The following is a 141,894-nucleotide window of genomic DNA, read 5'->3' as shown; positions in this document are numbered from 1 at the left end:
AGTTACAAAAAATGTGCTTAAGCAATCAGAAAAAACTGTAAATGGGTTGCCAACCGCCAGTAAAACAAGAAAACGAAGAAGAAATTACATAATATTCATGCTGTGAGACAACGCAGCAATAGATAAATATTTGAAAAAAAAAGTAGTCAATCTGACATGGGTCCTGAGCATGAGTAATGGTCAGTAGTGGTCAGAAAACAATAAAGGTATACTGGGGACAAACCGAGCCAACTCCGCTATGCCTGGTGGAGGGAAAAAATTATCAATATGCTTTTTGTGACATTTTTGTTTGGTGGTGTGATTTTTCTAATGTGAAATATATGCCGAATTGCTGAATTAAGTTGTGTATATCCACAAAGAACCAGCTCCAGTAGGCAGGTATCCTGGCTTGACTTTATTTATTTGGCTCCGATTTAATAGTTTGCATTAAGATTTTGTGTTACTGTAATACTTCATCTTTACTTGTGAGCAGTAAACATGCTGAGTTGATTTAAAACACTGAGGAAAAAACATCGTGTGAAACCTGGAGGAATAATAATTAAGTAAACTGTCTTGAGAATTTATACTTCACACAATAAATAATTAGGCTCTTGCTGGAGCCAACAGTTGGAGACACAAAGAGCACACTGTTTATTGCAGCTCAGGTTTTTTTTTTTTTATTGAATGCAAAATGCAACATAAAATAGACAAGTCCATGAAAAGCAGATAAAGCAAAATATATAACATTTTCAAGGTATGCTTACATCTCATCTGTGCATAAAATCTTCGTAATAGCACTAGTAAATCCCATCATCAAATCTGATAAAATATTAATTTTGGTACGATAAACTGCATACTGTAACAGAGTTGGACATATCTGCTGAAATCACATATCACACTCATACAGCTGATTGCTAAAATTCAAATAATATGTTAATCTCGCACAATAATATAAAATGTAGTTGTACAATGTGCCCTAACCTAGCCATACAGAAAAAAAGCAGTATGTCCTCCACAATAATGCTCAATATTTACGACCTGATTAACGTAAAGCAAAGTGCAGAGTAATGATAACAGATCCAAAGACAGACAGACAGTGTGAAGTTCAGTGTGTCAGACAGTGAAGAGCAGACTTTTTAGTTAAGTGCCATGTCTCTCAATGACCAACGCTGAACACCCTGATAGACCTTCAAAATGTACAGCAGCAGCTTGGCCTACACTTTCTGCACTGATGAAGCTAAACCCATAGACACCAGGGATAATGCATGTAGAAAGGGCTGTCTGTGCACTCCAGTGGGTTTGTTTGTTGTACATGAGCTAATGGGAACAAGTGATTCTCTCTGGATATGGATGTACTCATTCAGGCAAGAATGATGGAGGTCAAGGTGGGTCTCTGGGGCCATTGTAGCTCTACTGGAACTAAAGAGAAACAAAAATGTAAATCACTTCAGAATATTGTAAACACATTAAATATTGCACACTTTTAATTTTTCACAATTCCACCTCTCACATTATTTGGGAGACATTTTCACCCTCAAGGTCAAAACTAAGCACTTAGGTTAGAAATGGGAACAAATTTCTAACTTCATGTCTGCTACAGTAAACAGCTGTTTTGTCTTGGGTCTGTAGGATATTAGATTTTATATTATTTCAATATTTTGAGCTATTTAGAAAACATTTAGTATTGTTAATTGGATGGAAAATAATGATCTGACAGCAGCACAGTAAGATAAAGGGAGATATATACCTCATTGCCTTGCACGTCGTCTGTGACCCCATTGAGTCGCAGGTCGTCTGTGACCTCATTGGCCTCCAGGTCTTCAACGACCCCATCGTCCTGGAGGTCTTCGATGACCTCATTGCCCTGCAGGTCCTGACTTTGCACCCCGTTCAGAACCTATATAAAAAGAAATTTCCAAATTTTAATAAAAAAATGCACAAATTAGTAAATAATAAATGGTTTTTAAGTTTTTGTGTACCAGCTTTAGCAAGATGTGAAGCAAATAGATACTTTCATTACACTTTCTACTCAATTTGAGCACTAAAAATGCTTTCTCAAGCATCATTCATTCAATCATACAAGGGCTTTTTTCTTTACCTAAGGACCTTTAACCTCACTGACACAGTATGGACACTGCATGGACGGATCGGGGTGTGAGTGTGTGGAGATAAAGCCAAAAGTGTGCTTAGGTGCACACTCAGTGTGAATGTGGACTTCAGTATCTTGCCTAAGCACACTTTGACATGCAGTTCAGTGGAAGAAGGGATTAAATGACCTTCCCATCTGAGCCACAAGATATGTAAATAGGTGTTGTGCTTTTATATTGTGACTAGCAATTAGTTAGTGATGAATACTCACGTCTGCTTCATTGAGTGGAAAACAGTTGCCTGAAAGATCAAACACCACATTTGTTATTTAAAATTTGACAGAAGATGTAAAATAGTTGCATTAAACTACCGTGGGTGAAAAATCAGTGTGATTTTGGTGCTGAGTGTTTGTTCTAGTGCTGTCTCACCTAAGCCGCAGCGTCTCTCCCGCCAAGCGTCCAGATTCAGACGAGGCGCCGCTGTGCATGCCGTGAGCCGGTTGCGTGCTGATGTGACACTGAAGACATCACGGGTGACAGATTGAATCCCAGTGTTTTGACAGATAATAGAGGACAGTGTCACACGAGACAGAGCTGCTCTCTGTTGTGGGGTGAAGACACCTGGGTTCTCGTACCACAGCCTGAGAATTTTTCACCAAGTGGAGGAAGGAAGAGATTAGTGTCAACAGAATCTATATCTTAAATGATATACTGATGTCAATAAAAATAATATAAATAAACATGCATTAGCAAAGTTTCAGATTTTCTGTTTTCAGACATGATGTATAAATTATAAACGCCATAACTCTAAACTCCACATCCAACACTGTTTTGCAAGCATCCATACCCATACAGACCTGTCACCCTGGCGAATCCTTTGGAACTGGGTTGCGATGAGGCAAGCAAACAGAGGCCCGACACGGCCACCCTCGGCAAATGGCTCTGCAACGCCTCCGAGCCAAACATCAATGTTGTCGGGGGTTCCATAGAGCTCCAGCAGCTTGCGGGCCAGGTTGTTGTTGTTCAGCACCCTACCCAGCTCTTCTTGATTCTTGGGCTGAGACAGACCACAGAACCTCCGCCAGGCGTTGTAGCCTTAAGGAGAAAAATACATAAAGTTAGCACAGATGAGAACAATTCTGAGATGATGAAATGCTAGAAAGAAAAACCTAAAAGTGAATAAGGGATGTACCAGGGATGCCGTGGTCACGTGCCCGCTGCATGTTGAGAGAACCGAGGTCCAAGGATATATGCTGTACAAACTGGAACAGCTTGTCTCTCAGAGCGGTCACCATCATGTGATCCTGGGTGTTTAGTTTAGCGGGACTGCCAAACAAACCACGCAGCAGAGGGTCAATTCCACCTGGAAATAAAAGAGAAAAAGATTAGGCTGACAGTTTAAGACAGAGGATAAAAAGAAAATTCAACACAAGTTTTCTTCATGCAACTCACCCTCGAAAGCGATTCTCCAGGGTGTGAAGAAGGCTTTAAACAAGGGTACACTAGGGAACTGAGGGTGATCCCGGAAGTTTGTATCCAGGCGGAACATAATTGGCTGAACAGCTAAGTGGGCGAAGCGGTAAGCTGCGGTTGCAAAGACGTTGGAGATGCTGGGGTCAACGGCGGGATTATAGCCGGGGTAGCGGCCAAGCTGTCTGCGCATTGCATTGGTGCCAACGATGTGCGGCAGATAGTCTCTGAACACAAACAACTGAGAGAGACGGAGAGCTTTAATTTGAGTAAATATGAGCAAATGTTGGCGAATATAAAAGCTGATTCTGAAGTTTAGCTACCTGTGTGTAAGCACCCATGATCTTGCGGGCCTCTTGGTAGAGCGTCTCGCTGTCCCAGTGGGGGTTTATCCTCTTCAGTGCACGAGCAAGGCGGTTATGCTCACGCAAAAACAATGTGTGAAGGGAGGTCAGACCGATGTTTTCATCCACACGGGCATCACCTTATGAACAGAAAGAAAACAAACATCAATACTGTTCATCTCCTGCTTAGACTGTACATTTAGAGCAGTTTAATGGATTAGTAATAACTGAGCAGCCACTTCTGGCATTAAAAAATAAAACCAAAGTGCCACTAAGTGCAGTTCCTTTAATGATTGCTTGAGAAATTACTAACCTGCAATGAAACAAGGAATCTCCCTGGCGTTTGTATCGTTGGTGACTCTTTTGCGAGTAGCGCACATTTGCACCTGGAGACTGTGGAAGGGCAGCAGCTCACGCCCGTTGTCTCTGAACTCTGTGTTTACTCGCAACAGGCCGCCATCGTCAGTGAGATTGCGAAGAGTTAGAGCGAGCTTATCTTCAGAGCCATACACCTGGCTGAGATCGAGGAAGGCTGTCAGCGCGTTGACCTGCTCTCTCCTGTTCGTCTCACCACCAAAATTTAAGGCACTGTATCCTGTGCCGCAAGCCGGGGCGGATCTGAACGCAGGGATGCACTGAGAGAAGGATAAGCGAGAGTCGCCGGGAGGAAGCTGTTCATAGACAAGAAAACATGGGTGAAAAAAACTGCTGGTCATGGATACCGAAAACAACATGCCACTGTTTGGTTTCGTGCGTCAGACACTAACCGGGATGGGAATGCATGGCTCGGTGTGCTCACAGCTCTCGTCACAGTTCACCCCGTTGCTAAAGGAACGGATGCTGGGTGAGAAGGGTGTGAAGGTGAGATCATGGTCGTTCCACTGGCCAAACAAGGTCACCATGTGAGAGTACACGGTATCATTGCTTATGCCTGCGTCTCCTGTGCTTAGGATGTTGTTGGACACCTGTCGCACCTGAGAGTAAAGAAAGTAAGAATGCACAATTCTGGTATAAAAACTAGTAAATACATCCATTAAATTTAAAATTAAAGTCTGATATGTGTGCGTCCTACCAGTGGGAGCAAGAAGTTGTTGAATTTCCGGGTCCTGTTCCATCCTTTGGGTTCGGAGATGCCGTCGTCATACTCAGCAGGCAGCCAACGGGTGAAGGGGGTGTTGGAAGCACCGAGACGTGGGTTCTTTCTAAAAGTAAACAAGAAACACCCATGTTTGGAAACACCACTTGAGAAACTCCAAGGGAAGTGTACACATCTTTTGCTATAGAAGGTCTCAAATTTTTAGGTGTATTGCGTAAGGATTTCCTTTGAATTTAGACTCTAGTTGGTCTCAAAATCAACTAATTCCACACAAAATCTTTTCATTTTTTCTAGGAATTATGACATAAATTACCCACCCACCCCCTATCCCCAGCAACACATTATTATCCATGAAATCAAAAAATTAAAATAGGCTACATGATGAATAATGCAGTATTTTTCTTGTTGAAAATGAGAATGGTTTTATATTTTATGTTTGAAATGCACAATGGTGTGCGTTGTTGCATATGCATAAAAGAAGTGCTACAGAGGTTAAAGTAGAAAGTTTCTCTTACAGGTTGTTGCACACGCTGGTGATTGTGCGGTAATTGATGAGGTTCGGTGTGGTGACGCACTGCGGAGCTTTGACTCGAGCGGCACATCCAGTTATTTCAGCAAGTTTTTGCAGATCTTCGGGTTTGAGCAAATCTGGAAAATGTGACAGAAACAGTTAAGTGAGTGCAACTTTGTCACCTTCACAAGTCTAATAGTTAATTATATTAAGAGAGAATTGAGTCTTGCATCATGAAACACTAAAGATTCTCAACTCCAGCCAGTAAAAGTTGCCGCAAAGATTGTGTGTGTTGCCTTTGTGTGGGCGCTGCATGTCTAACCTGTTGCATTGAGTGAGCGCTTGTGCACATGATGCACTTTCTCCTGCACAAGACGGATGGTTTGCGCCATGTAGTCCGCAGATCTCACCGCAGAGCGTGTGTCACCTCGGGGTTGCTTCAGGAGACGAAGAGCATCGTGAGGACTCACCACATCCCTGCGGACTCGTCTCAGACTCCTGGAGGGAAAAAAGTCACACAGTTGGAGAAAAAGGTGCATTTCTTCTTCTTCTTTTTTTTCCCGAACTGATAAATTATGGCATTACTACTGGCTTAAAAACCAGTTGAAAAGCATTTTACTGCGTAGGTATGTGGGTTACTTTAAAAGAAAGCCTATGAGATTAACTCACTCTTCTCTGGAGTACTTGTATGCATCATCCACAATTTTCCTTGCTTCTTCAAAAGATCGCTGAAGAAAAGGACTGCCAAGATATTCTTCTGCAGACAAAGAAAATTAACAATCTTATGACATGACTGGGGGAAAAAAATATCAGGTGAGGATGAATATTAGTGACAAAACAGCAGCGTGAAGACTTACTTGCTGGTTTAAGCTCAGCGGGCACCAGGCAGATGCCCAGCATAAGCAGGACAGAAAAATGCATTTCTGAAACAAACATTTAATCAGAATCCAGTTAAAAACACAACAACAAACAAACAAAGTAACAAAAAACTTTTTTTTTATTATTATTTTTTAAATTTGGTGTCACATAAAAATATCTAAGAAAGAAAAAACATTTTGTTACCTGTGAAGGTTTCAGATGCTCTCTCAGGGCTTCAGATGCTCTTTGAAAGCTGGTGGTAGTGATGCTGTCTCACATTTTCACCCTTTTTATACTCTGTGGGAGGCCAGAGGCCTCGCCCCCATAGATAGAGCAGGTACAGATACCGTCAGTAAAGAGCTCTTCCTTGTTCCTTCTATATGTGTTGAAGGAAATGCTTTGTTTTTATCTCATCAGTTACTGCTTCTGGTCAACTGATAGGACTGACAATAATTTTTGGGAAACAATATAAATATTTTGGCATGCGTACCACTTCGGGTGGTTGTCATCATGGCAACAGCAGAGAAAAAAAATATTAATATTTGTAATTTCATTTAGGGATTTAAATAAAATTATTTATCTTCTTTTTCAGTTTTATTTAAATGCTTTCTGTCATCAAACATAATGATGTTTTTTATTCACATTAATCTCCTGAGCTGACTTTGCAGTCTTGTCTGAGCACGTTGCATTTGGCTTTTCTGCACTTTATATTTCATTCTGCTCAACACAGACCTGCTGCATCCCAAACAATGGAAATAATTTAAATAAATTAAAGGAGATAGGAGAGGGAATGCTATGCAAAAAATGGCCTGTATGTAGATATGAACCTTGCACGTTTTGGTTTTCATTTATCACTTTCAGCTTTGGCCATCAAGCACACTAACTTTCTTTTTTCTTCTTATTTCTTTTCATAAATAAAAGTTAGACTGTGCTGGGTTGGCAGTGTTGCCTCATTCAGGCAGTTCTTATAAAAGGCTTTAAAGCATTTACGGGGTCTGTCTTTTTGTTTCATTTATTGATGTAGTTAGCGACGCGCAGCATTACAATACAAACTTCCTGTGAAACTTGGGGCAGATTTTTTTTTTATTGATAAAAAATGAAAATCTTCATTGAAAACTAAGCATAAAAATCAGTAATTGTGTTTTTTACCATTCTTTCCTTCTGGGCAGTTCGCATTAATGCTTTATTAACTGAAGGCGTTAGCCACAGACGAACAAGTAAATAAGTAATAGGTTGTATTTGTTAGACATGCTTGAGCAATGAGGAAATGCAGTGAACCATAATTTTACCTTGTACCATTTTATCTGTGGGTGGAGATTCCTGTAGCTTTTGTATATACACTGGCTTTGTGTTATTTGTCAAGGCAACCTGTGACCCAGGGGATAATAACACAAGGAACAAGTCTGAGAGAAGACCATCAACCTGGATAACAATAACTATGTGCACGTAGTCACAAGAAAACCATACTTGTTCTCGTTAAGCTCAAAGATTAGCTGAAAACACAAGTCGTGACAGTCGATGATGAAAAACACCTTTCATTTATTAATAGACTTCGTATTTCTGCTGATAGACTGCAGGATTACATTAGAAGCTGGCCTAGCTGGAACTAATCGCACATGTTTTTATACTTCATTTCTTCACAACATAGGCCGTCCTAAAAATGTCTGATTGAACAAGGAAATAAATCATTTGGTTTTTATTTTAGGTCAGCTACAAATATTCACTTGTTGAGACTGGATTCATTATGCGTGTGAAGAAAACCATCTTTTTTCCTTTCATTGTGTTTCAGGTCATCCTTTGCATGTTTACTGTGTTTATCCTGGAAGTGATTTGTGAACTGCAAGCAGACTGATCATCCATGCAACAAAATAATTTGACCTTTGTTTTTGAAATATTTTTTAAAAATTGAGGTGCAAAAATTAAACATCAGGTAAATTTTCAAGCTGCAAAACAACTTCACTTCTGCACCATTTTTGCCATCGTTGTCTTCAAGAAGGACATTTCACAGGGTGGGTATCTTTGCCACGCTGGGGTTTTATTTTTTTATTTCATTTTTTATCTAAAAAAGACGGCGGGACTTCACTTGAAAAGTTGGGAAATTGGGCTTGCAGTCATGTCAAAGAAGAAGTACATCCTCTTTTGAGTCTAAGGTTTTACATTTCAGGGCATAATATTAATAAAACAAAAACAAAAAAAACATCCTTACGAGATACTAAGTAAGGTACACACAACTTCAGATGAACAGCAACATATGCCTTGTTATATTGTGCCATTATTTTATTTATTTAACAGACATAAGTCAAAATGCAGAAGCAGAGGGTGGAAAAACTAATGACAACCTTACTGTTTCCATAGTAACTAAGAAGGTAAGTATTAGTCAGGTGATGCTAATTAAATGCAGTCATTTACCTAATCATCAACAACGATGAGCGTGTCTATAAAGTTTTAGCAGTTTGTTGATCTGGAGCATTCAGGTGTGTGTTAATGAAATACCAAGGAGGAAAGATATCAGCAATGATCAAGGACTACGCTTCAGACTCTCAGTTAACTTTTAAAGTTCATGGCAGGACAATTAGACTGAACATGTGTGATTTCTTTGGAAGGCTTTCAGGGAGAAAGCCTCTTCTCTCTACAAAGAACATGTCAGCACAGCTTAGGTTTGCAAAGTTGCATCTGAACCAACAACAAGACTTGTGAAACAATGTCGTTTAGACGGGTGAGACCAACGAGGAGACGTTTGGCCATAGTGCATGGTGCAATGTGAAGCACGGCGGTGGAGTGACCTGGACATCTTGCAGTTACTGAGTCAAGCATGAACTCTTTCTTTTCTCCCCCCCCCTTTCCCCCCTCTCCCCCCTCTTTTTCTTTTCCTGGATCACCTGTTGAGAAAAAAAGAAAACAAGCAGAAGAAGACTAGAGCAATAGAATAAACAACATCATGATGATCTATGGGAATATAACAGTAAATACTAAATGTTAAACATTATTGTGCACAGTGTGCTTTAAGGTAGGAGCCAATAAGGGTGTAGTTTGTGTGTGTGAGCACCCGTGTGTACACCTGTGAGCATGAACGCGCTTGTTTTTCTACATGTAATGATCTGTTAGCGGGTGTGGGGAGCCACAGCCCCGTCCACCGGGGCATGAACTCTTGACTCTCTGTACTCTAGAGTCAAATGTGAGGCCATCTGTCTGACAGCTAAAGCAGCTAAAACACTCCTCAGAGATTTGGGTCCATACTGATGTGACAGATTTGTCGGCCGCACGTCCATGATGAGAATCTCCTGTTGCTTCAACTTGAAGCAGCCACATTCCAACTCACTTAAATCACCATTCTTACCCATTTCAATGGTCAGCAGGTGATCTTGACCATTTTTGCATACCTAAATGAGTTGCATCGATGAGCAGTTGATCAGGTGTACCTCACAAAGAGCCTGGTGATTCTATATTTTTGTTACGAGACAGTTTAATGCTTGCTTTAATGGATGTGTCTAAGACCTTAAACATTAAGAAATATGATTCATGTTTTCGTTCAGACTGTCTGCCGGTGATAAAAAAAAGTTTATTTTTCCTTCTTTCTGTGAGGAAACCTCTGTTTTTCGCAACATTAGCTGAAGGATTTCACTTGCAGCCGTGTCCAAATCAGACTTTGAAGGAAGTAAAAAAGCAGAAATAAAAAGCAACGACTGAGATGTTGTTAACTAACTTCAAGGTTTAGCAAGAAATCCGATTTCACCACAGGGTTGGGTAGTAAGTTTCGAGGTGTTTTGTATTAGACCTGATTCTGCTTTTAGATTTTAGCAACAAGGCTGCACAATCAGTGCAACATTAAAGGTGCAGCACTTTCATTTTTAATGATCCCTTTTATCTAAAATTATTTTGTGAGATTGAACAATGCCTCTTAGTTCAGTTAGTAATTCCGCTGGTGCTTTATACTCACCTTCATTATAAACATGATAAGGAAACTGGGAACTAGAGACAATAAATCGTCACGCTTGCTTTGGTAGTTCAGCATGCATGAAATCTTATCTTAACTCACCACCTTTATCAGATCGTCCTAATGGTTAAACCACATTAACCCTTTTTACGTTTGTCTTTCTGAATCTGGTTCACCCCCCCCTTGTTTTTCTTTCCACCAAAGCAGTTTAGGGTCATCAGGGCTATAATAAAACATCTTTGTAACCATTTTTTAAAGCAAGGTTAAAGGAAGGCTGTGTCATAAAATACATTTTACCCATTTTTGACTTTTCTTCTTGGAATTGAAAACTTAGCTGCTTGACCTGATTTCAGCCTGAACAAAATCCTAATATTCAGGGAACATTTCAGGAACTCCGTTATTGAAGTTTCGACGCGTCTTGTGAAACTAAAAGACAAATGGCATGTCTGTTGTCTCACGTGTGTTTCCTGTTTTTAAACAAAGACAAATGTTATAGTGTAACGAGTCTGCATTCAAAGAGTGTGTGTTCATTATTATTTACCATTTCAAATGCTTGATTTAAAAATAAAAAATCTATAAATTACAGCAGAAAAGGATTTCTGTCAGCCCCGGCATCACTTCACCTCTTTGAACTGCAGTTCTGTGTTGCTCCAGTTAATAACTGACCCAAACACAAATGCAGGTACTTTACAGTCAGTATTTACATTTGTAGCACAGCGGTTTAATATGCGATTCAAATGGTTGTGACTGTACTTGTTTATATTGTGTTTATATCAGTGAGTAATTCTGAAACTTTCTATCTCATATAGATAAGAGTTCTGAAGTAGGTCATAATAAACACACTGGCCACTTCATTACACACGCCTGCTGACGTTCATACAGAGCGTCACGACGAGGAAAGAAGTTAATTTAATTGACTTTGAGTGTGCCGTTACTGTTGACAGGCTCCCTTCATCTCAAGAGTCGATTTCTGCTGAAACATTTGAATTGCAGGGTCAGAATTGGATTCAATTTCAATTTCAATTTTATTTCTATAGCACATTTAAAAGTCACAGGTACAACAAAGTGCTTCACAAACGAGCCATACTTGCAGGTTTACAGCAAAAGAAAACAATTAACAACAAAGAAATACAGTTATAGGATGGTAATATTGCAACAAGCACGAACCGGGAAGAAATTAAGCTAAGTAGTTATATATAAGTTATATAAACAAGATGAAAGCACAGGCTGCTGGCAGTGGTGTAATCATGTAGGGGGTATTTTAATAGCACACTCTGAACCCTTCAGTACCAATTTAGCAATGCCAGAGCCTATATATTGTTGCTAGCCGTGTCCATCCCCATATGACCACAGTGTAGCTTTTGATGGCTTCATTCAGCAGAAAAAAAAACAAACCTCAAATCATCTCAAATTGATTTTCTGAGCATGACAATGAGTTCACTTTACTCAAACTGACTCCACCGTCATTAGATCTCAATCCAGTAAAGCACCTTTGATGTAGTAGAACAGGTGATTTAATTCACAACCATCAAATCTACAGTAACTGTGTGATGCTATCATGTCCATATGGACCAAAATGTCTGAGCACCTTTTTGAATCTGTGTCATGAAGTATTTAGGCATCTCTGAAGACAAAAGGATTCTAGCAAGTGTGCACAGAAACACACAGAGTAATAGAGACAGACACAAAGGTAATATGTGTATTAAATCTATGTTTGTTTGTCAACTTCAATCCATATTCCTCAGAGAAGCAGCTTCCACGTATCCCACCCCTGAAATTAAACTATATTTGCTACTGGCTTTATCTTCTGAGATTCAAATTTCAAATATCCATTCAAATTTCACGAGACTGTATTACAAGACTGTACTGTTTTCCAGCTTTTGTTTGGTGATTGGTTTGGTGATTGGTGTCCTCGCTTGCAAAGCTGCAAATACAAATATTTATTGTTTCTGGTTATACATGAACGACAAACGGAAAAAAACCCCGTACTGTGATCTACAATGAAGAGATGAGCTTGATCGCGTCACAAATTGTGAGGTTGAAGGAAGAATGCCAAACTGATTTCACAAGCTGTGAAAGAAAAAGTACCTTGGAGAACAATGGGTTTAAATTAAACAATGAGTGATGCAATATTCAGTGGAATTCCAGCCTTTTTATTTACTGTATCTATTGTGACACTAGGAACACGATACTATAGCTTTCTGTTAATGTCTGTCATCTCCTCTGATTCAGATTACATGATACACATGATCACCAGGAAGTTTTATTTTTTATAGGGTTGAATAATGAAGCGGAAGAACAAAAAGAAAATATTAATCATTTTTCATTTCAGTACACGCCTCTGCAACACAAATCCAACACTCTTTGTTAGTTTGCGTGAGATACTATTCAACCTTTAACAACCATCATAAAAGTACGTTATTACTCACAGGGCAGTGCATTTCTTATTGTGCAAAGAGAAGTTATTAAGTGATAATGTGATAAACTAAATGACTGTGGGGTTTTGCAGAATAGCAACGATGAGGAAGGATCTTCCTGCAGTGTTGATGAGCCAGGTAATGAGGTGACGTTGGTATGGAACAGTGTTAAACCATGTGGTTGATACAATTCACAATGAGGATAGTGATGCCAAACTGCATTTCTTAGCAGCTTTTCAAGGCAGTTCTTGGAAAAATATTTAACAAGCAAATAAGCTGTCAAAAAAGAAATAGCTGCTCTGTTTCTTAATCTCTGGCTGGCAGTGGCCAGTTTAAAACATCTCATACCAGCTTTGCTCTGTATTTTTAGATATTGTGCAACATTTACTGGGTTTTCCTGCATGCACGCAAAAATAAAATGAAAAATAAATTGGCAACCCCTCCAAGAAAGCTTTGGGCTCACTGTTTATTTAATCAAAATAATATATATATATATATATATATATATATATATATATATATATATATATATATATATATATATATATATATATATATATATATATATATATATATATAAATATATATAAATTGGCAACCCCTCCAAGAAAGCTTTGGGCTCACTGTTTATTTAATCAAAATAATATATATATATATATATATATATATATATATATATATATATATATTTGTTCTTAACTTCTTTTAAGTAGCACAATACAGAATCACTATGCAGACCAGTTATGCTTACATAAAGAGTCAGCCCACAAAGGCCCATTTTGATCCAGGAACAAACTCTCCTTTCCCCGCTGTATGTCGACTTGTATCCTCAAACATAAAGCCTGAGGGGGGGCATAAATGTTGGACCTTTAACTGTATTTTCATAAATTTTACAGCCTGTCCTACTGATAAAGACCTTCCCCACAGCCATTCATACCACTAAACTGAAGTAATAGGTGAACAATTAAATAAACGAAAAGCTCCTGTTTTTTCACTGTGCACTCTGGAAAGATCTTTTCCAGCAGTTTGCTGACAGCAAAAATAAATCAAATAAAATAAAATAGGACATTTTCTATGACTTAACAAAACACTTCTGTAATTTTACACATTTATTTCTTACAATTTAAGCTCAAGCCCTGACAGACATCTTTCATTTACTTCAGCAGTATTTCTTTATCATGTAAAAAAACAAAACTGAGAGGTACTGTTGAAATGGCACTTCCTTCTCTTATACTGAGATCTCTCGGGAATTTAAAGTTAAACTACTTTGCACTGACAGAAAGACCGCTTAAGATCAAAGTATGTTGTATGTGGCTCATGAACATACATGATTTACATGAACGTGATGTACGCTTGACACTGAATACTAATATTCTAATTACTTTCCTTGGAGGCCAGCAGTTAAAACAATAAAATAATTACTTACTGTTGGGGGCGATCGTGGCTCAAGAGTTGGGAGGTCGCCTTGCAATCGGATAGTTGCCGGCTCGAGCCCCGGCTCCGACAGTCTCGATTGTTGTGTCCTTGGGCAAGACACTTCACCCGTTGCCTACTGGTGGTGGTCAGAGGGCCCGGTGGCGCCAGTGTTCGGCAGCCTCGCCTCTGCCAGTGCGCCCCAGGGTGGCTGTGGTTACAACGTAGCTTGTTATCACCAGTGTGTGAATGTGTGTGTGAATGGGTGGGTGACTGGATGTGTAAAGTGCTTTGGGGTCCTTAGGGACTAGTAAAGCGCTATATAAATACAGGCCATTTACCAGTACTTGAAAAGTAAGCTGGAACATGAAAGGGAACAAAGGCAACAGAGCTGACCACAAAAGAGGAACATGTGAGGGAAAACAACACATTAAATGAAGCTCAGACAATGGTGGCAGCAGACCATTTTTTTTGTAACAGTTTCACTTTGTTACAAAGAAGTGCTTTACCCACACTGAATTAAAGTCATCTGTGCAGCACTGAGGCTAAAGGATAAACAAAAACAGAAACATGAAGAAAAGGAGCCTACATTTCCAGTTCTTCCACAGATTTGGACACCTGACAGCTACATGTGTCTGCAAAGGTCAACGTAGCACCAACCAAGAGCCATGTTCAAGGCCTGGAGTTTCATCAGTAATAAGTTAGTAATAAACGAAACTCCAGAATCATTGTGTGGTTCTGACTTTGACTTTTGAATCATAGTTTGGTTCTAGGGAAGTGGATAAAAAATGTTTTTTGCCACAGGTATGATAATAATGATCGGGCCATGAATGGGACAAAACCCCTCGGAGTAAAGAAACGACACTTCCCTCCTGATTATGAATTCAAAACACAGCAGTGGACTTTTATCGGTTTTATCAGATGTGATCACATCAGCCAATTCCTGGCGTCGCTCTCGCTGTATCCTTTAGATTAAAAAAAAAAATCCTATTTAAAAGTCCTATTAAAGTTTTTCCACCTTTAGTACTAAAGAGTTTTCAGACGGAAAAGTAGAAGAGAAAAGAATCATACCCAGGCTGCTGCACCAAGCATTGTGGCACATGATCACCTGCTTACAGTTTTTGCCCGTTGCTTGAACACTATAAACCCATGCTTATACTAAAGTAACACAACTTGAAGCTTTTGTTACCATACCTCAAACACATGTACCCATACCTTGAACAAAAGCGCTGCTTTGCACCCTAGTTGCAATTATGCAACACACTTACTTCTTTATGCAACACACATGGTCCTGCACACTACACTCTATTTCATACATAAGACACCTCGTTCACAAAATGACATTTCAGGGTGCCATTTGGAAAACACATGTATCCAAAATACAAAACACATCGGGTAATTGCAACCACTCAAATACACACCTGAAGGCACTTACTTGCAAAACTGAACACCAATTAGCCAACTACAAAAAGCCCTCAATTTAGCCAATTCAAGAACTTTGCAAGCATGGATGGAGGGAGAGCAAGAGGAAGAGGAGGAGGAGGAGGAGGTCGAAGAGGCCATGGACGGACCCATATTTCTGATGAAATAAGAGCAACTTTGGTGGACCATGTCATCAACCATGGCCTGCCTATGAGGGAAGCTGGGCAGAGAGTCCACCCACATCTAAGCTGCTTCACAGTGGCATCTGTAATAAGAACATTCCGACTAGAAAACAGGTCTGTCTTCACCTCTCTACCTTCTACTCTACTCAGATGGTTTTTATAGCACTGTTCTACAGTATATACCATTACCATATCAAGTGTACAGGGTATTGCAGAGTGCTAATGCTCCTTTTGCAGCCAAAGTGGTAGTTTCTGTGAAACATACCATGATTACTTATATTGAAGTACAGTGTTGTACAGTGGATGATACAGTGTATACAGTAAAGTACTGTAAGAAAAACAAGCAAAGCGATGACAATATGAGGTTGTATTTCTCTAGAATGACTCGAAGACCTTCTGGGGGAGGACGCCAACGCCTGTTCACACAACAGCAGGACCTTGCCGTTGTGGACCTAGTGGGGGCAGACAATGCCATCCGTCTCCACCAGCTACGAAAGCAAATACTTGCAGACAGGCAAGTGTTCAACAACATAAACCATGTGAGCATCACCACCATCAGACGCATCTTGGGAAAACACAGCATCACCATGAAGCAGCTCTACAGAGTCCCATTTGAGAGGAACAGTGACAGGGTCAAAGGACTTCGAGCTGAATATGTACGGGTAAGTGTAACTGTCCTTTACATGTACAATAGAGTATTGGTGAAATCCAGTAGCAGCTGAATATGTACCATATCAGTACCACATGGATCTATTCTGAGAGCTACACAGGTACCTGTGTGATGGGGTGAGGGTTCTGTATGTGTAGCACTGTAGTACAGTAATATGTTCTCTTGGCCATGGATGGAGCTGCACAGCCTCATGAATTCATTTTCATTGATGAAGCTGGATTCGACCTGTGCAAAACAAGACGATGGGGTCGTAATGTAATTGGCCAAAGGGCAATTGTGCACGTCTCAGGGAAGCGTGGGGGAAATATCCCATTGTGTGCCGCCATAAGCCTTCGAGGGCTTCTGCATCATCATGCAAAACTAGGTCCATACAATAGCCAACATATACTCACATTTCTAGATGCTCTCCATAATATAGTTGTACAGAACAGACCAGATCAGCCCAGGTTTGTGGTGATATGGGATAATGTCAGTTTCCATCGGGCTGCTCTGGTCCAGGCCTGGTTCTCCAACCCCAACCAACTTGAAGTGGTATACTTGCCCCCTTACTCACCATTTTTAAACCCTATAGAGGAATTTTTTTCGGCCTGGAGATGGCGTGTATATGACCGCCAACCACATGCCCCCATGCCTCTTCTGCAGGCAATGGAACAGGCCTGCGGCGACATTCAGGTGACAGCAATCCATGGATGGTTTCGACATGCAAGAGGAGTTTAGGTTTAGAGAGTAGAGTTTCAATTTGGCACAGATGTGAATGGTATATTTCCCAGTGTTGTGTCATGTTTACTTGTGTTTAGAGTTTTGGCACAATGAGCGAAGTTTTGCAAAATGTGTTCAAGCAACGGGCAAAAACTGTAATCAGGTGCACTAAACTGGCACTAAAACTGACTTAAGGTTTCAGTGGACGGGTTAAAAACACAATGGTTGTTACTGTTATTACTGGCAGTGCGTCAGTAATGTTCTCACCTAAGTTATCTGTTCCAGTGATAGTGAAGACTATAATAATTAATCCTTTCACCCACCAGAGGTCACTACTGGTTTCTTAGTGTTTTTTGTTTCAGGAAAACATATAAACGTTAATATTAGACAAACATAACCTGAGTAAATGTAAAATTTAGTTCAGTTCAGTTTCATTATTTCATTTATTAAGGGGAAAAGGCTGTCCAAAGCTACTTACATAATTGCTCCCTAATCCTAATAACTGGTTGTCCCACCCATGGCAGCAAGAACTGTAATCATGCATTTGTGATGACTGCCGATGAGTCTTTCACATCACTGTGGAGGAAATTTGTCCCACTCTTCTTTGCAGAACTGTTTTAATTTAGTCACATTGGAGGGTTTTCAAGCATGGACAGCCAGAAGGATCTTATGTCCAGACTTTCACTAGGCCACTCCAAAACGTTCATTTTGTTGTTTTTGAGCAATTCAGATGTAGATTTTCAGGTGTGTTTGGATCATTGTCCTGCTGCATAGAGAGCAGAATTCACAGTTCCAACAAATTACGCCAATTCATCTGGGTCCTGAAGCAGCAAAGCAGCCCTAGGCCATAACACCATGTTTGACTGTTGGTGTGATGTTCTTTTTATTAAATGCTGTATTAGTTTTATGCAGACGTAACTGGACTCCAACCTCCAAGAAAGTTCAACTTTTGTCTCCTGAGTCCACAAAAGTCTTGGGGATCATCAAGATGTTTGTTGACAAATGTGAGACTTTTTGGTCAGGAGTGGTTATTTCCCTTTCCATGCATGCTGCTGTTTCACTTTCTACAAAGAAGTGCTTTACCCACACTGAATTAAGGTCATCTGTGCAGCACTGAGGCTAAAGGATAAACACAAACAGAAACATGAAGAAAAGGAGCCTACATTTCCAGTTGTTCTACAGATTTAGACACCTGACAGCTACATGTGTCTGCAAAGGTCAATGTAGCACCAACAAAAAACTGTGCTCAAGCCCTGGAGTTTTTTCAGTAATAATTTGGGATTAAATGATACTCCAGGATCACCGTTTGGTTCTGACTTTTACTTTTGCACTACGGTTTGGGCTCAGAGACAGAATTACACCCAGGCTGCTGCACGAAGCCTTGTGGCACGTGATCACATGCTCAACCAGGTTGTAAAGCTGAAGCTTTGGCCATCACACACCTTTGCCATTGTAACACACATTCCAGAGAATTGATTTATTGGCAGGAACACTTACTGGCAGTGTGTCCATAATGATCTCACCTAAGATAGTTATCTGTTCCAGTGATAGTGAAGACTGTAATATTTAAACCTTCCAGTCATTCACTGAGTCTGGATGGTCCCTGTTTCATTCCCCCCCCCCCCCCCCCCCCACCACCACCACCACCACCAGAGGTCACCACTGTCCATCCCTGACGTGAACAGCTCACCTGTTGTCAGCTCTGGTTTTCCTGGATTTGCTCACGAGACTTGGATGGGAAGTTCGTCCCCAGGCTTAAGTGTTTCAGTAAAAGCCATTCTTACCAAGGTCAGCACCTGGAGACAGAACTGATAACAGATCTGTGTCAAGTCTATGGGTGTCCCAACACACCCTACCGGTAAATGAGTGATTGAACCAAATGGTGGCTGAGAACAGAAACAGAATTATCTCCTATTACACCTGAGTGGGTTAGGGAATAATCAATAACTAAGCTATATCTATACCAATACGAGAGATAAAGAAGAACAACAGGAAGCTAGGATTTCCCTGTTCTTCCAGGTGAATATGCCCCAGCTGTATATCTGAGAGCAAAGTTTGGTGACAGACATAAGGGACGTGAAGTAGAAAGTCCCCCCTATGATGAGAACTCTGAGTTAAAGCTAAGAGTCACAGCATAGAAAAGGCAGCAAACAAGCATAAATAAAAAAAAGCAGAACTTTACTGTAAAAAGTTGCAGTTACAGGTGCACAGTGTAAATCAAGCATGAGTCACAAATGGAGTCCTTTCACTTCTTTGTAGCTCGCTGCTTCATTTATAACTGAAACTCTACCAACTATATAACAAATTCTTGATCATTATGTATAATATTCTAAAAAATATTCACCGAAAACAAAAGCGTGAATTACAAAGATTTATTTGCATTTTTTTTGTTAATGAGGACAAATTTCCTGGATGTTACCTCAAACATAAAAAGCAGGCAGATTTTCTGCAAGAATACAGAAAAACACTCCAGTAATGATAAGCAGCTGTGCACCAAGACTGTAATGGGGTTGAAAGGGAATGACATTCATGTAAAACTGTCTCACTGTTGGCATCTAGACCGGGGTGGGGAACTCCAGGCCTCGAGGGCCGGTGTCCCTGCAGGTTTTAGATGTGTCCTTGAACCAACACAGCTGATTTAAATGGCTAAATTAGCTCCTGCAGTTCTCCAGAGGCCTGGTAACGAACTAATCATGTGATTCAGGTGTGTTGACCCAAGGTGAGATCTAAAACCTGCAGGACACCGGGCCTCAGGGCCTGGGATTGCACACCCCTGATCTAGACTGAAACTGTAAGGCATATTGAAATAACTGAAGTGACGTGTTCTCCTCTGACAGGTGCTGCTACTGTATTTTTGTGGTTTCTCACAGGAAAACTCAGGTTATATCGAAAAAGGGGAAGACTGTCGGGGGACAGCTTTCAGCTCTGGAAAACATTTACAGCATGCACTGACTTAGGAAAGTCAACACCATCTGCAAGGACCAAGCACACCCATGCACAGCCAATTTGAACTTCTCTCATCCAGCAAACTAGAGCAACCTTTCACACATAGACCTTGAAGCTCTGAATTACGAGCCAAGAGCCATAAACAGGTTTAACTAGTCCATCAAATGTCCGCATAACGACTGTTTGGACACAGTTTTAACTACCACACTGCAAACCTGCACTGCAACCATATTATTGCATTACCTGAGTCATTTTGAAACCATTTGCAATTTGCACTGTATTCATATTTTTTATTGTTTTATTAAATTACTATTTTTTTACTAGGAAAATGATTTTATTATATGGAAAACTTGCACAGTGTAAAGTCATTGACTGCGCTGTGAAAATACGGTTTTGGACATTTGTGAACAACAAGAATGAGAGAAACATAAACATTAAAATTACTCACGGTGACTTAATGACCTCAGATTTTTCCCTCAAAGGTTAATCAGGTAGAGACTATATAAAAACAGCATGAGCTGCACCAAGTTTAGTGGTTTACACATTTGCCTGGTGATCCCAGATTGCAACAGAAAGGACATCTAGTGTAAAAAATCTGGTAATCAAACATGCAGAGCTACCTGCTGGGCTGTTTGATTTGGAGGGGGGGGGATTGGCCCTTTTAAGACTACATGTTTCCCAGCATATATTCACAAATGCCCATTGATTGTTAAAGGAAAAAGAAAACAAACAATCAAAATTCTCAAGAACATATCAGGAATGCATCCAAATCCAGATATCTTTCTGTTTCAAGTGTTCTTAATTCGTGCCTGTTGTGGAGGGAATTTCAGGCCCTGGAAGAGGTTTGCAGTTTCAGACCACCGCTGTTCAAAACGGTGATGCTTCTCATTATCTGTGTCCACAGCTGTGAACGGGGCAGTTTTCAGAACTTCACTTGGTTTGGTGTGAGATTTAGTAAAACAAAAAACAAAAAAATTGGAATGGTATCAAAAGAGTGAGAGACATTTTTCTGAACAAAGCAGAACTAGATAATAGTTAAATAGTAATAAAATAATTGTAATCTAGATAAATATGACCCAAAGGTTTATAGAATTTGGTTAAATCAGCCAAATCCATTAAAAATGTATATAAAGTCCTTATTAAGTTGTTATAATTGAAGAGCAGTTTTCTAAATTCTAATTTTCTACATTGTCTTGTATAGAAATAAACGACTTCAACAATTTGCATTATAATTTAACTATATGAAAAAAAAAAGATTTCTGTAAAGTCCAGAGAGCTGCGTCTTTCCAACAAAATCACTCCACGAACTCCCTGTATTTTGATATTTGGTACAATTTCCAGTTGAATAGCTTTTGAATTATTTCTTGTCTAAACATGTGGGAGCAGGTACATCTGAGGTGTCACTGAGCAGTCCTTTGTTGTAATGCAAACATAAAAGTTGAAGAAGCAAGAAAGGGAACTAGTGCCATGATTTCCTGTAACTGAAGCCTCATGCTGCTTTTGACTTTATTTGAACCTGAACATGTGATTGTGCAGGTGTTACAAAATGTAGCGCAAACAATATGGCCTCGGTTATCTTCTACAGCAGTCAGTGAAATAATAATGCACATCTTCACGAAAAAAAACCCCACACTACTCTGCACAAATTAGTGACCAGGAACTGGTTGTCCCACCCATGACAGCAAGAACTGTAATCATGCATTTGTGATGACTGCCGTTGAGTCTTTCACATCACTGTGGAGGAATTTTCTTCCACTCCTCTGCAGAACTGTTTTATTACAGCCACATTTTTATGGTTAAAGGTTAAACGGCCTGTTTAAGGTCATGCCGAAAGCATCTCATGTCCAGACTTTTCCTAGGCCACTCCAAAACTTTAATTTTGTTGCTTTTGAGCAATTCAGACGTGGATTTTCAGGTTTATTTGGATTATTGTCCTGCTGGATAGAGAGCAGAATTCACAGTTCCAACAAATTATGGCAATTCATCCAGGTCCTGAAGCTGCAAAGCAGCCCCAAACCATCACACTACCACCACCGTGTTTGACTGTCAGCGTGATGTTCTTTTTATGAAATGCTCTTTTTTGGTCAGTCTCTGTTTTTTATTGTTGACCTTAACAGAGGAAAAGGAGGCCGGCAGATCTGTATATGTTGTTCTGGGTTCTTTTGTGAGTTGTGAATGTGCTCTTGGATTAATTTTGCAGTGGGAGATTCACAAATTCTGGGAAGGGTCAGCACTCTTCCAAGGTTTACCTGTTTGTAGATAAAGGCTGTCACCATGGTTCATTGGAGTCCCAAAGCATTAGAAATGGCTTTGTAAACTTTTACAGAAAGTGTCTTTAAATTGTGATGTGATATCTCGTTTTTTGAGATCTTTAATTTCACTTTGTCCGACAGGTTCTAGTTAAGTGTTTTCTTGATTCAACAGGTCTGGGTGTGGTTAGTGAAACTAACCTCAGGTTTCTACAAATGCGATTAGTCACAGCAACTTTCTTTCTTTTTTTTTTTTCTTTTTTTACAAACAGTAGGCCCAGTAGGCGGGTGTGTTTAGTTTTTTCTCTTAATAAATGAAACCATCATTTAGAAAATGTGTTCTATATTTACCCCGGTTTTTAGTGTCTAACAATACTTTTTGTTTGATTTTAAGCATCTACTCTGTCTGACAGTATTGAGCTAGTCATTCTCATTTTTTCCACAGGAAGTAGTAGTACGAATGGCATGTCACAGAAGTTTTAAATGTAAAAATAAACTTAACAACGACCTACAGTCATAGATCTGTGGTTATCAAAGCTTGTTGTTAGCATTAGGTCAAGGCTGTAAGGCAAATTCCTACATGTTTTATATTATTTGCTGATATTGCACAGACTCTGGGAAGCTAAAAGGAACGAGTTGAAGCAGGAGAAACATTTCCCCCATTTATGTTTGTCAAATGCAAACTGAGATTACAATCTGAAACAGTTACGTTGTGAATGGTACAGTTTTAAAGAAAGAGCGATAAAGTATGCAGAGTTGGATATGACAGTGTAGTGCATTAGGAAATACAGCACATACTTACAAAAAAAGCCCACACATGTCTTGAAAGATAAAATAATAACTTGTTTTTGCACCTTTGTGTGAGGAAGTGAATATGAAACTCGACTAACATTACCATATTGAGAATGGGAGGGGAATAAAAAAACTTCTGCTAACTGAATGAGATCTTATCAAATTGGTTCAAGCGTGCTCCCCCCCCCCAAAAAAAAAAAAAAAAAAAACCTAACGGGTTGAGACCACAGCTGTGGATCAGATATAAGCAGCTCTTGCAGTTCACCCACAGATGTGAGGAAGGAAACCTTCCAGAGACTAACAGAAGATGGCCCTGCTTACATTTGCCCTGCTTCTCTCCATCGCTCTCCAAGGCTGTGGTAAGACAATAAAATAAAGTATAGTGATGAGATTAATTAAAGTGAAGGTTATTAATGAAAATTTCTTCCTGTAGCCTTAACTTACAGCAGCAGTGGTTTGGAAAGCGTTCCTGAAGAGTTAAAAGTAAGTGATTTCTCATAGTTAAGCCATGTTTTACATTTAAATCAGGGGTGTCAAACATAAGTGACGGGGGCCAGAATCAGCTCTGCAAGGACTCCAATTCAGTCCACTGGACGGCTTTGGAAAATCTTTTCATGAGTCTTACCCAGTGTTGGTCAAGTTACTTGAAAAAAGTAATCAGTAACTAATTACTGATTAGTTCCCCAAAAAAGTAATCCCGTTACTTTACTGATTACTTATTTTCAAAAGTAATTAATTACTTAGTTACTTTTTAAAAAACACGATTTACAACCTGAAGAGGTGATAAAGCGATAGATCTTTCAGCCCAATTCTACTTTTTCTACATAATCCATCATACAAAATGTAATCAAATGGAAAAGTATCTTTTTAAAACTTGTTTTATCAGTTTTAATCTTTTAACTTTATGCATCAAACAAAAATAAAATTATATGCACCATTCTCTGACTTGAAGAAATTAATTTAACATTTAAACCTATTTTCTGCACATTCCAGCACATAAAATAAAATATTTTTTGTGTTTGCACTCAGTCTTTCAAATAGATGCAAGTAAAACACAGCAGAAAATAAATAAAGTCAAAGACTAGTGGTCCCTTTGCTCTATTTTCACCTGTAAAGCAGGAATGGGGTAGGCGGAGGTTTACTTACTTTGAAAAGTAATCAGATTACAGTAGCGCGTTACTGCCCATCTCTGGTCTTACCGCATTGCCTACTAATAAAGGCCTCCTGCATGGCCACTCAAAGTAGACCAAAATAAATAAGTAAAAGACATGAAAGTAAAAGTATGTTGTGTGTTTTTTTCACTACTGACTATAGAAATTTCTAATTTGTTCAATGCGTGAGGTCTTTTATTTACTTCAGCAGCATTTCTTTGTCATGTAGAAAACCTGAGATGAACTGTAGAAATTACATTTCTTTTTCTTATGTTAAAATATCTCAGGCAGTCAATGTGTAGTCTTTAAACTCACAGGAGGGGAAACTTCACTTGTCCGGCCCACTTATGATCAAAGAGGGCTGTATGTGGCCCTCGATGTGAAACGAGTTGGACATCTGTAATTTAAAATTTAGTAGTAGTTAGTAAAAAGGAAAAAACTCACATAATTTCCCTGAGTACCATGAACATGTTTGCAGACTTTTTCCCTAAAACTCTTTTTTTTTGTGGGGAATTGTAATGACACTATAGGAGTGTGTGATACTTTAGCACTGCTCACAGTGAGGGCAAAAGCAAATGTAAGGGCGCAGTGTTGAGAAGTGAGATTTTCATTTCTTCAAAATGAAGAAGTCTGCTGTTACACGTCGAGTTATAAAAGGTTGTAAAAGTTTTACCACCTACTTTTGAATCCAGATTGAATAAACTTTAAACCAAACTAAACTGTGCCCACAGCACAGAGATCCCAACAAACCTAGATTTAGGGTATTAATTTATGTTCATCATGTGATTTTGTTTTTCAGACCGGAGATGTTTGCCAAGACTGCACCAAAATATTTGAACTCCTTGTTGACATGCTTTCCAATGCAGACCTGCAGGTGAGTACACCTGGTGCCCGAGGAGCAAACACATTCCTAAATGTTCAAATTTGCTCGCTGATAATGTTATCCACATCTTCCATTCCCATATTAAATATATTATATAAGATTAAAATATGAGACCTGTGGCATGAATAAAGAAAAACTAAATATTTTACATTCCAGGAATTTTTAGTGTAATCTTATCATCTAGAGCACATTTTTCACCTTCGGAGATGTAAATAATCTGTAACCAGTTGTGCATGTCTTAAAAACACACACACCAAACTAAAGGTCACTTCATAGTTTTGGTGGTGAGCCACTTCCTATTTTTTCCAAGAAAAGTTGAAATGAAATTTACCATTCAAATTTTGTTCACACACACACACACACACACACACACACACACACACACACACACACGCACACACACACACACACACACTTGACTTCCAAGATCCTCTTTTGATCTAGCCTGATCTGGTTTACAGGCTCCAAAGACAGAAATAAGTTGGGGGGTTTTTTTTATCACGTATGTTGATAAACATTGATATAAAAGAGGATGTACACATGGAAAGATGCAGAGAAAGATGTTTGGGATTTATTACATAGTATGTGTCTGGAGCTTATGTAGCACAGCAGCATGCTGGTGTGAAGTCAAGCAATGCCTTTATTTAATGAACACAGCAGTATTGTGAACACCCCTTGTTTTCCTTTTTCACACTGACATGGAGTGATGTATATATAAAAAAAGAAACAACACATTAGTGTCTGAATATTTGAGTTTCACCAAACACCGCATTGCTCAGTGTCCACGCTTCACCTTTAAATCGGTTCTGCCGCTACGAAGTAACACCTAAAAAATACCAGCGTTTAATCACATGTCACTGTATCAGTGCACACTGTTAATCTCAAAAAACAAAAATGAACCAAATATCTGTTTAAAAAAAACAAACAAAACTGTTACACAATACTGTGCAAAAGTCTTGAACCACCCCTCGTTTTGTTGTGTTTTGCTGGGGAAAAGGTGCAGTGGTTCATTGCAATGTGTAAGCATACATGGAAATACAGCGTAAGAGACAAAAACAGAGTCTGATTCTAATGAGGTTGAAAGTCAGTATTTGGTATGACCTCCTTTATTCTTCAACACACCCTGAACTGTTTTCGTGTTATCTCTTAATATTCTTATTAGTCTTCAGAAATAGTTCTCCAGGCTTCTTGAAGGACATTCAAAGCTCTTCTTTGGATGTCGGCTGCCTTTTGTTCTGCTCTCTGTCAAGATGATCCCACACTGCTTCAATAATGCTGAGCTCTGAGAGGCCCATCCATTACCATTAGAGGCAGGCACACTACTGGATAAAATGCATCCCCACACAACAGGAGATGCCAGATGGCTGTAAACACTCACTGTTGGATCGCTTTACTGAGCTCCTCTGAAAATGACTTAAACCCAAAATTTTTCAAATGATGATTCATCACTCCATAAGTCCTGTTGCCACTGATTTTCAGTGTAATTTGGTCAACCTTCTCTTGTTATTTCCCTTCCTTAAGAGTGGCTTCCTGACAACCACCCTGTCCACTCAGACTCAATCTCTTGTTAGGCAATGATGAACACTTATCCTCTATTTGTCCAGTTTCCTGAAACTTTTTACGGACACGCTGCACCTGTCTGCCAACCTTTGATTAGGTTGGTGCAAAAATACTACTAATACTAGGGTTTTGATGCTTGAATGCATCATAGGTCAGTATTAAGTGTCTTAACAAGAAAAGGGTTCCTCAAGACTTTTAAATAGTATTATATAGAGGAAAATATGAAAACATAAATAAAAAGTAACATATGCCTTGTTCTCAACCACTACCACATGACACCATAGTAAACAAGTCTGGGAAAAAAAAACCCTGCTACTGTTAGGCACAAATAGAAAACTGAATAGTATTCATTCAGTTCACTTGTTAACTCTGTGACTGTTAAGATTTTGTACTGAAGCTTTATATCCACAACACTGATTCTGGTTTAGGGCCTCACATAGTATTAATAGGTGGTTAATGAACATGTTGTGATTGGATGAAAGCTAAAGGGGCAGAAGACAGGGGGGCGATCGTGATTGATTGAATCTTTATTTTGAACATGTTGAAAAAGTACAACAAAATAGAATTAAAAGAGACAAATGAACAAAGCAAAACAAAAGGAAAACGAGCAACCAGCGGGGCGATCGTGGCTCAAGAGTTGGGAGTTCGCCTTGTAATTGGAAGGTTGCCAGTTCGAGCCCCGGCTCAGACAGTCTCGGTCGTTGTGTCCTTGGGCAAGACACTTCACCTACCGCCCACTGGTGTTGGCCAGAAGGGCCGATGGCGCGATATGGCAGCCTCGCTTCTGTCAGTCTGCCCCAGGGCAGCTGTGGCTACAACTGTAGCTTGCCTTGCCTTCCACTAGTGTGTGAATGGGTGGATGACTGGGTGTGTCAAGCGCTTTGGGGTCCCTAGGGGGGACTAGTAAAAGCACTATACAAATACAGGCCATTTAAATGCATTTTAATAAATCAACAAGTTTATTTATGTAATGTGAAAAAAAAAAAAAAATGCCACACCTGCTCTGCTTACTTAGCTGAAGACAAATGGGGCTACCAGTCTTTAAGTCAATATTCTGACTCACCGCTTTATTCTGCACAGAAAAAGATCATGAATGGCATTGAAAGCGTGTGTGCACTCATGCACGGTCCAGCTGCCAATCTCTGCAAACAAGAGGTGGAGAAGATGTTCCCACTGGCCATCAATTTTGTTACTTCCATCTTGGTAAGTCTGAGAAGTCCAAAACCAGATGCATCCTTGAGTATGGCATTTCTGACACTGAGAAGTCAGTAAACATGTTTTCCTCTCTTCCACAGAAACCAGCGGAGGTGTGCAAAATCCTCGGGCTCTGCAGCTCTTGTGATAAAGAGCAGATGCTCAGCTATTTTGCCCAGGAGGCCCTTCAGGCTGCTGTGACAAGTGATAATGTGAGTATCTGAAGTTTAGAAAGACACATTGCGGGGAGAAAAAAAAAACAAAAAAAAAAACATTGTGCTGAACTCTTGCCATTTATGTGCCTCAATCAGGTGAAGCCTTCAACCGAATGCTCCTTCTGCACCTTCCTCATCAAGACTTTGGAGGGTTTGCTTCCCAAAGAAAGAACAGAGGTGAAACACGGTTATACCGCACATAAAAACAGTACTTCCTTGTGCTGCACACAGACACTTAAAAGCAATCAGACCACACAGCTGAGAGTAATCACTGCCCGTGTTTTTTTTTTGTTTTTTTGTTTTTTTAAACTCTGCTCCTCTTCTACAGGAAGCAGTGGTCAAGCTGCTGGAAGAGATCTGCCATATTCTGCCGGCCTCCTACCGCAACCAGTGTGAGACTGTGATCGACAAGGTCAGCAGGACAGTGCTGGATGCAATACTGGCTTATGCGACCCCGCAGGCCATCTGTCACCTCATGCACTTCTGTAAAGGGGAAGAATCTCTGCTTGTGGGTCAGTTTGTTCTCCCTTGCTTCTATTGCAGTGATTGTGATCGTTTACTTAATATGTCATATGTTGGACACAAAATCTCCAGAGACCAGGATGTCCAATAATTTGTCTTGTACATGCTTTATATTTAAAAAAAAGAGTTTAAGTGCAGACCTAATATGGCATAATTATACATTAGTTACAACTGCATCATTCATGCATTACAGTACTTTTTAGGCCCAGGAACTGAGATTTAAATTTGATGCATCCGTCTAATCTGAAAGCACAAATCAAAGTATACAAAACGTCCCTTTAAAGAATTCTCAGTTAGCAAGTGAACTTTCTTCTATCTCCTGCTTTAAACCTGCAGATCCATGCACTCTGACAACATACAGATGCAGAGACGTCAAGACTGCTCTCAAGTGCGGAGTAAGTAAACCTCTATTACAATGAATTCACCCGTTCAGCTTTCAGACACTGCAGTATTACATGCGACGCATGTCTCACTTTGTGCAGACTCTGTTCTACTGCCACAAATTTGCCTGGAAGCCTCTGAACTACAACACAATCTGAAGGATTAAGGTGGGTGTACATTGATTACAGTTTGTGTGAAATCAAAGTAAAAAACATGCAGTCTCAATAACACAACTTCTTTTCAAAGCAGATCCAATAAGAGTCAGCGTGGTGGACGCAGCAGATATTTCATCGAGCACCAAATCTTCATCAGCAGCATTTTAACAGTATTTCACATCCCAATTTGATTTCTTACTGCATACTGTAATTTTTGCATTATATATTCAGCCTGCACAGAGTTATGAAATGCAGAAAACATTGTGTTTAAGTGTCATCTTTACTCCACTACTGCTACTTCTTGTAGCAGAGTAAATATTACTGGCTCAGAGTTAGATTTCACTTATTGCCTTTGTGCTTTTTTTTTTTTTTTTTAATATACCAACCATTTCTCAAGTTTCCTGTCTCTTCTTTAATAAAGTGTTTTTGTAGTGTTTCCCAGCTGACTTGACAACATATCCTTTGCTGTTAAATAGACTTATGTTTGAGATTTAGAAGTCAAATGAGGTAAAAGTGTTTGAGTCGACTGCTGAATGTAGGGTGGGCAGATATTTTAGTCATCTTCCTACTTTCAAGTCAGCAGTTTGGAAGAAGTAATAAAGCACAAATAGAGACCGGAAGTGTTCGTCTTTACCACCTCGCAGACAGAATCACTTCTGCTTTATTTAAAAACATGAAAGTGTCATCTACAGCAGCACAGTTTAAAGATGTTGAAGTTAGCCCTTCACATAAAACAAGCACAGCCTGTAAGCACAAAGCAAGGGTGCATTTTATTTCAACAGTTTAAGAGAAAGTCAACAACAAATCACACTCGGAAACGCCAAAGACGGAAACTAGCCTTGGGGTTGTCAGGGTCAAAATGGTAAGTTGTGTACTTTGAGGTAGGGGAAGAGGAAATTTGCAAGAGGAGAAAAGGCACTTTTTTTTTTTTTTACCCCCCATGTTTAGCAACTGCTGGCAGACTTAAATGATTTTAAAAAACAAAAACTGAACAAGGGAGGGAGTGCTCCTCAAACACATCGTCCACAGGAGACATGTAAACAGGCTGGTTTCTCTGTACAACACCAACTACTATTTTCTCCATCTGTGGATGAGCGAGAGGAGACAAAGTTTAAAAAGTAGGTTCCTTAATTTAAATAACCAGTGTGACATTAGCCCGTCAGCCACAGCATCCTGTTATTGTGATTGCATCCTGATGCGTTTGCTGCATGCCTGAAGGAGCACGATGAAAAAATAAAATCTTACCAAACACTGCAACATTAATATATCACTTTAAGCATGCGCCAAGTCTGAATGAACGCAGTCACATAAATGCGACACCTGCATCTCTGTGGGTTGCTCAACTCACAAGACAGCAACCTAGAAATAAATACACTGGACATGGCAAGTTATCCCACCAACTCTTCCACTCGGCGGCAAGATTAAAACAGTCGTCTACAACTGATCTCTCCCTCCCTCTGTCAGAGGTTGTGTGTGAGGGTGCAGATGTCAATAAGCGCAAGTAGTCTTTTGCACAAATGCCAGATATAAAGCCTGCAGGATGACCGTAACTATTGTGGGAGTGTCTGAACAAAGGTGAGGGGAACATTAACCCTCTTTCAGACATGTTTGCCAGATTTGTAGGAGCAATTTAAATCTGTAGTACATGCAACGAGCCACAAGGTGGTGCTACAGGAGTCAGACTAAAAACCTACTTCACTATAATTTTGGGGAACACAGCACCATCTAGCTGCATGATGCAGGCATATTTTAAACCTGCCAATAACCAACACAGGAACATCCAAATGCTGCAAGCCTGAGTTGAATCAGCATTTAGGTGAGAAGTGCAACAGGAAAAGCATTTAAAGGCAAAAACTCCATAAAAGCCTCAGGTTTGAATCTAGCCAGGGTCTGACAATCACACATACATGAACAATCTAGAGTTTTAGCAAAAAAGTGTATCAGTCTCTTTAAAAGAACAGCAGTTATCTCAGAACAGTTTCTCATGGAAACATTTGATTTGTCACAATCATAGCCCACAATGTATGGCATTAAATATGAATACATCGCTTTAAAAACAAATATTTTAAAAGAAAAGCTTCTTTTACAACTTCTGCATTCGATTAACAGCATCTGTACATGCAATATGCGTTTTAGGTAACCTTAAAACTACTAACTGAAGCTGTGCGGTGCTCACATCTTTGTGATGTAGCTTTACTCTTCATGTTCCACTTTCCCATTGAGTTCAGGCGGGACAAACCAGGATAGGCAACAAGATTGGGAAAAGTTTTCAGAATTTAAAAAATAAAATCGACTTGACAAACATTCAGTTGTCCCTCCTTGCTAGTCAAACTTAGGTCCCACATTCAAACACCATCATAAAATATTTAAGTACGGTGTTTCCATGAGATAAAGGCAGCCCCTGCTTAGAGGTGACGGAGCCCAGGTTTCTCTGTAATACACCCAGACTCTGTCTCGGTAATGCCAAGTACTGTGCCTTCATCTTGGTCAGCAGAACGTTGACACATTTAACATCATTTGTAACATTCACATGGTTTTAAAGCCTACAAAATAAATCGAGGTACAGCCCAACATAACCACGAGATCATAGCAGCTTCTGACTTCTCTGTAAAACGTCAGAAAACACTGGCCTGAAGGGACAGCACAAACAAAAATAGAAATAAATAGAAAACTGTAGCGTTTGACCCATCTTTGCCATCAAGAGGTTTATAAAAAAAAAAATATACATTTTTTTTTTTTTTTTTTAAAAAAAAGGAGTGCAAGTGGAATAGAAGACGTTTCTGTACTGTGTAGTTACCGTCAAGTTAGACAAAACATTTCCACTGATCACTTCTAAAACTACACTGCAGTGAGATTCTGAATTTGAAGGTTGTGGAATACTAGAAGTGTTTTCATTACTGTATGCAAGTATGGTTTTAATATGGAGGTGTCAATAATACCAGATTTGCTGACATACAAATCAGTGCACTCTTTCCATAGGTGTGCCAGGAAACATGATCGCCATTAATTATGCAAAAGAAAAAGAAATGCACCAGAAATTATTTGAATCTGGCCGCAGCGCTTAAACTCTGGTCTTGGCAACTGAACTGAAATAGCCATTTTTTTTCTCTGCAGGGATGTGTACCAACATGTGGATAAAGGGCATTTTGTATGTAGCAAAGGCTGTCAAAGTGTGGCTGTTTGTGAGAGGACGAATTTTAAAAAGGGAGAAGACTGGAAGAAGGATGACAGACACAAGGCCCATTAAACAGGAGGGGGGTGTTCAGTACATCAGCTTCTTTGGCACCTCCCATGAAAAGACGTCACGACCAAAGTGACCGTAAGCTGCTGTGTGCTGGTAGATGGGCTTCTTCAGGTCAAGATCCCTGAAACAAGAATTAAATAGAGTGACTCGCCAGCTAAACATTTCTGCTCTTGGTAGTCGGCATCACAAATGCAGTTTGGTTAAAGGAACGGTTTTAACAACATACAATAGCTGAAACTTGTTGTTTAGAGATGTTAAAAACACAAGATTGTAGAGGAATGTTATATCATATAACTCAAATACACATGCCAATGTTTTACCTCATTAACAGACTAGGTTCCATTTTGAGAGTTTTCTGACATTTAGGCCCCAGACCCCAAGAGAGAGGGAATAACGTCTGATTGGGTGAATGCCAGTTTCACTGCTGAAATATAGAGAAGTAAAACCACCTACTTTGTGCCCAATTTCACCTACCAACTACTTGCCAGCTGGTCAAGGAATCCACATTTTTCTCCGTAGTAACCGTAGGCTGCCAGATGCTCAGACCAGTTTCTAGGCCTGTACAGCTAAGGGCTTAGACTACATGACTAGCTTTTTTATGCCTCTTGTTTAAAACCAAATGACAACGATCCTAATAAAACAGAACTAAAGTGCAGGTTTGGTAGCAAAGACCTGATACTGTCACAGAATACCTGACAATAACTCCTGGACGGAGGTCAAAGTTCTTGTTCACAATGTCCAGCAGCTCCCTTTCACTCTTCTGGGAGGTCCCGTAGTGGAAGATTGAGACAGAGAGGGGATGGGAAACACCAATGGCATAGGATACCTAAAACAATTGTTAATCATAAACACATCATTCAAAAATAATGACAGGAGAGACATTTTAACACCAAAGCACTCCACATGTGCTTTAGTACACTGATTATAGTCAAAAAGCTTCTCCAATTCAATTGTGAGTGTGATGATACAGAGCTGATCATTTCTGCAGTTAAGCCCAGGAATAGTGAGCTTACGGACAAGCTGCAGAGACCAGTTAGAACTGCTCACCACTTGATTTGCTTTCCCAATAGAGCAGCATTGAGAACTTTTTAACTGTAGAGTACATTTTACAACACATACTGTACACACTGATCAACAACTCAAGTCTAGGCAGTCACAGAAAATATTTTCTATGCTCTTAGAAAGCACAGGAATCCAATACCAGCAAATGAAAATCCAGAGCAAGATGCAATGATGCATGTACAATGGTAACAGGTTTTTGCAGACAAATTAAATATGAAAACATTAAAAGGTGATTAAACCAACAAGCAGAATTCAATAGATGACAAGCTGGTGCATGACTGTCTACGGGGAGCTGTAAACACTGCTTTTTGTGAGATGTAAAACCATGAATTTGAGTACCTTCAGTTCTAGAGGCAGCTGAGTTTTAAATCCCATTATATGCAGGTTTTAGATTGAGTAAAACTGATATACTGTGTACTCACCTGGACCAAGACACGCTTGCAGAGCCCAGCTTTTACTAGAGATTTGGCCACCCAACGGGCAGCGTAGGCTGCAGAGCGGTCTACCTTTGTGTAGTCCTTCCCAGAAAAAGCTCCACCGCCATGGGCTCCCCAACCCCCGTAAGTATCGACAATAATCTTACGCCCGGTCAGTCCAGCATCACCCTGCCAGAAGTAAAGGTGGAGGTATTAGTCCATTAAATCTCACTAGAAAGTTTAATGACCTTAGTGTGACAGCATGGCTGCCTTCAAAAGGTTTACAGCTTTTGTTTCACCTGTGGTCCTCCAATGACAAAGCGCCCACTGGGCTGCAGGTGGTAGATTGTCTCATCGTCAAGAAACCCGCTGGGAACCACGGCTTTCACCACCCGCTCCTTCAGAGAGCAACGCATCTCATCCAAACCTACGGCCTCATCGTGTTGCACAGAGATCACAATTGTGTGGACGCGCAGAGGTACCATGGCTCCTCTATCCTGCCTGTACAGAACAGTCACCTGAGGGAGAAAACAAAGACAGGTGATGGCTCCAGCTAGTATGATCACAGGCTTGAACAAACGTAAGCAAAACAGTTTGCAGGAACATCTGCAATAATAATGACATGCATCTGTATTTACCACAGATATTTTCACTGCCTGTGGCTAAAGCATTGATAGTTAATGTGAGGATGTCTTTTAGCTAACAGTATCTTTCCAAAAACAGCATAAAAACCCACAACACAAATCTTCATTTCTTGCAGAGCTCCCAAAATGTAGGACAGACAGTATTGTCCAATTTTATCTGAACTATAAATATAAATTGTATAAAGATGATGTAGCTTCTGTGTTTGAAAAGTGAAACCTGTGCACAAAAGCTTTAAATCTGCAATGTTTTTAAGGTCCACCAGGTGGAGATACCTGCAGCTGGCCTATGGGAGGACTGCTTTCTTTTTTCACATTGCTTTTCTGGTCTTTCTCCTTTAGATAACAGTAGTGGGGAAATGAGGGATTAGGGGGAAAGACATGCAGCAGTGAACCTTTGATTGGAGTTGAACTTGGGCTGTTGCGTTTAGCTTTTCAACACAGTCACCTGCTTACTATGCAAGATAAACTGGTGCACAGGAAAGACTAAGAGTCAACATGTTCAAGTGAGAATGTACTCTTTACAAGTCAGTTTTGTAAACTGTCTTAACACATCCCATCAGAAAGGAGGATAATCCATGGCATGACTTGTCTACCAAGTTGTTAGCCAATGAGTGTGCAGTTTCACAGTCAAACCCTCTCCTCACATCAGGTTTTACAAAAAAAAAAAAAAAAAAAAAAAAAAAAAAATTATTTTGAGGGTTCAAAGCTGGACTTCCAGAACTAATGAGTGGCATCATGGTAGCTACATCCACCCATCCAACTTTTACACCGTCTGTGTGAGTGAAACTTTATAAACTGCATCAAAAATGTACAAGAGTCAACAGCAAATGCACCAAAACAGGAACAGAGGGCACCAAGCACTTTAAACACAGAATATAAAATATTACCATTCATTATTTATACACAGTATTAAGATTTCCCTTTTACAGCATGTCAAAGCAGGAACTCAACATTCAAACCACACTTAAATCTGCAAATACTGTCTAAATTATTCAGTACAGTCAGAAATAGGGTTACAGCCAATTACCAACTAACCATAAGTGTACAAACTGAAGAGGAGGAAAAACAAAAGCCGAACAAAGGAAGGAAATAAACAAACTTAGCTTCCACCTACACTTATAACTTAAAGAACTGGCTCCAAACTGTAAATATACTTTGACCACATACCTGAGTCTTGGAATCGGGGCGGAGCCAGGGCAGCTCTCCATTTCTGCGCAATTCAGCCATCTTGGCATTGAGCTTGTGAGCCAGGACAATGGTAAGCGGCATGCACTCCTCTGTCTCATCAGTGGCATACCCAAACATCAGACCCTGCCACAGTTGCAGTCATGTGTCAAATCATTAAATGATTTACCAAATCATTAAAGTACATTACTGCTACATTTCTGGCTTCAGTTACTTGGCTCTAGACAAAATGTAAGAATCAGCTGACCTGATCACCGGCTCCGACATCCTCCTCTTTGCGATCCAGGTGAACGCCCTGGGCAATGTCAGGGGACTGCTGCTCCAAAGCCACCAGCACATTGCAAGTCTTGTAATCAAAGCCTATAAATCCCCCAAAATAAGCCTCAGTAAAATGTTTCAGCTTATCATTATACGTCAAAATAAAGTAGTATTAGGACAAATTTTGCATCTACTGAATTTGTCACTATGTGCAAACAAGATCTGTAGACCAACTATAGTTGATAATAATTTTAAAAAAAAGTTCAAGAATCTTTCAGCCTACGTCCATGATATCAGTGGCATTAAGCCAGAGTGGTGGCACAAGTCTTTTTATGAAAGGGTAATAATCAGACTTCAAGATTTACTGTAATTTTCTCCAAGAGAGAAGAGAGTTACCATTACTTTTCTTTCTTTGGCCTTTTGGATACAACTGCACACATTTGAACCGGAGCTAAACTCACAGCTAGCTGATCTTACCTTTCGAAGAGTCGTTATAGCCAATATGTTTAATTGTGTCCCTGACAACCTTCTGGTAGTCCACATTAGCCCTGGAGGTGATTTCCCCAGCCAACAGGATCATCCCAGTCTTGGCAACAGTTTCTGAGGACAAAAAACAAAACAATATGCAGTGAAAGCAATGAAAATGGCCTGAAGAAAATGCAGTTCATTAACAACTGTTGCCATGTCTGCACCTAAACCCCACCCTAGGGCAGAACTCTGAATGCACATGATAGATCATTTGAATACAAGCCCCTAAAAACAACATTTTAAGAAAGTACATTTTCAGACTGGTATTGTTTCAGAGATTTGTAACATGCCCAATTTTGCATAGATATGGTTCAACAGTGGATCATGTGCCATAGTTAAAAAAAAGAAAAAAGAAAAAAAAAGAAGAAAAAAAAAAGCCTTTATGGTTGCCCTGCCTCTTTGACTTACCACATGCTACTTTGGCATCAGGATCTTGTCTGAGGTGTGCATCCAACACGGCATCGCTGATTTGGTCACAGATTTTATCTGTGGAGCAAAATAAGCACAACAGTTTAATGCGATTCCTTAGTTTGGTTGGTAAAATGACGATAACAGCTGATATTTTACTTCATAATTAAATGAATGAAACATTAAATTATGCATATTATAAAAAGCCAAGTCTCAAATTAATAATTACGATCATTAAGAGAAGGTTTTACACTTCTTGCCACTTAAGACTGGATAATGACTAGTTTTCAATCAATTGTAACAAAAGCAAAAATCATTTCAATACAGAACAGATGCAAAGATATTTGTGCTTGCCCTTTCATGATGTAGTTTCCACATTTGATTGCTTGAATGCAAAGAAATTGAAACCCATAGCCTAAACTCCATATCCACATATTTGGAGGCCTTTAACTATAGTATAAGACCAACCATAGTGTGTTGGTCTTCAACTTCAACATTTCCAAAAAGCAAATTTTAGAACCGGTGTGACAGGATTTACAAACAGACTATTCAGCTTTCAGGTTGTTGAAGCAGTTTTTCTTCCCTTCTAACTGCAAAGGCTGTAAACGGGACTACTTTGCCCTCAGAGTTGAGCACTAGCCCCTGCAGTGCCTATATTTAGGAGTACTGGTAAGCCTATTATCTGTTGCAACAGAGCTGTCCCAGTATGAGACTGAGAACTGCAGCACACTGTGTCCCAAGCTGCTCAATAATTCTTCAATTAAAGCATGCAAGACCTCAGTTTTGGCTTCTTGTAAGTCTTTTCACTGAAAAGATTTAACTAGTCTTGTCACAGCGTTTTTAATGATGGCTTAAGTGCTCTAGTAAGCCCTTACAGTGAATTAGCCAACACAAAAGCAGTCCTGCCACAGGCCCGAGCCTCATTAAGCTTATTAAGTTAGGTTTTTGTTTGAGCTGTTTAGGAGAGGTGTCAGTGTGCGACTTGAAAAGTGGCGATAAAGCAGGACAAATCAACTCTTAAACATCTCCGACAAATTAAGCATTATTATCTGTCTGAACTTATGATATGATGCAGTGCTAAAAGGTAGCCAAGGGTCCTAAATAACCACAAATTTGCGTGTATTGCCAACACCCCCAACGGGATAAAACATCTGACTGCTGACGGAGAGATGGGGTGGATGTGATTGACAAGCACCAACAGTCCGGGATAACGTGGTGTTAGCATACCAGCTAGCCGCCATGCAGCTAGCATGCAACAGTGACTTTGAGCTTTCAAATAAACTATTCCCTTAACTTCTAAGGAGTATAAATGATTACAGGTAGAGTCTGTAAGGTATGTGGGAAACTTTACATTTTGTATAAACTGTTTAACAGTCCACAAAACAGAAGCCGAGCAGGCCATTCTTTCATTCATGTTTTTTGAGTTAAAACGTTCTAAATATCAGTTTTATTGAGCTTTAGAGTTTAGCCGAAATTAGACTGCTCCAGCCAGTGTAACTTTTAGCCCTTTCCCTTTTAAAACAACCTTTACATTCACTTAAATCACGTCGTGTCCTCTTCTTTGTGTCCCTTTTACTTAATATTCCCTGACTTTACTGTTCAAAAGTAAATTAAACAAGCCACTGAAATTATTATTTCTAGCTTTTCCATAAACTCCACTCAGACATGCCAAGCTAGCAGCGGTACCCAACCTTGTTTGACAGGCTAACAGGATGCTAAGCTAATTATTATGGTCAAGGAGGAGGAGGGAGGAAACTACCTCACAGACAGGGAATGGCACGTTAAAACTTACCGGGGTGTCCTTCTCCAACTGACTCAGAAGAGAAGAGGAAGCAGTCTTCATTGTAAACCGAGCTGCTGTTGTTAATGAAACCGTTCATCTGGTAGTTCATTTTAGCCACTCTTAGCTTACAAGCTAGCCGACTATATACCCACTACACAGCTTTAATAGAAAACCGGGAGACACGTTTTACACCTTCACTAGGGTCACCTGCTTCTCTCACACATACACACGCACACACAAAGCGACAACCACAGTTAAAGTTCAGGGAAAACAGGACGGACCAGACAGCTGAATTTATGGTCTGCACGAATTTCCTCAGACCCCTCAAATCATTGCTCTGCAGCCAATGTTATTGTTGAGCACAGACCATGTGGTGCTCATGGGCGTGTTCATACCAAGAGCTAAACGCCAAATGGCGCTGAAGACAAATTGCTCAAGTGACTCAAGTGAACCCTGAGATCTGCTGCACGCTGTGTTTCGTTGTGTTTAGTATTTGGAAAGCAGTTTCCAACGTTTGTGACAAGATGTTATGGTCTAGAATGTGGAAATACAAAAATAAGAACCCTAATAAACCATGATTGCACTATTAAAATATGTGCCATGAGAGGGATTAATTTATAGAGCGATTGTAAATACGTAAAGGATAAATTTCCACTGTACTGTGTGCAAAGTGTTTTCATTTTTTTTTTATATTTGTACTGAAAACATTATGAGATGTGCAAAGAGAATAGGAAGATGTCAAACAGTTTTTTGGGAAAATTACAATTTTTGTAATACCCTCTGCACACCAGCACAATGGATTTAAATCAAACAATTAACATGTGATTCAAGTAGAGACTTTCAGATTTAATTAAAGGGGTTTAGCAAATGTATTGCATTAACTGTTTAGAAAGTACAGCCACTTTCAGAGGCTCAAATGCAACTGAGCAATTGACTGACAAGCAGTTTCATGGCCATGTGATGTCTTTCCCCCGATAATTCACAAAAAAATTAAGCAGATAAGTTGATTCTAAGCATCCAACCTTTGGTAGCTTTCCACTGGAACACTCAATAAGAGGTCCAAAGGGAAGAATGTGCAAATGAAGACTGAAAAACCAGAGAAACAGCAACAACTTTAGGAAGAAATTCAGTGAGCAGCTCAGCACCACCAAAAGGCCTAAAACATGACAGGAAACAGCTTAAGTGGATGATGACAGAATTGTTTCCATGGTCAAGAAAAACAGATAACAAAACATCTAACATAGTGAAGAAGGAGGAATGTAAATACAAATGGGTTTTAGAACAAGATGCAAACCACTGGTTACACCCAAAAATAGGAAAGTCAGATTAGACTTTGCCAGAAAACATCCAAAAGAGAGCACAGTTCTGGAAAAAACATTATACAGATGAAACCAAAACAAATTTGCACCATAATGATCGTGGAGAAGGAGAGAAACAGCTAATGATCTGAAGCATATCACATTATCTGTCAAACATGTTGGAGTCAATGTTATTGCATGGGCATGTATGGGTACCAGTGAAACTGGGTCACTAGCATTTATTGATAATGTGACCGCTGATAGAAGTAACAGCATGAACTGTGAAGTGTACAAGGCTATACTCGCTACGCATGTTCAGCCATATGCTGCAAAACTGATGACTCAAAGCGACCCAAGAGTTTCACAAGATAAAGAAATGTCTTCAGTGGTGACGCAGTCGCCTGATTTCTGTAATTCTTAATCATATTATGTAATACTATTGTTAAACCCACAAACTGCACTCCAGTCACATCTTGATCCACTTTTAAATCCACCATGTTGGTGTACATAGGCAAAACTACAAGAGATATGTCATTGACCAAAGATCTACTGTACTTTTGGAAGTCAAAGCTTTGCATTTTTTCAATAAGGTGCCACATTTATTATTTGATGCTGAAGAAATTCAAAAGTAATGTTAATGTAATGAGATCACACTCCATGTTTTTGTAATCCCAACTTTAAAAAACGTTATTTGTGTTCTGGGATAGATAGAAGAACTAGAATTAGTGTCATAATCCATTAGATTAATTAATGAATTATTAAGGGACACCAAATAGCTCCAAAATGGTACAGCCACATGAGGGCATCTCACCTTCATTTAGGCAGAACCACATAAGTATATAATGGAAATATATCTTCTCCAATGGTAAAGTGAATTGGAATTAGAGTCCTGTTTTCTAACAATATGCTAACTGATTCAGGATCTGAGATGCAACTCTTATTTGTCTTATTTATTTATCCATTTATTTCAGTTTCACCGTTGTATGGTTAGTCCATCAAGTGCATTTGATCAGCAACATCTGGTTTATACCTACCCTCTTATTTACTATGAAAGCATTAAGTGTGTACTTGTTTTTTCACATGACCACAGGTAAAGTTTCTTTTTCATGTGACTTGCTCAGATAAGGATTCCTTTTTTCTTATGCTTTTTCATCATCTTTGGTTTTGGATCTTGGATCTTGTTGGTTAGAGTTCTTAACATTGACTCAACATTGACTTCTTGTTGGACATTCAAAAGAAAGACTTTTTACCTTTTTGAAAACACCTTTTTAAGTCCAGCATGCACTCTACACATACATGCAAAAATATAAGTCGAGTCCACGTCTCTTATGTTTTCTGTTCATGACTGATGGATGGCCAACTACCTGAAAAAATAGGTACCCTGCTTGTGTCAAAATTTGATTGATGGCCCCAGCCTTGACCTTTTGACCCTACCGGAAGTACTCCGGAAGTGTCTTATCGATTCCATATGTGTGACTAATCGCATCCGGTGGAGGAAAAAAGGAGGGGTGGTTCCTGGGGGGATCAGAGAGGGAGGGTTCCTGGGGCATGGAGAGTTCAGGGGGGTGACGCAGCAGATTTCTGTTGAGTCAGTGCAGTCCACAGACAAACTCATAGTTTGAATTCTGTTTAAATATTATGACAATGTGATCTTGATATCCTTTTTCTCAGAAAAGAACTATTTCTTTTTTTCAATAGTGGATGTATTTTACTTTCTTATATTACAGGCACAATAAAATAAAAACCTTTAAGATTATCTGACTAGAAACGGATTGCATTTTATTTATATATATATATATATATACATATATATCCAGTGCCTGGGTGGAGGTAAGCGCTTGTAATGACAAAAGAAGGACTTTCTATCTGCTTGTAACCTACAGGCTGCCCACCTCGTATGTGTAAAAAAACCATAAATAACCCTCATGAAAAAAGCGCAGCGCCCGTACTCAGAAATCGGCGCCAAATAATTTTATTAAAACACCCTCGGATGAGGTATTGTGCGGGAAAGACTTTTCTTTGTTTTAGAGTGACTTTTCCGACAGGTTTTCTCATTAGCAGAAACTCTCGACAGACAGAAACTCTAAAAGAAAAAGTTCTTGTTTTACGCACATCAAGGAGGAGTCAACAACCCCTCTAATCGTTATTAGTATTTCTTAATGCCTCCAGCCAAGAAAAGAATTTCATAAAGGCCCCAACTCCTTGTACGTGCAAAATAACCCAGATGACTACGCCAGATGGAAGTATAACCGGAAGCGTGGCAGGGACTTTCCCTTTGACCTTCATCCTGCTCCATGATCAGCCGTTAAATCTTTCCTCAATATTGCTGTAATGTAACAACAAAGTTAGTTTTTTAAGATCAGACAGTTCCCAAAACATTCCTTACACACCCCCGCAGTCACTGAATTAGCATCTGTGGCACAAATAAGCTTCAGGGACTGACTTGTTTTTTAGAACCGACCTTTGACACTTGGATGTTGGCTTAATTTTTACCCAAAGAGAAATTTGACCCTAATAAAAAAAAAACACGATACTGTGGTGAATACTTACCTCAACTTTGATGGGTTTTTTCACAGCTATTTATTTTGAAAAAAAGTAAACATGTCACAAGGACACAATGCACATTGCAGAGTACATGAATGGGAAGTAGGAATTCCTCCTCTCTATACTTACACTCCTCCCAAACAAATGTCAAGTCATCATTTCCATATTGTGTGTCCCACTTTTCGAGTTTCATTGAAGTGTATCCAAGTGCACAAGATGTAAAACAATGTATTCGTTTTTTAAGCCCTTCACCGAGTCCCCGTCAAGATGCCGTTCATTTAAGAGACTAATAATTTTTTGAATTTAAATTGTGCTAACTTCAACGCAGTAACATTAAAAATAAAACATATTTGAACTAATTTTTGCTGGACACAAGAACAACTCGAGCATCTTTCTTTCGGGAGCTGAATTAGGGCTTACAAGTTTGCCGTGCCCCTGGGGACCAGTGCGAGGTTGTGCGGCAGATCCCGGCGTGGAGGGTCCAGACACTCACACAGCGCAGACTTTGCTATCCGCACAGAACGTTTCTGGTGTGGCTTATGCAAAAGAGACAATACAGCTTCCTGTAAGCATGTCTGTTGTAGCCTGCCCTTTATAAATATCTCTTTGATTATTCAAACAGTGTTTAAATTGTGACTCGTTTGTTATCCAAAAACATTTTATCTATGTTAAAATATACAGATATATATATTTCAAGTTTTTTTTAGCTCAAACAGAGTCTTGAGCATATTCATATAGCAAATCCACATAACCAGTGTGCACCCTAATGTACATCTTTGAACTGTATGTTAATCAGTACATGAAGCGTACCTCTGAAAAGAGTCCGTCATTTGGGAATTTACTGATTTGTTTTTTAAACTGCAGTTTTCACAAACTACGGATGATGAAATCCTCTGTATTGTAGAAAATGCCTTTAAACTATCGCTGTTCCTACTTACTGAGTTCCCTAGCTACTTCTTTACTATGTGAATAAACTATTTGAACAAGAAAGGATTTAAAGACACATTCAAGCAAAGGCAAAAAATTTGTAATGAAATTTATGTGACCATTCTTCTGAAATCACAAATTACCGTAGATCATTAATAGGGAACAAAAAAGGAGGATCACATCAGCAATGGGAGACAGAAGTCTTGACACGTGCTTATAACTTAAAACACAAAAAACCCAGTTACAGCTGGTAAGATTTATGGTATAAACCAGACTTTCACAGTCTGCATCTTTACAGGGTTTTTTTCTGCTTTTGTTCACTCCTAGTGTGATTAACATACAACAACCACAAACACAGAGCCCACTAACTATTAGCTGCTTTCCCCCCTAAACAGTCAGTTGACTGAGAGAAATGCAATCCATTATTGTTAACACTGAAGGAGATGTGCTCCATAGTCAGACTTATATTTCCTTAACTTACATCCTCTGTTTAATTCCAACATCCCTTTGATGGAAAATTGGTTAAACCATTGCTCAACTTATGTCTGAATGACAGCAGATAATTCTGATGAAAAGGAAACTGACCCCGTAAGCACTTTGCAGCTGAGTCAAGGGCTCGTGGAAATAAGGTCAGGAGGTGTCCGGTATGAGTGCGCATGCGGCCTGACATTCCATTTGGGGCATCTGACAGACACATTAGTGCAACTCAGGGTGTGAGCAGCAACTCCTGTATGCTAAACATAAGAAAAGTAATGTGTAGTGCTTCTTTTTTTTTTTTTTTTTTTTTTTACAACCGAGATTCCAGGGCTCATGCTTGTATGGTTTTCTTTTATTCAAAAACAGGTTAGTTTAGCGATCGTGTAACTGTGTAATTGACCTTTTTACCAGTTTGAGGAGTTGGTTCCCTGGTCCAGATATTTGGGATGGTCAAATACCGAGTCTCCAAATGCAAACAAAAGGATATTTTCTACTTTATATCTTAAATGTGTATAAATGAGATCGGATGATGTCCAATAAAAGTAATAAACAAGAAATGTAAATCAGTTTTTTTAACTTTGCAGACTCATTTACCCACTCCAGTGAAAGCGGTAAAAAAAAAAACGATCATGACTTTAAAGAGATTATGAACAAAATGCAATACATTTTGTTTTTTGCTACATTAACAACTTTTCCAACTCTGATTCTCTGTAGGACCCACACGGACATCAGTTCAGACTGAAATCCAGTTCAGACGGCACACGCAACATGTTCAAGCTTGCACGGAGGCCTTTCAGTAAATATAAGAAGATGGTTAAGGCGAGAGATTGCTATTCTGTCTTTTACATCGGTACAAAGGGAGGACTAAATGCCAAAAAAGACAAAAGGTTTTTTTTTTAAATGACGCTTTACAACAGTTCAAGTATCTTTGTGTTTACGGGGAGAAGGGAATAACTGCGGCCGAGGCTCTGAAAAGAGACGGTCGATGACCTGGGCTACTTTGAGCTGGTTAACGAACGTAAGACTGAGTGCACAGACATAATCGATTGTCTGGACAATAAGAAATTCTAGATATGTTTTCCACAGGGAGCAGATACGGAAATAAAAGATGTAGCCATCCCAGGGCAGCAGAAACCTCCACACGCATCAAATAATGCAAAGCGCAGCAGTGGAATGACATCAGTCTTAGATGTAGCACAGCAGAAATGGGCAGCAGCATTGACCGTAAGGAGGTTTACGATCTACTTTGCCAGCAGTATCCGCATCTGAAACGATGGATGGAGAGTAGATTCCCTAAAAATTCTTTTCTGGAAGCACTGAAATACAGGAAGGAGACCTTTGGAAAGAGCCGACAGTCTTTTACTGAAATTCGCAGTGGTATGTTACTTGTGTCAAGCCAGCCTCCAATTCGAGACTTGCAGTCAAGCCAGCCTCCAGTTGATTTTACGTTCCCTGTGTATTCAAAGTATTACGGGAATGGATGTGGAAACCAGATTTCAAAATAAAAGCCAACTTCGAGTGAATTAACAGATATGTTAAGAACATAATAACATATAATTTAGGCTTTTTTTTTTTTTAGAAACTCTAATGTTACATCTACATGACACAGCCTTGTACCCTAATTGTGCCCTGTCAAGGCCATCTTATTTTGGATTTCAAAGTAAAAGCCCTGTGAATCTTCATTTTTGAACTACTCTTTCAATGAATTCATAATGCTCTTAAAAGCAAAAGTCGTATTTCCAAATACTATTTGAACTTTGTATCAACACTTTCCAACCGCAGTCTTTTTCACAGTAATACCATATCAAATAAATTCTTTCTGATTTTGCTTTTCATAGTAATGGCCCTTTGAAATTGCCGATATTTGACTTAATCTCCTAACGATTCAAAATGCTCTAAAATGAAAAATTCTTGTTTCCACAGGGTAATTCCACTTTAGATCAACAGTATACAACCCCGCAGTGATACCATATCAATATCAAGTCATTCTGATTTTGCTTTCAAAAATAAAAGCCTTTTCAAATTGTTCATAATTGACCTACCTTTCAGTGATTTCAAAATGCTCTAAAATGGAAAATTCCTGTTTCCACAGGGTAATTCCACTTTAGATCAACAGTATACAACCTCACGATGTTACCATATCAATATCAAGACATTCTGATTTTGCTTTCAAAAATAAAAGCCCTTTCAAATTGTCCACAATTGACCTAACTTTCAGTGATTTCAAAATGCTCTAAAATGGAAAATTCCTGTTTCCACAGGATAATTCCACTCTGTATTTACAGTATACAGCCCCACAGTGATACCATATCAATATCAAGTCATTCTGATTTTGCTTTCAAAAATAAAAGCCCTTTCAAATTGTCCACAATTGACCTAACTTTCAGTGATTTCAAAATGCTCTAAAATAGAATTTTGCTGTTTCCACAGGGTAATTCCACTTTAGATCAACAGTATACAACCCCACGGTGATACCATATCAATATCAAGTCATTCTGATGTTGCCTTCCAAAATAAAAGACTTTTCAAATTGCCGATATACGACCTACTCTTTTAAAGAATTCAGAACGCTCTAAAAATGAAACTTGCTCTTTCCACAGGATGAATCCATGTTAGATCAAAAGTGTACATCCACACCATGGTACTACTTCAATTTCAAGTCATTCTGATTTTGCCTTCCAAAATAATGGCCTGTTGAAAATGCCAATAACTTACCTAACTTTCAGTGATTTCGGAATGCTCTAAAAAGGAAATTTTCTGTTTCCACAGAATAATTTCACTTTAAATCAACAGTATACAACCCCACAGAGATACGATGTTAAGATCAAGTCATTCTGATTTTGCCTTCCAAAATAAAAGTATTTTCAAATTGCCCATAGACGACCTACTCGTTTAACGATTTCAAAATGCTCTTAAATTGAAAGATGCTGTTTCCACAGGATAATTCCACTTTAGATCAACAGTATCCAACCCGACAGTAAAACCATGTAAATTTTATGTTGGTCTGATTTCGCCTTTCAAATTAATGGCCCGTCGAATTTGTCCATATGTGATATACTCTTTCAACTATTTCATAATGTTTTAAAAATGAAAATTGCTGTTTCAACACATATTGTGTTTTCATTTTGAAAAGCAAAATCAGACTCAATTGATTATGACAGAATTGAATCATAAAGATGATGTAAAAGGAAGCTGAAATTGCCACTAGGTTGTAATTGATAGTACGTTTATATTTTAAGTCTGTGGAAAGATGTCATTCTAAATAAAGAAATTACAAAACAGCTTGCAAACCAACCATGACATCTTTCCACAGACTTAAAATATAAACGTACTATCAATTACAACCTAGTGGCAATTTCAGCTTCCTTTTACATCATCTTTATGATTCAATTCTGTCATAATCAATTGAGTCTGATTTTGCTTTTCAAAATGAAAACACAATATGTGTTGAAACAGCAATTTTCATTTTTAAAACATTCTGAAATAATTGAAAGAGTATATCACATATGGACAAATTCGACGGGCCATTAATTTGAAAGGCGAAATCAGACCAACATAAAATTTACATGGTTTTACTGTCGGGTTGGATACTGTTGATCTAAAGTGGAATTATCCTGTGGAAACAGCATCTTTCAATTTAAGAGCATTTTGAAATCGTTAAACGAGTAGGTCGTCTATGGGCAATTTGAAAATACTTTTATTTTGGAAGGCAAAATCAGAGTGACTTGATCTTAACATCGTATCTCTGTGGGGTTGTATACTGTTGACCTAAAGTGAAATTATCCTGTGGAAACAGGAATTTTCCATTTTAGAGCATTTTGAAATCACTGAAAGTTAGGTCAATTATGAACAAATTGAAAAGGCTTTTATTTTTGAAAGCAAAATCAGAATGACTTGATATTGATATGGTATCACTGTGAGGTTGTATACTGTTGATCTAAGGTGGAATTACCCTGTGGAAACAAGAATTTTTCATTTTAGAGCATTTTGAATCGTTAGAAGATTAAGTCAAATATCGGCAATTTCAAAGGGCCATTACTATGAAAAGCAAAATCAGAATGACTTGATATTGATATGGTATCACTGTGAGGTTGTATACTGTTGATCTTAAGTGGAATTACCCTGTGGAAACAGCAAAATTCTATTTAAGAGCATTTTGAAATCACTGAAAGTTAGGTCAATTATGGACAATTTGAAAAGGCTTTTATTTTGGAAGGCATAATCAGAATGACTTGATATTGATATGGTGTCACTGTGGGGTTGTATACTGTTGATCTAAAGTGGAATTACCCTGTGGAAACAGCAAAATTCTATTTAAGAGCATTTTGAAATCACTGAAAGTTAGGTCAATTGTGGACAATTTGAAAAATCTTTTATTTTGGAAGGCATAATCAGAATGACTTGATATTGATATGGTATCACCGTGGGGTTGTATACTGTTGATCTAAAGTGGAATTACCCTGTGGAAACAGCAAAATTCTATTTTAGAGCATTTTGAAATCACTGAAAGTTAGGTCAATTGTGGACAATTTGAAAGGGCTTTTATTTTTGAAAGCAAAATCAGAATGACTTGATATTGATATGGCATCACTGTGAGGTTGTATACTATTGATCTAAAGTGGAATTACCCTGTGGAAACAAGAATTTTCATTTTAGAGCATTTTGAAATCACTGAAAGTTAGGTCAATTATGGACAATTTGAAAAGGCTTTTATTTTGGAAGGCATAATCAGAATGACTTGATATTGATATGGTGTCACTGTGGGGTTGTATACTGTTGATCTAAGGTGGAATTACCCTGTGGAAACAAGAATTTTTCATTTTAGAGCATTTTGAAATCACTGAAAGTTAGGTCAATTATGGACAATTTGAAAAGGCTTTTATTTTTGAAAGCAAAATCAGAATGACTTGATATTGATATGGTATCACTGTGGGGCTGTATACTGTAAATACAGAGTGGAATTATCCTGTGGAAACAGGAATTTTCCATTTTAGAGCATTTTGAAATCACTGAAAGTTAGGTCAATTGTGGACAATTTGAAAGGGCTTTTATTTTTGAAAACAAAATCAGAATGACTTGATATTGATATGGTATCACTGTGGGGTTGTATACTGTTGATCTAAGGTGGAATTACCCTGTGGAAACAAGAATTTTTCATTTTAGAGCATTTTGAATCGTTAGAAGATTAAGTCAAATATCGGCAATTTCAAAGGGCCATTACTATGAAAAGCAAAATCAGAATGACTTGATATTGATATGGTATCACTGTGAGGTTGTATACTGTTGATCTAAAGTGGAATTACCCTGTGGAAACAGCAAAATTCTATTTAAGAGCATTTTGAAATCACTGAAAGTTAGGTCAATTATGGACAATTTGAAAAGGCTTTTATTTTTGAAAGCAAAATCAGAATGACTTGATATTGATATGGTGTCACTGTGAGGTTGTATACTGTTGATCTAAGGTGGAATTACCCTGTGGAAACAAGAATTTTTCATTTTAGAGCATTTTGAAATCACTGAAAGTTAGGTCAATTATGGACAATTTGAAAAGGCTTTTATTTTTGAAAGCATAATCAGAATGACTTGATATTGATATGGTATCACTGTGGGGCTGTATACTGTAAATACAGAGTGGAATTATCCTGTGGAAACAGGAATTTTCCATTTTAGAGCATTTTGAAATCACTGAAAGGTAGGTCAACTATGGACAATTTGAAAAGTCTTTTATTTTGGAAGGCATAATCAGAATGACTTGATATTGATATGGTGTCACTGTGGGGTTGTATACTGTTGATCTAAGGTGGAATTACCCTGTGGAAACAGGAATTTTTCATTTTAGAGCATTTTGAAATCACTGAAAGTTAGGTCAATTATGGACAATTTGAAAGGGCTTTTATTTTTGAAAGCAAAATCAGAATGTCTTGATATTGATATGGTAACATCGTGAGGTTGTATACTGTTGATCTAAAGTGGAATTACCCTGTGGAAACAGGAATTTTCCATTTTAGAGCATTTTGAAATCACTGAAAGGTAGGTCAATTATGGACAATTTGAAAAGGCTTTTATTTTTGAAAGCAAAATCAGAATGACTTGATATTGATATGGTATCACTGCGGGGTTGTATACTGTTGATCTAAAGTGGAATTACCCTGTGGAAACAAGAATTTTTCATTTTAGAGCATTTTGAATCGTTAGGAGATTAAGTCAAATATCGGCAATTTCAAAGGGCCATTACTATGAAAAGCAAAATCAGAAAGAATTTATTTGATATGGTATTACTGTGAAAAAGACTGCGGTTGGAAAGTGTTGATACAAAGTTCAAATAGTATTTGGAAATACGACTTTTGCTTTTAAGAGCATTATGAATTCATTGAAAGAGTAGTTCAAAAATGAAGATTCACAGGGCTTTTACTTTGAAATCCAAAATAAGATGGCCTTGACAGGGCACAATTAGGGTACAAGGCTGTGTCATGTAGATGTAACATTAGAGTTTCTAAAAAAAAAAAAAGCCTAAATTATATGTTATTATGTTCTTAACATATCTGTTAATTCACTCGAAGTTGGCTTTTATTTTGAAATCTGGTTTCCACATCCATTCCCGTAATACTTTGAATACACAGGGAACGTAAAATCAACTGGAGGCTGGCTTGACTGCAAGTCTCGAATTGGAGGTTGGCTTGACACCAGTGTTATGTTGCTGCTCGAACTGAGCGAGTCAGTTTGTCTCATAACTGGTTCCTTCATAAAGCAAGGCACAGGCTTTGTGCTATTTGACAACTTTGTCTTGACCAACGCCCACTTATTCGACTACTGGGTTAAATCAAACACACCTAACTGGTGTGAATTTTTAAACGTTACTTTGGTCTTTAACTTTGAAGACCAAGAATCAGACAGGAACAACCTCAGCGCTAAGGTGTTCATCGGCAACGATAAGTTAGATTATGTCATACTTAAGCTGGAAACAGAGAAAGTGCCGCCAGGGCTCCTTAAGAGATTTGGACATGTGCCTTCAGGCGGCGAGGCCTGTGTCGTCGGACGCCCAGGAGGGGGAGTGAAAAAAAAAGAGTCCTGCGTGCGTCGTCAGAGAGGCGAGAGAACGCTGAGAATAATGAAAATGTAGAAGACTGCGAGGAATTTTGCAGTCTTTGTGAAATCAATCAGCAGATCAAAAATGACCCGTATGGAAATATCTACGTCACCTACAACACTCTCATGTAGCTACCACGGCTCTTCCGGCTCCCCGGTTTTCGATGCCGACGGACAAGTGTTTGGTCTGCACAGTGGCGGGTTTTTCTATGGGTTTCCGAATCTTAGTGAGAATGTGATTGCGTACGCCTTTCCTCTGCTCACTATATTTGAAAACTATGTGGACAATCTGAAGAAAGACGAGTATGTGGAGGTGTTGGAAAGAGTTGAGGAGGAGGCAAAGGGAAATCCTCACCTAGAAAACATTATAGCCTCTGTTGTGGGGTCAAAGAAAGGCAAACCTGACGCATTGTTGCAGGAAGTTGAAAGTAAAACAGATTCTGAGGAGATCAGTGATGGCTGTGTAGAGACAGAATGATCGCAGTAGTTTGTTTGCCTGTTTTGTACAGACAAGTGTCGAACTCTTTTTTACAAATTTACAAATTACGAATTTACAAATTCTTAGTTTTCACTCGTTATCATTATTATTACGACAAAGGGTATGGGGCTCTTGACAACCATTTTCACTGTTGGTCGATAAATGTTACCATTTTTAGAAAAAACAAGGACAATTTGTTTTGCCCCTACATAGAGACTACACCCGAAAGTCTCTACATGCGTTCTTCTTCCCCACTCTCGCCAAGTGCGAGATAGGTGATTATTGGATCATTGGGCTTCTCCATCTGTATTGTAAGATCTTTACCTTACAATATAAAGCATCTGGAAATGACTTCTTGTGAAGTGGTGTTTTATATATAGAACTGAACTGAATCCAATTAATCGCCAAATTTAAACCCCCAAGTTAAGTGGCAACTTGTATTGCATCTCCCTTTCCTGTGATCCATAATAGTTTGTAAATGACGTATCAAACACACCTTTCCTGTGACCCCGTGACTTTAGTAACATGTTTGGCTGTTAACATTTGCCAGGGGATTGAAGACGAATGCTAATTTTGACCTTTGGTCTTTCAAAGTCTCTCTGAATCAAAATATTGAAGTCCAAGTGGAGTCATGAGTTGTTGTTCACTTAAAGCAGGAATGCAAGTAAGATATATCTGAACTGAGGGTTAAGTGAGTTCACACGAATGTACAAATGTATGCTTTTTCTTGACAGCATAATGTCATCCAATAATCTGCATTTGTTAGTTTGCATTTGCTCTTTTATTTGCACAATCGCATAGATGACACAACACAGTTTCCTGGGAGCCAAAGAAACACATTATTAGCCTAAACAGTCACTCAAGGTGCCCTATAGAACAGGGGCTGTAGCCACAAAAAGCGATGTTCAAGTTTTCACAGTCACATGTAGATTTCAGATTTGGAATGATTTGGATGCATTGGATTTGTTTTATGAATACAGACCAAGACCTATAGAGTTAAACATTTAAACCATCATGTGTTCCAAAATGAAAGTTTGACATATTTATGGTTTAGCACAAAGGTCTACACACACACACACACACACACACACACACACACACACACACACACACACACACACACACACACACACACACTCTGCTGTTAACTGTGATACCATCAATACTTGTGATCCAAGGTCCTTACTCTGATGCAGAACTGACATATTGACAGCAATATGGATCCATGTTTACATGGATCCATATTGCTGTCAATAACATCTGTTCATATCGGTCACAGGTTTGCTCCAACTTTAGCCTCATATTCTGTATGCTTGTTTACATAATGATATAGCTTATGAGTCTATAAAAGCACTGGGAAAGCAAAGGAATGTTTGCAAACTACATTAGGAGTCAATAAATGCCCTGTGACACTATGAGCACAGTGACACGGGGGTCAGATCAGACTCTGATTTGATGGATATTGCTTTTTTTCCCGCTCATACACAGTCTCATTTTAACTCTTGATCTTCATTTTCTTTGCAGTGTCTGTTTCCCCTGTCTTTCCTATCCGTTTCACCCCTGTGGGGCTAACCTGAGCTGGTCTGGGTTCACCTAGGATAGCAGCAACCAGGGCCTCTGGTGCAGTCACCACACTACCTGGAGACACAGGGCTGCGAGGACTGAGAGGGCTGATGGTGGGAGATGGCACGGCGTCGGGGGACATCAGCCGCTCCTTTTTAGAGCAGGGAGAGTGGCTTCGTGTCTGGCTCTCTTTGGAGCGAGGCCCGAGGCTGAGGCTCTGCAGAGAAGGGAGGGGATTAGATGAAAGAGCAGGAAGTGCAGGGCTGCGACTGCGCCGGTGACGGTGGTGGTGTTTGCCCGCTTTAGGGCTCGGGCTGCGGGAGTTTGGAGCCAGCAGAACAAGAGTGCTGTCATCTTCAGAGCTGACATCGGAGCTCTCGGAGCGACACACGGTGGGACTGTGAACTGGCATGTTGATCTGTTGAGGACAAGACGTATGTCGGCACAACGGTCAATATGCTTTACAAGTAAGTACAATAAGTGCAAGTGAATTAAAAATAATAATTAACTTAAAGATATCAGGCACTTCGTGTCTTTTGACAATCTGCATTTTCGAGCAGATTTTTAATGTTGTGGCCAGGTAAAGTGGGGGTAATTTCACTGCTTGCACAGTGGTAGCAGTTTAATCTCCATATTTTGACTCAGATAAATGAAAAGTAGCGGACATATTAAGAAGTTTTATGATAAAATATTCATGTTTTTCTCTTTGATAAGCCCAGCTGCCTTATTCATGCGTCCTGTTTTGTCAGTCAAACAGTTGGAAATTTGTCAGATATTACTTCACTCTCACAGAGGACAAACAGATCCTGGAAATATTCACATTTAGTGGATAGAATCGGATTTTTTTGCTATTATATTTGCATTTAAATGGCAAATATAATATACAGTTTACTTATATATACAGTATACACTAGCCATGCCATTTATACCTGTTAAACTGCTTATTGATGCAAATATCCAACTAGTCAATCATATGGTAGCAGCTCAGTGCATTTAGTCGTGTAGATATGGTCAAGACGCCCTGCTGAAGTTCAAACTGAACATCTGAACTAGGAGGAAAGGTGATTAAAGTTGGTTTGAACATGCTCGTTTCAGTATTTCTGAAACTGCTGATCTATTGGGATTATCCCACACAGCCAGTATGGACTGAAAAAGAGAAAATATCCATAGGAGAGCAACAATAATCCAAATATCCTCTGGTTATGACCAATGCATGTAAAAGATGATCACATATCAATAATGTGAGTGAAGTTGCCCCCCCCTTCTTCAAATCCAACAAAAGTGGTATCAAACGTTCGTGCTGGTTCGTGCTGCTATCATTTTAAAGATATTAATAAAAATTTCTAGAGGTCGTCAGAGGTCAACCAGCCCCCCCACATTAATGGAATCAAACAAAACTGGTATCATTCAACTGTGCTATGTTTGTGCTGGTTTGTGCTGCTGAAATTGTCGTTTGTGCTGCTTCCGTTTTAAAGATATTAACGAAAATGTAAAGGTCAAAAGGTCAACACAGAAAATTTCTTGAATATCTTTAAAATGATAGCAGCACAAACGAAAATCTTTGCAGCAGAAACCAAATTTTTGCAGCACAAACCAGCACAAATGTAGCACAAACGTTTGATACCACTTTTGTTGGATTTTTAGAAGGTGGGGGGGGGGCAACTTCACTCACATGTGCACAATATGTCAAACCTTGAAGCAGATGGGCTATGGCAGCAGAACACCACCCTGGGTGCCACTCCTGTCAGCTAAGAACAGGAAACTACGGCTATGTTTCATCAATCTTCAGCAACTGTGTGATTAACTGTGTGATCCTATAATGTCAATATGTACCCAGATTTCAGAGGAATGTTTTGCAGCACCTTGCCCTAACCCTGGTGCTAGGAAGACATACCTAATGAAGTGGCTGATGATTGTACCTGTGTACCTGGATCTGTTCTTGACTAACAGGAATGCATTTGCTTCACGTTGTTCTATAATTCGTGTTACCTGAATTGGTGATGACAATCCAACAATGCTGTTCATGTTATGACTGTAGTAACCCAGGATATATTCACAGTCATCTCTCGGCAAATCCTCCTCTGAGAATGTCACCTGTGGAGAGAAAACCAGACAGAGTATCTCTGAGTTCAGCTCAAAACATATTTGTGAATTTGTGCTAAGGCTCACCTGCGTTGCATGCTCCGCTTTGGCCCACACATACGCCTGATAATCTTTGTGATGTCTGAATCCAACCTGCAGGAAGATAATTGCAGGTGCTGACACTGTGGGAAATATGTGTAATAATTTATAAACTTAAGACTTACCTTGTATATTGCCACCCAGTCCCATGAGCTGCGCTGATAAGTTGATGCAACAGTGAATCTGACTGTAGCATCTGAGGCTTTGCACCATTCCTTGTTTACCTGCAGTTCCACCAGAGGCATATCCACCCTGAATGGGAACTAGGAGATAAGTTATAGATAGTTAGATAAAGCACAACCTAGCAATGTAACAACACAGAGATGTAATTATGGCATGCTTCATCTGAGGTCATATGATAATCATTGTCTCACATGTAGTGAAAACAGGGCAGAAACAGGTTTGTGGTCACTGATGGTGAAACTCATGTGACTGCGATACGCATGCTGTGTCACTTTAGTTGCCCCCCCCAACCACGAGGTCAGGCCACGCTGCAGTGCTGCATTGTGGGTAGGAACTGGTGAACCAGTGCGGCGAAGACGCCATAGGATGCGATCTGTCCAGGCAGGTTTCCTCTTTTTAGCACTGACAGAGAAACAGACACACGGTTATAAGCGGTGGAAACTTTGCTTTTAGACAATAAAATCAACAACCCTGTTTACACTTGGTTTTAAAATGCATTTCAGACATCTGAACACCAACTGGAGAGCTGATAATTCATCATCATTTATACTTGCTACTCCAACCCTAATGCTCACTTCTGTTTACGGCCAAGGTTGATAAGCTGAAGTTGAAAGAGCCCCTCAGTTATCACACACAATAGTTACAAAAATGTTCAGATCTGTTTCAAGAATAAATGCTGTTGTTCCCACAAGGGAAAACGATTGTTGGAAACAGCAAAAGGGTCAAAATTATTATGAAACTTGTGACAATTCTGCCTTATAGATGATTACTTTAAAGATGAGGACCAGGTTTGTGACCACTCACAGTTAATTGCTGTCTTCAAGGTGAGTCAAGATGGCAATACAACGGCATTAGGATGGAGTCAGTCTGTTAGTAGCTTGAGACTGAATGCGGTCAAGTTGGCAAATAGAAGCAGTCTGTTTGTGATGATACAGGAGCTAACTTTGATAAAACTGTGAAAATCACAAATCTGCTGCTTTCTACATGCACAGAAATTCACATTCACTACTTACATTTAGATCCTCATTTGAAACAGAAATTCCATAAATAGTTACATAGTTTCTGCAGGACAGCAACTTTACTGCAAAATGATACATACGCTCAGCTACCTTACTGTTATACAGAAGTCTAACCAGAATACAACCAGTTGAGTCCAGTCCCCCATTGCAAAGAGATCAGACTGATTCAGTTTGATTCTGTTGTGTTGTCAATCTGGTGACAAGTATTTGAAACCCTCCATCAATCTGTATGAGCCGGTCTGACTGGTTGACCGTGACAGTTTGGAGGTAGGTTGCCTCTGATCAGCTGATTTGTGTTATCACCTTGCAATTGAAACTGTTGTCCAGAGGTTAAAAGTGTTGCGTATTCAATCTTTGGACAATCAAATGGCAATCATTTACCAGATGGAACAATAATAATGCAATTACCAGGCAACCACCAATTTTTCCTATAGTCACAAGAAGGTTACAATCCTATTTCTATTCTGGTGTGACTGATTCATAATATGTGTCCGTGCTATTCCACCTGATGAGACTGAGTGGATGTCCTTCAAAGTCAAAGACGACTACACTGATGACACTTTGTGTTATGTCCTTATCAGAGAAACATCCTGACATATTAAAATTTAGGATCATAGTGTGTCTCCACTTGGGATCTGATTGCCCAAGATGCATTTTAAAACCAAGTGTAAACAGGGTCTAGATAGAGATGACTGAACCAACCTGGTATCGTAGGTATGAGTGCCTACATCAAACTTATAAGTAGGTGGGAATTTAAGTTGTCCCTCCATGAAGCCTTCCAGGATGAGCTCTGTGTTTTTAGCCATGTTGAGCTACAGAGTAGGGCAAACATTCCAGAATTATAATATTAGAAATAATTATTATTTAAACACAGGTTTTTGTGCTACAGCTCCCTCTGTTGGTTGTAGTGTCTGATTAAACAGGTGGCATGAAGCCTTCCAGAAAAATCCATCTGTCTCTGTGAATGTGTGAATGCTTTATTAAAATGCTGAAGGTGCCTCACCTGATCCCGCTCCCACAGAAGAGGCAGCTTATTGCTGTCAATGGCACATTTCACCACATGGATATCATAGTCTTCAATACGGAAATTTAAATCCCCAAACCAAAACACGACACTGGGAACAGAATAAAGAGGCCTTTACTTCAGGAAGAGAGCACAGATACAAAGAATAAAACAGTCAATTTACCACTGTAGTGCACTGTGCCTATGTAGATTCAATTAAAAAAAATTAACATAAATACATATCATTATTAGCTAAATTAAGCGTGCATGCTAAGGGTTCAAGAGGTTCGATCAAAGCAGGAAACATTTTTTAACAAATATATGTGTGGGATTTGTTCATTGTTATAACTTAATAATAACATCACTTTGTATGGGTGTGCAAAGCTTTTTTCAGTTAATTAGACCTTTTATTAAAAAAAAGAAAAAGAAAAAAAAGAAAAGTCACCCACTCATGGTCTAGTACACCAGTAGCAGCCCCTCCTTCAAACTGCTGCTGCTGCAGGATGCTTTCAAAGTCTTCCATCCTCTGTTCCAGGTTCCTCATGTGAGCTGGCAGGTGACAGTTGAGGAAGCACACGGGGTGGCCGAACATGGTCATCCTTGCACTGACGCCGCCTTTATTCCCCTTAAAATGACAGGAAAGGGCGAAGCATGCAGCGTCAAAAGGACCTCTTATGCAGACAAGATTTAAAATTAAACAAACATCAGCGTATATCAACCAGATCTGTGCTCGGGAACAAGGTCGTGTTGTTTTTTTTCCCCAACACTCACAACACCAGAAAGCCAGACAGTCTGCTGCTGCTGCACTGACCTCAAAGAGAAGGAGACTGCACCAGCAGCAGCCAGGGGTGATGCTGACATCAACATGCACAGGAAGGTCACACACTGACATATGCACGCAGGCATGCATGCACCTGCTGGCAGGAGGGAGCACACACACACTACATCTTCCCTTGCTACCCCCAGTGACATGAGCCCACTTCAACTTTTGCAACATCATGAATCTCAGCTGGTTTCAAAGCAGCACTCTGTAATGTGTAGCACGTACCCAGTATCCCCCAAGTCCTGTGCGTGTACTCTGTGTCTGCACACCTCTGAGAAATGGAAGGTGGCAGAATTTAGAGAAAACCAGCAGCAGCACTCCCTGCATTCGCTGGGACGCCACCTGAACACATGAGATGGATGAAAAATAATATATCCATAGCAAAAGAAACTACAATTCTAATGGCACTAAAGGTTATGAAGGACAACAGATTTCACTCCTTACTGACCAAAACATATCCAAAAGGGCTGAGTGTGTCCATGCAAAGCTCACTCCACTGGTCTGAGAAAAGAACATCCTTCAGTCTTTTGTTTATCATGGAGTTGACTTCTTGGAGTCTGGATGGTGCCAGAAAGTAGAGAAATGTCAAAATGAAAATAATAATACTAAAAAAAAGGACAGTGATGGGTAACAGGAGGGGAAGAATCAAAATGAACACAGATGACTGAGTGGGCATTCACGGCTGTCTCTTTGGCACCGCTGAGCCGTGCAGAATTACTTGCTTACCCGATGATAAACATGTCAATGTTCCCATCGGAGACATTTGGTCCAAAGAGAGAAGTGATGTCATCTGGCGGCACAGCTGATCCCACGTTCCATGTGATGATGTACACCCTTTGAAAGGACAGAAACAGTGGAAAAATTGCATGAGTTCTATAGTTTAAGGTAAACAAGGACGTAATCCATGCTGTAATCCTCAGAGAAAGAGCTTTCATCAGGGTTTCTGTGTACAGAAAAAAAGATAAGCACAATTAAGCACCTCTGCATCCCTTGATGATGACTAAGTATTCTGCCTGCCTGTGTGTGTGTGTGTGTGTGTGTGTGTGTGTGTGTGTGTGTGTGTGTGTGTGTGTGTGTGTGTGTGTGTGTGTGTGTGTGTGTGTGTGTGTGTGTGCATGTGTGATTGTGGATGAGTTATGGCAAAGATAAAAAGAAAGTATGGAGCTAATCATCCTTTGAATTACCAGTTTGATTATTTTGTGCTGAAATATCCAAAATAATTAATTAAGACTCCATCTAACCATCAGTTTCTTTGGTTTGTGATTTTCCTCGGTTAACAGAAACAGTGAGAACCACTGATTCACTTTGCTTTAACGTGAGATCAAGAAAAAGAAACACATCCTGTTTTTTGAACCGCTGGAACCAGCAAGTATTTGGCATTTTTTCCCCAGAAAAAAAAATATTTGAGGTTAAATGGACTCAGTGAATCAGCTTTACACCTCTGCACATTTTGCTTGTCATTATTTGGATATGCAATTTCTGCACTGACAAAATGGTTTTATTAGCACAGACACACGTTCGGGGTCAAATAATTTATGTAAATAGACATCCTGTTGTTAGTTACAGTGCTTATTTACAGAAATAAAAGCACATCATTAGAGTTAATATTCTGCTCTGCCGATAGCCATTTATTCATAATTTAAAGTGTGCAGATATGATTTGTTGTGAGCTACATTACACCAAAAAAAAAAAAAAAAAAAACCAGGGAAAAAAAAGTGCCTTTGGATGAATTTGAGAGCTGTTAAACTTGGTGTCATCTAAACAGCCTTTGAAATCATTTTTTCATTCAGTCCAAAAGATCCAAATATCTCAACATTATTAGACCTTTTTCTTACAAATGTGCCCCACAAATATTAACAAATATTCATCTGTTGCAGAATTTTGTAATTATAACGTGCCATTGCTTGTTTAAGAAACTTAAAATCACCCAAGCTCAAACTGCATTATGTTTTTAAAAGGCGTTTTAAGACATCTGAAGCACAACCTTTAGTTTTACATGTACAATAGTGCTGTGCGATAATGCAAATTTTGACATCGATCTGATTCCAGAAAAATACAGGTGCAGTATTGCAGATACCAGTCCTGATACTTTTGACTTGTAAGGGTAGCTTAAGTAGGGAGATCAGTGTGTCCTAATTTATAATATAAATTATCATCAACCCATAAATTCTAAACACATTTTAATGAAAACTAAATCATTGTGATTTTTTTTTCACAATAATGAGTTAACAGGGGTCAAGTGTTTCCTGGTCTTCCTGAAGGAACTGATCGTGGACTTCAGGAAGACCAGGAAACACTTGACCCCTGTTTCAATCCAGGGGGTCAGTGTTGACATTGTGGAGGACTATAAATACCTTGGAGTACACATTGACAATAAACTGGACTGGGCTAAAAACACCACAGCACTTTACAGGAAGGGCCAGAGTCGTCTCTATTTTTTGAGGCGACTGAGGTCCTTCAACATCTGCCAGAAAATGCTGAGGATTTTCTATGAGTCTGTGGTGGCCAGTGCGATCCTCTATGCTGTTGCATGCTGGGGGAGCAGGCTGAGGGTCGCAGATGCCAACAGACTTAATAAACTGATCCGTAAGGCCAGCAATGTTGTGGGGATGGAGCTGGACTCCCTCAAGGTGGTGTCGGAGAGGCGGATGCTGTCCAAGATAAAGACAATGTTGGATAACACCTCCCACCCACTCCATGACATGTTGGTCAGTCACAGGAGCACGTTCAGTGAGAGACTGAGATTACCGAAAAGCACCACTGAACGACACAGGAAATCTTTCCTGCCTGTGGCCATCTCCCTGTACAACGCATCCACTTAACACACTGTTTGCTGCTACAACTACACATGTTTCTTTTCCAAATATTTATTTATAAGTGACTTATGTATGTATGTATGTATGTATATATATGTATATATTGTACTATTCTTAGTTAGCGTATTGTCTGTCTTGTCTTAATGTTGGTTTAAAATGGAGCACTGTAACAAAAAATAATTTCCCCCAGGGATCAATAAAGTATTCTGATTCTGATTCTGATTCTGATAACACATCAAAACAGTGTTTTCAGCATTTCATGTATTTTGAAACTGTTTGGATTTTTTTGACCTGGAATGTAATTGTGGCTTTCTCTAAAGCACTCTAGGCCACCTTCTGTCCATTATTATTATTATTATTATTATTATTATTATTATTATTATTATTATTATTATTATTATTATTATTATTATTATTATTATTATTATCAATGGATCCATTTGTTTATAGAACCAATTCTGCTGCTGTAATCTGTAAAGCTTTGAAATCCATTCACCCCCCCAAAAGTGTCAACCACACCTGACGGTATGGATGCTTATCTTGTAAAGCTTGCAGCTGATTTTAATCCTGAGCTTATTAATTACATTTTTCCCATCTGAGTCTGTAGACTAATATTGTTACTAAAATATGGAAAGCAGCCTGTGTTCTCCTCTTATATAAGACTGGGCACCAATTATTGCCAGTGATATATAAACTTTATACCCTGCCAAATTTCAAGAGTCTGAAATAAACACTCACCTGAAACAATATTTGTCTGACTTAAGTCCTAAGTCAAACTAGGTCTGTTCTCAAATTGGGTTTTAGTACCATAATAGCCAGTGTTTTGGTAACAAATGATATTATTAATTCCCTAAGTAGGACAGAGCATTGTGCTGCTATGTTTTTTTCTGATCTTTCAAATGCATTAGGTTCTGCTTACAATGAGTTGCTGTTAGGCAGATTCAGTGATACTGGTTTGAGTTACAGGGCTTCACTTTATATAGAACACAGTGCCAAACCAAGTTTCCTAAAGAACAGAATACCCCAAGGTTTAGTTTTGGGTCCTGTTTTATTTTCTATTTTTAATTGAGAACATTGGGAAGAATATGCCTCAAGCTAAAGAGCTAACGTGAACCTTTATGCAGATGACACCATCATTTCCTCTTTAGTCATTACGGTGATTTAGGCTGTTTGTGAGTTTCAAACAAGTGATGACTTTTAGGAATTGCGGGCATCACTGAAAGGTTATAATTCATTCACATGCCTAAAAAAACTGAGCTCATGTTGGTTTCTAGAAATCGCTTTCAAATCTTAGACAATGTCGGTCTTTGAACCGTAGGAGAGAAGTATTTGGTTGGATGCCAACTTTCCTTTAGTGCTGAATATTAAGCACTTGGCGAAAAAGCTGAAAGTCAGGCTTGGTTTTTATTATTGAAATAGGGCCTGTATTAATTGATCAATTAAGAAAACATTTGCATAGGCTACACTCTTAAATGTACTTGGTTATGGTGACATTATTTACATGCATGCTGCCACCTCTGCACTTCATTTTTTACATGATGTGTAGTATTTACACTTTATTGTCTGGTACACATCACTGTGTACTTTATAATCTGCTTCCCTGGCCTTCGTTAACCCAAAGGAGACAACCATAATTTATGTACAAAGCCATACTGGGTAAATTCCCTTCTTATCTGTGTAAACTCCTAACCCCTTTAAACAGCTGCTATGATTTGCGTTTCTCTTAGTGGCTCCTTTTTAGGGTACTCAGGATTTTTCTGAACTTGGTAGAACAGTATAGGATACAACAGTATCCCGTTTTGCACCTTGGTCTTGGAATAACCTTCAGAGGACAATTAAGCTGAAAGCTTTTATCTCCCTGGGAGACTTCAGAGCACTCATATATGTTCTTCTGTAACCAAAGACTGCAACTGCTATTCATAAACTGAACTTGATATTTTGTATTGCGTTACTTATTGACTTTGACTTGCTTTACTTTGTATAACATGTAAGCACTGATTTTATAATTTCTAATTTTATAATGGTGTGCCTCCTCAGCCAGGTCTCCTTGTTGAAAAAGATGTATTAATCTCAAGGGACCTTCTAATTAAATAAAGGTTAAATAAATAAATAAACACAACAGAAGTGCCTCTGGGAAATCTACCAACACAATGTGGCCATGTCACTCTGTCAGTTCAAAAAGCTTTTAGTGAAATTTGCTGCTGTGATTTATGTGATGTGGTCTGGCACACATCAGCTCTCTTATCAGCCCTGACTGAAGGACAGCATCTGTAGCTGTGCTTCAACACAAAATGGGCAAACAGCCACACACATTGTTTCTCTCACCTGAAGTCATTGTTCTCTCCTCCTGGCTTCTCAGACTGAAGCTGGCTCTGTGCTGAGCTTCCAGGTGAGGGGGTCTTCTGGGGCTGAGGGCTGAGGCTGGGCTTGAAGCTTAGGCTGGAGGGCAGGTGAGGTGATGGCTGGCGAGGAGGGGGGGGGGAGGGGGAGGAGGGGATGGTGGTGGTGGTGGTGGAGGAAGGCAGGGGGGGGGGTTCAGGTAAGGCTGGGGGCAATGGGGAGAATGAGGACTGTGAGGAGGCAATGAAGAATCTGTTGGGGAGTGTAGGAGTATGTTTGTACTCTGAGGTCCTGGGATGCAAATAGGGATCAAATCTATCTCGTTGGATGGCTCCACTGAAATTCTGGTTTGCCTTGGTTTATTTCCAAGAGCAGTTGGCCTTGGTCGGCTTATGCATGCCAGTGTTACTGGAGTGGACGCAGGCTTCGTCTGCCCTGACTGCATCTGCTCAGTCCCCCTTTTTGGCATAATGACCACCTGCATGGGATTCAATCCAGACGTTTTCTTGAGCTTTTCCGACTGGCTGCTTAGAGGTGCTTCCTGTGTTTGGAGTTGTGGAGGTAAATCCAGACCAGCTCCAATTAATGAACAGTTTCCAGGCTGTACTTTATGGCCACATGGGTCCGTGCCAACTTGTTTCTGCGGCAGGCGATCCATCAACCTGTAACATCGTGTTTATGACATTTTTCTTAATGGTGTTTAAAGGAAAAAGAAATCACAGTGATTCTACTTGCAGAATGTAAAAAAGGCACAAAATTGCAACATTGCTTGTCAGCACACAATTGGAAGAGTAAAAGAAGTGCCTGCAGTGAGTGGAAAATGAGAAAGAGTATTACATTATTTTGAGTACCTGTCCACATCATCCTCCCTTGGCATCACTGATGATGTTATCATGACTAGGCAACTGGGCTAAGGAACTAACTTTAGGCCTGCTGCGTCCTGGATTACACCCTAGCTGCTAAGCACAGTTAATTAGCCCCTGACCCTCTTACAAAGCAAAAGAAAAGATTGTTAGTAGTTATTTAGATAAGGAATAGGGCTGTAATGTGCTTTTAGAGCACACTGCTTTTTGTAATCTCTCACTTTAACATTTGAGTTCAGTCAGAAGGGAAGCAAAGGGGATCGGACACAGCTGCAGATAATGAAGCACATCAGGCAATGTCAACAGATGCTGTGGGTCACAAGCGTAGGTGTCAGTTCCGCTTGAATATTCAGGAGGAGACACATTAACCTGGGGTACGTGTTAGTCCCCTAGGAAATTTGAAGCATTGTACACTTCATTTCCTGCATTCTGGTAATTTTAATGCTCCAATTTGTTTCTTTCTGTTTAGAAATGTCAAAACTAACCCCACAAATAACAATTTACAACAGCCTCCTGGAATATAATGCAGTGAGTCTTTCAGGCTTTTTGTCTCAATTTTGTATATATATATATATATATATATATATATATATATATATATATATATATATATATATATGCATAGATAGATATGAGCTCATCTCTGGTGAGTGGACACATATAGGCTGATTTACTCTCCTGCACTCCACTCCTTTGTTTCTGCCTGGATGTTGATGCTTAACAAGTTGACAGTTTGTGCCTTTTCTTTGGAGTAAAGTAAATGCACACCTCTTATTTTTTCACAGATTCACTAATAAATCCACATTCAAAACTTCCTGCACATTTTATACAATCGTTTTTTTCTTGGCTATGTTATTGAGACTTACCGAAAATAACAAATGACACAAACTTAAGGTTATTTAATAAACTAACAACATTTTTAATGTCCTAACATTAAACCTCATCCTCATCATTTCTTTCTGTGCTCCGGCAAATTATCAGAAGTCAAGCTTTGCAGCTTCTGACTGACATCAAAACAGGGTGTGTGTTCGTGGGCTTAGTGGGATTAATTACATTTAGGAGAAAAGATCCAGTGTTGTGAGCTTTGGATATTGCAGGGATAAATAATATTTCCAGAGTAAAAGAATGAAGCATTGCTGAAAAAAAAAAGATTTTAGAAGCATTTTCTCTGATTTTATTTATGGAGTCAAATGTGTTCAACCCTAAAATCTACACCTGTGGTTACATGAAAGAGGATGCCTGACATAAGAAGGACAGGTGCCTCCCTCCATTTTGTTTAAAGTCCTTCCACTCATAAATTATACACCTCTGTTAATAATGAATGACGTTCAAATGAGGACATCTTTGTAACTGAGAAATTCACGTGATCACAGCAATAACCCGTGAAACAGAGCTGTGAGTAATAGCGATCACACAGGTTTGAAGTCAAGAGGAAACTTTTGGAGCTTAAAACCCGGTGCCGGTGGGCCTTTCACATATGCACCCCCCCATGAGGCTGCAAGTCTGAATGACAGCTCCGTTTTAAACAAAGGTAAGAGACTTATAGAAAACAACAACAAAAAACGCAGTTTTACAGGTGCAACCAAGACAAACACAAAGACAGCGGCTGTTTCTCCCCTCACACTGACGCTGTGAGGGGAGAAAATTACCTTTCATGCGTTGTTATATTTCCAAGGTGAACGAAAAGGTGAGTTCACACATTCATCAGTCCTCTTCTTCTTCTTTTCTTTTTCTCGCACACTTATGAACGTGAGCTGGCTGTCACAGAGTAAAATCGATGATGTCCGGAGACAGTCTCGTCCGGTCTGCAGGGCTGATGCGACCCGTCGGTACTGTGGATCGTCTTGTCACGGTGCAGCCTGCGCCGCCGCCGGGCTGTCAGGACAGAAAACGGTCACGGTTGATGCGCCCGGACTCTTGCATGTTGATGCCTGTGCCGTGATACAGCAGTTGATTATACCTCATCCTACTTACTATCGCTGCCTCTGGCTACCTCGCGCAGTTCGCCGGTGCAGCTGTGCACTTTGTAGTCAGCATCCCGCCTGCACCTCCTGCACAGCAGTCTTACACCGACCCAGCGCCTCTCTTTCCCTCTCTGTCTTCCCAGCACACAACCTCTCCTTCTCTCTCTCCATCACACATACACCCTAGATAAAAGCATGAACACCAGGGGGTGGGCAGAGCAGGACAGGCAAAACAAAATTCAGCTGCCAAAGTGCAGCCGGCCAGAAATAACTGAGCATCTGTCCTATCACTGACGCATTAATCTGACATTAGTGCGTCACTGATAGCACGAATTGATCCATATGTCAATATTTAAATTTCACTTTGGGCACTGGCAGCTGGTAATATTATGTAATATTATGTACATCACAACAATCCATTAAACGAACAAAATAATAAGCGTTAATAGCAACTGATGGTGTTTATGCGGAGCTTTTTTGTCGAGCCTATCAAGAAACAGAATTTTGATGTATAATGTTTGTGACTTTGCATTTTTTTTAACGTTTGTATTATATTCCTTAATACACACAAGCTTGCGCAGTAAACAACTGCAAAAAGCAACCGTGTCTCAACAGAAAACATATTACCTCAAAAGTACTGTTATTACTGTTTGGGCCAGTAGTAGGGCCAGTCTATACAGTGACAATGCATTCAAACCAAACTGACTACATACAACATTTTCTCTAAAAGAGCATTTAATAAAGCCTTTAATTTTGATTCTTTGCAAGGTATGAAAATTACTCTACAGATTTTGCTGGACTGCATTTAAATGCACATCAGAAAAACTCTTGTGAACATACAAGAGATTCCAGAAAATAAAGTGTGAGGCATCATAAGAAACATAACAGCAAGAAAAAGGGAACATTTGTGATCAGGAGTTTACATCCACGCAGCATGAGCATGAATGTCATGGTAATTTGGGGCTTTTAATGATTTCTTTGTACTGTTCTTTTTCCTGGATGGAAAAAGACTCTAAAAATCAAGAATTGGGTGCACAAGTTTGACTTAATTTTATATTTTTTCTGATCCACACAGATTTAAATATATACCCCACTAATATTTCGTACAGGGATTCTCAGCAAGCTGCTAAGCTTAAGCTTAACAAGCTTCTGCCACAGTTCTGGCTGGATATTTCATCACTCTTCTTGGCAGAACTGGTAGAGTTCATTTACATTAGTTGGTTTCCTTGACTGGACCCGGCTTTTAAGCATAGTCAACAAATTTTCAATAGGGTTGAGATCAGGGCTGTGGGAAAGCCGCTCCAGAAGCTTAGTATAAGCCTGCGTTGTCCATTCAAAAACCTGTTTTGATGTGTTTGGGATCACTGTGCTGTTGGAACCATCAACTGTTCAATGATCCACCTGCTGATTTGAGGTGAAGGTGAAAAATTTGGAGGTTGTTCTTCTCCTTCAATATTCCATCCACTTTGTGCAACGTACCAGTACGACTGGCAGCAGAACAGCCTCAGAGCATTATGCTAACACCACCATGCTTAAAAGCTGGTAAGTGTGGAAGCTTTACCTTTACTCCAAACACACCCGTTGTCACTGTAGTCAAATAGCTCTATCTCGGTCTTGTCTGATAATACATTTTCTTCTTCATAAGGCATTTGCCTTGTCCATGTGGGGATCTGCAGACTTCAGTCAAGCTTGAAGGTGTTGATTTTGGAGCAGGGGCTTCTGTCTTGGTCAGCATCCTCTATCTCCATGGCGATGTAAAACACCCTTCAGTGTGGATAGTGATGCTGGTTTTCTCAGCAGTTTCCAGTTTATGGCTTGGCAGGCAGGCTGAGCCTCAGAGGTTCCTGGATTGTTCCTGAAAATGCTGACCAACTTCCTCTCATCTTCTTCCAGATCTATGCAAAGTGGTGACATATCAGAATAACTCGTATTTGTATACAGTTGTTTGAACTGATGATCTTGGAACCTGCAGTTGCTTAGAAATGGCTCAGAAAAACCTTCCTAACTTGTGCAAATTGGCAATTCTCCATCTTTAGACTTTCTCAATATTCTGAGTATTGATCCTATCAAATAAATCCTTTATGCTGCCAGACAAACTACCAGTCGTAGTCAATCATGATCACTAATGAGAAATTAACAGGCCTTGGACTTGTCAAGTTTAAAGACATTGTTGATCATTTGTGGCTTAGGGACAATCCAGAATAAATTCAAACTTGTGTACCCAATTCTGTTTTTTGAAGTTTGTAAAGATGTAGGCTGTACAATCATTCCCTTTCATGGCCCTAAAGTATATATATTAAGTTCTGATCACAAATTTTAAAGGTGAGATAGTCAGAGTTGCAGACAGCCCACGTCTTTTAAACTCCACGCCCCATGTCAAGGCAAATTGTAAACTGTTCATTAAAGTATCCAGCACACCACCAGCTGCTGGAGAAAATGGCATCAGGGAAATGCTTTAGTACCATTTTTATCAATATAACAGTAGGGGGTACAACGCATATAATGGAACTAATATTTATTAAATGGATCTGTAGTGCTTACACTCTCTGGCCCTTAACAGCATCATCATAAAAGTTGTTCCCAGAATCTCCCTGTGACTGTGGGATTAATACACATGTGTAATCTCACTGGAATGTACTGATCCAAAGCGCCAGCTGTCCACTGAGAGCACAGACACCCACAAGCCCCTGCTAACACACACAAACCAATATGAATACTACACATTTGGCACATTCAAGTGATACATGAGCCAGATGTGATCGGAGGCGAGATGTAAATATTTAGTTGAAAAAAAGCACACAACATTGTCCCTTTTGACATCAGCTTTCTGTAATGTGTGTAATATTTGTAAAAACTGTAATCACAGCAACTCCCGAAGTTTCTGAGTCTATGGCCGCTTCTTGGTTTTAACCAGGCCTTTTTCCACCAGACAGCGGTAAAACTCCTGGATATATGTGTACACGCATTTCCAGTCGGGCTCGTTCATCCGGACTAAGTCATCGGCATCCAGCAGAGGGGGGCAGCCTGCCAACCTCCTGCAGAAAGTGCAAATGTCAGTGAAAAATGACTTGAGAGAAACAATGTAAGTGTAAAGTTACTTTGTTATTTATAATTCAAAGCTCGAGTTTTTGCAGATAGGACATATAAGGAAGGAGAGCTCACTCCGCAGTGTTGAAAGCCAGCTGGAAGTTTTCCTTGGGCTTGTTGGGGTTGAGGATGGAGTACTCGAAAGCGTCAGGGAAGAAGCGGTGCACCAGGGCGCAAAAGGCAATGCCGTCTTTCCAGCTGGAGGAGAAGTTCTGAATGTCCACCCCCTGTTTCATACCAGAGCGGGATAAGTTTAGAGGGAAAAGTGGCAGCAAGAGGGACATAAGAGTCAGGGCTATGTGTAGCTCCACGGGGCAATAATTCATAGACAGAGTGAGGTAGGGCATATTTACCTCATATGGCTCTGTTTTGGCCCTGCACCAGTCCAGAAGCATCTGTTTGACATTCTTAGCGTTGGGTGCCGCAGCAGGAGGAGCAGCAGCAGCAGAACTGGCCTTGCTGAGGAGAGGAAACAAAGACACAAAAGTATGGGTCACCTCATCTTTTCACATGGCAAATGCTTTGAGCATTTTCCCGCTCATTGAGCTGAAGCATAATGTCTATATCAAAGAAGCAGATGATTGTTCTTTAATCCCCTTTTTGCAAAAATGTTCATCTACACCGCCTCGCATGTGACTCACCTGCCTCCTGTCCTGTTAAAGGGAGTAGCTGCTGATGGAGATGGCTGGCTGCTTGGTTCTAAAATGATGAAGAGAATTAAAGTGTCAAAATTATTAAAACTGAAGTGCAGGATGATGCATTAACAGACATTAGGGGGTTCACAGTTACTGTTTATTGGCGGCTGCTGGTTCATGGATGCCCTTCCTATGCTAACGGTCCCGCCTGTCGTTCCCGCTTTGCTCAGACCTTGCTGTCTTAGGTTTTGCTGCCTTAACTCTCGCTCCTGCTCCCGTTTTTCTGATGATAGGCAATTTAAAGAAAGAAAAAGGAAAGCAAAGGACCAAATGAGTCATGATTATAGCACTTCCCCTCACTATTTGACAGAGCTGTCAAAGTTTTCCTGAGATTTCACCTCTTTTTTTCTTCAGGAGATCCCTTAATGCAGAACGGATCATCCGTCTCTCTTCAAAATCTGAGGTCTTGTCGAGCTAAAAAGATAATTACAGGTACAGAAACAATATAAAGAAAAAATATTATAAACCACCTTGTAATCCGGTCTTTCAGAATATTTTTATATGACTGCAGGCATGTCTTGTAAATCTAGGCAAAACTGAGGTTACTTGGTCCTAAGTAACGTCATTACTTTGGCTTCCAGTAACACTGTGAGGAATCTTGGAGTCGTTTTTCTGACCAGGATATGTATTCAGCGCGCACATTAAACAAATATGTAGGACTGCTTTTTGTCATCTGTGCAATAATCCAGAGCGATGCTGAAAAACTAGCCCACACATTTGTTACCTCTCAGCTGGACTACTGTGATTCATTATTATCAGACTGTTTTGAAAGCTCCTTAAAAAGCCTTCAATTAATCCAAAGTGTTGCAGTTATTCTCTCAGGAGAGAGAGGGAGATCATATTTAATATTTTGCCCATATTAGCTTCTCATCATTGGCCCAGATTTAAACTAGAAATAAAAGAACTACTAAAAGAATTATTGAACTGAATTTAAAACCATTCTCCGCACATATAAGTGTTTTTGTGGTTCCCAAAAAAGATCATTGTTATGTCAACTGGTAACATGTGATTTAATTAAATTAAGTTAACAACTCAGATCAACCCAACAGATTTAAGTTACAGTTTAAGTTTAAGTTATACAATAAGTGAAACTTAGCATTGTCACTTAACAAAAAAAACAAAAAAAACAAAAAAGAAATAAGTTAACGAAACAGGTTTTAATTTCAACTTGAATTGAAAGTTGATAGAAATCCCCCCAAAATTTACTAAACTAAAGCAGAAAACTGAGTGAGAATCATTTAAAACATTGCATTACATCAAATACAGTGTAGAGTTTCTAAAAGTAGAGTGGAAGGCAGAGACTTCAGCTATCAGGCCCCTCGCCTGTGGAACCAGCTCCCAGTTTGGATTCAGGAGACAGACACCTTTTCTAGTTTTAAGATGAGGATCACAACAAGCTTATAATGGCAAGCTGGATCAGGTGATCCTTAATTATGTCATAGTTATGCTGCTATAGCCTCAGGATGTTGACTTCCCATGATGAGCACTGAGCGTTTCTTTTCCGCTCACCCGTTTTCATTCTCCTTGTGTTTATTCGCCGCTGCTTTATGTCATTAAAATTGACCTTCTCGTTCCCATAGTTTGTGTTTTGTCCTGTCTCCCTTTCCTTTCCTTTCCTTTCAACACCCAGCTGGTCATGTCTCTTTGATACTGTAAGACATTTATCTTATAATATAAAGCATCTCGAGGTGACTGTTGTTGTGATTTGGTGCTGTATCAATAAAACTGAATTTAAATGTCAGAAATTACACAGTTTAGAACACACAGGATGGCAAAATGGAAACGAAACAACAATTATCTCACTGCTTTTTCTTTGCATAGATGTGATATGGATAATTTGATTGGCTGAAGCCACCTATAACTCACTCACCATCTTGTTGAGAACATCTTCATCCTCAATAGCAGCCAGTTCTTCGCTGGTTAGCGATGATTTGCCATCAGTTTTTGACTCCATGTCTGACAGGTGAACCTGGCTGTATGATAACAGAGCTGTCCTAACACATACTGACATAATTCTTGACTTTCTGGGTTTTTTAGTTGTTGTTTTTTTAGCAACAACTTCGCCTTAATAATCCAAAGTTAATCACTGACACAGGATTAAAAATACTTGAATTATTTCTGACCAACCAGGCCAGATAGTTCTCACTGTTTACAGTAAAATTAAAGCACAGGTTTTACAGATAGATCTGAAGAATTCGTCTGCATGCAGTCAGTAATTTTAATACAAACTACTCTGTGAGCCTTTGCCGACACAGAAGGACGTCTCAGTTTATCGCAGCAGATGCCTGACTACGGCACAGAGGCGGGAAAAACACGTACAAATATAGTAATGTAGCAAGCATTACTAAAAGAATCTGATAACAGCGTGCAACTATGTGCTGAGACACTGGAAAAATCTAGTACTCATTGACACAACATGGGAAGCACAAAGAAACAAGACTGTGAAAATTAGACTCAGATTAGGGGTTGGCAGCTGCTGAGGTTTGGTGTGACTCACCTGTTTCAGGGTGCGTTTTGTGGTGATCTTTAGGAGTCAGCACGCCTTGCTCCTCTCCCTGCTCCTCCTTTAAAGTTCTCTGGGGAGCTGTGGGAGCTCAGCCCTGCATCACACCTCACACTGCAGCGCTTCGTAAGGATGCATGTTTGGAGAGAGAGTGCAGATTGCTTACACGAACCACCCAAAAAGGGATGAAAGAGGAGGAGGAGAAGAAGAAAGAAACACATCAGGTCCTGGTTCATCCATCTCTGTCACCTTCAGAAGAGTCCCTCCTCCTCTTGTTAGTGGATTCTGGATGATGCCATGTGAAAATTTATGGCGCATAACCTCATATAAACTTTGACCGTGGCTCTACTGGAGTGCTCCAGACAAATCATCGGGGTGGAAAATAAGGAGTTAACAGTGGCAAAAAAAAGTGAGGAGCATTGCCTTATTGAGGCAAAAGTATGACCACTGGACTTTGTTTACAGAAGTCAGAATGTCTTTAAAGGAGGACGGAGTGCAGACACACAGAGACGGATACAAACAAGCGTCTGGGAGAAAACAGCTTAAAAAAATATGCTCAACTTCAGCTGTGACTCTGTTAAGTGTTTGAAAAGTTTTAGAGCCTAAGATATGGTGCCATTAAATCACAAAGCACACAAAGTGCTCCATCCAGTGGTGAGCATGCATAACTGCTTCAAAATGTCCTCGAAGTGAGAAAGCACCAACATGAGGTGGCTCAGGCCTTATTTCCCCAGCAGAGATTTTTCAAGCTGCAGGAAAAGCTGGGAATTGCTAAAGTTATACAAACTGATTCAAAGTTTTCAAATCTTATAATCAGTGGATCTTGAATCAGAAATGAAAATTAGTTCCAACTCTATTCTATCTAAAGAGCTTGGAAAGAAAAGCGTCTGGACTTCTTTGAGTTGCTTGAAGACGTTTCACCTCTCATCCGAGAAGCTTCTTCAGTTCTAAGGGTCAAATGGTGGAGAGTCCCAGATTTAAACCCAGTGGGAGTTTCCCTCCAAAGAGGGACAAAGGACCCCCTGATGATCCTCTACCTAATCACATGAGCCATGAGCCAAGGAGGTACTGGTCCGTGTGTGTGGGCTTCCGGTAAACTGAGGTTGAAGTTTACCGTTTACCATTTGTCTTCTCTTTCTCCAGCTCCTTGGAAGACAGGACCAACCTCACACCCGATCAGATTTGCACACTGTTAGACCTCTGCCTCACCACTACATATTTCAAATACAACGAGGGTTTCTACAGACAAAAACATGGCTGTCACCTATTGTAGCCAACCTTTACATGGAGGAAGTGGAAAGAAAGGCTCTTGGCTCTTTTAAAGGGAGAGTACCCAGCCACTGGTACAGATATGTGGACGACACCTGGGTCAAAATCAAGACACAAGAAGTGGAATCCTTCACTGCTCACATTAACGCTGTGGATAAAAACATCAAGTTCACCAGGGAAGACACAAAGGACAATTGTTTGCCTTTCCTGGACTGCGCTGTGCACATTGAAGAGAACGGCAACCTCAACATCGAAGTTTACCGGAAGCCCACACACACAAGGTCACTCTTTCGAGGATGCCAACGTTCACATTTTGGACAGAGAGGACAGATGGTTTGAAAGAGGAGTGAAAGAAGCCATTTACGTCCACTGTGAGCGACCATCTTTGAACAGAGGCGGTGGTTTACGACACCAACTGTCTGCCATCTATAACCCAGTTTTGCGATCCCTTCCCAGACGCCTTAACGCCCACTCACATCCTGGGCCATCTGACCTCAGGAAATCACATGATAGGGTGGGACCAGGTTTCACAATGAGCTCACCCGAAACCCTGGCTGACTGGGACCCACACCCGCTTACACACCTTGGCTCATGTGATTAGGTAGAGGATCATCAGGGGGTCCTTTGTCCCTCTTTGGGGGGTTACTCCCACTGGGCTTAAATCTGGGACTCTCCACCATTGACCCTTAGAACTGAAGAAGCTTCTCGGATGAGAGGTGAAACGTCTTCAAGCAACTAAAAGAAGTCCAGACGCTTTTCTTTCCAAGCTCCTTAGACTACGATGACCTGGATGACTGAGAACCTTCACAGACTCTATTCTATGAACTGCACATATGTGAAAGTTTCTGAGGACCTTAATGATACTCACCCCCCACTTTGTTAGGTGCACCTCTTTAGCTGCTTATCAATGCAAATATCTAATCAGCCAATCACGTGATAGCAGTCCAGTGTCTTTAGACATGATGAAGACGACCTGCTGAAGTTCAAACCGAGCTTCAGAATCAGGAAGAAAGGCGATAAAAGTTGATATAAGAACATTGTTGGTGGCAGACAGACTAGTCTGAGTATTTCAGAAACTGCTGATCTGCTGGGATTTTCCCATAAATCCATCTCTAGGGTTTACAGAGAACAGTCCAAAAAAAGTAGAAAATATCCAGCGAGTGGCTGTTCTTGGGCAAAAATGCCTTGTGGGTGCCAGAGGAGGAGGGAGAATGGGCAGACTGTTTGAGCTGATAAGAAGGCAACTGTAACAAAAATAACCACTTGTTACAGCCAAGGTATGCAGCAAGGCACCTGTGACTACACATGACATATCAGATCTTTTATCAGATGGGCTACAACAGCAGAAGACCAAACAGGCTGCTACTACTGTGAGCTAAGAACAGGATACTGATGCCACGGCCTCGTCAAACATGGACAACAGCAAATATGGAAAGCGTTGCCTGGTCTGATGAGTCGTGGTTTTGTGTAAACAACACGAAAGCATAGATCTATCCTGACTTGTTTTAATGGTTCAGGCTGCTGCTGCTACAGGTATAACGTTGTGGTGGACATTTTCTTGGCACATTTTGAGCCACTTCGCACCAACAACACAGCCTACCTGTGTATGGCTGATCACGGCCATCCCCTCATTCACATCATGGATGTTTAGATGACAAACCTGCAGTAACTCTGTTGACTGTCATATCGATAGGAACTAAAATCTCAGAGGAATGTTTACAGCACCTTGTTGAATCTATATCATGAAGAATTAATGCAGTTCTGAAAGGAAAAGGGAGTCTAACACAGTACTAGCAAGGTGTGGCTAATAAAGTATCCAATAAATGTATTTACAATAGTTAAAAATGCTAATGTCTTCTAAGATGTGTGTTAAGAATTCAGTTTAAACTCAGTGACCCAACCTAAGCATATAATTACATCAATTACAAAGGATGTGGTTGGTCTCTCTAACCCCATAACAGGAAGGTGGTGTTGAATTCATTTCAGATATGAATGCAGTTTCAAGAACAAGGCAATTCAGAAATGAGGTGTTTGGTTTTGTTATTTTATTATACCAGTCCATTTTTTTCTTTTCATACATTTGCAGGTCACGTGTACATGGATGAGCCGTATCGTTGCCCGTAAACAAGAAAAACACCTACAGCATTCATCAAAACTGCATTCTCATCTACAGTATGTCCAATTAAGGCATGAGGCAGACATTTCATTCCTGAACCAGTATAGTTTCAACCAGTCATATGACTATAAAATACATAACAAAATAAAATAACTATTTACATCCAACTAACTTTGCAAACAATCAAACACAGTATGCACACAGGAACTGTAGGCTTTTTTTTAAGCGGCGTCTTCGTACCGTGTCAATGCAACAATTGCTTTGTTTTTTTTATCTTCTCCAGACTCATAATCTTCTCAAACATGACAAGAACAAGTAGCCAAACCTGCCAAACAGAGCTGAGACTGTGAAATTAGGTCATAAACCTGCAAACCAACTACAGCTTACCGATTATTAAATTGTCAAAATGTATATATGAACTATTTTATCTGTGAGCGATCTCCCTCGCTGTGGTTTCTTTATGACTATTGAAAAGCTGCTTGATCTCAGTCCTATGAACGCAAGGGGGCATAAGTCCTGTTTAAGAGTTGAGGTATTCAGTACAGTAGCCTAAAACCAGTGAAATGATCTGTTGAACATCACTTTTAAATGTGAGTGGTGTTATTAAGAAATATAAAACCAGTAAAACCATACACACTGCAAAAGAAATTAAATGCAACCATTTTCAACTAATCATGGAATTATAAAAGCATCTTACACGTTTTGAGTAATTTTCATGAATGACATCCTTGAAATGTTATTCAGCTGAATCAACATGCGGCGTTGTTTGCTGTTATTCTTACGGTGAAACATGCTGAAAAAACTGGTGTGTCATACTGAGCCTTTTTCCACGCAGGGCTTTGTTGTTTTCATCTTTTGAGAGCTCACACTGTACGTGAGCATTGGTCGTATCTGGTCACTGACAGAACAGGTTTCACAAGACAAAAAAAAAAAAAAAAAAGCAGAAAAAAAAAAGCTTTAAAGTAAACATTTGGCATACCGTGCATGTAGGAAGGTGTGCAACAAGCATCCGAGGACATTTTGGATGCTTTCTGGAGCAAAAGCATGCAAGCGTCTGCTTTAACACACTCAGACTTTACATGTACACAGCTGCAAGACACTTGAGGACCAAATTCCACAGCATTAAACCCCCTCTGATTATTGCTAAGGCCCTAAAAAATAAATATTTTCTTTCATATAAATATCAGAGGGGGGCTAAAATATGTCATAATAAGATGCTTTTTAAATACTGAGAGTGAAAACGGAACACTTTTTAAAAGAAGTCAGTTTCTCTAAGACGTGCTGGCTTAACAAAGGTTAGGATTTAAGAAGCGACCTTAAAGTACATCAAGTCTTTTTTTTTTTTTTTTCCTCCTCAGGTCTTCCAGAGGGAAAAGCCAGCTAAGGTTGAGTGACACTCCTTAGAGACCTTGTGAACCTAATTATCAGTGCGCCGTTGTAAAAGTTGGAAATAATTGGACTAGCTCTACAGAGACCGTCTTTCCAGGTTGGAGCGAGAACAAAATTTAGGCCTGAAGTGGAAAGCCACACTGACATTCCTATAGTAGGACGAAACACAGCCTCTTATTAAAAATGTGCTTCAGGAGAGGAAATGTTATGTGGCATTGCACAGAAGTGTCAGCTCTATCCATACTCGTAACTTACCAACACTCACAACAGCAGTGCCTTTGCCTTTATTTAACAAGCTACCCACATTACATGTCTACATAAAAAAGCTGCCAAAAACACCCAGTCCCTTACCACAATAGGGCCGGGAGAGTGTCAGGTAACAGTACCATAAATATAGCTTTTTATTACAAATTGTGCCCGCTCAGATCTGAGGCCCCCCCCCCCAATCTATGAGGCTTTACTGTAGCGGATAATATCCACAACAGACACCCAAAACGTTGATTAAAGCCCTCTGGATACGAGAACATTTTCACAGTGGAGTAGTAAGAGTGACAGTGTGAATACCTGATGAGGTATCAATGAGTTCAGTGTGCTCATGCATGCATATACCGCTATAGGCTATATGTGACACGGATAAGGGCAAAAAAGTTACCTTCATTGTAAACCAAAGAAATATAAATAAATAATAATAATAATAGTACTACTAATGCAAAAAGGCAACTTTTCCTCTCTGCAGACTCCAGTTCTGTGTGAATTGGAGATAAATAAAGTGGCACAGTGAGGAAGTCAAAAAAAAATTTAAAAAACATCTGTCACTGTTGGCGACACTATAGCTGTATAAAGTCACACACTAGGGTACGACTCCTCTTTTCTTTTCAGTCCATTTTGTCTTCCTGTTTTCTGTCTGCGCCCTGATGATGGGGATGATATGTTTTATCAGACGCACTAGCTTTAACCGAGTCTTCTCCACGTGCACTGTGAAAATCCACTCGTACGGAGCCTTTTGCTTTGGCCCTGCGTGCATCCAGGTAGCTAACGATAAATTCTGAGTTCTGATAGATGAGCATGCCAGACAACGTGAGCACTGCGCCGGCACAGCTCAGGGCCGACAGTTCGCTGCCGAAGAGCAGTTGAGACAACAGCAGGTTTCCCACCACGCTAAGGTTGCCGAGGATGTGCAGAGTGACCGCCGAGGTGAGCGTGATGACGCAGCAGCTGGCCAAATTGTACATGACCGAGCCCAGGCAGCTGAGCAAGATGAAGACCCACAGGTGGCGGTCGTAATGAAGCGGCGACTCAAGCATAGCCCAGTTTTCCAAGGCGAGAGCAGCTATGGCCAAGATGCAAAAACTGGGAATGGACATCAGGTACAGCAGGAACACGGAGTTGATCTTTTCCTCCTGAAGTAAAATACCTATAAAAACAGACAAATGTACACAGCAGTTACAAACAGAACACACTACTTATTCCCATACAGAAAACAGAAAACTAAGCACTGCCCAGCTGTGTCAAAGTAAAGATACTGAGGCACAGCTAGCGGTGTCACAAGCTAAAAAACATGACAGCAGTTCTTTCAATTTAATAGTCCCACACATGCTGTAAGTGCTGGAGATGCTGCACAATAACACCAACGTGGAGCTGCAGGTGCATCAACGGTCTGATGAGACTGGGGACGACAAACCCCCACCCCAGCACATAAAGAGTTTCGTATACAGAAAAGACATGTATACAAATGAAAGTACGCAGAGGCTTTGCAATAGAAAGAGGAAACACTTCAAGCTTATCTAGTCACATCAATGTCCTGATCTGTACTCATTTAGGGAGAATTAGTTTATCTGGTTTACTTTATATTTACATCTGTAATCTCTCTGTGACAGCTACATCTGTTGTAACAGCAATGACACGCACATGCACACGCACACACACTTCAAATGGCTATTACCCTTCAGTCTGTCAAAATGTAATAATGTGTGTTTTAGGCAAGCTGGAAAAGGAAGTCAACACTGAAGTGAAGTTCCTTTAACGACCACTTAAAGCAGTACATTCCAATAGACTCTCATGCCAAAAGTTGCTGAAAATTACAACACTAAACCACATGTTTACAGCCTGATATAACCAGATACATTTCATAGTTTTTATTTTCATAACATCGCAGACAGGTGATGATTATCTGCTGTGCCTCACTGAGCCGGAGCTTTTACACCATGCTTGTGCTGTTCCTACTTTTTGGAACATGTTTAAAAGTCTACTAATGTTTTGGTTTGCTATGAGGTGCAGAGCATCCCAGAAGCTTGTGCATCAGCTGTGGTAATTAATTAGTGCTTTATTAGTCTAATTAGCAAATATCTCTATCAGTGTGTTGCAGCAGAATGCTGTATGGACATAGCATGCTAACAGAGCCTGCTAGCACTAACTGACAGGTTAATGCTCCACTCTCTCGTCCATATTTGGTCAGGTCTGGCTCACGTGACAGGGGCCAAATGCTAACCTAGAGCCTTTAAAATGAGTCCAGTGCGGTAGTTATGTCCAGCCTATGTAGTTACCATGATGTGTGAGAGCAGCTGCAACAGGCAAAAAAAATCTGTATTACTGTAACATTCCCCATTACAAAAGATACTTTTGCTACCAATCGATTCAGACATATTTCCTAGCAAAAACACAGGGAGTACTTTCATAACAGCAGGTCCGTGTGATTTTATGTGCGTGTGTGTCCATCAAAAGGAGAGCGAAAAGCACGTCAGAGGTCATTATGCAAATCTCCTTTTTGGGAAATTTGTGTAATATGCCATGATGTCATGGAAAATCAAACACATTACTGTTAAACAACAAAACTCTAAATGCTGAATGTTTTTAAAAAAAAATGCCCTAACAAAGTGTGTCAGAGTACAAAAATAAACTGCTGCAACAACACGCGTAAGAGGCTTAAAATAGCTTCTTGAAACATGAGACAACATCTGAGGGCATAAAATTTTAGCCATGATTAAAAATAAAATGTTCAGGACATCGTTTACATATTACATCCCAAAAGCAAAAGCAGGACCTACATTTTCCTTCCAACATTTAAACAAAGCAACAAGCAAAAAACATCTGCAATTTGTTAAGAAGGGATTTAAAGTGATGACCCCTGAGGTTATGAGCGTGCCTGTACCTCTGCTCCACCAGGAACAGTGTGCAGCATTACATTCCTCTGAGCAACCTGCATGTCTGCTTCTGCAACAGACTAAAGACAGGGCCTCTCTTTATACGTGTGTTTAGAGACTCTTTTTGTCCCTCTCTGACAACCACATTCTTATGAAGACTGATGACGTTGCGGAAGCTAAGCTACCGATCTGTGGCGCAATCGGTTTGCAGCTTTAAAGCAATTTATGTAATGAAAGCTCCAGTGAGAGCTCAGAACATTAGGTGAATGAGTACACCGGACAAATGCAGCGAGGGCAAAAGTTAGTCCACATGACATCAATCTAAGAAAGGAATCTCTCGCATGTTTTTTTTCAACTGAAAGCCATTCATTTTTACCTCATTTAGATAATCCAATCACGAACTTTAAAGGTCTCTTAAGAATCATTTAAGATTTAACAAAGTCAAGCAACAATCTGGCCTTTATTATTATTTTGGGGGCATTTTAGGTCTTTATAGCTAGATAGGAAAGTTAGAGAGTGAGGGACACACAGGACTGCAGAGAAGAACCTGACTGATTTGCAATTCAAAAACTTCTCAGTTTGTGGTGGATTTTCTGAAATGTTGAGTGTACAAAAAGCTTATTCAGTAAATCGAAACCTGAGCAGCAAATGTAAAGAAGATAAAATCATCTTCATAATGAAATTAAAGTTTATATTAGAAACCAAAATAAACATACAACAGATCAGCCAGCCACTGGGGCATACCACAAAAACATATGTGTTTATTTATCACGTTCCCCTAGCAACTGAAAAACCAGCCAATGTGCCATTCCGCCTTAATGCTAGGGTGCGTTTATGAACGGAGAAGTGAATCACCAAATTTCTAAGAAGTTCCAGGACCGCAGACGGCTGCAGTGTCTAAAATGCTCCCTGATGTCAATTGGGTTATTGTTTTCTTTAGCAACGGGACAAAACAACATGTCAGCTTCCCAGCATGGCAAAACGGGACAGTGATGCAGAGAAAGTGGTACTCACTCTGCTGGATGGACTTGACTCCTCTCAGCATGGTTGCTGCGAACACAAAGAAGCAGCCAGTCTGATCGAACTGGACCTCTCCCATAATGCTGAAAGAGGCTCCCAGGCAGATGGGCATCATGGCTGTGTATTTGATGATGTGATGCTGCTTGCCTAGGATCAGTGTGGAGATGGCCAGGGTAAAAAGCGGGGTGGTAGTGTATATCATTTGTGCAAATGACAGCTGGACATAGTTCAGACCCATGTTTCCAAAGGCGATGCTGGCACAAAACGTCAGGCTCAACAGGAACACCTTACATTTTGCGCTGGGGGTCAGGTCCTGCTCTCCGACCCCTCTGTGGCGGATCACCTGCAGCTTGATCAGGCCGTAATCCACCACTATGGCTGTCAGCATGTGCAGAGCTGACAGCAGCAGAGGGTACCTGAAGTTGTAAACGGCAAATATCCATTTGTTGAGACTGGAGATGGTGGTGCCGGTCACCAGCCAAACAATGACAGCTGACAGCAGATGGAGCATCTCTGCGGGTGGCCGCCTCCTCCTCCTCCCTGTCTCTTGCAGGGTCGCCTCGCATTTTGAGAAGCCATCGGCGCTGATCATGTTCTTATCATTGTCCTCTCTGCAAGGAAAACACATGTTCAGCTCGCACCTCTCATCTCAATCACAAATGGATGATAAAACCGGCTGAAAGCTGCGAAAATAACCGAGAGGCAGCTCTTTTTACCCACTCTGCGGTGTCAATGTTTCCCAGTAAAAAACAGAAGTGCGTTTTTCAGCACCGCCTATAGACACGTGTTTCTGTTTTACATGACGGCCTGATTGTGTAACACACCCCTGCGTTGGCAATATGACATTATCCAACAGTAAGACAGCCGGAGGAGAGGAGCTCGGGGCGGGCTGGAAAACCGTCCGCGCCTTCCAACACACGACGGGGAATGACTGGATTGGTTATTATTATCCCGACGTGTAGCAAAAGGACCGCAAGTGACGAGCCAGTGAGCTGTAAACACGATGAGGCATGCCGTGTGCCTGTCATTTAAAGCCAATAAGTATTAATCTACACTTGAAATCAGGGGAATTATGTTTTTCCCGTTTATGCAGGCTACAAATAGCATCTTTTTCCCAGCTCTGGAGAAGCAGAGCGAGAACCTGACATCAGAAGCGACATATAACGCTAAGTGCAGCGCACTCTGACAACATTTCATTCATGGCCCTGAGCGCTTTAAATTTAACAGTTTTAGCCAAAACAGAGGGGTCGACAGCCTCACACAGTTTAACAGTAATGTGTCTGAAGTTATCTGACCTCTACTGTGGACTGGCACTTGACACCAGACGGCTAAATGCCATTATGCTCATGCTAACGCTAGCTAGTGACTCTAAACCGCAGTGTTAGCTAACAGCAGGTTGTTAGCTACAAGAATATTAAGGAAAAAAGGAAACACCCGTTTATCCTACAGGCTTTGCGACGAGTTAGAAACCAATTAGATACACCTCAGAGATACTTGATTAGAATAGGAGCTTCGCCGCTTTTACCTTGTTCTGACAGCATCCCCAAATCTCCGTCACTCGGTCACCAAACTGTCAGCCGAGCCGGGCGGGTGGTGTCATTGGACGGTTCACTTAAAGGGCAATGCTACTGTTTTTAACTGTGTTTGTGTAGTATGTCATAGACCGGGAGTGTCACGCTCATTTTTAGTTCACGAGCTCCGTCTAGCCCAGCCAGCTTAATCCTAAATGGGTCAGATTGGTTAAGAACTGAGTAATTGAATAAAAATAGTACAGCCTAGGATTAAAAAAAAACCTGTGCACGACAGTAGTGCAATAATAAGTAATATGTACTTTAACTATACCAATCTTAAAAACCGGCTGAAGGTGTATAACAAAAATAATTGTGTAATCTTATGCCTGACCGGAGTGCTCACCAGTCACAGAAAGAAGAGTTGTTGTACAGTTTTATAGAGAACAGTAGGAATGATTCTCACACCTCTCTCACTCTCTGATACCTTGATAGATGGGTATCAGTTCTTTTTGAGTTATTACTCTCGCTATATATGCATATATATAAAGTACAAAGGATAAAATTGAATAGAGTTCCTGTTTGAAAAGCAAATGTGTTTGGCACAGCAGTGCATTCAGACAATGATTGTGCTTGCTGAAGGTGCCGGACAGGATAAGTTAATTAATAAATAACTACAAATTCTGACCTTACGCCTCAAAAATCTGATGCCACCATCTCAATGTTGCAGCAGAAATCAATACCTAACGAAATTTTTTCAGAGCTCTACTGTAAAGTTTGGTGATCCTGTATAAACTGTAGCTTTATTTTCCTGGCTAACAGGAGTGCCACCTTGTGTGCTCTTTTTGCTTCTGTAGCCCATCTGCTCTAACATGTTGTACATTCAGAAATGCCCTTGGGTGCAGCAAGTGGTCATTTGACTTACTGCAGCCTTCCTTTCCCTTTGAAACAGCCTAGCCATTCCCCTCTGACCTCTGGAATTTAAAAGGCATTTTCACCCAGAGAACTGCTGCTAACTTTATATTTATCAGACCATTTTCTGTAAACCCCAGAGATGGCTGTGTGGGAAAGTCCCAGTAGATCAGCAGTTTCTCAAACACTCAGATCAGCTCAGACCAACAACCAGCCACATTCAGAGTCACTTAAAATGTCTTTCTTCCCCATTCTGATTCTTCACCGTGTCATCTTGACCATACATGCATTGAACTGCTGCCAGGGGCTTTAAACTTTAATGCACATGCAATTGCATGATAGTAAATACAGTGAGCATGGAAAAATGTTGAACACTGTTGCATCTGTCAATCACAGGCTGTCCATCATCTGGTTTGTAAAGGATTGCTGATGAAATGAGAAAAATAACTGAAATCAAAATACAAATTTATGTTATCTGCCAAATTTGTAAGAGAGCATCTTTCACTGGGGCTTATGGGTTCAGTTTTATTCTAAAAATCTTGGATCTTGGGTAAGTCTTCAGGATGTACTTGGAAGCATGTTTTTACACCTGTGCATTACTTCAGGTGCTGCTGAATGAGTTAAGGGTTAGTTTGCATGTGCACTTGTAAAATATGCAAATGTCTTTTCCATGACTCATCGTCACCATAGCATTGGTACAACAAAACAATCACACTTGCATGTTTAATATTTTTTTTCTAAAGAAGGTGGAGTTTAGAAATAATGCTTTCAGTTTGTAGGGTAAACCTCGTAAATCCATGTAGTTCATGTACGAGTGACGGCTGAGCACATGAGGAAATTCAGTTATTTACTTTTTATTTATTCTTTTTGAGTAAACAACATTAGTTAAACAACTAATACATTTTTTACATGTTTTTGTAGATCAGGACAGTTGCTTTGGACTCAAGAAAAGCTCCAGACAGAAATACCCACTTTAAAGCATTGTGACAAACTCTGTTTTCTTCTTTATTACCTGTGCTTTGTTTGACAGAAGATTATAAAAACCACTGGTGTGACAGTAAACGGTTGCACACTGGCAGCTTTAAGTCTTTATTTGAGCTCAAAAATGTAAAATTTCTGAGGCAGTCGGGCACAAAAGGTGTTTCAGTAACAATCCACAAACAGCTAGCTAGGTGAAGAGGCCTAGTGCACAAGCAGTCTAAAACCATGCATAGCTATACTTTGCTGTGGACTTTAAATTATAGAGCATGTCCTGTCAGGTAAACATGACATTGTGCTTTATTTGATCAACATTTCATTGCATCATTTATGTACGCTTATAAACATAAGATTCATTATTTAATTTACCCAACATCTCCTTAGCTGGTATACAATCATGACTTGTTATGTATACATAATAGAGATTAATATATGACAACATGGATGTTAAAGCACTGTATATCTTCTTCAAATGATACTACGATTTTATTTCTAGTATATTCTAGCTATTTACAGGCCAAAACCAAACAGGCAGCCATATTTGTGCATCATGCCCCGCTGTAATAATACACAGTAAACTATAAATAAACAGGTTATAGAGTGTATTTACTACCAATTTACACAAGTGCTTGCCGCCGCACAAAAACGTGAGCAAGTGTAATGTTTTTGAGTGATATGATGAAATAATGTTAATACAACTTAATATTTGGGCTGAATAAAACAATTCCCTGATTGGGGAGTGTTTTGTTTTTTTTAAATCACAAGTGACTGTGCAGGATTTCTTATTGCTAACATAATGCAAATGAACAATTTTTAACATACAAATAACTAATAGAGTCATTTGCAACCATTTTAAGCAAGGGAACAGGTTCATTGGTACTTGCCACAATGGTAAACCCTGATAATGGGTAAATTTAATTTTAAAAACAATTACTCAGTTGAATTTACCTGGAGGTATACCTGCAGAACCGTTTTAATCTGTACAAAATCTTTTTTGTTTCAATGAGGGGGTTACTGGGGAGTTGCTATTCTGTTACATAATTAAGGCTAAAATTGCCACCAGCAGCAATAATATCTCCTGCTGAGGAAAATCCCAAGATTAGCATATTTATACTTACGGTTTTGTTTAAAGATATTTGAAGGGGTACTCTAGGTGCCCTGGGCTGGTTGCCGGTCTGTTGCAGGGCTAACACATGGAAACAGATAACCAACACTCACATTCACCTGCAGCTATTTAACCTTTAATCATCATTTAAAAAAATTAAACTGATGCAGCAACATCCTAAATTTTAGTTCTTGGTAATGGCGGAGCTCCAAAAATCCTGGATCCTACACTGCAACTCGATTTTCCCCTACCTGGTAAACGTTTGCTGCTGGATCCAGACCTTAAAATCAGTCCATTGCAGTTGACTCATTAGGCATTTTGATGTGAAACAGCAGTTTCTCTGGAAGAAAAAGTTAAACCTGTCCAGATGACTGCTGTGGAAGAATGAGTGCGAGTGGGACTAACACTCCTTTCAAGCTGTTTACAAGTGTTAGCAATTGATGAGGGAAGCCCCTGGTGGCAATGAAAATAATATCATGCAATCTAATGAGCTGGCAGTTTTGTCTGATATGAGGCAAAAAACCTTTCAGCATCTTCAGCTTAAGCAGACTTTTTTGAATATAGAGTTTTATATAGAGTCCAAGCTGAGATTACACAAATATGTTGTTTTAGTCATTTTCTCACACTCAGGCTCCTCCAGGGTCAGTGAAGACATTATTCAAGTGCTTTCAGTGGGTGTGTGCTGCTCTCTGCTACTGACTTAAATGTAACAGTGACGGAGGTGGACATACTGTAATTTCAAGATTATGGGAGACAAAGCAATTATCTGTAAAAAGATTTGGTGGAGTGACTGTTCTTTAGAGACCAGTCAGACAATAACTGTTAATCCTTTCAAACTGCAGTTTGTGCAGTTTTGAGAAACAGATTAATAAAGAACACCAAGAAATCATAGGGATTGGTCTTGAAGTCTTCTAGCACAGAAGAAGGCTTTGTCCTGCTAAATTTCTTTTGAAACCCAGCATCACTGGGAGATCTCAGCAAGTTGTGCCAGTTTTGAAGAAAATAAGACATCGGTCTTCAGCCTAGAATTATCCCCACACACCTGATCACGTGTACACTAAACTCCCTTTAGTGTACATATTATTCGCAGCTCTTAACTCTCTTATACTGAGGCCATGCATTTTTTTGAAATGCAGATATAACAGAGGAAGAGCAAGTAAATTAGGAACCAGATGTTTTTGTGCTTGAAAATCCCTGGAGAGATTAGCTGTCTCACTCACTCACACATGTACATCCAAACTCATACACACAACTCTCCATCCTTCAGAGTATCCTTAAACCACGAGGAAATGCTCAGCCTGGCTGATGCTGTGGAGCAAGAGGCATGTTGTCCTAAAAGATCTGAGGACACTGGCTCCAGTCTTGTCTTTCTTTGGCCTCCCAGTAGCCGCCTTTGTAGATAAAAATGTTATCGCCTGTCTCGTCTGTCCTCTTCTCAAACCACAGTGGCTGGTAACCCTCAATATCTTGCCCTAAAGACAGAACATATGTGCTCATTTTCAGGATATTGCAAAGTTCTTTCTTCATAGACTCTAAATATTGTAAAATTTGCCAATTACTGCAAGTTTTTGTCAGGTTTTGTCAGCTGTTGACCAAAGCTAAAGATCAATAGTCACTCATTTTTATAACAACAGAGCTTTCACCTGTGCTCTTTGTTTCTAAATAAGGAAAAATCTGTTATTGCTATGAGCTCACTGCAAAATAAAGCTCTGAACAGCTGCTCGATATGTGCTGAAGGTTGGCACAAATGATGCAAAAGCCAGAAAAGTCTTTGTCATCACTGTTCTTGTTCATTTCCTTGCACTCACCCTCCTCCAGGGCCTGGTTAGCTTGCGCCCTTCTTTTCCTCTCCAGTCTCTGTCGTTCCTCTAGACGTTGCTTCTGACTGTTGGCTTCATCCCACAGACCAGCCTCCATCAGCCGCTGGTCTGGCCGCAAGCGACTGTCAGTGGGTGCGACGCCCTCTTCTGGCTCATTTAAGGTCAGTGCCAGAGAGGAGAAAAAGTGCATGTTCTCTGCATTTTCTCTGGAGGACGGATTAGAGAACTCAGTGTGACAAAAGATGCAGACCGAGAAGGAGAAATAGCACACCGACACACTCAATCATTAAGATAAGAGCACAAAATGTATTACATACGGAAGGGGATATTTCTTCCACAGCAGTTTGGGCGGAAGAGTCTGATAAACCGTCTTTTGTTTCCCTTCGGAGCCTCCGCATCCTTGGCTGCTATCCACTATCTTGGCACTTTCGATTTTGTCATCCCAGGTTCCGGACAGGATGTAATGAGCTGTGCCCTCTCGGTCCTCTACCACTCCTGTCACCTAAAAATAACAAAGAACATAGCACACAAGAAGAGATCAGCCCTCATCGGGGTCTTTAGGTTTTTATTTACTTTCTTTTTTTAAAATCCATTTTAGTTTCAGTTTTTGCTGTTTGAAAATGTCCGACTATGAAACTGCATGTGCACTAGCTAATGACATGCGACTGGGAAGCCATATGAGAATGAGAGCGTGGTTGCATACCACAGAAACAGCATTACTGGGATTTATAAAATATACCTAATTAATATCATTGCCTGTGATAAGAATTTATTTTACCCATGCCCTTACATCCTGCCAGTACCTTAGATGAGCTCCAAAATCATGTGAAAAACAGGTGGACAGCCAGCTTTTCAGATGGGGTCTGCCCGAGTCTGACCCAGCTGATCCTCTTTTATTTCTTCTTCTTTTAATGATCCTGTTTTCCTATTCGTGTTAGTTACTTGTTCTATGTTCTATTATGCCGTGTGAGAGAATACTGATAAGCAGGTTATATAACCTTATTCACTTAAGTGTTTTAATTAAATATGTTTAATCATCTGTTTTGTGTATGACTGTGTTTTTCATATTTGTGATGGTTCGGGGTGTCTGGGGATATCAACGCCCTACCGAAGGGTAGACAGCCTAGAGTGACAGTTGAAGATATTTTCTTTCGGGAGTGATTCAGGAATTTTTTTTAGGAATAGAAAGAAGTTGTCATAACAAGGATGAAGCTGGTTTCTCTCTTTGTGCAAGCAGTCGTTTCCCTCTGATGCATCAGCTCTGGTTAAACCTGACAGCTCAGTCTACTGAGATGTAATTTCCACAACATAAAGTGAAGACACAAATCAGCACTGGAAATTAGTAGAGCTGTTGCTGCTGAACACTGCTGCTTTTCTCCATTAAGGGGGATTTTCGCTGCGTGTTACTGGTTTTAAGGCTGGCAGAAATAGAAAAATAACTCATGGAAAAAGAACCGTGAAAGGCAATTTGGCGTTCCAAAGGGAGATATGCTGCTAGATGGAGTTTTCAGCCATGTGTTTTGGCTCTATGTAACCTCTTGGGTTAGAAGAAAAGGCCTACAGGCCGACTGTAAGACTATATTTTACTTTAATCTCTTCCCAGCTCTCTGGCTGTTGGCTCTTGCTGAGAATATTAATAGAAATATTGCAATCTTTTACTTTTGATATTTCTTTCATCTTTTTTTTAAGCTGTTGTTTGGTTCAACGTACTTAAAATGTGATTTAAATGTATTTAATTTATCACACATTTTTTGCCACCCCTCCTGAATTTTGCTGCCTTTATGATCTTTAGTGCTTCAACACATCATAGCCCTCAAAGAGAGGTTCTTGTTCTGTTAGTTTGACACTTTGTGCCCTCCTTTTTCTTATTTCTCCAGCTGTAAGGTTGGTAATCCTTGTTTTAAGTAGGTTATCCATTTTTTTCAATATTCAATATTAGTCAATATTAGGAGAAAGTTGTATCTGTTAAAACAGCATTACAGATTCTCTCTAAAGGGCTTGTGTAGCAGTAGACATTCGGCAAATGTAAGACTGAGTTAATGTTGTAGTTGTCTATTAGTTCATCAGAAACTTACTTTGCGTGGGACTTCCCTGGAAAAGTAGCTGTAGGGGGAGAATTTAAGACGACAGGTGTCCTTGGTTGTGGTGTTTACAATGTCAATGTCCCCAGACTGCCAACAAGAAAAAAAACAGATGTGACTTAAAAGTGTACAGTGACTAAAATTACTTTCCTTTATGCTTGGAAAAAAAAGAAAGAAGAAATTTTGCTTTTGTTTGCTGGATGCTTTCCTTATTTCTTAAGGAAATTACTTTCAAATCAGTTGCTGTGGATCCTGTTTAGGCTTACCACTTGTTCAGTTTCCCCAGATTTTTTTAAGGATATGCCAAGTTTCAGCTAATATTGTCACTGTTGGTCCAAAATTATTATTTTCTGCCTGTCGAACTGTGTTATCTATATATTTTTTAATATATTTGACTAAAGAGATTTAGCAAAAAGAAATGGAGTACATAGAGATGCAATTTAAATCCCTTCATTCAGGTTGTTTTTTATCCTGGAGTAATTCATAGGCCCATTTTAACGGAATAAACAAACAAGCATAAAAAATATTCCTCTGAACATGATAAGCTACAAAGACTAGTCCACAAATGAATGACAAAGAATCTAATACATAAAGAAAAAATGTAAAGGACCTTCAGAAAGCTTTGCGAACTGCTGTCCAAGAGGAACACACCTGATCAATCCAGAGCTTCCCTACAATAATATTGTGCACTGTGGAAGTCACTTTGCTCCACACATAGTGGTTTCCACTCGAGTGGAACTGCAGGTGAATGTTTCCTATGGTAAAAAAAAATGCATACAAAACATCACACAGACATTTCAGTGTATTTATAAATCAGATCTCAGATGTAGTAGCATTTGTGCTCATATAAAGTGACTGTCATCGTGAACACTGACTGCTTCTTACCTAACGGCACCACTGAAATATATTTCCCACGAAATTTGCTGTCTATAGTGATATGCTGCCACAGGGTCCATCCTCGCTGTGACGTCACATGGTGGGCAGCAGCTGGTGGGTGATGACTAACCTGAAAGTGAATTGTATCAGCTGGTGTCAGTAGAGCCAATATAAGCACAATATGTTGGGTGTTTGCTCTCCTCTCCATTGTTTATAAAATGTGATCAAAGACGCATAAACGCAGTAATTAAGTGATTCCTTGCCTGCTCACAGATGGAGCGATAACCATACTCATCCAGCCGATCCAGCTCATAAGTCTCCCCCAGCAGAGGGTTGAAAGGCTTGGCTGTGCGATGGACTGTGGTGGAGTAGGAAGAGACAGAAAAGGCAGCCACCAGGCACATCTGCTCCAGGGACGAGTCGCAGCGAGCGGCCCGGTCCAGAAGCTCACTGTACTCCAGATCCTCAGTCAGACGCTGGAGCATCGACAGCGGCTCGTTGAAGTTTACCTGCAATTGCACATTTCATACACATCAAATTAAAGTTCCCGCCACATTAAGCTTTGACTAGAGCTCATTAGTGGAGAATGCAGATTTGTCCACTATTTACAGGCATGGGTATCTTCGATAGATCTTTCCCAATGCAATTTTTCATGATGCTCCACAGGTTAAGGGAGTAATTTGGTTTGTCAGGAATACGGCTGCGCCTTGTTCTTCGTAGCTGCATGTGGTTTGCGCCTGAGGTGTCCTGTAGAGAAAAGGACAAGCTAAGATGAATAGGGCTACTCAGTAAAGTGTTTTTCATTAATATCCATATTCTTGTGACGTACATTCTCATTGTGAGTCCAGTCATTGGGCACGCCTCCACTCATCATACTCTGATTACTTCCTGAGCGCCTAAGTGAAAAAAACAAATATTAAAAACATTCACAAAAATAGCTCAGCGGGTTAGACATACAGTAACTGTGTAGAGATGATGCCTCTCACTTGTGCTCTATGTTACCAGTAGCAGTCACAGTTATGAACGCAGGTGAGTCCTCCATGGCATCGAAGAACTCTGCCTCGTCATTCTCGTCGCTCGCATCTCCCTCCTGGGATCGCTCCACGCCTACGGCAGCAAGCACAGGACAGGTCAGCTGAGAGTCCTGCACATCCTCTACATCCACACAGGAAGTAGCAAATAATGGAGACTAAAAAGACTTGTATGTTTGCTTCAGGTAATAGAACTTTCATTAATACTTGCCTCAAAGCGGTATGAAGAAGTTGTTTAACTATTAGTAGCTTCGTAATGTTTGCTTTGCAGGTTGCTTTTAATTGACATGAGGCATTTCACATAACTAACATATAAAGGTCTTATTTACCTTTATAAATGTTATTTACAGCAGTTAATGATTGTAGGTGTTCTGTGTTCACACTCAGTGCACTGCCAAAAAGGCCTTCCATGCTCAGAGACACATACGCACAAGCCCAGGGACGATTAACAAACACTGAAGCTACACTTCAACATCAACATTGGCCGCTTTGTTACTTTTGTGCGCAAAGCTCAGGTTGTAACCATTAACCTGTTAGCATTAGTTATACCAAACAGAAAAAATGTGCTCCCAAAGACTAACATTGATCACAAAAACAGTAAAACATAACAAACTACATCAGAAAAAACAAAAATCACTAAAATAATAGTTTATTTGTTTACTGTAGTTTCTTATGCAGATTGTAGATAAATATGCTTAAAAAAAGGTTAAAGTCTAACTCAAGTAACCTGTCTGTGCACCACCCGTTGAAGAGGCCCATTTGCTCTTTGGTGACACAGGATGTCTGGGAGACAGACAGAGTCTCACCTGTATATGAGGTGGGATTCTCCCTCCAGGCTCTTTCTAAGCTGTTATGCTGTTTGGCTAACTGTTCGATGGTCTCCTCCAGATGGTGACGCTGTTCTCTCTCATGCTGCAGGGCCTTTTGCCACCTCCGACTGTGAGATTCTGCCACGTCCACAAAGTCACGACAAGCCTGAGGTGTGAACACAAAACACATCAAAGAATGCGGGCGGCACCCTCAAGCTCTATTCCCCCTTTGTTAAAAAAAAGCATTTCTGCTAGCCTCCCATTAGAGTGGCTACATACTGGGGGAGAACTGAATGGCTCACATTGATCATAGCATTGGAGGTGATGCGAAAGAGGGTGGCTCGCTCATTAACGGCTTTCACTTTGTCTGTGCTGTCAGTGGATCCACGCAGGTCCTCGAGTTCACTGAGGGAGCGCTGGAGGGCAGCACCATGCTTTCCTATCAGCTCATTACAGGTGCTCAGGTCATCTAGCTTGCTGGCCAGAGTCTTAAGCACCCCTTGGGTTAGAGTACGATCCTCCTGAGGTACTGGGACTTCATCCCCCGAGTCATCTTCAAACACACATGCACAAAAAAAAAAAAAAAATAGAGCCAGGACAGAATTTTATTCATTTACTAAAATAGCATCATTAGAGGTTATTACATGTAAACAGAGTGGGTGTTTGTGATGGTGTAGTAAACAGCGCACTGGGATGTAATGGCAGATTGAGAAATGCATTTAAAATTTAGATCGAGACAAGCTGAGAGAGCATTAATGGGGACTGGCTAGAAGAAGATATTAACACTTCACACCCTGATCCACCACAAATCTTCCTCTCTACAACACTGGAAAGCTGTGAATGAACACTGTTGCCCTGGAAACGTAGGTCTGTGCAATCAGGAGGCAAGGCTATTTTTAGAGGAAGAAGGAGAAAAAAAAAAGATGACGCACTACCCTTTTCTCCTCTGTCTCCCCCTCACTATCTCTCTCTGTACCCGTTTGCTGGAGTGAGCCAAACCATCAGTCTGAAGCTTTAATGGAGGAGTGTAAAGAGACTGGGCTGATTACAAAGCATCATGGAGAGATTTATGACAATGCTTTTACCTGAAAGTATCTCATTTACAGTCCCATTTTCACTTATGGAAATGGGACACACACACACACACACACACACACACACACACACACACACACACACACACACACACACACACATATATATATACATACAGTATATATATATATATATCATTGTCTCGTCCCAGGATGAGACAAGGAACATCCAAGAATACATTGGGAAGATGGCCCCAACTGACCGAGTGCTCAGTGAATACCTCAGACAGCAGAAACCCAAGAAAGAGGAGGGAGACGAGGAACCATCATGGAAGGACAGGCCCCTGCACGGTATGTACCACCGGCAGATAGAGGAGGTGGCTGATATCCAGAAATCCTACCAGTGGCTGGACAAAGCTGGACTGAAAGACAGCACAGAGGCACTAATCATGGCAGCACAAGAACAAGCTCTGAGTACAAGATCCATAGAGGCTGGGGTCTATCACACCAGGCAAGACCCCAGGTGCAGGCTGTGTAAAGATGCCCCAGAGACAATCCAGCACATAACAGCAGGGTGCAAGATGCTAGCAGGCAAGGCATACATGGAACGCCATAACCAAGTGGCCGGCATAGTGTACAGGAACATCTGTGCCGAGTATAACCTGGAAGTCCCGAGGTCAAAATGGGAGATGCCCCCAAGGGTGGTGGAGAATGACCGAGCTAAGATCCTGTGGGACTTCCAGATACAGACGCACAAAATGGTGGTGGCTAACCAACCGGACATAGTGGTGGTAGACAAACAGAAGAAGACGGCTGTAGTGATCGATGTAGCGGTTCCGAATGACAGCAATATCAGAAAGAAGGAACACGAGAAGCTGGAGAAATACCAAGGGCTCAGAGAAGAGCTCGAGAGGATGTGGAGGGTGAAGGTAACGGTGGTCCCCGTGGTAATCGGAGCACTAGGTGCAGTGACTCCCAAGCTAGGCGAGTGGCTCCAGCAGATCCCGGGAACAACATCGGAGATCTCTGTCCAGAAGAGCGCAGTCCTGGGAACAGCTAAGATACTGCGCAGGACCCTCAAGCTCCCAGGCCTCTGGTAGAGGACCCAAGCTTGAAGGATAAACCCGCCCCATATATATATATATTCATTTTCTTTGCATAAGCACTTTGAAGAATGAATGATGCACCTGCTCACAATTCTGTGCTCTATTAAAATTTCTTATGCAGTATAAAAACAGACCCATATCTATAGCGAGCAATAAATGCCAAAACAAACAACCCAGCTTTAAGTTCATGTAACTGCTTCCATCCTATGCAATGAAACTTTTCTAGGTCCTGCTGTGCTTGAAAGAAAGCCTTGCCTATGTACGGGACATAAACTACTTCAATCTAAAGGGGCAAAGAAATGAAAACAATCAGGGCAAAGTGGATTAAGAACGTCTCTGGAGGAGAAGATTAAAAATGAGAGGGTGAAAAATCCTTCAGGCATCTGTAATGGTTTCATGACCCACATATATATAGAGAGAGAATAATCACACTCTGCTGGTGGAGCTCAAGGTGTTAAGACGCTATGAATCTGCGATCTGAGGCCATCTGCCATCCGATGTTTTTATATGGAAGTGCTCGGACATAGAATAACAGTATACATGTAGGGCAGAGGGATACTGGTCTAGTCTGTGCACTGACTGGTTATTTTCCACACAGGACTTTGGAGAGTTCAATTGGTGACTCATCGTTGAATCATTTTAAAAAAAAAAAAAGAAAACACCCACAGGTGATAGCGGGAGCATCAATATGGACACAGTGTGGGAGGAGAGAGTTAAAAATCAGGGGATGCACTGTAAGCGTCCTCAGCATGGAAAAACCATTTAAAGTCTGACTGTGTGTGCTGAAAGCCGGCTCCAGGACAGGCTGTTTGGATTCATCCTCACGCTTTCATCTTGTCTTCAACACCAGCGGGAAACATTATTTTTTCACAACACACCTATTTATACATATTTCAGAGGAGCCTAAAGATTTTAGTAATAGCTATTATAAGACAGACAGATGCTGTTCGAATCGACTTTTAGCCAATTAATTTGTCCCGCTAATGAGCCCAGATGAAAAAGCTCACTCGATGATAATCTATAATCACATCACACCAAAAAACACAAGGCACTGTCTCTTCTTACACATGCACACAAGCACATCAGCCACAGCTGTGTGAACGACACATAATATATGGAACATAAACCTATGATGAAAATAATTACCCAAAAACATGGAGCAGCAGCACTTTAAGACCATTTCTGGAAGTCTTAAAATGCATAAAACAGTGTAAATGGGCTAAGCTCTATATTTGAACCAGTATTTCATGTACATCTCACACATCAGTCCTTCCGAGTTCGAACATTTTACACAACATTTTTGGGTGTTGCAGACATCAAATCGAACTAGGCAACGTACACAGAGACGGTTGACGACGGCTCTGCTGTGCATGTGCAGTAAATTAAAGGGACTGCCCAACTTACTGAACTCCATAAACATAAAGCTATGATTACTAATGCATACATGGATGCAAAAAAAGCATGCAAGCAAATGCACGGCGACTGTCTCACTTCTAATCCTGCCACTGGTAATATAATGAGCAGGCTACTTACAAGGTGACACAGTCACTGAAAAAGGCTGCCCTCGTGTCTTCCTATTGTCCACAGAGTGTATAGTGGAAAAATATTTTCAATGAAAATGCTCACACCCTCCTGCTCTCTCTTTTTTTTTTCTCTTACCCCTCCTGCTTTCAGAAAGGGTAGGAGGAGTCTACAGGAAGGTCATTTCATTCAGCACTCACTGTCGTCATAGTGAAGGAGACGGGGAGGGAGAAAGGAGACAGCGTGGTGGGGAGGGTAGGTGGCGGTAGCTGCATGTGTGATTCTGCATTTGTGTAAGACAGAAAGATGCTCTATTTGTCTGAAGGTAAAAAAAAAGGGAGTATTAGAATGATCATAGCTGAAGGTGAGGTGTAATTTAATATGACAAGATTAAATACAGCTTCCTCTTTTTACCTTTAATCACACCCCTTGCCCCCAACGGACTGTTCTCATAAGGACATACTGAATAACACTGCCACCTTGTGTCCTTCTGTTTACATAACTATAAAGTCAGCACAGAGAATGTGTAGAAATCTAATATGCATTTAGGAAAATGGGTCTTGGTTGTGTCAGCCTGCATTCATGTTACAGCTAAAATTAGTTTGACTGCTTCAGAGCTTCTCGGCTGAACCATGCTGTTCCTTTAAAGTGCAAATTCTGGTGTGGGTGTTTTTGTTTAAATCTCCCCCAAAAAACCCAAACCCCAAAACAACAACAAAAGAAACCCATAAAATAAAGGTACATGACAGAACAGTAACACTAACACTACACTAAAATTTACTGTCCAAAAACACGAATCACAAAGAGTATAAAATGCCTGTCTCACCTGAGTGATGCATGAGGAGAGTGGCGTTGGCTTTGGCCTGTTGCAGTGCTGACACCCATTTCTGGCACTCTCCCTCGGAGGTGGCCTTCAGGTGGTAACTCCGGCCTCCGCTGGTTAACACCAAGTGGCAGGTGTCGCCCACCTCGATGTGCGCCGTCGCCAGGGGAATTGTTCCCCGACAAGTGTGTGCCATCTCTGCCTGAGTCCTGAGGGGAATAACAGCAGCGTGTAACAGCAGAACAAAAAAAAAAGGCAAGAATACACCAGCCTCTCTGCTCAGCTCCATGCTGATGTGCCCCATTTACAAAATGGAGCAGCTCCATTTTTGACTTATTTCAGTTTTAAAAGAGTCACAATAAGTGTCATACCAAACAAGTTTAAGTTTCCCTCAGGAGACAACTCTGGACAATATGTACTGTAGGTTAACAATGACAGCTTTGCCTTGCATGACTTACAAGGCTAAATTTCTGTCCATTCGTCCGCCCGTTCGTCTATCTATCTATCTATCTATCTATCTATCTATCTATCTATCTATCTATCTATCTATCTATCTATCTATCTATCTATCTATTCTCTCTGTCTGTCTGCCTATCTATCTACATAGAGACTACATATAAAATTATATGAATACTATGTTATATATTATTAGTTGTATTATGCTAGGGCCAGTCCCTCTAGAAAGACTAGATTGCTGTTCACTAGATAGATATTTATTACCTTATTATATATAATAATGTAATAATTAATATATCTAGCACTCTATTATAGAATATAATACTATAGAAGACTTTTATGATATGATATTTCAAGAAATATGAATTTCCTGTTGGGATCAATAAAGTTATTCTTAGAGACAGGCAGCATCTATCTATTTATAGATAGATAGACGTAATAAGTGCTATTAGACACCATGTTTAAACTTATATAGTTTTTAACATCGTTCACGGGTCATCTCATTGTAGTTATGACTCATGTGATTTTCATTTATTTATTTATTTAGGCTGCTGTTACTAAACCTCTTCCTCCAGATAAGGTATGCAAAAAAGTTTAATTTCCTTTTAAATAAAACTAATTTCTGACATGCTGCTAACAGCTTCCATTATTATTTCTGATATTATTAACTGAGTAAATCACCGTCACCTGTAGTAGGACAGCAGGCCGTTACTGAGCACGAACCACCGCCTCTGGTAGCCCTTCAGGTAGTTGGTCCATTTAAAGAGCCAGCCTTTGTGGGTATCCACGGACGGGAGGTGCAGCCCGGGCAGAGTCGGGGAGGGTAAACTCTTCACCAGCTCGTTCATTTGCCCCTGTCGGCCGGTGCTCCGGCGGGATGGACGGAGGAGAGTCGGTGCAGTTTCAGTGGACTTGCTGCCAGTCAACAGCTGTACCGATAAGCTAGCTGCGAGTGAGCCAGATTATTGCACTGCAACACTGTACCCTTCGCTTAAGCTACTGCCTGCTTGCAGCTGTGTGGTGATGAGGCAGTGTGCCCCTCCACCCGGAGACACTTTGAAAATGTCGGCTGTTTCAGGAGCCAGGGCGGAACAACAGAGCATATTATTGCACGAAACTACTCAGAGGTTGCACTTTGACTGCGTGCAGGGACAGAGGCAGAGGATGTGAAGGAAGGGGGGGGGGGGGGGGGGGGGGGGGGGGAGTGATGACGTCCTTCTCGCAGGGTTGTAGCATAAGGATGCGGGTTTGTGTGTGCGCAGAAACATCGCTGCAGAAAATCATTGCAAAACCACCGAATCACATTTACAGAAGTCTTAATTTAGAAATTGTTGTCGGGGTTGTGAGCTGAAACACACTCCGGAGGCAGAAGTTTTATAATTCAGAGTTAAAAGATTACTTCCTCTATGGGCCCTCAGGTGCACTGCGAGCGTGACGCCGAAAGAGGACACCGTTGCTTCTTTACGTGCCTGTCAGGGGCGTTTCCAGAGTTTATTAAATGGGGTGGGACTGCTTTAACAGATATTCAAGCTTATATGCAGTCCTCTTATTTTATATTGAGTATGTCAAGTAGCAGTTTTTGTTTTCTTCTTCTCTTCTGTTGTCACTTTCTGTCTTATGTTGCCTTCTTTGTGATTTGTCCTGTCTACTTTCATGCCACCTATATTGAATATAATCATAGACTTCCTTTATTCGCAGATCATCGTCTGCTTTTTGTAGTCCAGTGTTCTTTATATTCCTTCTGTGCTTCTGGATGTTTCATAGCATTTACATGTTGCTTGCTCCTCATTTGGATTGTTTGTTGATGGTGTCTGATTCCCTGTATGTAACCACTGCCTGTTTTTGATTAAACTTCTGGATTTTTGGACTCTTATTCTGTCTTAGAACAATAAGTGGGTGCTCTTGCTCCCGCAACGCTTACAGAATAACAGACCCTCTTATTTAAATACTAAGTAAATTCTACTAAAATGATAAATGCATGAAAATTATTTTTAAGATGAAGGTATTAATTTTTTGCATTTGCCTTCTAATTAAATACATACTCAGCAGCATTAGAACTGCCTTAATTCTTCACAGAATAGATTCAACACGTTGCTGGAAACATCCCACACAGATTTCGATCCATGTTGACATGTTGCTGCAGATTTGTTGCTCAGTTTTGATGCAGTTTTTATCTGAAGTCGCATCCAGTGTGGTCTTCTGCTGTCGTCCATCTGCTTCAAGGTTCAATATGCTGTACATCCAAAAGTGCTCTTGTGCATACCCTGACTGTAATAAGTGGTTACAAGTGTTTTCCTGTTAGTCTGAAGCAGTCTGGACATTCTCCTCTGACATTACAAAAGGCATTTTCATTCAGAGAATGGGTGTTTTCTGTTTTTCAGTCCTGTATACCCTGGAGATGGTTGTTTGACAAAATCCCACAACCCAAAAAAATAAATGCAAATGCAGTGTGGTCTACACCCCTAAATGGAATAGTTTGCTGAAATTTGATTGGTTAGATTATTGTCTGTTGAAAAGGTGAGTGTATGTTTAAAGCTAGTCCTTTGTTTGTATTATTAGTATTACTATAATATACCACCAAAGTGACATATTATACACAAATAGATGCACATATTTGCATATATGCAAAATATTTCATTAAACATTAATTAATTATTTTGATTTATAGCTTTATTTTTCATAAGCTTATTAATCACTTCAGATTTTGACTAAAAATGACCTGAAGCAGGTTTTTAGTGTAATTAAACTGACATTTTAAAAAATTCCAGTAAAATGTGTGCATCACAGAGCCAGTGAAATCACAACAAACATTTTTATTTTTGCTTGCATTTCTTGGAACCTTTATTTAACACGTCAAAATGGTAAAATATTCAACTATTATTGTACGGACGATAATTTAAATAAATACCATGATTAATTATCATTAACAAATGCAATAAGCGGTATCAACAAAGAAAGAAAGACCTAAGACTTTTTGTCTTTTTTTTCTGTAGTATTTCAGTGTTTTTTCTTCTTCTATAGATTATAGGGGAGGTTACATTTAAATAAATGCATTAATAAGTAAATAAGCAAACAGCAAAGTTGATTATTTTCATTTGGCATCATCGCAGTTATCTGTGAAAACTTTCAATTTGTACAATCATTTCTGCAAAGTGCGTTGTGACAGCCTCACAAAAAAGGGTTGCAATGGTTTAATTTGTCTTTAAATTTACTGCCTAAAAGTATTTCTTTCATCACAAGGAGAAGAAATTTAAAAAACAAACAAACCCATTATTAGATATCGTCATAAAAAAACAACAACAACAAAAAAAAAATCTCTATGGCACTACATCAGGATGCTTGATATGGTTTTTAGACGCTGCTGTAACATCTGAAACTTTACGTTGCACTGTATTAACTGTTTAAATACCATGTTGTAAGTAATGCAAAAACCAGTTTACACAGCACAGTGTAAATGAAATATTTAAATCAAACCCAACTGGTGCGATGAGTAGTGCTGAGCAATGTTTCACCTACAAAACCCAAATAGCAGAACAAGGACTGCGAGCCTCTGTATACTCAGACGTCTGCTGGGTGCAGTAGTAAGGCAGTCAGCACAGCCGATAACATTTAAAAACTGTCGTGGTGAAAAACACTGCTACAAGAATGACTTTTAAATCAATTGTCTTGAAGGTTTGTTTATCACAGTGCGAATTGTTCCAACTTCCAGTAACCTTCCGAACTGTAAAGTCTGTTTCCAGTCATATCCGGTAATTCAGAGGTTTCAAAGCAAGCCGTCTTGCTCAAAAACGGAGGGCAGCAGGGAGAAGTCGAAGGGCACAAACTTGACACCGGTCCCGTGGTAGAATTTGTTCTGAAACTCCACCCTGAGATCAAACAGAAAAGTGAGAGAGATCACTTTAACAAAGGTGGACTAATTAACGATGAAGGCACACTTGATTTTCAACTCAGTATTATCATAACTGATGCTTTTACTTTATAGCTAAATAACAGGCATGATTATATCATTCAACTTATCTGCTGCTTTAATAGTGAAGACACGTGAGCTTCCAGTTTAGCTACATGAAAATAAAAGAACTGAAGAAAATAATATTTGCATGTTTTCATGGGTAAACAGGTGAATACATTCACATGTGTTTCTAGCAGTCATAGCATTGATTACTGGTTTGATATTATTATATTTGTAGTCTTCCCACTGTCTCCCTGTCTTGTTTGTATGCTCTATGTTATTACGTTTAGGGCTAGTCTTGTCTCCAATGTTTTCTTTTGTTTATTTCCTGTCTGAAGCTTTCTTTCACCTCTTGCACTAGTTTAACTTCCTGCTTCATGATTATCTGCCCTAACTGTCTTCAGCTGTGTGTAATTGCTTTCATTTGTGTCTCATTTCTCTTGTTTACCATCCCAAATTAATCCTCTGTGTACACTCAGCCCTGTCTTCCTTATTATTTTCACTGGATTTTCCTCCTGTGAGCCTTTTGACTCCAGAACTATCTCGATTCACAGCTGATTTTTGGCTTTTTGCTGTTTAGTTTATGGCTTGTACTTATTTTAAATTGTGTTTTTAGTTTGTATTTGGGACCAAAAATGAAAGGATGACAGTTACAGTCTACAGCATCATAGTAAACTCAGTCTTACACTCAACATTAAGGAAACTGTAAGTTTGCCTCTTCTTTAAGGCTCAATGACTCAACAAAACAAAACAACAACAACAACAATTAAAAAAAGTCCCTGCATTAAGACTTCTTAGAGGTTATTTCATGCCGGAAAAAGTTTCCTGACATCTTCACGTGTAAGTTAATGTTTCAGCTCTTGTTCAAAACCAAAAGCTACATCAACCAAGCCTCTTATAATGATTCACAAATGAAAAGGAGATTAAAAATGTTAGACAATCATTATTTCAAAAGATTGTTGATCATAAACTCATCACGAAGCTACAGTTACTGAGCTTTTGCCACAGAGGCCCACAGACTGGAACTTTCTCTAATCTGAAATCTGTGGACTCTGTACTTTCTTTAAAAATGCAGATAAAAATGCGTCTTTTAAAACTTGCCTGGTAACTTTTTATTTTTGTACGTTTTTGTTGTTCATCATTTTTTGCTGTGAAGCACTTTGTGATATTTGTCTTGATAGGTGCTACATAAATACAATTTTTTACTTCCTTACATAATCAGGCTTATATGAGTTTTTAGCTCAAGAACACAAACAAACAGTACCACTACCTCTGCGCTCTTATACGAGATATTTAAACTCATTTGGGAAAACAGCCTTTTCTGTTGATTTATGACTTTAAGCTTGTACTGTTTTTGCTAATTGTGTTAATATTTAAGTATTTTAAACGCCTAGGCTTTAGGGCAGGAGTGCCAATCTCATTTAACATTGCAGACCACATTGATCTTAAGTGGGTCAGACCAATGAAACTCCCCTTTCTGTCAGTGTGAGGAAGTTTAACTACATATTGGATTGCTCAGATATCTTGATATATGAAAAAGAAGTGCAATTTTTACAGTCTATCACTGTTTTTTCTACATGATAACAAATGTTCATGTAGTAAATGAAAGACATCTGTCAGCAGAACTCTTTGGGATATAAATTAGAAATAAATGTGTTAAGTTATAAAAAAAAGTTCTGGTAGCTTATTGGTAATTAAATTGTTTATCTATACTTCATTACTTTGGTGTAGCATAAATGGACATAGGGGAAGACTTTGTCAGGCTCACTGAGAGGTTTTGGAAAATGTGAAGGGTCAAAATTTTTAAAACATCGCTTTGAGTGAGGTTGGAGTCTTTCAGGCCAATTCTGGCCCCAGGGCCTTATGTTTGACACTGCAGCTCTAGGGACTGGCACTGAAATGTAGCTATATTATGTATAAATATCCCATCAATGCTTTGGTTTGTGGTGTTGCTCATGCTAGGTTCATCAACATAAGTAGGGGCCAACCTACACATTACACCTACAGGAGCTGCTCAGTTGCGCATGCCATGAAGCTCCCAGTGCACAGTTTTTGTGCTGATGTTAATATCAGACGAAGTTTGGAACTCTGCAGTTACTGAGTCAGAGAGTGTCGGTGGTTCCACCGTTCCACTGTGAAGTAACACATCTTTCAGTTGATCGTGAAATTCAGCGAGCTCTGTAGAACGACCCATTCTTTCACACGTTTGCAAAAACAGACTGCATGATCATGGGACATGAATTTATACACCTGTGGCAGTGCGACAAAAAACATCTAAATTCAAAGGTTAAGAAGTATGGTCCACTTTTGTTTATATAGTTTATCTGTCTGTATGAAGAAAACTCACATACAGATTAGCCAGTGCAATAAAGAGGAGCACACAGCCTCACCAGTGAAGTCGGAGAGCGTGGAGGAACGCTGATAAGCCTTCCATGACGAGCAGGATAGACACCGTAAGCGTGGCGAAGAGGCCGAACACAGGGACCAAAAGCACTACACCGACTTTTGTGGTGATCCTGAAACCCAGGCGCATTACCATGTCCCACAGCACCTCCGACAGCTCTGAAGCCGACAGAAACAGCGCACAACAAACGAGATTTACAAAAATGAAGGCGTACCAAATGTCGAGAATTGCATAGTAAGCAGAAAGAAAGAGGCACAGGCAGCTCGTGGGAAGACGGCTTGACCTGAATGCACTTACGGGCATGAGCCAGGCTGAGTGCCCAGAGACGCAGGTAGGACGCAGTGTTGGAAATGCAGCCCAGGCAGTACTCTATGGTGTGAATGACCTGGTGCAGCAGCACATCTGCAAAGTCAAACTGCAAAACAGTTCAGATTATGTATAAAATATTAAGCCTAATTCCTACTGTTAAAAAAGGTTAGGATTTATTAACGTATGCTGTAATGCTGGTACTGAATTAGCTCCACTGGTGGCCCTGTTCTGCTGCCCTACTTTGTCTTGTCTAATGCTGAATACCACAGGTACAATTAGCAAGGTGGATAGAAAAATGAAGACACACTGAATCACACTTAAACTGACAGATTCCTTAATGTAAGAGATCATTTTTCTCTGACCTCTTTGGGAAGAGCTTCTCTGTTGGTCACTTCATCAAGTCCCTCCTCTTCATCATCATCATCATCATAGGATGGTGCTGTGGAGCCGTCATCCTCGCTTACGCGCCTCACCCTCTCATAACCCTGAGGTGTGGTAACAAATACTATTTTTAGGTACTGAATAAAGATCCAAAATAACAGACTGCGGTATTTTGGACTAGACTCACTCTGCGTCTGCGCAGCCCTTTGCCTCCACGGTAGAGCCAATACAAGTAGAGAGGTTTTCCGAACAGCAGCACAGGAACTGACAGCATCGCTATGACAAGTAGGAAGATTTGCAGGCCAATCTGTGGAAGCAAGGCGGCATGCTTAAACTCATGCTATAATGAGTATCCACCCGAATAGAAGCCGATCGACAGATTATTATTACCAGGACACATACCTGCCCTGGGTATAGACGAGTGATATCCTTCCCCTGCATGACAAACATGTTGATGAAGTGGATGAGGATGCTGGGCGCCTGGCTGGAGTAACGTGCATCAAACATCAACCACTTGTATAAAATCATGAAAACCAAATAGCCAAAGAGACACAGCAGGAAGAGCAGCTCAGGAAGAAACAGCAGGTAGACGTTGAACTTCTGTCGGAAGTGCCTGAAGGGAGAAAAAGTGTACAGGGATAAAAGAAAAAGTGTTATGACTTAATGTAAACAAAAAAATAAAGTAGTTTGTGAGTAATAAGACCATAGCAGGAATGCTATGTGTGTGTCACTGCCTGCACACGTGTGCTGATGTAATGCAAAACGGCAATACTGCAGCTTTTTATTGTATTCTACAGCTTAGTAATATTCTTTGGTTTCTGAGTTGCCACCACTTTAAATCTCAAAGATCGTCACTGGAATTCTTTTCTTTCAGTGCCTCCTGGGATGTGAATCTACTCAGATTCACATCCCAGGAGGCACTGAAAGAAAAGAATTCCAGGTATGATTCCTAGCCATCATCTTCCAGCAGAACTGTGATCACCAAACTTCATTACTTCTTTGTCAACATAGCCTGGTAGCAGATGATGATGATGATGATGATGATGAGATAGCCTTTATTTTTCAGTTGCAGTTGCCCACAACCGAGATGACAGACCTTGCCAACCGTACATACAATACACAAACATCACATTGGGGAGACAGGTCAGGCTAGGGGGAAAAAAAACATTGAAACGTGTAACACAAAAGGATAATACAGGAATGCACAGATATCAACACACCATAGCACAATAAACACAGACAAGCAACATGGGAAAGTGTTCCAGTGTGTACAGCTGATCTGGGACCGCTGCAATCTTCGATTGCGCCTCCAGCTGATCCGGTGTCCACATTGGATGGGAGGTAAGCATGGGAGGAGGCGCTGGATTCGGGGTAGGGAGGGTGATAGTGAGGGCGTATCAGTGTATGTGTTTCGTGCGTGTACATGTGTGTCTGTGTGTGTGTGTGTGTATCCTGTGTTCAGCTGAGAGAAAGTGTCACCACGCCCGGTTAAGCGTCAGTCAACAGTCTCCAGTGGACTCAGGTGGCCTTGAAGGAGGTACAAAGAGTTCTGACAACAATCCTGTTATCATGGGAAGAATTTGTTGTTCCAGTCAGCTTCAACCTTGGCAGGACTTCAGCTGGCACCAGGGGGGCCGCATGAGTGAAGATGGTGAATGTTTGGGTTTCGTGCGAACAACTGCATCCAATTTTTACAGTTGGTCTAGTGTCCATCACTGGTCACCAGTTCTCTCAATTCCCCTTGTTCTTCTCCAAGATCTTATCCATATTGCGTTCAAAACAGTCTGAGTACTCACAGCCCAATCGTCTATCATGTCGGCCAGCCTTATGGGATTTTGAACAGCTGTAGACGCTTCTTGTTCTTCGATAAGCCAGGTCCAAGCCAGCTCCAATTAGCCCGAACTCTGCAATCATGGTTCCAAATTGGTAGGTGTCGTTTATTGTCCTCCATCGGGAGTGTCACCAGACACACGACGCAACCGACCATCGAGTATCTGGCAGCAAACGTCTCCACAGGACAATCGGGCTCTCCCAAGCCCAGCAGGGTGTCAATTCCATTACGGGACCAGTTGATCAAATCCATAATTCTTTAGGTTTTAGAGAACAAGACTGAGAAACTCTTTGAGGGTTAGAGTTAGACGAGACTAGACAAACACATAGAAGCAGCAGCAGGCAAGATAAGGGAGGGAGAGGGGAAAGATGCGAGAGCCAAAGAGGGAGATATATGAAGTAAAAACAATTTTCTGAGTCACTTACAAATGGTTGAAGACACTCAGAACCACACCGAAGCTCATGTGAATGACTCCGATGACAACTGACATCTTCATCTTGTAAGAGTTGAGGAAGGACAGACGGTTCACTGCCAGGTTCCATATCTGATGGTGTATTAAAAAGCATTTCAGTGAAAATGACAGAAGGAGGTTGTATTTTGAGTATGATGCCTAAGTGCAGTTACTCACAGGATCGATGCCAAATGGGTACGGTCCATTAAAAACACCACTGACATTAGGGTCTAATGTGAGCAAAGCATTTGTTTGGAGCGTTTTGTTTCTACAGAGTAAAAAGACGAAAATAAATTAGAAACAAGTAAAAGGACTTCGTGCACTGATATGTTTAAGTGTGCGTTTGCACTGATAACTCACGTCCACTGACTATGAGTGAACATAGCCTTGACGCTCCAGCCAGAGCCAAATATATTAAGAGACTTGGAGAAACAGTCGTTGTAAATGAGGCCGGTGTAGATGGAAAAAAGCCCCATCATCAGGATGATGTAGCGACCGCTGAAAAACGTAGCCCATATCTGAGAGCAATGAAAATGATAAGCCTAAGCTGATTTACGATACTCCAGCTCTGCATTATAGATGATCATAACAGGTCATTCCCACCTCATTACTGGAGCGTTTCTTCTTCTGCTTTTTTTCCATCAGCACCATCCACAAGGCGAAGAGGCTCATCACCATCCCGTGGCCGAGGTCACCAAACATCACAGCAAACAGAAACGGGAATGTGATGATGGTGTAGGGAGCTGTTGATGATGGAAACATGATCAGCTTATTTATTCTGAGCTCCTTTCGAAAGAAAACAAAGAGATGCTTTTGCTGCTATTCACAAAAACACAGTATGACTACTTCTTCTTACCTGGGCTTACCTCGCGATAGTCCCCCACCCCATAGGCCTCCACAATGCTCTGAAAACCAGCAGTAAACTTGTTGGATCTTAAGAGGGTGGGCGGAGTGTCAGTGCTCGGGATGCGATTTACAAAAGACGGTACGGTGGCGTCACCTTTTCTCTGATGATAAAAGACGTACAACATCAACAGGGGCATTTTATAGACCTGTGATATTCTAAACCTTTCTGGCCCTTAACTTCATTATTATAGTCAGGTAATCACAGGAACATTTGTTCTTTTCTAGGTGAGAGATTTTATATTAAAGCAACCAAATAAGCTGAATAAAGCAGGAGGAATGGTACAAGAAGAGAAAAAAGTGCCTACTGAAGCAAAAACCTGGAAAAACAAATGCTGCAGATAATAATGCCAAGAGAAAAAAACAAGAAACATTTTGTTTTACAGTACAGTACGCAGAGTCCTCGGGGAAAACATTAGTGTGATTCAAACAATTCTAACTTATTAATTTAAATGCCAGACTAAGGATAAAATTGTAAAATCTTACAATTTGGGGAGCATTAAAATTATTTTGCTTGAATAATAGCAATAAATATTCAGCGTTTAAACTCAGAACGTTGTACTCACTGAGCCTTCTTCTAGCGCCCCCCTCAGGTTTGCGAGGTCACTGACGGGACACCACACCTCGGCAATCAGACACTTGTTGGTGACATCGAAGCTGCAGAGGTTGAGGATGTGATAGATGGCTTTCATCTTTTTCACCTGCACCACCCAGGTATAGACAGATTCTGAGGCCTTCTGCAGAACCTGCCTCAAGTAGTCTTCAGTGCGATGAAGCACCTGCAGGAAACAGCAGTTAACTACAAGCCAGCTCTGAACTTGCGATGATTAAAAAGGGCTTCAGTCCTACATTGTTAAGGTCTTGGATGCGCGTCCTTAAGCTGTCCAACACATCGGCTCGCTCCTCATCATTCTCAGGGTGTGGATAAAGGTGGCAGTGGTAACTGAGGGAAACAAAGGCAGATGTCCAGGCTGATAATGATGGAGAATATAGTGACTATTAAAGGGTAAAGCTGGCTAATTCTTACCAATCGCAGATTTTTTGCACTTTCTGTCCAATTTGGTCTCCCCAGAACGAGATGAGAAACACCACACTTTTGCTTATCTCACCCTGAAACAGCACAGTTCAGACCCGTTGACACTAAAGTGCTGAGCTCACGCTAACAGAACACGTCAGCTAATTCTTACCTGCAGTGTAATTATTAGATTTCCTCACAACATTAAGACGACATTCAAACGACTTACAGTGTCAAGATCGGCCAGGTTTTCGTCCACTTCTGCATAGCTGAGGATGGTGTAACCCTTACACACTCTCCACAACATCCGCTCAAAGGCCTCCACCTTCACCCGCTGGATCAGACCCGAAACAAACCTACACCCAGGACAGATCAGGTAAGGTTTTGCTTTTGTTTTTCTTTTTAAAAATGTCCGTGGAGGAACTTTACGACATCTGGTCGAGTGGCTGTGAATACATAAATAATACGGAGCTCACCCGAGCTTGGCGCCGAGCCTCTGCATGCCAGTGGATCCTGTGACCGAGTCTGTCTCCATGGTGGGGAACTCTTCATACTGGTTACCAAGAGCCTCGTGCTAATTATAAAAAGGAACATGTTTCATTTATGACGGCTTCCATCGAGTGCTCCTCGCACACTTCTAGCACACAAAGCTGATGTAATGTTCACACGCTGGACTGTAATGTTTACTCTCACAGCTGACTGTCTCACAGCCCGGGTGAGTCAGGTGGCGCTGGTAACAGCTGCACTGTGACCGTGTTATTAATTAAAGTCAGCATTAGTTCCAGCTCTGTCACTGAGGGAAATAAAACATGTCAGCGACAAGAAAACAAGATGCTGCCGGGGAGGCGAGGGTAGGCGCCTCGCCGAAGGAGCAAGGAGCAAGAAACTGATGCGAGAAAAGATCAAAGAGACGGAAACGCACTCACTCTGGAGCGGCTGTGGATGAAGGTCCGCGTGATCTTCAGCATGTGCGTGTATTCGGTGAGCTCGAGGAGGTTCCTCTGAAGCTTCTCTTTGTTCTTCGCCACCTCGCTCAGCTCCATCTCCAGCCTTTGAAGCTGCTCCTGAACAGGACAAGGAACACGCCAAAAATCAATAAAAAATAAATGAATAAATCTACTCACAGTATTTTATTTCATTCAGGCAACCACGCCAGTGTGCAGGAAGCATGCGTGCAGCAGCGATGAGAGGCTTGTGCTTGTGACGCCGTGAAAGAGTGACCCATATTTGACTGTCTGTCATTTTAGACAATCAGATATGGGTCAGCTGTGATTCGCTCCCAACTGCAACAATCAACAGCAGGCTCGGTCTGCTGCTGAGGCAGGAGGATTCGATTAAAGGCTGCAAGCCTTGACAGCATTTTAGTAGCAAAAGAAGCAGTTCTCACATGAAACTGCTCACAACCCTTGTGGATTTCCAAGTAACCGGGTCATGATTTGTGAAATGGCACATTGCTGCTTTTAAAAAAATATTATGATCAATTTTGTCACGTTGTGCACCACAAAGCCAATGCTACCTAGTTTCTAGTTTATCTATGTGGAGAATATTTGCTTTTTGGGTGAGTGAACCTTTAGGTCTCAGTTCATCAGCTGAAAAACCTGTTCAGTTAAGTTGGTGAACCAGCAGATTCAAGTCAAAGTTTATTTCTAAGACTGCATTTGCATAATAAAAGAAAGGGTACTCTGCTCGACTGGACCCGAAAGGAAAATGAGAAAAGTAGGTTTTCAAAAGCGTTTTAAAATGACTGAGAAACTGGGCAGCTCACTGCAAAAAGGCAGGTTGTGCCAACACTGAAAAGACTCGATCGCCTCTGCTTTCAAAGCCTGGCTCTAAGAGGAGCTGGCTCGTACACCTCTGTGCTCTGGCAGGATTGTAGGGTTTCAAAAGTTTAAACCACTGAGACTATTAAAAACAAGAAATAAATTTTTAACTGGTTTTGGTAAATGGAGAGCCTAAACTGGAATATTGGGACCAATTTTCTACCATTTCGCCGCCGTGTATGCAGACGCAACCTTCACTTGAGTTATGTATAACACAAAACCCAACAACAAACGATGTCATAATGGGCTACAGGCTGAAAATAAATGAAAACACGTTTGTCATCAGCTGCAGTTAAGTTCAAGAAGTGAATTCTATTCACTTCTATTGGTGGGATCGCTGAGACAAACTCGTGCGGTGCAGACAAACTTTATAGACTAGCTTAAATATGTCTGAAATATATCTACATCATGATGAGATGAACAAATCGTTTATCCAGCAATTGATAAGCGACGAGAAAAAACAAATTGCTTTACTACAGTAGGATCTTTTAAACAGAGATATGAATGTTTTATTTCTTTAACCCTCTCATGAGGCTAAAATGGGCCAATGGGGTCATTTGTGATAATCCTATGAGTAGTTCATGCCAGGCCTGAAGCTCTGGATCACATACAAAAAAAACCCCATAGGCATGTGTGTTAATTTTATCTTCATCATATCAATGCATACAGTAAGATAGAAAAAAATGAACAATAAGTACATGTATTAATTATTTTTCTTTTTTTACAAGCTCAGTTTTCATCGTATGAGAGAAAGTAATTACTTCCAGATACTTTTAGTGTCACACATTGCAATCACTAAACTAAAAATTGTTTAGAAAAATGTATTTACAAACAACAACGTACAGGTAACATCACTGTTTGTTTTATCATTTATAATTTGTTCTAAATGCTATTTAGAGCTTGATAATCCCGTTACTCTAGCTAGTTTATATAGCAAGTCTCATCCAGGTTGATTAGGGCATCTACGAGGAGTTAGAGAATAGATATTATAGTAAGAAGATACAGGAATACTGTTTGTCCATGACTCTATATGTGCTTGTCATACCTATACAGTTTCCTTTATATACAACAGGTATTCCAGTGTAATTAATTAATAATAGTTTTCAATCAAAAAACAAGAGGAATTCTGGCTCCTCACCGTCACCTGAGCTATTTTCATCATCACCTCAAGTTTTCTGCAGCTCTGTTAGCCACTGTTCACAACAAAACATCACAATGTAGCGTTTAGAGGCAGAAAGTTACAACCCAATCAAAGCCTCTGATTAAAAAAACAAATGTCTAAATGCACTAGAGGGTCAAGTTCTGGAAAATCACTGAGTAGGGTATTAAAATGAATGTAAATCCTGCATTACCCCCACTTCCCAATATATTGGCATATACTCACCATGATCTCCAGGACCTGTCTTGGGGGTGGAGCAAGTGGACTCTCATCCTCCTGTGGAATGGCTATTTTAGCCTTCTGGATCTCCCTCAGGAGGTAGCCTGTGCACACAGATTTGCTGATTGTTTGTTTTTCATATTAATTACTACTTAGCCATCAGAGGAAGCGGTGAAGCCTAAATCTCTGAGGGCAAACTTTTTACAAAGCACAGTCAACCACGACTTTCTTGCTAAATTAACTGTACAGGTGCGTGCTCAGGGTTTGGAGCACGCATCCCAGGTGCTCTCCGTTCTTACCCAGAATCCTCTCCATCTCCTCGCATCTCTTGATTTCGCTGACGAAGCGCCGCTGGAATGAGCTGACACTCGGGTTGAGCTGAAACAAGAGGAGCATCACAAGTCAGACGGATGCAGATTACTGCATGATGCATAATAACATCATGGTGAGGTTCAGCAAAGTGATGTGGTTTTTTTATATTATTAAAACTCTATCCTCCTCTTGCTGGCCAGGTATAGACACTGTATATCATCTAGATAGATGCCCCGTCTTGCTCCCCTCCCTTAAATATGCATGCATAATCAATTAAATCGGTTGACAAAATGCAAATACTCTTTAAACTGGTGACACACATCTTCCATTCACGCAGTGAAGTGTTTTGTCTACTTACATCTCGGAACTCGACCAGCCCCAGCTCTCCGAGCTCACTAATGCAGTCATATTCAGAGCCGGACTGCAGAAACAATTGCGCCAAGCACATCTCCTCACTCCTGAACACCATCTTTATCTGCCACACAGACAGATCCTCCTCCGCTGCCTCGTAATCTCCCCCCTGCCCCCCACGGTAGCCTACTGAACGCGGACGACGAGCCGTTCACTACAAGCGAAAACACGACATCGCAACAAATCAGCGAAATGAGCCCCTCAGCCAATTACCTCGCCCCCGGGATTAATTAATGCATCCATATTAATAATTACGAATAATTACGACAAGAGGGGGGGTGGGACTGTCCTCATACTGCGCCGGTTTGTTTTTCAGCGGGAGGGTCGCCGGGTATCTACTGAATAAAGAGCAGCAAAACAAAGGAAGAAAGCTCCCCGATGCACCTTTTACGCGGAGCGATCGCGGAGAAAGGCGTCATCCTGAGGAATCTTTACCTCTGACACCTGTCATCATCACAGCGCAAAAACACAGAAAGACAAAGAAAAAACCCGAAAAACGACACAACACAAATGGAAACGAGCAACAGGCAAGCTAGAGGATAAATTATCAACCCGTCACGCAGACAAACGGGGCTAAAGGCGGCCTCGCCGGTTAAAAATAAGCCACAGTCAGAAATAGGCTACGGCCTTTATTCGCGCTACGTCGCCCGGCAATTGACACAGATTGCGTCCCCCGGGTTGCCAGGTACGGTCGCATCCTCTGAAATAACCCGTCTTTCTCAGTTTATCTTTAAAAAAAAAGCTACCTCGGAGCTCAGTAGCAGCCGGGTGACCTCACTACATACCCACTGCAGTAGTTTACCAGGCACAGGTATGATTAAAAAAAAAAACCTAATATCAAAAATACATAATCATGAAAATAAGCTTTAAATTAAAAAAAAAAGTCTCCTCCTCTTCTCTTTTGCTTAAACCAGGAAGGAGTGACACAGCATACACGTAGCAGAAGGAAACAGAAAAATAATTACTATATATAATATTTATTGATCGTTTTGAATATATGTAATGTCCTGATGTATTAAAACGAATAAGCAAATTAATTAAGCTAATTATTTGCTGTATAGTGACTGTAAACTAACAGTGGGGAAATCATGCTCTGTGTCTGATTTGAATGAATGTGAAATATGAAGGAATATTACTCGGTCATTTTATCTGTGGTGATTGTGAACACCCCCATCACAATTAACGATTATATATATATATATATATATATATATATATATATATATATATATATATATATATATATATATAAACAAACCCCTTAATTCTTTCTTTTGTCTCTTGAATGGCAACTGTTTTTTTTTTTTGTTTTTTTTTTTAAAAAGGGGGTTAGCTCACAAACCTGGCAACCAGCGCATCTTCTTATTCGGTTCCACCGCTGAAAACCGACCGACCATATGCTTTTCTTTGTATGTGAAAGTCTTTCTTTGGGCTGTTTTCGGGCGGTGATTTGAACGTTTTTAAAAATAGAGTTTTAGTTTTGATAACTTTTTCCAGAGGATTTGAATACAGCCAATCACCTGCTGCAGCACATAATCGATGAGACACGCACAACGTGACTCAACACTAATGTCACCTGTGTGATGTTTTATAAGAAGTAAGAAATCATGGAGTTATCATCTTGCAAGCAGGGACTCACATATTACATTTACATGTCTTTGTTTGTGCACATTCTCATACAACCACTTTATAAACCAGAGGTCAGAGATTCATCCATTAGAACTTTCAGCATCGCACTCAAAATCTCAGAAATCCTCATAGATGGCGAGACAAGCCGTTTCCAGTAATTTGACAGATAGCTGTCAGATAGTGAGAAGAAAGGTGGTTTTGGCTGCTCCCTTAAACCCAAAAGATCACCATAGCGGATGGATCCGGGCGCTAAGCTTGTAACTGGGAGCAGCTAAGGTTGGATTTGTGTCACCTGTTAGTGACAAACCAGGGACGTTCACAAATAACCACTATAATACAGATATAATACAATACAAAAGCTGTCATAACACAGTTCATCCGGTTGAGCGGAGCCACTGCTTACAAAACAGAGAACGCAGTGGTGTCGTAACAAGGTGTGGAGTGTTTTGTAAAGTAGATTGTGTCGGTCCATCCTCTGCAGCTATAACAGCTTCAGCTCTCTTGGAAGGCTTTCAACAAGGTTTAGGAGTGTGTTTATAGGAACTTTTGACCATTCTTCCAGAAGAGTATTTGTGAAATCAGACCCTAGGTCAGATTTATGGAAAAGAAAAGACAAGCTGCTTGGCTCTGATGACCCATATGACATGTTCTCATCAGTGGGGGAGGCAGAAAGACAATAAACAAGATCCAGGAAAACGTGCTAAACATTACGTGGCCGAGTGTGTCCATGTGTGTCTACTAAGGCACTCTATTGTACAGTAAAACAATATATTAAGTTTATTCTTTGATCAAATGGGCAGAAAAACAAACCAACCAACATGTCATGACTGTGCATCTTTTGATCTCCTCAGAGTCTTATGGACAGGTGTCTCCTGAGTCCTGGAGTTATGTTGTATGGAAAACTGAAAACTGGTAACTTAGTCTTTAGATACACATACAATTTACAATTACTGTATTTTTTTAGAGCTCCATTTTCCATATAGGATTGTTGCATCAGTCAATATGAATAAATGGCTCTTCTGAATGTTTGTAAATGCAGATATGAGCTCACAGCAGTTTTGCTTGTTTTCAGCAGAGCTCATTCACCTGCAAGATAAAAGCTGGTGCTTGCGTCCTCTGTTTGGTAGTGTTAGTACTACACAAATAGGTGACAGTGGTTCTTTTCACACATACAGGATTTCAAGAAGAGCACATATAACGTTCATGGTGTGATTTTCAAGTCTTCAAACTCTGAGCCAGTCTGTTGAGCTCCTGTGACAGAGCGGTGACTGTATCCAGGATCTTCTGTTTGTCCTTCTCCTCCAATCGAGCTTCACATCGCTGCGCGAATTTATCGGGGTGCCACAGCGCTTGCTGCTTTCGAAGCGCTTTGCGAAACGCCGGTACGTCCTTTCGGTCCACACCATGCAGCATGACCTCGATCATCTCCTGGACCGTACCTCTCGGAGCCGGCCAGGGGATGTCACCGAAGCTCAGCTTCGTGCTGCCTGCCGAGGCGCCACCCTGAAAGGTCGCCGCGCACCTCTCATCGTACTGCCGCTTCTTGCCACGCTGAGTCTCCTCCTCTTTGCGAGCTGCACGAGCCAGATATTCTTCGTGCTCCTTCTGCAGCCTTTTGTGCAGCTCCTTGCGGCTTCGCTCTTCTTCCTCCATCTCTCGTTTACTCTTGCTTCTTTTCCACCCAGAAGATGAGGCCGCGAGTCTCTGGGCCTGGGTGTGTTTTTTATCATAGTATTCCTTCCGGATGCGATCAGCCCAGTCCCCAAAGTCTTCCTCGTCATCATCAACGGGAAGAAAGTCATCAGCTGTGAAACAAATACAGCAGTGTTATCAAGCAGAGAGAGAGAGTTAAACTCAGATTCATCTGTGATGTTTAGGATTTACCATCATATACTCCAAAGGTTTCATAAAATTCATCCTCGCATTCGTCAAACAGCTTCTCCAGGAATTCCTTCTCAGGGTCTGCTTCACGTGGATGGCTCATGTTTTCTTCAGCCTGCGATAAATGTCAGGGGAAAAGTGTAAATATTACTGAAGACGCAGGAAATCAATGTGACATGGGTAATCCAACACAGCAGAGCTGAGCTCAGTTTATTCCAACTCATCACCAATTCATCAGTAATGAGGTCTGGCTGTGCTGAGCCAGAAACCCTCACACACTCACCCTGCATTTCCTCAAATCTAATCTTAGGGTAATGTTATGAACCATGTAGCTTTGAGCTATTTATAATCCCATGACTCAAACAAATTCCATGACAACACCTCCTCTGTGATCTTCTTTTCCTCCTGCATGGCAGCTCCATACTCAACATCTTTAGTCCAGTGTATCCACCATCTCTCCTCTGAACATGTCCAAAACAGCCATGCTTCTCTAACTTTGTCTCCAAATAGCTCAACCTGAGCTGTCCCTATGATGTTTCATGTCGACACTGGTTACTCTCAGTAAAAGCCTTCACATCCTCCACTCTGTCAGGCTTTGGATGTTTAAACACAGATATTTAAACTCATCCACTTTCACCACCTGTCCTCCTTGCATGTTACATGCTTCATATCTTTGCTGTCCCACCTCTGTGTCCCATGTTTAGTTTGATGGGATTTGGTTATTCCGGTTTCAGTTAATAGATTCAAAGACGCAGTGATAGACAAGTTTCAGTCATAGTTTCAGCTCACTTTTACCTCTGGATGTTTCATCCAGTTCAGCAGGTCTTGCGGTGTGACTCCGGCTCTGTTTTGGACGTTTAGGGCTTCAGGGCAGCGCTTTCTCAGAGGCACCACCAGGTCATCAAACGCTGAAAGAGCCCCCCAAAAAACACAAAGTTAACAATTAGCAGCGGATAAAGCTATTTATTTAATTATTAATGTTAATTCTCCAGGTCCTCCTCACCCGTTTTTCCGTGTTTAAGAGCTCTATTGGCCGCGACGTGTAGTGCCGTGTCCCCTTTGCGGTCCCTCTGGAGAACATCGGCTCCGTGTTTCAGCAGAAGCCGCAGAACAGCATCGTCCCCCTGACAGCAGGCCAGGTGCAGCGGGCTCCTCTGCCTCTTACCCTGGGAAAAGTTCACGTCCAGATCCGTGTGTTTCCGTAGGTATGATTTCAGTTTCATCAAACTGCCGTCGTTCACGTACTTCCACACCCGCGTCTGTTTGCGGGACACCATTACTACACACAAACAAAGGCGAAGCTAATGCTTAGCTTTCGCTAACAGGATTCGGTCCGTCTTTTTAATAGGTCCGTAGTTAGCAAGAGCACAGACACAGGTTCCGGGGACAGATAATGTCCTGTGTTACCACAAGATGGCAGCATTAACTATGAAAGTGAATGCCTGCCATTTAATGGGATTATTTTTAAATTATATTTATTATAACTTGCATTGCTGCTAAGAAGGTCGGATCGAGAATATGTTTGTCTGGGATTAAGGTAACGTAGTGTAACATGCAGATAAAAATAAATAAACTAAGCAGGTTACAGGTCTGCCCCTCATCATGTGAAGACAGATATATTGTATTGTATTTCAGTGCAATGTTTCCAGCTTCTTCACAAGGCAAATAATGAGCATTGTCATGCATTGGCCTTCATACATTTCTCTCCTTTTCCATTATCTGCTAGTCTGTCTGCCACAATCCTCTTTGCACTTGTGTTGAATAGGAACCAGACAGTCTCACGTGACACATAAGGAGGTCACCCCAATTACTGCCTTTTAAAAATGCGAAAAACAAATCTCAGGAGTCACTTTCAGGAACCACGTTGCAGGTTATATCAAGATGAACTAAGGCGCCACTCAGTATTCATCCCCCTTCTCTTTGGGTTTCTGTGCCTCAGCCTACTTTCATCATCGCACCTGTCCGGAGGTACAGCGCTCAAACTCCACTGTGCCCTGATAAAAGCTTTGCCACATGACTTTGCACGTTGTTTTGAAGTTTGATTTTATGTCCATAACTATGACTAAACCTTGAACAGAGAAACAACTGTTCCAGCTGCCTGAAAGCTGCCCGACTGTATCTCGCTGTAGAGCAGGGCCTGAAGCATGAATGAAGATTCTTTATTCAGAAGCACCACTTCAGTTTGTCAGCTGCAGACAGGATCACAGGGAAGTCATTTTACTGAGAGACTACACTGTAAAAAGAAATCACTCACAGTTTGGCTGACGTCAATAATCTTTTCTAGTTTGCCTTAAGTACACAGATTTCAAAGTGAATTGAGCTAAGCAGAAGAAATCTTCCTCAAAATGTACAGTTGTAAGTTTGCACAACTCATGAAATGAAGTTCATAAGAAACAAAACTGTCAACCTATAGCACTAACATTCCTTCCTTTTCCAAAAATGAAAGAATTATAAGTCACTAATAGCAGCCTCACAGGCCAACTTCATATCTGCTCTTGCATAAAATGACCTCACAGGCAGCGAACTGAAGAACCAATGCAAAAAAAAAACCCAAATATATGTGGAACAATCGTCTTTATCACCCTTATTTCATTCAGTGTAACATCTTAAGTTGTTTTTATCAAATCTTAGTTGCAATCTTTCCAAAAGAAAGCATCTGCAACTGGCAGACAATGGGAAATGCCTGTGGGCACTTATTTTTGTAGTTATTTTGATGTTATACCCCCCACCCCCCAAATTATACTTTCTGCAGCAGATTTAAACTCAGGGCCATATCTTCATTTTCCTCTCTCATAACGTCTCTGATTCAGGTTATCTCAGCCAAATTTATGAAGACACAAATCAAAATTGACTTTTTGCTAATGAAGCCGCCATCACACTAACAATTTAAATTAAAACAGAAGTAGCAGCAGATCAATTAAACACTAAGAACATCAGGGGTTGATGCAATTTGATGCTTGTCCACAGACTAGATGCAGAGGCCCTTTATGCTCATATCAATCGCTTATCACAGAATCACAGCTTGACTCATAGAGTGTGATGAAATGAGGGAAACTTGTAACACAGGAAATGATCATTTATTTACAAAACATAATTAAATAAAGAGAACATGTTTGTCAGTAGGTCATTAGAGTAAAGCACGCATGGAAGTGTGGGAGTGTGCAGAGAGCAAAGGATATCCGAGAAATCACGTTGTAGCCAAGCTGGTCCGAGCCAAAATCTGGTGTGGGCTCCTCAGTGAGCCCCTGCAGAACAACAACCCAGAGACACCCAGTGCCTAAGGGGTCATCACACTTTGAAACGTATTACTAAGTTGCTGCATAGTTAAGTCAGAAGTGCCTTTTTAAAGACAGAACAGAGACTTCTGGCAAACTTCACCTACTATCGCCTCTGTCAGTGCGCCCCAGGGTGGCTGTGGCTACAATGTAGCTTGCCATCACCAGTGTGTGAATGTGTGCGTGAATGGGTGGATGACTGGATATGTAAAGCGCTTTGGGGTCCTTAGGGACTAGTAAAGCGCTATATAAATACAGGCCATTTACCATTTACCATATCCAAACTGCATGGAGACAAACAAGGTCTGAAGAGGTTGAAGCTCCAGTAACACTTGTAGTATAAAGAGTATAAAGAAGTAACAAAACTGTTCTTTATACTATAAGTGTCGCTGAAGCTTTGACCTTTGACCTCAGATGTTTAAGCCTTGCCGGGCAAAATGATGCATGTGCAGAATTTAACCCAGCAATTCATCTGAAAGGAGAAAGTTTCACTGTGCTCACCTTAAATTTAAGCTCAACAACTGGATATGAAAGAAGGTGGTTCAATGTAAAAGTGCTGTGTGGAATCTTCTGTTAAAAACACACAAAAATCGCAATGTTCACTCAATATTACTCAAAGTAGAGTATTTATTTTAGCCTTAAGACATGTCTGCACCCCAGAATCAGCCCTTAACTTATTTTAAGCCTTAGCTTAACCTTAAACCAAGTCTTCAACCTAAAATCGAATGATTTACAATAATCGACTGGCTTTTTTTGTCTCCAAAAGGAAGCAGGGTCGCGTCAGTGTGACTGCGTAAACAAAAACCTGTTTGTATAAACAGATTTATGTCCACACAACATGTAAAATGAGTCAGAACACACAGAAGCACAAACATACTGTGTGTGGTAGTGGATTGTTGGGAAAGAGTCGCTCCAGTGTGTGGCTACAACAACATGCGACAGCTGGAAACTCTGATTTTGTTTTCGCTCTACAAATGAATTTGTTGGGAGTATTAAAGGTTTGTGATCTTCACCTCATTAATGAAACAAATTAAAGCTGCAGCACATAGCCTCTCTGGATGTTGCTCTGATGTAAGTTCTTTTTCGATTTGATGCTCATCAACCGTTACCTGTAGCGCTTGTAATGCTCAAGTCAGTGCAGCTGAGCCTCTGAACTGGCTCAGTGCTGCACTGTGGGCGACAGTGCCTCCATTTAGGCCCGAGAGAGGGAAGGATGCACAATGGAGAGGATAGAGGAGAGAATGAAGGGACACTTTGTGCTCGTTGAAGAGGATGATCTCCTCTGAGACTCACATAACCCAAGATCCGGAGTCTCCCAAAGCTTGGGCACTTCCGCTCTTTCGGAAAAGACGTGTCTCCACTAGCGATAGCTGTCTTGTGTGAATGCTTTTGAAATGCCATCTCAGGAGAGACAGAGAAGAGGGACACGTCAGATTTGCCACTTCAAGTCTCACATCTGCAGCTTACTCTATTGTAAACTATGTTGCCTTCAATGTAGTACTGCTTTATTGTCACACATGCTATCAGAGAAAGTAACTTTTCACATTATGTGTCTGCTTCCTTAAAAATAAACTGCAGGAGAGTGTGTAAAGCAGGCAGGCCTCAGGTGGAGCTTTCAGGTCTTGCACAGGGCACTGAATGCAGAGAGATGCTTCTGAATGACAGGATATCCCAGTGCAGGAACTCCTACCTTGCCTACCCTCCCTTTACTCTTCCTGCTAGGCCTGCTGACTCCTATCCTGTCCATGGGGTCTGTTAATCTCTCGGGACAGTACAGGGAGGAGATCTGGAATACCGGGTGGCAGGAAGCTGAGGGTCTTCCAAGACTCTCCAGGGGTCAGCATCTCATCCTACCACACTATGGCAAGACCAGGCTCAAGGTCCGGTTTAGTGGCTGGGCTGCTAAGATGCTATTGTTAGGCTCAAGGAGAAATGTGTGCACACTTCCTTTGACTATTTTCTGCTTGACCTGAATTATTGGGTTCTGATTTATGACACTTGGACACGTGTTTGTAGCACACAGACTGTCTGATTTTTAAAGCAACACAATAGCTGTTTGTCACCCATTTATATGACAATGAATCGGTTGAAAATCTTCTTACTTTTCCATTAAGGAAGCAATTTGCATTTACTTGATAAAGAGCTGACCCAGTGTGCTGATGGACCGGGGTTGGATATTTTCACAGGGTTGTGTTTTCTCTGCATTTAGAGGTCGCCTCTAAGGTCAATGATGGTAAGGAAGAAAGAAAAAACCGTGAAGTGAATATTTGAACTATTGTGAAAAAAAAGTGTTTATAATAATTATAAATTGTACACGCGGACACTATATAAGATACACCTTGCTAATAACAGCTTGGAGCCCTTTTTAGTAACAAAACTGATTTAATTCTTCATGGCACAGATTCAACAAGGTGATGGAAACATACCCTGATAGATTTTGGTCAACACTGACATGACAGGATCGCACAGTTCCTGCAAATTTGTCCGCTGCAGATCCATGATGGGAATCTCCAGTTCAATATCATTCCAAAGGTTCTCATTTGGATTGAGATCCGGTGACTGTGGAGGCCATTTGAGTAGAGTAAAATCATCGTCATGTTCAAGAAGCTAATTTGAGATTATTAGAACTTTGTAACATGGAATGTTACCCAGCTGGAAGCAGACATCCCAAGATGGGTGCAAGACACGATGGATCCATGCTTTAATTTTATTTATGCAAAATTTTGCTTATCATTCGAATATTGTAGCACAAATTGAGGCTCATGAGGCCAGGCAACATTTTTCTAACCTTTTGTTGTCCACTTTTGGTGACACACTGCAAACTGTAACCTCACTTTCCTGTTCTTAGGTGACAGGAGTGACACCCGGTGTGGTCTTGTACTTCATAGTTTGAGATGCTGTGTGTTTAGAGATGCTCTTCTGCATACCTTGGTTATAATGTACAGTTATTTGAGTTACTGTTGACTTCCTATCCGCATTGTAGCTCTCCTCTGATGTCTGACCTCACCCAAGTATTTTCAATCAGAGAATTGCCGTTTACTGGATAATTTCTCTTTTTTTTTGGACCATTTTCAGTAAACCCTAGAAATAGCTGTGTGGGGAAATTCCCAGTACATCAGCAGTTTCTGAAATACTCAGACCAGCCTATCTGACACCAAGAACTATGCCTCATTCAAAGTACTGAAATCATCTTTAGTCCCCATTTTGATGCTTGGTTGTCTTGACCAAGTACCAAAAGTACCGCCTACCTCTTATTCCTAACCTCATTTCCTTAACCTCAATGAAAATGCCATTGTAAAGAAAAGGAAAAGTGAGTAGGAGAATTGCTAAGGACTTAGGAAAAGAGAAGAGCCGTGTGCTAAGAATTGGAACAGCCATACTCTAGTCTCTCCTTAACAACATGAAGCCGGATGCTTTCCATGTTGAAACTAAAATATGCAGAACATGACTACAAAACCTGCCAAAACGTGTTGACAGTATAGTTGTATGGAGGTCTTATAAACAAAAGCAGCCTTTAAAAAATATAATCATAACAAAGGCTGGCATTTTAAAGGAGGAGGGACATTTAGGACCAGATCTACTAACGTCAGCAGCTGCAAGCCTTCTTTCAACATTAAAAACGCTACTTAAGTTGATAAAGAGGAACAGCGTCTGTTTTGTGACTGACAGTTTTTAACAGTTTTTAACAGTCTTTAACTTCCACTTTCAGGGGAAGAATATTTAAAGATGCACACAAAATCCTGTGTTCATGCCTAATGTGGTTGTGATAGCTGCTGCTAGGAGAGTGTATTTTTAGAAGTGGGGAGATGATATCAGAACGAGTGTGTAATCAGCACTTTGCATGGGTGGCTCAAAGCTGTTGCGCAGTGCTAAAACTTTGGCTCTGTCATAAAACGCTTGACTGAGTCTTTACGTGGAGTGTTTAGAGCGAACCCCACTTATTGTTCCTCAATAACACTGTTTTCATAAAACAGCAGAAATGAATAAAATGAGCTTCTTTTTCTCAGCAGTGCATACGATGAGCAACTTCTTTCTGCTGAAGTTGTAACAAGTAAAAGTGTTACTGTGTTAGACTGATGCCTGAGTGTTGCAGTGTGCTATTAAAACTAAGTGATGCACACACTCATCCACAAGGAGCAGTAACATAGTAACTGGGACGGTAAATAATGTTTTGTCTTCTTCTGCACACCGTACAGATCAGCTGTTCCACACAGATTTCAGGTTTATAGGGTCGAACAATTTGTACTGATGCAGTACTGATTCCCTCCATCCACTGATCCCAACTGAAGTAAGGTACTGTGGGTGGAAATCAGAGTTCACCTGAATGACAGATTAGACTGGAGGACCAGCAGTGATGCTGTGCACAAGCTCTAAAGTAAGCAGGAGCAGCATCAGTGCCAGGGATGCCAAAAAGAAGAACAAATTAATCTGCAAGGTTAGAAGAAGCACTGGTGAGAATTTGGAGGCGTCTGAGTGAGTGAGGGTCAGAGGTCACTGAACAAACTGCTCTCCATCATGGACAACCCGTCACACCTGCTCCAATCCACCTTTGTGAAGCAGCAGAGCTCCTTCTCCCTCTAACTGATTCAACCACGAAGAACACTTAGAGAAACCTTTCTATGGTTCTCTCTGTAAAAGTGTATAATAACTTCATTATGTGACAGGATCAGTACAGTATCTGTCTATCTCTCTATGTATAATTTTCTGTGAAACCTTACAGTTCAGAGAGCTGTGAGCCGGAAGAGGAAGAGTGAGGGTGATCTAGAGTAAGAATCCAGTGAAATATTTGTGTCGCCTCTAACAGTTTCCTGTAATAACATTTTAAAAATACACAATATCAGAAATGCAGTACTGCAATTTTCTTTTAGTTGGGGATAAGGTCAGGTTGAATAGAAATGTACAGGATAGTGAGAAGACAATGCTTCAGAAATATATTGTCAACTCTTACAGAATTTGTAATTTTTATTTTTATTTTCAATGTGTAGTGAAAGAATTCTAAATGTATGAATTGCTAATATTTCGTACCGTAATATCCGTTAAAAAAAACGTGCAACAACATGATTGTCACTGCATGACCCCAGTTATGACAAGATCGTTGTGGTTAAAACCAAACTGTGTGTTTGCAATATGGCTTTCCCCCGATCTCGACGCTGAAACTCTGCGCTCCTATCTGACTGAGAAGCTAGGTAAGTCCGTGACATGTCGGAAAATTGACACAACCCACAAATGATTAGCATCATTTCATGTTACTGCTGAATGTGATGACGTAAAGGATATGTATTTATGTCCGCCGCTATTTTGAGGCTCGTAGGCCTAAGAAGAGCAGAGGCAGCGGAGTCACTGCCACAGGGAGGATTGGGGTGCAGCGGCAGCGCACTGAGTCAAACACTGATTCTGAAGCAGCACAGGGCGGCAGCTTTCAGTGGGGTGCACATGACACGGTGAGATAAATGAGTATTAATATTGTCTCTTTTAATGGATAAACTCTTAGCGTCCTGTAATAGATTGTGTGCCCAGGAAACGTTTCTATCTAAGCAAGATCTGGAAAAAACGAATTGTTTGCACAAAGACTTTCATGGCGTTGGTGAATCTACCGCTGATCTGAGCTCCAGGGTGGTTCGTGGGGGTATCTCTATGCCATACAAGATGTATGATCAGCTGGTGAAATTTGATTGGGCTATAGGAATTGAGATTATTGGCCGAGATAGAAAGTTTACTATTCTTAATGTATATGTGCCCTATGAGTGTCCCCAGAATGAGGTTAGGTGTCCTAATAGACTGTCCTATGTCCTGAATGTCTTTCATTCAGGACATTGACTCCACTTGTGTATCCATTGAATGCAGATGTCTGATGATAGATCTTAATTTGCAAATCATTTACTGCAGTGCTGCTTGGATACTGGCTTGATTCTCTCTAGGAAAGTATTTTTGCCTGATAATAGCTACACATACAGTGGCTTGCAAAAGTATTCGGCCTCCTTGAACTTTTCCACATTTTGTCACATTACAGCCACAAACGTGAATCAATTTTATTGGAATTCCACGTGAAAGACCAACACAAAGTGGTGTACACGTGAGAAGTGGAACGAAAATCATACATGATTCCAAACATTTTTACAAATAATAACTGCAAAGCGGGGTGTGCGTAATAAAGTCATGGAAAGCAATTTTATAAGTTATACAACAGAGGGGTTCCTAAATCTTTGGTAAGAATTCTGTCCTTCTGGTATGCCCATCAGTCCATGCACATAAAATGGGGTTACTGTGTGTCTGCCCCCTTTTATGTGAGGAACGGGCTTAGACAGGGGAGTATTCTGCCTACTCTCTTGTTTAATGTTTATATGGGTGATTTGTGAAAGCTGTTAGATGACTGTGTAACAGGTTGTGTAGTTGGTAATACCGTATAGTGCTGGCCTTCAACAATTATTGAGGGCATGCTATGAATGTGGTCTAGAGTTTGATATTCATTATAATGGCAAGAAGAGGAATATTTTTATTGACAAAAGTAAGGAGGACCAGAATTGAGCCATTCCTGAATTCTCTCTTAAAGTGTGTACTCCAATTAAATATTTAGGTCATTACATGTCTGATGATTTGTCTGATGATATAGTCTGAAGTGAAACTAAACTAAATTCAGACTGCTTTCAGGACTTAAGGGCAAAGAAATTCTTCTCATTAAAACCGCTGAATGACTCATTGGCTGGTTTTCATCTTCTTGGTAGCACATAGGCATGTATGGTTATGGACATACATAATTAGTGGTAATTTATTTTATACACCACAGCTTTGATTGTTTTTTTCCCAGATAGGACAGCTACTGTCCATCTTTGCGCAGGCTTGACTGCACCTTTCAGCTGCAGAAGTTACCAACAGAAAGCCGTGCTAATTGTCAGGTTTTCTCTTTAAAACCCCCCAAATAACTCCATGTTTGTGTTTATCCTAGAACATACTGTCCTAGTTGTATATGATTCATTTGAGTGGGAACTGAAGGCTGTTTCTGCTCTCGGGATTCCCTGCGGCAAGCCTGCTTCCAGTCTAGACATGCTTAACTCACACTCATTGTAATTACAGGAGAATGAAAACATTGGTGTAAGTCCTGAATAGTCATGTCAGTCACACAATCAAAGGGAGTAATTCTCTTTTCTCTGGTGTAGTTTAGCAAATCTGTAACATGAACATGTGAGCTTCATAAATCCTGGAAACCCATGAAAATAATCTGAGCAGATTATGTTTCACTTTGATGCTGTGGAGGATAATGTGACTGGCCATCTTGTTAAAAAAAAAAAAAAGAAATAGCCATTGCATGGGATTTTGAAATTGTACGCCGTTTCACTTAGAAACATTTAGCTGCACTGGCTCGAGTACATAGTTTGTCCTTATTTAATTTGCACCTGAATGTTTGTCCCAGTTTGAAAATGTGAAAACTGAAAATTGACAAAAAGTTCAAGATGTTTATGTCCTCTAGACTAAATTCGGATAAAGATTTTTCTTGCATGTCTGTGTGTGTGTGTGTGTGTGTGTGTGTGTGTGTGTGTGTGTGTGTGTGTCGTGGCTCAGAAGAGATTAAAGAGAACTGAGACTGTGACTGAGAAGGCAGAGCGAGTGTGGCTGCAGCTGTTTAAGTTCCTTCTTTTTCATAACAAAGACTTTTTCGACTTTCCCAAACTGAATTCAAAGCTGAAGTTTTCCTCCTACAAGAAATTCAATTTGGTCACATTTAGCCAAAAAAAAAAACAGTCACATGTTTGTGACCTGAGAATTTTTACAGTGTAATATGGTATTTTACTTGTGATGAGTGCCAAAACTCATGGGAATGTAAATGTTTAAGTTAAAATCATTAATTTAGTGGTTTTGTGGCTGTATTTTATTATTTAATGTTTAGATATTGACTGGTGTGAATGCATCTGCAACTAATATAGCAATTAAGATCTGTCTCAGTTCCTCTCCAAAGGTTTTGCTGCAACAAAGCTGCTATATTACCATAGTAAAGATTTTTAAAAAGGCAAGAAACTGAGTTTGGGGTTCATGCAGTTATATATGAGAGAAATATCACTACAAAGGTTGTACTGTGCTGTACTGTATGGGTTTCTGTGCTATATAGAAGAGTATAGTAGGTATATTTTGAAGTAAGAGCTCAAGGCTAAAGGAAATCCTGCTCCCAGTTTTTACTATAATTTCCAACAGTGTCACCTTTAAATGTGGTGTTCAGTCTTAACTGATTTAGACAAAGCTCTGCTTCATCTAAGGTTTTACAAAGAGACGGCAAGTCCACTGCAAATTAGTAACCCAGGATTAATCCAATCCCCAAGTCTCCCCGCTGTCACTGAATTTATCCTGTAAAAAGCTCATTAGAGTCCGAATTGGTTATCTGAATTAAAGCTCAGTGTGCTATCACATTAATATTGATATCTACCAAAATAATTCAGATGCATTTGGGATACACAGCAGCGCGGATTACAAGTGAAGTTTTGGTAATTAACACTTACGACTCTGTCTGGGACAAAGCCGAATTCTGTGTGGTTGATCCCGTTTGTGCTCACTGATTAATTTGGGGGGAACTGTAAGAGAAGAAACAAACACGCCTGAAGAGGGAAACAGAAGTCCAACGTGCATTTCCTCCAGACATACTGTACGCTTTGATTTCGGCCCCCCGAAACACAATAGGAGGGAAGGCTGCCTCCTCTGAGCAACTCACCAAACAGGAAGACGCGTATTCACTGGATTGGAGAAAATACATTCCACAAGATATCACAGCAGGGTATAACAAAGTGAGAGAGATCGAGAGAGACTGGGTTTTTTCCTCTTCAAAACACCGGCTTTTAATTACAAATCATAGACATGAATTCAAAAAATAGTGTATATTCAGAAAAATGGGTTTCATGTTGTTACCAGGGAACAAATTCATTCATATTCAAAGGCAGAAACATCAGAGGCTGTCGATACAGTCACCTTTTAATTGGGGCTTTCCGCAGCTAGAAAACATTTGTCAGCTGCCATCTGTCTGTCTGGTCTGTCCACCCCCCCAACCCACACACACACACACACACACACACACACACACACACACACACACACACACACACACACACACACACACACACACACACCTCTTACGCTACTCTTATCAGACTCAAACACCTCTTACTGACTAACTTACACCCTTCTCACACACACACAGACGTAGTCCTGCTGGCTGTGGTGCAGATACTGATCAGTCAAGACAGATCTCAAGAGCACAGTTTCTAATATGTCACACCTCCACCTCAAGAGTTTATTAATAAAAAACAGTAATGAGAGAGGGAAATTGCATGATCATAATCAACCTAATAGTTTCCCATGACTTGAGGACATGATTTCAGACTTCATAGCTCAGTACTTTTGCAGAAAGTCCACAGGAGAAGACGAACTGATGAGTATATCAGTCTTAATAAAAGTACATTCCCCTTATTTTTAAATGAGTCTCTCTTATGTTTCCTTATGTAGCTCAGTTTCAGTGCCTGCTGAAAAAAAAAAAAGTCTGGGGTTTTGGTGCTGTCAGACACCAAAACCATAAGTCTTCAGTCAATAGTCCAGAGTGAAAAGCAAAGGTTACACCCCGAAACTGGCTGCTGCTGAACCATAAACAAGCACTCAGTACTGGAAACTTTTGATTCACCTACATTGTTCTGCAGTGTTCATTTTGACCCCAGCGTGCCTCTGGGTGTTAATCCATAGTCACACCTTTGTGGGTAGAGACTGAATCTCTGTCTTCTGCAAGGACAGGGAGCTGGCCGGGCTCGCATGCAGGAACTTCTTCAGATTAAGTAGGCACAAGCACTGGGATCTGAAGCGCAGGTCAAAGAAGGCGTAAAGGAAGGGGTTGAGGCAGCTGTTGACATAAGCGAGGCAGGTGGCGTAGGGATGAGCCAGCAGGAGGAAACGCAGGAAATCACAAGTGGCGGGAAACAAGTCCAGGTAGGAGAGTGCATCAGCGCTCTTCAGGATGTGGAAGGGCATCCAGCAGGCAGCAAACACCACTACCAGTGTGGTGATGATCTTCAGCAGGCGTCTCTTGCGCTGGTCTTCTTTGCGCAGGGTGTTGAAGTGGCGGTTGATCGTGCAGCCGATGAAGCCGTAGCACACCATCATTGCCATGAAAGGTAGAAGAAAGCCCAGAGCGGAGGAGGAGATGCTGAGGCCGGCAATCCACAGGTTCTCCTGTTTCTGTGTCACCAAACTGAAGTCCATGGCACAGGATGTGCGGTTGGTTTCTGCATCGTACTTGGTGGTGCGGAAGACGAGAGTCGGAGCGGCCAGTATAACAGACAACAGCCAGATGGCTATCAGGGAGCCTTGCATCTGAGCCCGGCTGCGCAGCTGGTTGCTGGATAAGGAGTGGACGATGGCTAGGTAGCGATCAAAGCTCATGCAGGTGAGGCAGAAGACGCTGGCGTACATGTTGAGCAGCACCACGTAGCTGCTTATCTTGCACAGAGCCACTCCGAAGGGCCAGTGGTAACCCATGGCTGTGTAAACAGCCCAGAGAGGTAGCGAGACTACAAAGGTGAGGTCGGCCAGGGCCAGATTTCCGATGTAGACGTCGGCAGCTCGCCGTTTGCCTTGTGATCTCCACACGGTGAAGATGACCACTCCATTTCCAGAGAGGCCGAGGATGAAAATGAGCATGTAGAGTACTGGGATGACAGAGTACGATGGCGTCCACTCTGAGTAGTCACACATTGAGGAGTTGTCTGGCTCCTCGTAGTCCTCGTAGTACTCGTAGCCCACAGTTGTCTCCATATTCACCCTTTCCTCTTTTCTTATCCTTATGTTAAAAAAAATTTGAGAGCGGGGTGAAAAAAAAAAGACTTGGTTCACAGCAGCTGACAGCACTCTCAAGTCTGTTGCTGTATGTGAATTCTGCTTCCATTTATATACCCCCACCCAACTCGCACCCTCCCACTGCCCTCCTCCTTCCTCCTCTGCATACACCCCCTTCTTTCCACTGACTGCCACACTAGATAATGCACTGTGAAGTAACTTCATTAAAGCCTGTCAAAGTTTTAATATATTTACAAGCAATTTCTGACTTTTATCCACAAAATATTTGCAACATGAACAGAATTCTGGAGGCAAACGTAAACTGTACAGACTCTCAGAGAAGCTGCAAACAAAACCACCAGAAAACTACAAATTTGACTCCCCCTGTAGTTTAAAAGTGCAAAAAATGTCTTAGAAAATTCTATACAGGAATTAAAAATGAAGTAACTATGAGCAACGAAAAACAAAGACAAACAAAAAAACTTGTAACATTAGCTGTTTGTGTTTTTTGTGCGTCTTTTTTTTCTAAAAAAAAACCCATTTAATTTCCCATATTTAGTTTGTAAAAACTAAAAAAAATAATCCTAAAATCTAACTTACAAATATAACAGATACAGATTATTGATGAAAGTTCATTAAAGAAACAGACATGTTTGGACAGCAGCTCAGAGTTACGCCTGGGCACAGCAAGTTCCTTAAAGTGGCCAATTTTCATATCAATAGAGTCGTTCTGGTAGTGGACGATCCTGATTACCCGAAACCCGAATAAGAAAATGAAGGTTTTTTTACCTGGATTTTTTTGTTTTGTTTTGTTTTTATCTTGCCAGTACATGTTCAGACATGTGGAGCCACAAATTGGTTTTGGTCTGTTGAATTAAAGGACACAAAAACCATTAAAACAGGCAAAGATTTCCATTACAAATATTAGCTTTGAAGACAAACTAAAGATACATTCTGCAATTTGTTTGAGATGAATTTTTATTTTGTTGGAGATCTATATTTATATATGAAAAACATAAACACAATGGTAATAATAATCATCTATTTTAAAAATAAATGCTAAAAAGTGCCTCTGTAAGCAGCAAAACTTACAACCAGTGTGACACAAAAGACACAGTAGCCACCGTAGGTGTTACAGGTGCTGCTAATGACATTAATCAAAGTCCTGTTAGGTGCAGAGCTTTAATCAACACCATTAGTAACACCTGGGTTTACCTACAGTTTCATGTCTGAACGTCTTCCAATCCTAAATTTTAGAAACTTGGATATATATTTTTATAGGGTGACCACATCCCAATGTGGGACAAACAGTGTTTGTGTGGGACAAAGTGGGACACGTTTATATGGGGAAGCAGTCAAATGACATTTTTAAATGAAACTTTTTGCCAACTTTACATTAAGAACGATAAAAAAGCTCTCATTTGAAAGTCTTTATATATATTCACAGTATTCTCTGTGATTTCATGGTTACTTCAGCTGCTGCTCTGTCTTTGGGTTTCAGTAGAAATGCAGCCAGAAAATTGCTGCATATGTGAGTGCCTATGTTGCAGATTTATGCAAGAAAACAAACTTCCAAAGAGCTTTGCGCGAACAGAGAGATGTAACAAGCTGACACAGAAGCTTGCTGCTGTCTTAAAGTGCAAAATCACACATTTCTAACCACTGAAAGGGAAACAAGGGGGGGGGGGCTCTAAAAGCAAATTAAAGCCTTCATCTCTTCTTTGCTGCTTTGTTGGTCCAGGTGGAACATCTCAGTCTTCAGCCGGCTCCGTCTCTCAGCACAGTGGCAGCAGTGGCGCCAGGGCACAGACCTTTAGACACAACTACTGTATCACTCAACAATCTTCCTCCACTGATCCCTTCCTCCACCACTCCACCATGTTTCTCCTGTCCCCTCCTTAGTCATCCCCCTCTCCCTCTGATTATGAAGATGAGGATATATTCCCATCTCCTGTCCTTTCACCAACATCATTTACTGTCACAGAGCTGCTTGTTGTTGCCAATTATTGTGATGTGTTGTTAGCCTGCGGTACTCGGTAATCACATTGATGTGACTGCATTTGTGTTGCCTCCACATTGTGAGCCTTGATTGTCCATCCAGCTCTGAGTTCATTGGGCAGAACAGGAAAACAGCAAAGCAAAGTGAATCAAAGCAAGCTTCCTTCTCGTACTCTGGTGGGACTGAAGTCTGTTTTTAGCTGTGTGTTGACAGAAATGTGAACATTAGTTGAATAAAACACCAGACCTTGATAATCAGCCTGCCACCCACTCACTTTTCCCAAAAATAAAACCCTTGTTATGTTTTGTAGAGGAGTTTTGGGAAGAAGAAAATTAACAAAAAGTCTCCTTTAAAACAAATCAAGACAGAATCTGTGAATCTTGTGTGATGCATTTCTTGAGACCACAAAATAAGTATTTTTTCCTTCTATTTTTATTCTTGAAGGCTGGAAACTGAGCTGGTAACTCCTTGCAGACCATCGACTGCTTCACTTAATCAGACCAGAGCCTGTTTCCACAATGTTCAGCTCTTGTTTTTCCTCTTTAATTGGCCACCTGTGTGTGTCATACTGTTTGTTGTTGTAGTCCACTCTCATGTGTGGCCTAGTGCTGTAAACCACATGCCATGAATGCACAAAGATGCTCCTTGTGTTTTGCCTTTTCTTCAAGCACTTTAAGGCATTTCACTCTTAATCCCAGCCCTTCGCTCAGCTGTCATCCGTCACAAAGACATAAACACACGCTACAGTGGAAGTGTGTCTGCAGGGCTGCAGAACGCCTCTCTGATCTTTTATCGCAGCCTCGTGTGTTTGCGTGTTTATGGACCTCTTTCAGTGATACTTATAGCGCTAGAGGAGCATGAGGTGTGTGTTCTCTCTGTTTAGGTGTGTGTGAGAGCTGGTGGGGGTCTGACAGTTGTTTGATGTGTGTTAAGTTGTCAGACCACATGCACACCAGCACCCCTGCCCTCCCCCACTTTACCAAGGCAACTGTCTCCGCAAAGGTTTTATTTGTGTTCTGACGAACTCTGAGTCAGACTCGTGTGGAAAAGTTATGATGTTGCCGATGGTAAAATAACCCTCGAGGAGATACTGATCAGCACAGGTGATATTAGCAATTCAATTACAGCCTGATATCCACTTTTAATTATGAGAAACTCATTAAAGCTAACACTTGAGTTGCTCCTGGAGAGCGAGACCATTTGGGTGTCATTCTGGTCTTTTAAGCAGAGACGCTGGGGTGATTGACACCAAGTTGTTACCAACAGGGTGGAAGTTTATGCATAAATATTTCCGCAGTGACTACTGAGCTTTACAGCTTTACATTTGTTTGGCTGAACCAGCGTTGAGCTCATCTTTTAAGAAGTGATTACCTTGCATAGACTTGTGGCAGCTGGTGCCCAGTTGCCCTGCCAGACTGTGGGTGGGGAAAAAAGTTTTCATCTGTAGCTTTTCTCTTGCAGATGATACAGAGTAAAACGATCATACTCTTTTATTTGGGATGTTTCACTTGAGTTTTGGATAGCTCTACTTTAAGTTATTGTTATATTTTTGTTTTTTGTTTTTTTGTTTTTAAAAAGAGCAGCAGTTAACAGTTAACAGCAAGATGGCACAAAAGCTATGAGTACTGAATACATAGATTTCCTTATTTTCTCTTTGTCCTCCTCACATTTAGCACTGTTTCAGTTGTGTTTCACTTTCACAGCCATAATAAATAAATGACGTATAGTACTTCGAGAACAATTATATTAAATAAAAGGTCACAAAGGATCAGGAAATAGCCATGCCGCAGCAACCGAGCAGTGTAAATACTAATACTGCACTTTCTTGTTTCCTTGCAGCATACGTGCAAGAGGTCAGATAATTTTTTTCTTTGTGCACTTTTGACCTGATGACCCCACTGCACTGCGTGTCATTCAGATATCAAGAAGAACAGCAGCTAAGCTCAACAACAGGTCAACCCACTGCAGACTTGTTAGTGTTTTCTGTTTGTAGGTCATCTGGCCAGGACAGTCTGTTGATAGAAATCTTCCTGCTTTCCAAAGTGTTGCTGTCTTCTGAGCCAAGACAGAAATATTTATCAAATACAAGACAGGAAAATCCTGAATATTTTTGTTTTTATAAATAACTCAGGCTTGGACTCCGGATCATTCGTGAAAATAGAATATTTACAGAGAGCGACTCCTCGTCTCTTAAGCTGAGTTGAGTTTTGATAATAAACAAAATGTGATGAGCTAATTCATGATTTATAGAAGCACTGTTGCATGGCAACAGCGGCTTGTTTACAGCCACAGAGCGCTGTATCAGTATGTTTTCATTTCCTGTCTGCTGCAGGATAATGACCTATAAGGAGGTTTGTTTGTTTGGTGATGGTAGGAAACAGATACAGCATATAATAGTGAGAGATGTACAGTAACTCGTACCGCCCTTGTTTACAAAGTCACAGCAGTATGAGATGCGACTGTGTCGTCTTCAGGTCACAGCCTTGGAGAGCAAACCTGCTTTGCTCAGACTATTTATTTATTTATTTATTTATTTAATAGAGTTGACTCTGTTTAGAAGATGTGAACGTGACGTATGTTTATTACTCAGTATTGGTTTGAGTGTTGCAGCCATTTGAAGCTGCAGACTGGAGCTGTATTATGCACGCTGCGGGATTTAGCCTGCTCAGGGGTTTGTTACTAATATGGGGGGGATGGGTGAGGACATGGGGGACTGGACTCCTTCTGAAAGTTTTTAAGGGATCACGTAGATAGGAATTACAGATTACAACTGCAGTTATTGAATATGCAGTGCTCAAATAGTAACAATACAGGAGTGATGAAAGATGAAGTAACTGATATTAGTTAGCAGCAGGTGCAAGCTGTATGTATACAACAAGTGTACATACAGCTATACTTGTTGTATACAAGGCTGTAGTTCATCTAGGAGGTGCAATGTACAGAAGTTTTCATGCAATCATCATTGGCACGAATGTCAATGGAAATTGTGAATGGTAATTTTACAGTTTATTAATTTCTTGTAATGTTCCTTTTTCCAGGGTAGAATGATTGTATAGCACACATCTGTTCTTAAGTTTGAAAGCCTCACCTTTACTCCTGTAAAGATACCTCTTGTCACTGTGAACAAAAAGTCTTTGTCTCACCAATCTTAAAAATACTTAAAAATTCTCAAAGTTGTTTCTTATCAACATCACCCAAGATTATTCATTTTGGCGCTACCATTGTGGTCTCAGTGAATAAAAAAATAGCTAATGGGCTTGCCTTCTGGACATAGGCAATGTTAGACATGTCAGATAATTTAAAGAACCCGTCTTCCACTTGTGTTGGGCGTGCAGAAAAAGAAAAACATAGTGGATTTACTGATAGCAGACTTAGTGGCAACTGAATCTGTAGCTGTGTCATTAACTGGCAGTTATGCGTGTGAATGTTATGTGTTGAGGGAGAGGATGCATGCCGATTTGACGATCCAAACCGTTTGGGAACAATAGAGATAGGACCAGTGGTTCCCTGCAGTAAAACCCACAGTAACACATCCTTCTTCCTGCAGGGATCATCCAGCAGGCAGGAAAACTTTATCGTCTGCATTCCTTTGCCTTCTTTTTCTTCTTCTTCGTCTTCTCGTTGGAAGACCAATGTTGTCTGCAAGAGCACTAGGTAGCCTAACAACTGTGTGAACTATTCCAAATGCACCTCAAGGGTTTAGTAAGTGTTTGAGTCTTTTATCCCTCACATGTAACATGAACATTTTTATAGATTTTTATGGCTGTCCAAACTTCACAGAGTTTTTGAAACACAAGCCTCTGGTTTAGTTTCAAGGTTGAGAAATGGACACACACACACACACACACACACACACACACACACACACACACACACACACACACACACACACACACACACACACAAAATCCTGCATGTTCATAAAATAACACCCATGACTGCACTGGATGCAATACAATAAGCTATTGTAACTTCAAACCAGAGGTCTTGATGGACATGTGCTTTTGCCATTAGTTCAAAATTATAAAATGAGGTCACTTGCTGCTGTGTGTTAACACGTACATCCCTTGCTCTTTCTCTCTCTCTCTCTCTCTTGAGTGGACACACGTATACACACACAAAGCAAATATTAAGAAAAGAATATAGTCTCTCTTAGTGCCTGTTATTAGTTTATTTTTGACTTTTATTGAGAATTTCAGTATTTGAAGGTCGCTCCCATTAGTTCCCCACCACTGTATCCTATGTGCACAATGCACTTACTTGTGTAGCATGAATTTCTACAGATTACTGTGGCCCCAAAACATTGTGAGAGAAATGATAACCACAGCATTTAGCTGTCTGACACTTTTATACACATAAAATGAAAATGTAAAATCAATGCTCCTTAGCTAACTACTGGTTGATGATGTATCCTCTTCTTACGCTGTGGTCAAATTGTCCACTTGTTCGCTCACTCATCCACTAGTGTTTGCTACATAGTGGGGAACATGTGCAGACAGCTGTTTGTAGATTTCAGACCCTACTTGGACGTACTACAGTTGCATAATTATCCACCTGATATTTCTAATTATTTCTGTTTCTGAAACACTGACAGACGATCTGCACCACATTTGAAGCTACAGAAGCCTGAAGATTATTTTTGAAACTATACATATTGTAAGTTACTTAAATCTCTCCACATTTATATAAAAATAATAACATATATATATGTGCACAGACATTTGTTACACTATATTGAAAATAAAGATGGTAACTGCTTGGGGTTGCTACATTTTTAGGCGATGTCTTACATATTACTTGTCATTTTAGAAAAGTGTGTTACATAAAGCATTACATTACTTATTAGCTTCCTTTTGTACAGTACTGTGCAAAACTCTTGATGATGTGCTTTTGTGACAGCCTGCGAGTGCAGAAAGTAGTGAACTTAAATTGAAAAAGAAACAAGAAATCCTCTGAAACTGGTTAAGTACAAGGACTGGACTGAAAATGGGTGAAAATGCAACCATTGTCCAACAGAAAACACATCACATAATTAAGAGTATAAATGTTGGGCTACAGTCGCTCATACTGGCCACAATCTCTGCGCCAATGAGGACACATAGAACACCTATTATTTGGTTTCTAAGCATTAACTCAAAGCTGCTTTAAAGTTTTAAAACAACACAAAGAACACTTCACGGAAAATCCTGTAGCCACTGTAGCTACTGTACTACTACAAAAGAAGGTACAAATAGAAATGGAGGGTACAATCCCACAAGTGTGACTGCTGGGTTCTTAGCTTTGTATTAGCATGCTGTTTTTGTAGAAGCTTGTACTGCTGTGTTACTTTCTGGGAGGGTGCTAATTGCATATAAAAACTGTGTACAAGTACAGCTACAACAAGTATACTGCACTGAAGCTGAGCCAGAATACTGCTTTGTGTCTGAAAATAAGATCCATCTATTCATGCAGTCATTTAAAAATATTATAACTGCTTATCCAGTTTAGGGTCACAAACCCAGCTGTAACCCAGGAAACCCAGTAAAACAAGATCCACTATAATAAATCGAATGATAAACATTTCTGATAGGAACTTTGATTCTCTGTATCTCTGAGTTATTCTGAAGGCAGGCCTAACTCACTAACCTCAATATTTTTTACACTTCTGCATGTCTTTGTTGATGTAAGGATCCGGCTGATGTTTCTGTTGGTGTTATCAAATGCTGGCAAGTGCTTCTGCTCACCAGTGGCTACGTTATCAGGGTCAGAGCAGACTCTGTCCCTCACACACAGACACATGCACGCCACAACTAACATATCCCAAGGTTTGACCTTCATATAATTAACACAGCTTCATCTTAATTTTTTGAATCACAGCCCTTGGAATTTTTTCTTATTGTTCTTTTTGTCCCCCTCACGTGCCTGTAAACAGATTAATGGCCCTAAAACATCAGTAATGCTTAAACACTCGCCTACGGCACTACCCCCCCCATCCCCTTCTTTGTGTATCCTCTTCAAGCCCCCGGTTTCCTTGCCGGGGGAAAAGAGGACTAGATGGACAGGAAGAGAGGAGACAGTGGGGATGTGAAAAAACAATGGCAGGAAGTGGCTTTAGATCAATACAGATTAGTGGAAAACATCATCAACGCAGCAGAGCGGAGTCAACAAACATCCCCCGGTGAAGAGATAAACACGCCACACGAACAGTGCCAAAAACTCTTCACATGGGATGGGTCTTGTTATAGGATATTTTACACCATAAATCAGCAGAACATCTCCTACATAATACAAAATTAGCTGCTGAAACTTCACTCATGAGCTACGACATTTTCATTGTCACTGGCTTTTGATTTACAAAAAACAAAACAAAAAAAATGAGTAGTTGTTGCATGTTAGCACCCGTTATAGATTACAAGCAGCGCTGGATGACTTTAGCTAATTATAATAATCATATGTTAAAATTGGAATGGTTTAACCACAGTGAATTAGAGCTGTAGGCATTTTTAAGTTATGATGCATTCCTCTATGTTTTAAATATGCAAATAGATAAAGTATAATCATCCTCTGACAGCTTCAGTTGCAATGAATGTAATAAACATGCTGAGCAGTCCAGCCTGCAGGCTTCCATCAGCTTAAATGTACAGTGGGGCAAAAAAGTATTTAGTCAGCCACCGATTGTGCAAGTTCCCCCACCTAAAATGATGACAGAGGTCAGTAATTTGCACCAGAGGTACACTTCAACTGTGAGAGACAGAATGTGAAAAAAAAATCCATGAATCCACATGGTAGGATTTGTAAAGAATTTATTCGTAAATCAGGGTGGAAAATAAGTATTTGGTCAATAACAAAAATACAACTCAATACTTTGTAACATAACCTTTGTTGGCAATAACAGAGGTCAAACGTTTACTATAGGTCTTTACCAGGTTTGCACACACAGTAGCTGGTATTTTGGCCCATTCCTCCATGCAGATCTTCTCGAGAGCAGTGATGTTTTGGGGCTGTCGCCGAGCAACACGGACTTTCAACTCCCGCCACAGATTTTCTATGGGGTTGAGGTCTGGAGACTGGCTAGGCCACTCCAGGACTTTCAAATGCTTCTTACGGAGCCACTCCTTTGTTGCCCGGGCGGTGTGTTTTGGATCATTGTCATGTTGGAAGACCCAGCCTCGTTTCATCTTCAAAGTTCTCACTGATGGAAGGAGGTTTTGGCTCAAAATCTCACGATACATGGCCCCATTCATTCTGTCCTTAACACGGATCAGTCGTCCTGTCCCCTTGGCAGAAAAACAGCCCCATAGCATGATGTTTCCACCCCCATGCTTCACAGTAGGTATGGTGTTCTTGGGATGCAACTCAGTATTCTTCTTCCTCCAAACACGACGAGTTGAGTTTATACCAAAAAGTTCTACTTTGGTTTCATCTGACCACATGACATTCTCCCAATCCTCTGCTGTATCATCCATGTGCTCTCTGGCAAACTTCAGACGGGCCTGGACATGCACTGGCTTCAGCAGTGGAACACGTCTGGCACTGCGGGATTTGATTCCCTGCCGTTGTAGTGTGTTACTGATGGTGACCTTTGTTACTTTGGTCCCAGCTCTCTGCAGGTCATTCACCAGGTCCCCCCGTGTGGTTCTGGGATCTTTGCTCACCGTTCTCATGATCATTTTGACCCCACGGGATGAGATCTTGCGTGGAGCCCCAGATCGAGGGAGATTATCAGTGGTCTTGTATGTCTTCCATTTTCTGATGATTGCTCCCACAGTTGATTTTTTCACACCAAGCTGCTTGCCTATTGTAGATTCACTCTTCCCAGTCTGGTGCAGGTCTACAATACTTTTCCTGGTGTCCTTCGAAAGCTCTTTGGTCTTGGCCATGGCGGAGTTTGGAGTCTGACTGTTTGAGGCTGTGGACAGGTGTCTTTATACAGATGATGAGTTCAAACAGGTGCCATTCATACAGGTAACGAGTGGGGGACGGAAAAGCTTCTTACAGAAGACGTTACAGGTCTGTGAGAGCCAGAGATTTTCCTTGTTTGAGGTGACCAAATACTTATTTTCCACCCCAATTTACGAATAAATTCTTTACAAATCCTACCATGTGAATTCATGGATTTTTTTTTCACATTCTGTCTCTCACAGTTGAAGTGTACCTCTGGTGCAAATTACTGACCTCTGTCATCATTTTAAGTGGGGGAACTTGCACAATCGGTGGCTAACTAAATACTTTTTTGCCCCACTGTATATTGTCATACAGTGTTTGATATAGGTAGGTGGGTAGAGCCAAATATCTATGATATCGATACCAACCTTGGTATTGGAAAGACACTAGTGTGGTGGGATAGATATTGATTATTGCAGAAAGTTTACATCACAGTGATTTAGTCGTCATTAAAATGTGTCCAGAATTTGCAAGTTGATGATGATTCATGTCATAAATCATGGCACACTGCTCTCTCCTGCATAAGCTGCCTAAAAGTGTCAGTATAGGTATTGGCAATACTGGCCTTGTATTCACTTGGTATCAGATTGATACAAGTACTGCACGGCGCTAGTGTTTGAGTGACATCCCAAAAAGAAAACGTGCAAATTGAAACACAAAGGCTAATCAGGAGATTGTGACTGCGATGAAACGAAAACAACTTGAAACAGAGTGGGAGGTTCAGCAGGTCAGAGGTCACATGGAGGTTACTAAAACAGAAAACCTGATAGGAGTAGAGGCTGTTTATTGTGTAACCAAGAGCCTAGCCAACTTCAAACATACTGAAATCTGGTGGAAAATTGGCAAATTAACTGTCAATGCTGGTGCACAGAGCTGCAGTAACCAAAGAATATTATCATTTCACTGTATGACGTCTTTTTTTCTGTTAATGTATAAAACTTGACATGACCCAATAAATTTTAATTATATTTAGTCTATAAAGGGCAGCGATTTCTTTGCATCTTCTTGGATCTTTTGTATGAAGAGAATCTGTGGTCCTAGAACCTCAAGGCTTTGCTATCCTGCACTTCATGCTCTGCAGTACAGGCTACAAAGAGAGGAAATCATTCTTTCGGTGATTGCTTGCTTAGTTGTAACTTTTCTATAAAAGAGACTGGGGGGAACCCCGGGCTTAAACCAAACAGGTGTGTGCTATCATTTCCTATTACAAATCACAGAGTGTCAGAAAAAGCTGATGGAGCTGAGATCATCAGAGTTACATTCCCAACTACTGTTATCCTGAGGGAGAGTGATAAAGGGAACACACACACTTCCTGTTCACTGTCCATTCAATGAGCATCTGTCTGCCCCCCTGACACCTTCCACTCCTCTTCCTGTCCCACACGTGCTGCTCTGCTACTTGAAACTTCTCATCAAAGCCCCCCAAATACAGAGGAGTTACCAACTGGAATGTCCACAAGGTCTCAGACAACTAAGATGGATAATTTCCTAAATGCATGTTTCTCCCATAAAAAGTCAGCCTTCCTAAAGGAGTACTGGGTTGGATTAGTTTTACAAGAGCAGCTGTTTTGTCTGGCACTGTCCAGCAATAATTTGGTTTTGCACGCAAATGCAGACTTCAGAAAAATCATATCAGCAAATCATAATGGACCCACAAGAGCAGTGGAAGGCTCTTAATGAGATTGACGCAAGCGTGTGTGAGGAGATGACGTACGGCGAGG

At 40.5% G+C, this 141,894-nt stretch overlaps 10 protein-coding genes and 1 pseudogene across 12 annotated transcripts; 2 read left to right on the top strand and 9 right to left on the bottom strand.

Moving 5' to 3' along the window:
• Positions 1–643: 643 nt before the first annotated feature.
• On the bottom strand, positions 644–6,764 carry mpx (myeloid-specific peroxidase). The gene is made up of 16 exons (XM_026173973.1): positions 6,550–6,764; positions 6,345–6,410; positions 6,157–6,244; positions 5,810–5,985; positions 5,492–5,624; positions 4,953–5,082; positions 4,648–4,854; positions 4,194–4,551; positions 3,860–4,020; positions 3,519–3,777; positions 3,259–3,429; positions 2,924–3,161; positions 2,496–2,707; positions 2,339–2,367; positions 1,727–1,876; positions 644–1,398 (listed from the first exon to the last, which is right to left on the bottom strand). The coding sequence occupies exons 2-16, from the start codon at positions 6,406–6,408 to the stop codon at positions 1,390–1,392; spliced, it is 2,385 nt and encodes a 794-aa protein (XP_026029758.1). The 5' UTR covers positions 6,409–6,410; positions 6,550–6,764; the 3' UTR covers positions 644–1,389.
• Positions 6,765–23,311: 16,547 nt separating this feature from the next.
• sftpba (surfactant protein Ba) lies at positions 23,312–29,746 on the top strand. Its single transcript, XM_026173972.1, has 10 exons — positions 23,312–23,428; positions 23,503–23,552; positions 25,020–25,094; positions 27,744–27,866; positions 27,959–28,069; positions 28,169–28,249; positions 28,401–28,584; positions 28,931–28,989; positions 29,077–29,142; positions 29,225–29,746. Exons 1-9 carry the CDS (start codon positions 23,377–23,379, stop codon positions 29,131–29,133), a joined length of 792 nt encoding a protein of 263 aa, XP_026029757.1. The 5' UTR covers positions 23,312–23,376; the 3' UTR covers positions 29,134–29,142; positions 29,225–29,746.
• A 5-nt stretch (positions 29,747–29,751) lies between these two features.
• On the bottom strand, positions 29,752–39,010 carry mat2aa (methionine adenosyltransferase 2Aa). Its single transcript, XM_026173971.1, has 9 exons — positions 38,668–39,010; positions 36,876–36,953; positions 36,417–36,539; positions 35,929–36,041; positions 35,664–35,807; positions 34,152–34,370; positions 33,859–34,041; positions 33,067–33,200; positions 29,752–32,495 (listed from the first exon to the last, which is right to left on the bottom strand). The coding sequence occupies exons 1-9, from the start codon at positions 38,765–38,767 to the stop codon at positions 32,393–32,395; spliced, it is 1,197 nt and encodes a 398-aa protein (XP_026029756.1). The 5' UTR covers positions 38,768–39,010; the 3' UTR covers positions 29,752–32,392.
• A 5,662-nt stretch (positions 39,011–44,672) lies between these two features.
• On the top strand, positions 44,673–51,474 carry LOC113027316 (protein FAM111A-like; annotated as a pseudogene).
• A 756-nt stretch (positions 51,475–52,230) lies between these two features.
• Positions 52,231–66,503, bottom strand: inpp5ja (inositol polyphosphate-5-phosphatase Ja). Its single transcript, XM_026173970.1, has 14 exons — positions 65,909–66,503; positions 63,588–64,058; positions 63,382–63,522; positions 58,967–59,074; positions 58,689–58,797; positions 58,466–58,582; positions 57,867–58,042; positions 57,418–57,529; positions 57,117–57,226; positions 55,587–55,797; positions 55,338–55,475; positions 55,201–55,266; positions 55,021–55,125; positions 52,231–53,449 (listed from the first exon to the last, which is right to left on the bottom strand). Exons 2-14 carry the CDS (start codon positions 64,052–64,054, stop codon positions 52,964–52,966), a joined length of 2,346 nt encoding a protein of 781 aa, XP_026029755.1. The 5' UTR covers positions 64,055–64,058; positions 65,909–66,503; the 3' UTR covers positions 52,231–52,963.
• Positions 66,504–66,974: 471 nt separating this feature from the next.
• On the bottom strand, positions 66,975–72,685 carry smtna (smoothelin a). The gene is made up of 8 exons (XM_026176930.1): positions 72,503–72,685; positions 71,876–71,978; positions 70,344–70,419; positions 70,100–70,228; positions 69,952–70,009; positions 69,664–69,769; positions 69,386–69,537; positions 66,975–69,258 (listed from the first exon to the last, which is right to left on the bottom strand). Exons 2-8 carry the CDS (start codon positions 71,957–71,959, stop codon positions 69,111–69,113), a joined length of 753 nt encoding a protein of 250 aa, XP_026032715.1. The 5' UTR covers positions 71,960–71,978; positions 72,503–72,685; the 3' UTR covers positions 66,975–69,110.
• Positions 72,686–75,807: 3,122 nt separating this feature from the next.
• Positions 75,808–83,193, bottom strand: slc35e4 (solute carrier family 35 member E4). Of its 3 annotated transcripts, none has more exons than XM_026173966.1 (3): positions 82,968–83,193; positions 81,437–82,053; positions 75,808–78,696 (listed from the first exon to the last, which is right to left on the bottom strand). In XM_026173966.1, the coding sequence occupies exons 2-3, from the start codon at positions 82,032–82,034 to the stop codon at positions 78,158–78,160; spliced, it is 1,137 nt and encodes a 378-aa protein (XP_026029751.1). In that variant the 5' UTR covers positions 82,035–82,053; positions 82,968–83,193; the 3' UTR covers positions 75,808–78,157. The 3 variants fall into 3 exon arrangements, with proteins under 3 accessions (XP_026029751.1, XP_026029754.1, XP_026029753.1); XM_026173969.1 differs by lacking the exon at positions 82,968–83,193 and adding an exon at positions 82,159–82,351; XM_026173968.1 differs by lacking the exon at positions 82,968–83,193 and adding an exon at positions 82,163–82,210.
• A 1,507-nt stretch (positions 83,194–84,700) lies between these two features.
• osbp2a (oxysterol binding protein 2a) lies at positions 84,701–98,645 on the bottom strand. The gene is made up of 14 exons (XM_026173965.1): positions 98,190–98,645; positions 97,050–97,255; positions 92,865–93,115; positions 92,560–92,728; positions 91,709–91,829; positions 91,552–91,618; positions 91,332–91,469; positions 90,986–91,231; positions 90,732–90,852; positions 90,498–90,601; positions 89,841–89,936; positions 88,083–88,267; positions 87,754–87,971; positions 84,701–87,417 (listed from the first exon to the last, which is right to left on the bottom strand). The coding sequence occupies exons 1-14, from the start codon at positions 98,348–98,350 to the stop codon at positions 87,278–87,280; spliced, it is 2,223 nt and encodes a 740-aa protein (XP_026029750.1). The 5' UTR covers positions 98,351–98,645; the 3' UTR covers positions 84,701–87,277.
• A 2,033-nt stretch (positions 98,646–100,678) lies between these two features.
• Positions 100,679–113,326, bottom strand: atp6v0a2a (ATPase H+ transporting V0 subunit a2a). The gene is made up of 20 exons (XM_026173964.1): positions 112,614–113,326; positions 112,243–112,321; positions 111,950–112,047; positions 109,672–109,809; positions 109,222–109,319; positions 108,975–109,101; positions 108,758–108,840; positions 108,580–108,673; positions 108,297–108,509; positions 107,684–107,834; positions 107,431–107,570; positions 107,188–107,345; positions 107,005–107,095; positions 106,802–106,920; positions 104,948–105,158; positions 104,733–104,852; positions 104,527–104,649; positions 104,153–104,270; positions 103,842–104,013; positions 100,679–101,368 (listed from the first exon to the last, which is right to left on the bottom strand). The coding sequence occupies exons 1-20, from the start codon at positions 112,722–112,724 to the stop codon at positions 101,266–101,268; spliced, it is 2,547 nt and encodes an 848-aa protein (XP_026029749.1). The 5' UTR covers positions 112,725–113,326; the 3' UTR covers positions 100,679–101,265.
• A 1,723-nt stretch (positions 113,327–115,049) lies between these two features.
• Positions 115,050–117,535, bottom strand: nfkbil1 (nuclear factor of kappa light polypeptide gene enhancer in B-cells inhibitor-like 1). Its single transcript, XM_026176929.1, has 4 exons — positions 117,180–117,535; positions 116,972–117,084; positions 116,180–116,291; positions 115,050–116,100 (listed from the first exon to the last, which is right to left on the bottom strand). The coding sequence occupies exons 1-4, from the start codon at positions 117,451–117,453 to the stop codon at positions 115,511–115,513; spliced, it is 1,089 nt and encodes a 362-aa protein (XP_026032714.1). The 5' UTR covers positions 117,454–117,535; the 3' UTR covers positions 115,050–115,510.
• A 10,709-nt stretch (positions 117,536–128,244) lies between these two features.
• Positions 128,245–131,406, bottom strand: LOC113025798 (apelin receptor B-like). Its single transcript, XM_026173963.1, has 3 exons — positions 131,344–131,406; positions 131,041–131,117; positions 128,245–130,255 (listed from the first exon to the last, which is right to left on the bottom strand). Exon 3 carries the CDS (start codon positions 130,228–130,230, stop codon positions 129,166–129,168), a length of 1,065 nt encoding a protein of 354 aa, XP_026029748.1. The 5' UTR covers positions 130,231–130,255; positions 131,041–131,117; positions 131,344–131,406; the 3' UTR covers positions 128,245–129,165.
• Between the last annotated feature and the right edge of the window lie 10,488 nt (positions 131,407–141,894).

This window comes from Astatotilapia calliptera, chromosome 7, assembly GCF_900246225.1.
Source record: "Astatotilapia calliptera chromosome 7, fAstCal1.2, whole genome shotgun sequence".
NCBI lineage: Eukaryota > Metazoa > Chordata > Actinopteri > Cichliformes > Cichlidae > Astatotilapia > Astatotilapia calliptera.
Note: the sequence above shows the minus strand (reverse complement) of the source record. Positions and strands in the feature narration are given on the sequence as shown.

What these genes read in the sequence shown, in the direction of transcription:
- mpx (XM_026173973.1), bottom strand. Translation starts at nt 6,408, where the DNA reads ATGCATTTTTCTGTCCTGCTTATGCTGGGCATCTGCCTGGTGCCCGCT. An exon ending in AGCCATGCATTCCCATCCCG is followed by an intron (nt 4,552 to 4,647) that starts GTTAGTGTCTGA and finishes GTCTATGAACAG; the next exon opens with CTTCCTCCCGGCGACTCTCG. An exon ending in CTGGAGAATCGCTTTCGAGG is followed by an intron (nt 3,430 to 3,518) that starts GTGAGTTGCATG and finishes TTTTATTTCCAG; the next exon opens with GTGGAATTGACCCTCTGCTG.
- sftpba (XM_026173972.1), top strand. Translation starts at nt 23,377, where the DNA reads ATGGCCCTGCTTACATTTGCCCTGCTTCTCTCCATCGCTCTCCAAGGC. An exon ending in TTTCCAATGCAGACCTGCAG is followed by an intron (nt 25,095 to 27,743) that starts GTGAGTACACCT and finishes TATTCTGCACAG; the next exon opens with AAAAAGATCATGAATGGCAT. An exon ending in GGAAGAATCTCTGCTTGTGG is followed by an intron (nt 28,585 to 28,930) that starts GTCAGTTTGTTC and finishes TTAAACCTGCAG; the next exon opens with ATCCATGCACTCTGACAACA.
- mat2aa (XM_026173971.1), bottom strand. Translation starts at nt 38,767, where the DNA reads ATGAACTACCAGATGAACGGTTTCATTAACAACAGCAGCTCGGTTTAC. An exon ending in CTATAACGACTCTTCGAAAG is followed by an intron (nt 36,042 to 36,416) that starts GTAAGATCAGCT and finishes GGGGATTTATAG; the next exon opens with GCTTTGATTACAAGACTTGC. An exon ending in ATGTCGGAGCCGGTGATCAG is followed by an intron (nt 35,808 to 35,928) that starts GTCAGCTGATTC and finishes CAACTGTGGCAG; the next exon opens with GGTCTGATGTTTGGGTATGC.
- inpp5ja (XM_026173970.1), bottom strand. Translation starts at nt 64,054, where the DNA reads ATGGATCGCCTGCCGCAGAAACAAGTTGGCACGGACCCATGTGGCCAT. An exon ending in ACTCATACCTACGATACCAG is followed by an intron (nt 55,798 to 57,116) that starts GTTGGTTCAGTC and finishes TTTCTCTGTCAG; the next exon opens with TGCTAAAAAGAGGAAACCTG. An exon ending in AAGCGGAGCATGCAACGCAG is followed by an intron (nt 55,126 to 55,200) that starts GTGAGCCTTAGC and finishes TTCTCTCCACAG; the next exon opens with GTGACATTCTCAGAGGAGGA.
- smtna (XM_026176930.1), bottom strand. Translation starts at nt 71,959, where the DNA reads ATGGAGTCAAAAACTGATGGCAAATCATCGCTAACCAGCGAAGAACTG. An exon ending in TCTCCTGAAGAAAAAAAGAG is followed by an intron (nt 70,229 to 70,343) that starts GTGAAATCTCAG and finishes GCCTATCATCAG; the next exon opens with AAAAACGGGAGCAGGAGCGA. An exon ending in CCAGCAGCCGCCAATAAACA is followed by an intron (nt 70,010 to 70,099) that starts GTAACTGTGAAC and finishes TCATCATTTTAG; the next exon opens with AACCAAGCAGCCAGCCATCT.
- slc35e4 (XM_026173966.1), bottom strand. Translation starts at nt 82,034, where the DNA reads ATGATCAGCGCCGATGGCTTCTCAAAATGCGAGGCGACCCTGCAAGAG. An exon ending in AGTCAAGTCCATCCAGCAGA is followed by an intron (nt 78,697 to 81,436) that starts GTGAGTACCACT and finishes CTGTTTTTATAG; the next exon opens with GTATTTTACTTCAGGAGGAA.
- osbp2a (XM_026173965.1), bottom strand. Translation starts at nt 98,350, where the DNA reads ATGAACGAGCTGGTGAAGAGTTTACCCTCCCCGACTCTGCCCGGGCTG. An exon ending in GGAAGCTCTGGATTGATCAG is followed by an intron (nt 89,937 to 90,497) that starts GTGTGTTCCTCT and finishes TCTTGTTGGCAG; the next exon opens with TCTGGGGACATTGACATTGT. An exon ending in CCAGGGAAGTCCCACGCAAA is followed by an intron (nt 88,268 to 89,840) that starts GTAAGTTTCTGA and finishes TGTTATTTTTAG; the next exon opens with GTGACAGGAGTGGTAGAGGA.
- atp6v0a2a (XM_026173964.1), bottom strand. Translation starts at nt 112,724, where the DNA reads ATGGTGTTCAGGAGTGAGGAGATGTGCTTGGCGCAATTGTTTCTGCAG. An exon ending in GTGCAAAAAATCTGCGATTG is followed by an intron (nt 108,674 to 108,757) that starts GTAAGAATTAGC and finishes TGTTTCCCTCAG; the next exon opens with TTACCACTGCCACCTTTATC. An exon ending in CTGAGTGTCTTCAACCATTT is followed by an intron (nt 105,159 to 106,801) that starts GTAAGTGACTCA and finishes TTCTCCCTTCAG; the next exon opens with GCACTTCCGACAGAAGTTCA.
- nfkbil1 (XM_026176929.1), bottom strand. Translation starts at nt 117,453, where the DNA reads ATGGTGTCCCGCAAACAGACGCGGGTGTGGAAGTACGTGAACGACGGC. An exon ending in ACTGGATGAAACATCCAGAG is followed by an intron (nt 116,292 to 116,971) that starts GTAAAAGTGAGC and finishes CATTTATCGCAG; the next exon opens with GCTGAAGAAAACATGAGCCA. An exon ending in AACCTTTGGAGTATATGATG is followed by an intron (nt 116,101 to 116,179) that starts GTAAATCCTAAA and finishes TTTGTTTCACAG; the next exon opens with CTGATGACTTTCTTCCCGTT.
- LOC113025798 (XM_026173963.1), bottom strand. Translation starts at nt 130,230, where the DNA reads ATGGAGACAACTGTGGGCTACGAGTACTACGAGGACTACGAGGAGCCA.